This window comes from Lynx rufus, unplaced genomic scaffold (assembly GCF_022079265.1).
Source record: "Lynx rufus isolate CCGP_SWC_20201006 ecotype Redwood Valley unplaced genomic scaffold, mLynRuf1.p SCAF_2, whole genome shotgun sequence".
NCBI classification, from domain to species: domain Eukaryota; kingdom Metazoa; phylum Chordata; class Mammalia; order Carnivora; family Felidae; genus Lynx; species Lynx rufus.
The window spans coordinates 47,104,100-47,248,278 of NW_025814834.1; the positions used below are offsets into that span (position 1 = coordinate 47,104,100).

The 144,179-nt window shown below is 34.4% G+C and overlaps 1 protein-coding gene across 2 annotated transcripts; it reads left to right on the forward strand.

Annotated features, from left to right (window-relative positions):
• Window positions 1–6,577: 6,577 nt before the first annotated feature.
• On the forward strand, window positions 6,578–111,767 carry CALCRL (calcitonin receptor like receptor). 2 transcript variants are annotated; one of them, XM_047084799.1, is made up of 16 exons: window positions 6,578–6,770; window positions 26,991–27,058; window positions 64,893–64,983; window positions 65,144–65,257; window positions 66,170–66,262; window positions 68,982–69,117; window positions 71,861–71,971; window positions 72,065–72,177; window positions 73,578–73,669; window positions 91,461–91,587; window positions 95,085–95,238; window positions 97,547–97,607; window positions 97,691–97,757; window positions 102,467–102,685; window positions 102,840–102,881; window positions 108,602–111,767. In XM_047084799.1, exons 5-16 carry the CDS (start codon window positions 66,209–66,211, stop codon window positions 108,815–108,817), a joined length of 1,392 nt encoding a protein of 463 aa, XP_046940755.1. In that variant the 5' UTR covers window positions 6,578–6,770; window positions 26,991–27,058; window positions 64,893–64,983; window positions 65,144–65,257; window positions 66,170–66,208; the 3' UTR covers window positions 108,818–111,767. The 2 variants fall into 2 exon arrangements, with proteins under 2 accessions (XP_046940755.1, XP_046940756.1); XM_047084800.1 differs by lacking the exon at window positions 26,991–27,058.
• The last annotated feature ends 32,412 nt before the right edge of the window (window positions 111,768–144,179 follow it).

A 144,179-nucleotide genomic window follows, 5' to 3' on the forward strand; every position in this document is an offset into this window, starting at 1 on the left:
GTATTCGTGTGGGACTCCCTTCTTGCTCACTGGTCTCCAGACTCTAGGTGAACCACCTGGACAGGTTTTGTTTACTTGCAATAGTCTTCCAGCAAACTCTGTTTTGGTGCCCCCTCCCACATTCTTTTACTGAGCCGGTAACTCATCTCCCGGTTGTTGGGAGAATTAGCTGCTAATAGCCCTCAGCTGCATCCTTCTCCAAACTGTCCTCAGCTGATGGTAGTTCTTTCCCTTGAAAGCACTACTCACACTCCCACTCCCAGAGTGGCTCATACAATGACTAACAAGGACCTGCTAAAGAGGGATTCCCTTGCATCAAGGGAGGCCAACCTGTCATTCAGATTACATTCCAGAGCCCTATCCCTATTGTTTAGGCCAAATCCAGAGTTTACTTGAGACCACGTGTTTGCTCACCTCATGTTTGTTTTTTCCCCAAATCTGCTTCCTTCCCTTACTGCTTTTGCCTAAAGTCTAAAGAGCATTCCTCCATCAATTACTGTGGCATCTGAATCCTCTCAAGCTCTCATCTGGGAAGCCCTACTTCAGACTTCTTTCTAATCTATAGAATGCTTCATATTTCTCCCCTTCTAGGTTCCAGAGTAATTATTATCTTCAGAGAAAGTGCTTTTCTATAGGAAATATGTTCTCCCTCCATCCTCCCTTCCTTCTATTCAGTGCTCACCTGTTTTAGTCATTGAACGTAGTGCTTTTTAGAATCTGAATGTTTAAGCAACATAAGCAAAAATAAGTATATTTTTCTAAATGTCTACCTGAGGATAGAAAGTAAATTCTTTCAGATCAAGGATCATGTCTCTATTACCAAATTTTGTACTTCTGGTATCTATCCAAATGTTGGCATATGGTAGATGATCAATTAATGTGTTTTACGGATGGTTATTGTTCAGAAACTTGCTTTCTTATGATACAAATGTTTATAGAGATAGAGCTTGGAGGTAATAATTATGCCCCCAAATAATGTCAGTTGTATTAAGCCAGAACAGGATTATAGCCAATTAGCAATTTTTTTTTCTAACATACAGTGGTGGAATGTATATCTTTCATGCTTGAAGCCCTCACAAATGAAGGTGAGGGCTTCATTTGTCAGATGTCAGAGACACTGTCACTCTGTTGTGAGCTTTTGAAGATCTGATTTGTATTCCTGGTCAGATACATAGGAGTTAATCCCCTCTAGCCTAGCCATGGGCTTCAGCATTGTGTAGATTTAAGTCAATATTTAAATATATATATTATATATGCACCTCATATATACATTCATTGGAAGACAAAAGATAGTATGTCTTTTTAATTCGTATTTTTTACTTATATTACGTTTTAACATATATTTATTGTTTGGTCTTTGTATCTAAATATTTTATGATGTACTTTCTTCCACTATATATAAGTTGATAGTTTAATTGTATAGTCTACAGTAAATACCTGCCCACTGTAAATCTAGTTAAGTGCTTCAGAATATTTTCTTAGTGATCTTTCCTAGTTGTTGGGATTTTTTTGTCAGAGAAAAAAAGAATTTCATTATTCACTTAGAAAGCAGCTTTTTACAATGTGAGACTGCTTAACACTAGATGGCAGGATGAGACTGCAGATACCTCACTCCTCAAAGCTAAGTGTAAAATATCTGCTGGTTTCTCAAAGGTATTGAGAATTTTTAGGCAAATACGTTGTAGTACTCTTTAATATATGTACTGTATATAATTCCACTTCCTTTATGTTTAAAAACTTTCACTGTATACAACAGAGTGATGTTAAACATGAGTAAATTATTGAAGAGAAACATATAAATTACTAGTAACTTTACAAGTTATATAAGTATGACAATAGCTGAATAAAAAAGTCTGTAGCGGGAGAACATTCATACTATTTGGCATCTTTAGAACTTAAGACATGGTCATTTAATCTTATGCTACTTATGTCAACACACATAAGCTTAAAATTAAATAAACAGTTTATTTTTGTAATCAAGATTGACATTCTGCAAATAAGCAATTCAGCAAAAATTCACAATAAATACATATCTAGAGACGAAAAGGGCATCTTTTTCAATGCCAACTAAAACTATCCTAGAAATAGGAAGAACTATTTTAAACTCTTCTGGGAAAGGAGACTCAAGTTTGCAAAGGAATTCCTCTCAATATTTATGCTACCACTTGTCAGTGCAATATGCGTAAGTATGGCTAAGGTGATCATATATATATACTTTTACATTCAAATCATGACAGTTTTGAGTGTGCAAATATGAACTGGGACTAGCCTAGCAAACTGAGGCATAATGTCACCATAATTAATGGTGTTCATTCTTGGAAAGGTCATTTTGTACCCTCACTTAAGTGAGAATTTATAATTTTGTTATATTGAAATGTTCATTTTGAATTAGTCTATGACATAGCTCATTTGCCAGTGTCAGCTCTTTATTCTAGCAAGGATTCTTCCTTTTGGAAGAGGAGAGGCTCAAACAATCATGAATATCTATAAAAAATATTGATTTTCTTGAGAGATCCAAATCCAAGAATACTTAATAAGAATAATGAATAAGAATAATGAAAAGAATAGGCAGACTTTTAGCCAATTGTTTTTGATTTGTTATTTGACTCTCTTGGGGAAACACATTATAAAATACTAGAAGAAATACTATCTATAGATTAACAAAATAGTTTTATTTATGTATATATGGATGTAATGTTACTCATTTAAAATTCAGAGTTTTCTGCTCTTGTTCAAATTTGTAGTCATGGGAGATATTTTAACAATAACATTATAATGTCCTTGAAGATGATAAGTTATGTGTACAATTAGAACTAAAAATCAGCTGTTTGGTTTAATAGTAAAAAACAGCATATTCACTCTTGATGGCCTAGTCATTGGATCTCGTTCCTTTTACTAAATGCAATTCATTTAGCAATGAAATAACTTTAAATCTGCTAAGTGATTGCAAGGTAAAATAATAAAAGGTCAGGTCAACTTATTTCCTTAGTAGAATTTTTTGATGTAAAGATTATAAAAATTATGTGTTCTCAAATTGTTGGTACATTTTTAATAAAGCATGGTATGCATAATTTTGTTGACTGCATAAATTATCTCCGAGTATAAGTGATGGCTTGCAGACAATTGTGAACATAGGAATTATTAACTTACAACATAATACCTGAAACCTACTAAATCACAACACAATCATGGAAATCATTTTTAAAGATCTTTCTTGCATTCTCACTAGAGGTAGTCTGTCCGTAATAGGTTTTATGTAAAAGTGTTTTGTTTTGTCCTGTTTATTTTTATGGCAGAACTATGCTCCAAGGCTGTAGCTACACAAATTCAAAATAAGTGGTCAGTTAAGCCGGTAGAGAACTAAATTTGTCAAACCACATTTTTTTATTCATTTGGCTACCTTAGTAAAAGAATATAAACAGTATTCCAGAGATTTTGAGTTAGCTTCCCCTGGTATGAGTTAAAGTGCATTTCACATGGTAATTGGTATTCATTACTGTGGGACCATGGCACTTGGGAGCCTTACGTGGGACCACAAATGTAGGCACAAGCCTGCATGTAAGACTCTGAAATAGACAACTATGACTATCATTATATATGTCATTCTTCAATTATACATTATTCCCCGGTTCTATTGAAACCACTATTGACAGTATCTGCGTGGTTATATCTAGACTCTGTGTTTGTAGCGTTAGTTGCTAACTACCGAGAATTTGGTGCTTGAATCTCTATGTGCTAGTCCATCTGTGATTTAAACAACTAGAGAGTAGGACACATCCCATTTTTATCTTAGCTCCTCAACATAACTGGTACAGCATTCTAGTTCAAAAAACAAGCTTGCTCACTATTAAATGCTTGCAAGTGTCTTCAATCTGTTATGGGAAAAGATTATATATATATATATATATATATATATGAAATACATAAGATGGAATTAATGTGTTGATTAATACCATATTGCCTAAGAATCGCTACATTCATTACTGAAATATTTTCATTTTGTTCTGCTGCATTTTCTTAAATATTTTTCATCATATTTCAGTGTGTAATTGAGAGTTGGCATTACCTATATTTTGTCTTGTGCCTCCATGCCTCCATGGAAGTCCTCAATGCCATTTATTTCATTTGGAGTTTAGAAAACGACAACTCTTAAGTGGGGTGCAATTTGCCTATTACCTCTAAATAGGTCTTGTAGATAATACTGATAAAAATTATCCTAGAGTCTTCATGGACTATAACCATGGCCTGACCAATCATTTAAATATAAATATAACTTCTATTAGCCTTCCCATTTAGTATAGCACTTGATGTTGAGGAGAAAGAGCATTGGTATAAGAGCCTTAAGACATAAGTTCAAAGCATAGGGTTTTTTTTATGCACTAGACTTTACTAGTGTTGGACAAATGAAACAAACAAATCTTTGAAAACAGTATTAATGCTTTTGCACACTTATTGGGAAAAGTTTTAGTTTTTCATAACTTAAGTTCAAAAGTTATATTAATCTCTTTCCAGGGGTCAGATAGTATATAAAGCATGGAAGATGAGAAGACATAGACAAGGATCGTTCACATACTAAAATCTATTTTTTTACTCTCTTCTGAATTTTAAGATGAGAACACCAAGACCTAAAAAGTTTTGTCAGGGTCACACTAGAGAGCGTCAGAACCAGGACTGGAATTTCATATGTCTGGGTCCAATCCCAGTGTTTTCTACTTCTTTCTTAGTGGTTTCCTAAGCAATGTGCTGCCTCGATAGCAAAATTCAGTAAAGCTTTCATCTGGAAATATCTACAGCAGTATTGTGATTAAACAACTCATCTTAGTGGAGCCAGTCATAATCTGCAACATTGACTTCTCCTCTCACAGGCTGAAGGAAATAGCTCAAAATGAAGTATATCTCAGCAGCCTCCTGAAGCAAAGCTAACCAAACTGTAACTGGAAACACAATATTCTATAACCTGGCAATTTAACTCTCTGGTTATTTCTCTTTCTCAATGACCAAATGGGTATAACTCAGTTTCTTGCAGGTCTTTTAACTAGAAACCAACAGGGATTAGTATGTAACCTATTTTTATATGTATTTTTTTTCCACCTTGATCCTATTGATCTTAAAATCAAAGATTGTGGAATAAGTTTCTTCCATGGATCCAGGTAATAAAAATGTCAACAGGAGCATACTACTTCAGAAACATGGTATCCCTTTAATTAATGTTGCCTTGTCCTCCTTTATTAGTCAATAGAAAGTATGAGCATCTCATTTTGTTCCTGTACTGAAGGAATTTACCAAGTTTTCAGTGCCTCTGATCTCAAATTTACCAAGAATTGAATAATTGTAGTGTCTTATCTATTTCTAATTGTTACATATTATATTGTATTGCATTGTCTTATCTATTTCTAATTGTTACATAATTTGTTGACTCAAAGTCTTAGAGATATAAATGATTTTAGATATTATTTGATTCACCTATTTTACAGATGAGGAAATCTATGCCCAGTGTTGTTTATATTTCAGTGATTATGATTATTGTCATATCTCACACATTTACCATATTATCAAAAGACAAGTGCATTTCAAATTTAAAATTTTCTTCCCTGATAATGTCCAATGATTTATTAAACACATTTGGAATAAAATTATGTTTTGATAGAAAACTTCTAAAAAATTAAAGCATGTTACATATTTTACATAACCATTGTGTTTATAAATTATCTGCACTTTTGTTATGGCTATTTTGAGGGATAAATGTAATATATTATTATTTTATTTTATAGATGATAATATAATCAAGTTAAATATTTTAAAATAAGTGCAATTATTTTAAATTTATATGTTCTCAAAAGTTTATTCCCTAAAACATATACTTACATATAACGAAAAACCATTCTATGTATATGTGTATATACACACACACAACATGTATACACACAATGGTTTTGTTCATGACACACACGCACATAGTTATGTCATGGGCAAAGAAAAAAAAGGTTAAAAACCTACAGAATAAAGTTTCATCATTTAATTTTGAAAACCTGATCAGTTAATAACTCTGATTATTAGATCTCAATAAAAGTTGGATCACAGAGTTAATTATGATGGATGTAGGTATTATTTTTGTGTTCCTTTTTGAAGACATGTTAGATAAAACAGTTCCCCAAAGCTTTGTAAAGTATACACACACACACACACACACACACACACACACACACACACACTTCCCTAACTCCTTTAATTTTGGAACAGAATATTATATTCAGATTTCCTTCAAATCACAGGCTGCTCTGTGTGGCAAGTTCTAACAGAACTCAGTCAAGGTGAAATGCAGCCAGCTTTGGCTGCTAACAATGTATTCATACAGCATATGATCTCTGTCTGTTCAGGCTGCTTCTTGCTCTTGTCTCAGAATAAGAAAGGAGTGCTGCTTTCCTGGGGTATGCTATTTGAGAAAGAAAGTAACCTAACACTAACTGCAGGCGGGGTCAGAGTGATGTAACAGGAAGCTCTGATGTTTCCCTTCTGCTGCTGAGCACATACAATGTGACAACACTTCCAATCCACTCAGAACAACCCTCCCTCTCCAGCAGAGAGTATCACCTCCTGATTTAGGATCATCAGGCTCTGTTCACTGGACCTGACCCTGCCTGCAGGATTACATTGCAAAGCTTTCACTCTTCCCCACCTTGCCTGGGGGTAAATCTCTTCTGCGGAATCTCAGAAAATCAAATTCCATCCTAAGAATATTTCACCAAGAATTTCCTTAGAAGCTGTGCTGGGTAAGTACACTATTCAGAATAAATATATGTATTCTGAATAGTATTCTCATTTAGTTTGGCAATGTTCCTACTGTGGAATTTAGTGACATTGAAATAATATTGAAACATATTCTCATTTATTTCACATTTTAAAGAAACTACAGTGTATTACTCCCAAATGTATACAAAATCTATTACTACTAGATGTTATTATGCACAGTGATATTCTAGAAGATAAATTTAGCAAGTAATAAAAATCTAAATGGATTAAAAAGCATACTTCTAAACAAATATCTTAATCAGGAAACAATGCCTTTTAAAATTAGCTCTACTATTAGCTAAGCTTAAATTTTGACAGCTGGAAAACATTTTCCCCCCAGGAAGGGTCTTTAAACTTTTATACAGTTAGTACTCTGAGAAGGGGGGGGGGGGGAGAAGAATAACTACTTATGGGGTCTTGGAGTCTCTGCAAAATTGAACAAAATGGAGAATTAAAAAGAAAAGTAATCACTTTGGAATTATTATTATATGTGTCTTCTATTTGCCTTTTATTTGCACATATATCTCTAGTTATTGAACTAATAGAATTTTCACTGTTCATTGTGGCCAGATGTGCTTAAGTCTCTCTCTTACTAACCCTGAATTGTTTCCGCTGTATCTGATCAGGGGGTGGGCTACAAAAGAAAAAAATCCCAGCTAGGATTAAGAAAATGTTATTTCCACATTAAGTATAATTTTACAACTCTTTAGCTAACAATGCATTGCTTCAATTTCTCTGGTATCTCTCTGCAAGCTTTTGGGGGGGACGGCGTGAAATAGAGATAACTGTGAATAAAGAAAAGTGACAAAGTTTTTCCAAATAAGTATAGCAGATTATTAAATAGAGAATTTAAAGTGTGTATTTTTTAAAAAAAGAATTTCCAGAAAAAAACTTACAGTAATGTTGAGATGAAACATCTGTTAATGCTTCCTTCACCAGTACAGACTGTCCAGGACTATTAAGAAACTATTGTCTACTTAAGTGTTGGTATAGAGATGTCACAAATTTGTTACTAAGAAAAATTAAGTGTCAGATTTGGGTTCAAATTATATTGATTGATATAATTTACTTATATAAAAATTAAGTGTCAGATTTGGGTTCAAATTATATTGATTGACATAATTTATCTGTGTCTATATTCTTTCTTACCTATGTAATTATACTGTGCAGAATGTCCTTCAGTGGAGAAATCCTGTACTTAATCACCCATAATCTGGCACATTAACAGTGTACAACAAACTTATTCTGAGTAACTCCCTCATAATTTTCTACTCAATTTTTCCACAAATTTCTCCAAATAATGGAAACTTCAATTAAGCCTTTTATTTTGTGATTCTTAAAAATATTGTGACTGATTTCCTATCGCCTTTCAACCATTAATTGTTTTGAATGCCCTGACACATGCGTAGAATTAGAAAAAGTGTTTTTAGAATGTGACTTTGTAAATAGCCATTAGGTAATTAGGGAAGGAAATGAAAAGAACACATTAAATGCCTAACCCAATGCCATGGGTTAGTAATAAAAATTAAAATAGCATTATTTTTAATTTATATTATTTTCTTAGAAGGAGATATTATATTAATATAATATTTTTAATAAGGCACTCCCCACACATATCTAATTTTTATTTAATTGCTAACCAAAAACCCATAATTTTCTTCCATAACAATTAAATTTTTGTTAACTGTACTAATAGTGTGGTTTATAATTTTTATTTTCAGAAAATACTGTTGAGAAACACTAGGTAACGAATTTTGAAGGTCATCAGGCAAAGACTTATTATTTGAGAAAATAATTGAACATTTGAAATAAGAACTCATATTATTATATTCTAAAGTTTGTTTTCTTTAATGATAAGAGAGTATCAGAGGATCAATGCATGCTTTCAGCCATAAAGAATTCACTTATTTTTCTAGATGCTATGGGATCGTAAAAGCAATGCAGAGTCTAAGGCCAGTTATAAATATGGAAAATGAAACATAGGGTTGAGAAATTGTAAGAATAATGTGAGTTAAAGTCTGTTTTACCTGCAATATTCAGTTATCTTTAAGAGATATGCTTTTGGTTACCACTACAAGGTCTTTCCCCCCCTAATATATATTAGCACATTCCAAAATATTGTTTTATTAAACTATGTAAAAATGTTAAAATATATAAAACTACTCATTCAATTTGAAAAAAAGATTGGGAAAACAGGAAAATAAAAAAGAAATTAGAATTGATTCTGTAGTTTTAAAAATGATGTTAAATGAATGACCACCATGTATATACTTTACCTACTGGTGATGCCTAGGATACGTTTAAATGGGATCAACACCCTAGCATATTTATGAGAATCTTCACATTCATCGTATATATTTACCATTATTTTGTACACACCAAATTTATTTCAGTAAGAAATTCAAAATAATATTAAGACAAAAAAAGATGATTTTATATGCTTTATGCTAATGTGGATAAATTATTTGATAAACTCATAAAATTAATCAAACTTCTGTTAATAGTATTAGTATATATTTCTAACTTGCATCATTTTTGTAACAAATATAACACTATGTTGCTTTCAACTTTTCTCTCCATGGTTAAAATTTGATAGTACCTTAATTTTTAAGAATTATCTTACAGATATTTATACAAAAATTAACAAAAAAAATTAAAGGATCAAAATATACATTCATGAAACAAAACTGATTTTATACTCTATGTATGATTTTGAACACAGCTTGAAAAAATAATTCTGTTTTAGAGATATCATGATTACGATACCAACTTTTCAAAACACAAATATATTCAAAAGACATTATTTGAAGTCATTGGCTTTATTCTCTATCTTATCTTTGTTTCGTATTCAGAGATGCTATTAACCCCAAAACATAAGTTATATCATTGCAATGGTGTTAATGAAAGACACTCAGAGTCAAATTTGTAACACCTCTGTGTTCTTGACTCAATCAGACTATCAGAGAATACACTTAATATGAAAAGCCAGTACCCAGCTATATAAAACTTTGTCTGTATCTGGGTTTAAAGCCCACGCGTGAACCATAAACATTTATAATTTCTTAGGAAAGCTCTCTTTTTCTACCAAAGTACTTCTACCCTGCTGCATTATTAAATTATTTCAAAAAATCTGCTCATTTAATATAAGAAAATGTTTTGATGAAGTTATGGAAAATAAGAATGTACCAGAAACACAAGATCAGGGTTACATACCAACAAGATATTTCAATCATTTCCCCATTTATTCACATAAACAATCATTCCTATCCAAATTCCTTCATCAACAGCAGTTACACACCTCAAAGTATCTTGGGACTCCTGGGGGCGGGGTCAGGCAGTTAAACAACTGACTCTTGATTTCAGCTCAGGTCATGATCTCACAGTCGTCAGAATGAGCACCGCATGGGGCTCTGTGCTGACAAAACGGAGCCTGCTTGGGATTTTCTCTCTCCCTTTTTATCTGCCCCTACTGCACTCTTTCTCTCTCAAAAATAAAATAAAATAAAATAAAATAAAATAAAATAAAATAAAATAAAACCTTAAGAATAAAAAGTATCTGGATGATTTTCACGCCTTAACTTTGATTTACCTCCCTGTAATTTGGTTCATAACTTGGAAGATGTATAGTCTTAATTAGTATAAAATCGAAGAAGTAAAAGGTGGACTGCATTTAATTGTACAGTTTGAAATGTAAATACTGAGCTAGTGTGATTTAGGAAGAACATATAATTAGATATATGATAATTAAGTCAACAAACCTATTTAAATAACAGGAAATATACTTTCATACATTATATTGCCATTTTGTTTAAACAGGAAAGTCTTCAATAAATCTAGATTATTATTTTTTCATGTATAATTAGTATTATAATATTGTTCATTAAATCAGATTAATAAAATAATCTGCATTTTCCAGTATTTGTGTAATCTTAAATCTAATTGTTTTTACTTCAATTATTTTACCAAAAATTGAAGACATGAATTTAATTTTTAACAAAACAATAAAAGTCTTATTATTATTTAAAAATAAAGTAGAATCACTTACTGTGAACTGAGTTAGAGTCTATGTTTATTAGATTATTAGTACTAATTATCAGATGATAAATTGCAAATATTTTCCTAGAACCTGTTTCCTCCTTTTTTTACCTTTAAATTAGTTTGTTTACTTAGAAGAGACAGTATTATGCAGTATCATTTGCAAATGACAGTATCATTTGCAAAATGGTCAAAAGAGTGTATTCGTTTTTAAAATGTAAGACTTTTTTTATTACTTCACGCTTTTAATTAAATATATATATTTTTTTACCTTGGTATCAAAAGGGCAGAAAACTCAACCCAACACAGACATAAATAAGTAAGCAAATAAATAAATAAATAAATAAATAAATAACCAACCTATCTCTATGGTATCAAGGCTATACTATAGCTCAATGCTTTACTGAGGTGGTTGGATAGAGTCAAATTTTCAGAGACATCGTATTCCCCTTAACATGCGAATATATTTTTTAATTAAAAGATGTTAATATGGTATAAACTTTTATATAAATCTGTCATTATTTCCCTATTCAGGTTTAGGTTAATCTGAGCCCAACCAGGTTTCCATAAAACAATGGTGACTCCTGAACATGTCATTTGGTCTATTAAATAACAGTGATACAGTGAAATGGCAACTATGTGGTTTATAAGAGTGCTGCTTCTCCTCACAGATTAGTCACATAGAGGTTTATTAGCATATTCGGGAGCACACGGGTGTTTTATCAATCAAAACTAAAATAAATTTGTTTTATATCCAAGTATCAATTTCATAAATTCTACAAATGAATATTAATTGAATCCATATCCATTGATTAACATGAGACCAAATGTTGTTTAGATATTTTGTGCATAAACCTCAATTTTGCTTCCTTTCCAAGGATAATATGAAGGGAAAATGGGAACTTTGGTAAGTACTAGAGAAGAATAAATTATGTTATAACTGAAAATAAGGAGGATTAAAGCTATGGGAAAAGATGTCATCAGTACAAAATGTGTTTTTCTGTTTTATTTTCTTGTTTTTTTTTTTAACTCTAGTTGTTTTCAAATGTGAGGCAAAAGAGCAGACTTGATTTCACTTAGGTAATGGAAACCTAATATTAGACTTCCATGTTTAAATGTTTTATTAATCAGTCTACATATGTCTTTGAAAATTTATTTTCAATGAATTTTTTTTTATTTTAAATCTTTCTTAAAATGTGCCAATATACTTTTTTAGCTAAGGCAAAAAATATAACCTATGCATTTGTATTTTAGAAATGTAGGTATAATCACTGTTTGAAGCAACTGCCTGGAATGGAGTATACTTCAGACAGTATTCATGTCATATACAGTTAGGACATTGCTACATTTGAAATCTGTTGAACATAATTTCATTAAACTCCCAGTTAACTAACTAAAATATCTTGGAACTTGTCAGGTTTATTTTCGTAAATGTATATATTTATTGTCAGCTTAATCCTCTGGTCCTTGACATTATTAGATGAAGATACATTATTGAATGCACATATCTTAATATCCCTGAGGGATAAATAACATCATTTATTATTATTGTTGTTGTTATTATTATTATTATTTTGCCTCAAATAGGAGTGTCAGCCTTCTCTGCTGCAGTACTCTCTCCCAACGTCAGCAGTGGGTGAATTTTTCCATACTGCACTTATACAAGAGAACCCCTTTTTAAAGGATGGCTTGCTCTGTTGAGATTATTTAGTTAATTTCTTTGAGGACTTGCTCTGTGCCATGTATATATATATTGTTAGTTACTCATATATAAACTCATTTAGCCTTCCCCAAAGCCCCAAGAAATACTATTATCATTATTAGTATTAGTATTAGTATTAGTATTAGTATTTGCAGATAAGAAACATCGAAAACAAGAGAACTTTTAAGTAATATGCCCAAGATCACATAACTATTCAAGCGGAGTTACCAGGAACTGAATCCTGGCAATCAGGCTCCAGAGCTCATGCTCTTAATTACTCTGCTTCCCTTTCCAATTGGTTGCTGGTCTCTAGTCACCCCTAGTGTGAATGGATGCTGTTCCTAGAACCTTAGGTTTTAAGTGCAGATATATTGTGAGTTTTGTTCTAGTTTATCTCAATAAAGTGAATATCACAATTAATAAAGAAAGTCAAACAAATCTTTTGGTTTCCCAGTACATGTAAAAGTTATGGAAACAGTATAGTGCAATAGCATTATGTTTAAAAACAACACATATATCTTAATTAAAAAATACTTTACTGCTAAAATATACTAAACATCATCTGGAGGCTTGAGTGAGTTATAATCTTTCTGCTGCTGGAAGGTCTTGCTTTGATGATGATGGCTGCTGACTCATCAGGGTGGTGGTTGCTGAAGGTTGAGTGACTGTGGCAATTTCTTAAAATAAGTCAATGAAGTTTGCTGCATCCACTGACTGACGAATGATTTCTCTGTAGCATGAGATACTGTTTGATAGCATTGTACTATAGTAGAACTTCTTTCAAATTTGGAGTCAACTCTCAAACCCTGCATCTGCTTTATCAATTAAGTTTATGTGCTATTCTAAATCCTTTGTTGTCATTTCAACATCTTCACAGCATCTTCATCAAGAATAGATTCCATTTCAAGAAACCACTTTCTTTGCTCATCCACAAAAAGCTCATCTGTTAAAGTTTTATAAGATTAGAGCAATTCCATCACATCCTCAGTCTCTACTTCTTTTTTTTTTTTTTTTTCAACGTTTATTTATTTTTGGGACAGAGAGAGACAGAGCATGAACGGGGGAGGGGCAGAGAGAGAGGGAGACACAGAATCGGAAACAGGCTCCAGGCTCCGAGCCATCAGCCCAGAGCCTGACGCGGGGCTCGAACTCACGGACCGCGAGATCGTGACCTGGCTGAAGTCGGACGCTTAACCGACTGCGCCACCCAGGCGCCCCATCAGTCTCTACTTCTAATCCTCTTGCTATTTCTACTACATCTGCAGTCACTCCTCCACTGAAGTCCTGACTCCCTCAAAGTCATCCTTGAGGGTTGGAATCAACTTCTCCCAAACTCCTGTGAATGTTGATATTTTGACCTCTTCCCATGAATCATGAATGCTCTTAATGACATCTATAATGGTGAATCCTTTCCAGAAGGTTTTGGTTTGCTTTGCCTAGATCCATCTCACTATCCATGGCAGCTGTAGCTTTAGGGAATGTATTTCTTAAATAATGAGACTTGAAAATACTCCGTCATCCATGGGCTGCAGAATAGATGCTGTCTTAGCAGGCATGAGAACGATATTAGTCTCATTGTACATCTCCATCAGAGGTCTTGGGTGACCAGATGCATTGTTAGTGAGCAGTAACATTTAGAAAGGAATCATTTTTTTCTGAGTAGTAGTTCTCAACAGTAGGCTTAAAAAATTCAGTAAATGATGTTGTAAACAGATGTGCCATCATCCGAGTTTTATTGTTCTATTTTATAGAGCACAGACACAGTAGATTTAGTATAATTCTTAAGGGCTCTAGGCTTTTTGGAATGGTAAAAGAGCATTGGCTTCAACTTAAAGTCATCAGTTGCCTTAGCCCTCAACTAGAGAGTCAGTCTGTTCTTTGAAGCTTTGAAGCCAGGCATTGACTTTTCCTCTCTAGCTATGAAAGTCCTAGATGACATCTACCTGTAGGAGGCTGTTTTGTCTACATTTATAATCTGTTGCTCCATGTAACCACCTTCATTAATTATCTTAGCTAGATTTTCTAGATAATTTGATGCAGTTTCTGTATCAGCAGTTGCTGCTTCACCTTGCACTTTTATATAACAGAGATGGCTTCTTTCCTTAAACCACATGAACCAACCTCTACTAGTTTGAAACTTCTTATTCAGCTTCTTCTCCTCTCGCAGCCATCATACAATTGAAGAGAGTTAGGATCTTGCTCTGGATTAGGCTTTGGCTTAAGGGAATGTTGTGGCTGGTTTGATCTTCTGTCCAGACCACTAAAACTTTTTCCACATCACCAATAAGACTCTCTAGCTTTCTCACTCTTTGTGTGTACCCTGGAGTAGCACTTTTAATTTCTTTCAGGAACTTTTCCTTTGCATCTGCAACTTGGCTAACTGATGCAAGAAACCTGGCTTTTGACCTATCTCAGCTTTCAACATATCTTCCTAAGTTTAATCAATTCTAGCTTTTGATTTAAAGTGAGAGACTTGTGACTTTTCCTTTCATTTGAACACCTAGAGGCCACTGTAGGATTATTAATTGGCCTAATTTCAATATAGTTATATCTCATGGAATAGGAAGGCCCATGGAAAGGGAGAGAGAAGGGGGAGCAGAGAGAATACACACACTTATTAAGTTCATCATTTTGTATGAGCATGGTCAGTGGTGCACAAAACACTTACTATTGGTAATAGGAAAGAACACTGATCCCAGATCACCATAACAATATAATAATAATAATGAAAACATTTGAAATATTCAATTACCAAAATGTGACATAGAGACAGGAAGTTAGCAAATGCTGTTGGACAAATGGTACTGATAAGCTTGGTACATGCAATGTTACCACAAACCATCAATCTATAAAAAATGCAATATCTGAGAAGCACAAGAAAATGAAGCACAATAAAATGAGATAAGCCTGTACATAGTAGGTAGAATTTGCAATTGGTAATGTCCCATCTTTCATTCTGTATGCATTTCCTTCCACTATGTTCCTTCATCTATACTTGCTTAACCCTCACTGTCCTCTAAACCAAATGCCCAGTAGTTACTCTCTAGCCTCCAGTAGTCAAGAGTTGCTTGAAAAACAAAGATTTTGAAGAATTCTTTCTTCTTCAGAAAACCTCATGTTTGCTATTTAGCCTTCAAGCAATTGGATGTGACCCATACACATTATCTAGATAATCTCCTTTATTTAAAGTCAATTGATGGTAAATGTCAATCACATCTACAAAATAACTTTACAGAAACATCAAGGCTAATTTTTGATCCAACAACTGGTCACCATAGCCTGGCCAAGTTAACGCATACAATTAAACATTGCAAGCAGTTAAGGGCATTCATCCATATTTGCTCTTTTTTTTCCCAAAAATTATTTAGGTTTTCAAATTTTGGAAACTCTTTAAACTTTCTGCTGGAATGATAGTTGGAATTACAATGAATTTATTAGTTGAATCAAAAATTAGTAATGTCTTAAAAATGTTAAGTCATCCAACTATGAGCAAGATAGAAATTCTCCAGTTACTCAGGGCTTTTTGTTTGTTTGTTTTTTTGGAAGGGGGTAGAATCTGATTTGGTTCTTTTTTTTTTTTTTTTTTGATTTGGTTCTAAATGTAAGTAGAAGAAATATTTAAAGCAATTATATTATAAATGAGGGAGACTAAAAGGATATAAGTTTTCTACATTCCACCCCCTCCTGCCACAACGGTAGCATGTTTTTCCCCTATATGGTTCACATAAGACCTTCCAAGATTGCTCATCCTTTTATGAAATTAAAGTCTGTTCTCTTTGCAGTATATTTTATCTGGGGAACTTTCCGTTCATATCAGAATTTAATACTGTCAAAGAACAGTTGTATTTTAAGTTATATGACTTCTTGCTATTAAGGAGTGCTAGGGTTAAACAGAATGATCCTCAGTTTAGCAAACACTCACAACGTGCCAGGCCCAATGCTAGATGTTAAAGGTAAGCAAGACAGGACCCCTGCTCTGGACAACATCAGCTCCACCTCAGTGCTGTGTAACAGTGCCGATTAAACTATGAACTCTTCATCTATACTGCTGGCCACCACTCTACTTTTCATCTTGTCATAAGATCAGGACTGAATGCCTGAGCTAGAATGTTTTGTAAAGTGACAAATCTTGATAAATCAGATATTTTCTGTACATATTCATTATATTTGGGAAACCTTGGGTTACAGATGAAACATTAAAAAAAAAAACCTGAAGTAAAAAACAGTCTAACGGATTCTACTTAGCTCACAATTGTATGTGCTTTGGCTAAGATATTCTGAAATCTCTTATTTTCAACTGCTTCTAATGTAATTTGGAACTTTCATACTTTAACAGAAAGATTTCCTTGCATCTAAATCAATTACAGATATCATGGTTGGGTATCAGAAATTGTTTACTTTTAAGAGAGAAAGAATGTGGTTAAAGAAAGATATTCTTAAGAATAAAGCTTTGAAGCATGATTGGTTTCATTAATTTGAACAGGAAGGGCTTCAAATGAGATATGAGCAAGCGTTAAAGTCTAGAACAAACTGACAGGGGTAAAGTCCATAAAATGATTTTCTTAAATACTGTTTAATATTTTTATTAATTGAATTCCTCACATGAGTTAACTTCCTTAATTATACATTTTCCAAAAGGATTTCCTGTGCTGTGTTCCATGTTATCAGTTCAAAATTATTAGAAAACACTTACTGAGTCTTTTTGATCATAAAATTAATACATGTCCATACTTAATGAACCAGATTCCAGCCTACTTCCTTCAAAATAAATACACCAAAGTTAACAAAGAGTTTATGTTTGAGTCATTGTATAACTCAAACACCCTTTAAAAACCCACTAATTATGTGATTTTTCAGATCAACTCTGAAAGCTGATTATTCACTAAATTCTCAAGTGTCATAAAAGACTACATATTTAAGGTTACAAAGTCTCAACTATATCACTTCTAGTATCATCCTTACCATTAAGGACTACATGTTCAAAACTTTTCATGTTACATAGCGCTTCTGAAGCTAGAGTCCTGAATAAGCTAAATAAATCTAGTTAATGGGTTTCGAACTTAGAAATAGGAGATTCTAGCTCATTGTGTCTTCAGAGGGTTTCATTAAGTATAACCACAATGTAGGTCTTGAAATAGCATCTGCTTTAAAAAAAAAAAGTTAGATTTCTACATTTAGACAACATTCCACTCCTAATTACTCAAAATCATGTAGACTTCAAGGATAGTTCTCCATTCTGGCCTATGTTTTTGTTCCCAGTTACAACTGCATAGTTTTATAATCATGGAAGGGACACAACCTGTAAATACAATATGTGAGATTTTCTGTCTTTCCTATCAAATCCAACTTGAATGATTCTTTAGAATTAAATTTGTAGTAAACAACAAAGATCGTTGTGCATCATATTTATTGATACAAGATTATAATAGCAATTAATGAAAGAGTACTCATTTGAATGAACTAAGTAACTTTTTAAGTTTATTATATCTCCTTTACTCTTCATCACATACTCATCATTACAGCACCTGAATAAAAACAAAATGAATAAATAAATAATAAAACGTTAATCTTTATTACTGGTGGGCCTATAGTTCCTGGATTCCAGGCTTTAGTATTTCTTCTTTCTTCATCTCCAGGCAAATTTATTTCTTATTAAAGAAGTAAATTCTGATATCAACTGGCATAAAATTAAAGGAATGCAAGCACATTATCTGAAACAAGATTAAAAATTATCTGTGGGTTTCTTTTAAAGAACATAGAATGCTCTTTTCTCAGAAATCCATTGCTGGCCTTTGCCAGATACAAACTTCCCTATAGCCTTTGCTCAGATACAAACTTTTTTCTGGAACCTAACCTATTTAAACACAGTTACACCTACACGACCATAACCCTTTTGTTCATTGTCATTTATTTTTGTTTGTCCTAGCTTTTTCCTAGAACACCAATCACATTGCAACAAATCATCAACTACAATTTACATATTTTCTGTGTTATTGTCCATTTTCTGTCCATTATCTCTAAGCTCTACAAGTACAAGCACTTCTTCCTGCTTTTTTTCCCCCACTAATATATCCTAAGCACCTAGGTAAGTGCCTATACAAAGTAGGTGCTTAAAAATTTCTTAACAAATGATTAATGAATGAATATGTTTCTTTGTATCAGTCTCCACGGAAAACTAGAGAGAGACTTTACGTGATTTTGTCTGCAGTATCCAATAGATTCTAGAGCTGAAATTTTGAAGGTGTTGTAAACATGACCCATGGCCGAAGAGAAAATACTCAGAAACTAATTATCATTTTGTTATTCTTAGGTCAACCTAATATTTATTCCTCCACTGCCTTTGTAAAGGGAAATAAATTAGTAAAGATGCTTTTCTGTAACGTAGTTAGTGTTCAGGTTTCACTGAATTCCAAGGAGTGACCTTTCAAACTAGGGTAAATGAGAAGGTTGCTTGGTATTTTAGCACAAAATGTTGAAGCATTTCCCCAAATGGCCAAACAATGGCTGAATTTGGCAGAATTTCTTGTTGAAACTGGCAGACCTGCCAACTGTTGCCTCCCAACAAAAGTCTTACTCCATTACTTATTGCCTTTCTGGACAATAACACTCAAATGTCTATAGAAGGAGAAAAAAACGCAGCAGTGGAATTTAGAGAAAAGCAAATCAATCTTTTAAAAAAATACATATGGCAAAATAGAAATTCTGTTTAATTTACAAAAACTATACCCCGTTTGATAAGTGATGAGTTATGCACTTGAAAATTCACAATTTATCAAGCTTTTAAGTGTTGATTTATAAATATTTAGAGATAATTCTAAAAAGAATGCCAACTGTCAATGCCCTTTCATCACTGTATAGTTTTTGAAATTTTCTAAATGTAAAACCAAAGGACTATTTTATAACGTGAAATACATATTTATCATTAAATTAAGACATGATTTGTTTGAGAGCATCATGATGGATTTTCACAAAATACATCTTCTGAATTGACTCGACTCACAAATTATAACAACACTTGTTTTTCTAATGTAGATTCTCCATGTGTTGAGATTCATATAGTAAATTTTATTTTCTTTTAAAACTGAGGGCTAGTCATTCATTCACCTAGATATACCATAATTAGGTTTTTTCTTCTGAGCCCAGATATTCATATCATCTATGAAAATGATAATTTTCCTTTGAGAAAGACTGATTCTTAAATTATGCTCATAGTATTCAGAGAAAATATGTATATAAAATGTGTTGTAGTTATCTTACTGTCTTTCAACATATTATCTAATAACTCACTGACTGAACTTTAAACCACAAGCAACAAGACTATTTGGATTAAACAACTCTCCATTTTAAAGGAAGTCTTGCTCAAAACATAAAAGTAAATTGTCAAATAGCTTCTCCTTTCAACCATCCTTTCCTATGCTTTAACTCTTTGAACTTCCTGACACTGTTGGATATGGTCATTATCAAATAATGTACTTATAATAAAATTTTTATTACAAAATATAAGTGATAACAATGCCCTTTAAGAAACTGTATTTTTTAAGGACTAGCCAGCATTCAATTTATTTCTGGTATGTTTATAGATAGCATAGCAAACCGATATTCTGCAACACATTTTCTTTGTCCCATGTAGCTTAAAATAGACAAAATTAATAATAATAAAATAAAGCTCAGACCAACAGAGTGACAATTTTTAATCTAGATGAGCTTGATGAAAGGGTGGAAAATGCACTTAAAAATAAACTTTATATCAATAAAAGCCCTGACAGAATTTTAAATTCAAGTACTTTGCACTAAATTAGAGTACAGGGCAGCCTGGCTGGCCCAGTTGGTAGAGAATGTGGCTCTTGATCTCAGGGTTATAAGTTTGAGACCAAGTTGGGTGTAGACAAAATAAAAATAAATTATTAATAAATAAATAAATACTTTCAAAAACCAGAGTGTGCAAATGACTAATTTCTTACAGTGAGCAGACATACATCATACGTTTTCAAGCTAGTATCTGTCCTTACAATGACAAATAGATATTCCCAGTAGTCTTCTTTTTCCCCCAGTAGTCTTATTCAGAAAGAAGCAGGGCCAAAATATTTGTTCTTTCTCATCTAGATTCAGCAGACACCACATATTGTTGAGAGCCTTTTCTAATAATGCTACCTTTAATATGAAAAAGGCTGTTTTGAGGTTTGACTAATTGCCTGATGTAAAAAGTTGCTGTCGATTTAAAATAGTTTCACTAAATATTATAATTTGCTCTCCACTACATAGTGGATTTGAATATATATCTTAATATTCATATATATTTTAGTAATTGTTAATCTTTTCTATCTGCTAGATCACCTTGACTGTATTAAGTATCTCTATTCCAGGAGATTGATAGTAACACCAGAGACATACATTGTGAGCCTAAGCATAAAGGAATCTTAAATCAGTTTTGTAGTTCATGATGTTGTCCAAAACAAATGTTATTAACACTTCCCTAATTAGTCCTATTTTAACAAATCCCCTAACTGTCCTCACCTCACCTCTAACCTGTCCTCACCTTGGAGTAAATCCAGAACACTGCATTTTGTTACATGTCTGGTGACAATGTCTTTGGTAAATGGCAAGATGAAGGGTTTGGAGATTCACCCAGAAGTTGATGAAACAAGAAATGAAGAGAACAAGTTAGGAAGTGAAGGGCCAATCTGGAGAACAGAAAAAAAGAGAAGATTCAGAAAAATTTTCATTTACAGGATAAATATATATATGACTATAGAATGTAATTAACTTAGTAATTATTGCTCACTGAGTAAAAGGAGTGAGAGATGGGATTTGAAAGTAAAATAAATTAGATCTAAAAACCAGGAGTGAAAAAGGTAGGAAAAGAGAGAGGATAAAAGAGAGGCAATAAAAGAAGATAAATTGGTCCATTAAGATACATTTTATTTGCCAGAAAGTTTAGGAAATAAAAAATCCAGCACTGAACTGCACAAATTAACATGTGGAGACACTTTGGATACAAGGCCATGGAGGAAAAGTTAGTATGCAAATGCCTTTCAGCTGCTTGGTCTAACAGTTCAGATAAGAAAACTTTATCTGCCCTTTTGTTTGGGAAATTGGATTGAGGGTTAAGCCTAGAAGTTATTCCTTCTGATAAGAGGTGAGGAGTGTTTATGAGAAGTTGTAAGAAGCAAACACCACCTCCTGGATGATAATTGTGTTCTAAAGCTTGGACCCAACTGCTCAAGACAATGACTGTACTTTAAGGGTACATAGAGTCTGACCTACTGGCAAGTCTTAGTTTGTCTAGGACACCTTCTCAAAAGGCAGCCCAGAAGTTGGGCTGTATCCATCATACCACATTTAAAGCAGCAGAACTGTTTGGTAAATATAACCTTGGCTCATTCTAAACCTTCCAAATCAGGCTGAGATGGCTCAGCCTATAGAGAGAAGAGATGCTTACATGATCCCTGTGTGTCCTGAAAACAGTTTTCTCTTTAGTGAACTCCGGATATGATGAGAATTAAGGTATAAAAACACAATTAAGTTCAAATTTATAATAACAAAATAAAAGCATGAACATGACCCATGTTTTAAATCAAGTAATTCTCTTTCTGAATGAAATAACAAGCATTAATTCACATGAATTACACATAAATAACAAGACACATATATTACCTTCTCTTTTAATTTTGGCTTTCCTAATTATTAGTTTTGTGATTTAGGTGTATATTTTCCCTGTCTGAACCATCTTAACTTAAAAGTCTTGAGAACCAGGTAATAATCCAAAATACAACTTTACTGACCCTTTCCTCTTTCATTGGACTCGGGGATAAATACACATGCACACACATATATACATTAATTCAAGAGATGCTCATCATTGGTGTTGCTTATTTTCCTCCATATCTGGAAAGTAACCTAAAATCAAATAGAATTCATATGCCTAAATCATATTTGTAAAAGTATGTGTTTAAATTGTGCATTGACTATGATTTAACTGTGAAATATTGCAAGGGGGTCTAATCTTAACAATATCTTGCCAAAAGGAAGTAAACTTTCAAATTGGATTAGTACTGGGGTGCCTGGGTGGCTCAGTAGCTTAAGCGACCAACTCTTGATTTGGCTCAGGTCATGATCTCACAATTTGTGAGTTTGAGCCCTACATAGGCCACTGAGCTGATGATGTAGAGCCTGCTTGGGATTCTCTCTCTCTCTCCCTCTCTCTCTGCCCCTACCCTGCTTGTCCTCTCTCTCTCTGTGTCTCTCTCTCTCTCACAAAATAAGTAAAATAAACTTAAAAAAATTTAAAAATTGGATCAGTACTATGTGAGACAGCTGCTCTCCCACCTAATGCCTTGACCTATCCCAAATATATCGCATTTTGATATGCTGATACATAAATCCACAAAAAATGCATAATTACAGAGAAAGAAATCATATTCTTCATACTATTCTACAAAAATGTGTTACAACTAAAAAAAATCTTATACATATAGCTGATTATGTATAGCACAAATATATTGTTTAAATCAATAAATTCCTATATACCTGGAACCCAGCTTGCCCGTCATGTTCCTCTCCATTAGGTCACACTTACAGCCCCAGCAGTAAACCATTACCCAAAGCTTGTACTAATCATTCCTTTGCTTTACTTTATGGCTTTACCACATACATATGTGTTTCTAAGCAATGCGTTATTTTGTTTTACTTTTATGAAAGTGGAATCACTCTGAATATAGTCTTCAGAGATTGCTTCTTTCATTCAGCATTTTGGAGATGCAGCCCTATTAATGTATCTATGTAGCTGTGGTTCTTTCTTTTCACGGTTGCAGTGTTCTACTGTATGAATGTACCACAGTGAATGTCCCTTTTCTCCTGCTGAGACATTTGGATTGCTTCCAACCATTTTACTATTGTAAACAATAAAGCAATGAACGTATTTTTTACGAATCTCCTGGTACACATGTGTCTGAGTTTCTTCAGGGATTATAATTTACAAGTGGGGTTTCAGGAATTTAGCAATTCAAAGTGCTTGTACCAATTTATACTCTCATCAACAGTGTACGAAGTTTCCACTGCACCACATCCTTTCCAACACTTTGTATTACTGTCAAGCTTTAAAATGTTTGCCAGTCTGGTGGGAGTAACATAGTATCTCATTGTGGTTTTAATTTGCATTGTCCTGATTATGAATCACAGCAAATTTGTATGTAAAAAGAATTAAAATTTTTCTCAGAAACATTTGTTTTTAATTGGGTAGCAGTGACTTGATGTTGCAGAATTATGGTTAAGCCACTTTTGCTTATAATTATTTAAGAGAAGGACTGTCTATTTTGGGTTGGCTGGTCCAGGGAAAGAAAAAAGTGTTTTATAACTTTTAAAACTGGGAATGTATGAATAACATTTTTCACCATGAACAAGAACACAGACTGATAATGTGCAGAATTATATCTAACTCCCCATTTCCTTTATTCAAAAACCCCCATCAAAATATATATCAAAATCTCTTTTAAAAATAGAGGAAGAAAATGAGTAATTCCATTCAGGTGCATGTGCACTTTTTCTTTAGTAGACTTTATTTTTTGAAAAGCAGTTTTAGGTTCACAACAAAACTTAATGGAAGGAACAAAGATTACCCACACCCCCTGCCCCCACTCATGCACACCCTCCCTATCAACATGCTGCACCATAGTATACTTGTTACAGTTGATGAACCTACAGTCGACACTTCATGATCACCCCAAATCCATACTTTACATTAGGGTTCACTCTTGGTGTTTAACATTCCACGACTTTGGACAAATGTATAATGACATGTGCTGTATGCTTTTTATAATATTTTGAATAGTTAAAATCATTTATGGAGCTACAATATCTTGAAAGAATTAGTGTCTCTCTCTCTACTGTGGTAAAATTATTTTTTACACATAAAAACATTATAGAAGGCATTGGAATTTTTGTCTTTCACGTAATCCTTCATTTTGGAGATGATTACCCTTATGCCCATCAGCTGAATTTAACCAATATATTTCTCCCCTGTTCTAATTTCCTCTTACTAAACATACTTAGGCTTGCATTTTTTTAGCTCAATTGTTGTGTTTCATCATGACATTATATAAAGAGGGTTTATCTATTAGCCTTATTTGCTATATTTCTTTTCTGTGTTTTCAGGGTTTAGTTGATTTTGATTTCATTTTCTTCCTTTTTAAAAAAAAATTATGTTTATTTATTCTCGAGAGATAGAGGGAGAGAGACAGAGCCTGAGTGGGGGAGGGGCACAGAAAGAGGGAGACACAACATCCGAAGCAGGCTCCAGGCTCTGAGCTGTCAGCATGGAGCCTGACGTGGGGCTCAAACCCATGAACCCAACTGTGAGATTGTGACCCAAGCTGAAGTCGGACACTCAACCAACTGAGCCACTCAAGTGCCCTCTTTGTATCTTTTCTTCTTGGATATTAATTAATCTTTGGTACTACAGATATGGATATTATTCAGAGGAAAGTGGAAGTAAGACTACGCTGACATTTATTATTAATAAGTACAATACATTTACTAATCAAAATTACCACATCAATAAATTTTCTGATAACCAGAAGTGACTACTGACATATTTGTTCTTTCACTCACCCCAAATCACCAAAAGGGTGAAAAGGTTCTTTCATAGCATTTTCAGCTGGAATGAAAAATAAAATTTTTAGAACCATGCAGAAAAAAAAAACAGTAGTCCTTTCTATTTCATGTGCTACTTTATAGCAAGTTGGGAAAATTCTCAAAGTAAACTTCAACTTTGAACCTTCTGAATTCCATAGATATGCCATTAAAGCCTGAGACTGACAAGAGTTTTTATTTTTTCCAAAACAGCTTGTAGAAAATCCAGATTCTAAAAATGTGCAATGTTTGTTGGTGTAAAAATACACATCTCCTTAATCAGACCAGATCATGATCCTAATTGGAACATATACTACACACCTTATAATAATATATAATAAATTATTAAAATATGTGAAGATGTAAACATTTACAAAGTAATACAAAAATGTTTGTTTTTTTTTTTTTAATTTTTTTTTCAACGTTTATTTATTTTTGGGACAGAGAGAGACAGAGCATGAACGGGGGAGGGGCAGAGAGAGAGGGAGACACAGAATCGGAAACAGGCTCCAGGCTCCGAGCCGTCAGCCCAGAGCCTGACGCGGGGCTCGAACTCACGGACCGCGAGATCGTGACCTGGCTGAAGTCGGACACTTAACCGACTGCGCCACCCAGGCGCCCCACAAAAATGTTTTTTGAGTCATGAAAGATTTGATTACAGAGATTGCTTTTAACATAGCTTTCTTAGTACTTTTGACTTTTCATGTAAAAATCCCTATGACTTCATAGAAATCCTTGGCAAAAATTCAAAGATTATCATCAGAAGTAGCAACAAATAGGGATGTCTGGGTGGCTCAGTTGGTTGAGCATCTGACTCTTGATTTCAGCTCAGGTCATGATCCCAGAATCCTGCATTGGAACCCCATGTAGGGCTCCACGCTGAGCATGGAGCCTGCTTGAGATTTTCTCTCTCTCCCTTTCTCCCTTTCTCTCTCTGCCTCTCCCCGCCTCTGCCCCTCTCCCCCACTCATGTGCTTCCTCTCTCTCTCTCTAAACTAAAAAAAATTTAAAAATTTTTAAAAAGTCGCAACACATTGATGATCCATAAACATAAGTTCAGTCAAAGTCCCTCAAATCACAATATGAACCATTGGAGGTACATAATTTGCAAACACAAATTTGACATCTTTGAAGTTCTATTAAGTCTAAATACCATGCAAATGCAAAGCAGGATAAACTCGATTATAGCTATATCTTGCCTTCAACATTAGTTTGAGTTTGGAAAGATGCATGTAAACTCCATTCATATACATTCTTTGTTTAGCAGTGGATGAATCTTACTTGTTGGTAATGTCCTATGTTTAAAGAAAGTTAAATGTTGTACTGTCATGATCTAGCCTCTGCCTCCCTCTTTGACAAAGTCTATGACACTCTTTGCCCCTCATTCATTCCACTTCAATCACATGGACCTACTTTCTATACTTTGAAACAGCTATGTCATTCTGTCCTCAGAACCACTCATCGAGTCATCCTGTCTTCTGGGAACAACCTTTCTCCTGAACATTCCAGAACATCCACCTCTTCATACTGCTACGATCTTGAACAACAGGGGCCATCCTCCATGTTTGTGCCTCTTAGAATCTCCATTCTTAAAAAATAAGGTGCCAGGAACAAAGTTCTTGATTACTTCTTGGTTAACATGGTGGCAACCTGGCAGCCTAAATGTGCCTGATACATCTCCTCCCAACTTCCCATTAAAATTCAACATTTGAAATACAAGGTTTACGATTTTAACAAAAGAAGCACACTAGTATATAACTTTAAGTTAAAATCTCTAAAATCCCATTATTCACTAATAATATTAACAAATTCACAGGAATGTTCTCTTGTCATCCAGGGTTCTACGATGACACATCAACCACTTGTGATGCCACCTGTCAAATCTTTGGATGGCCCTACCTTCAGGTATTGCATACACTCCAAAAGAACATTCGGGCCCTAATGAAAGTAACACGTTGGATTTCCAGTGGAGTTGAGAATAATATGAACATGTTAATAATAGTAAGAAATATTTCACAGAATGATTCTTAATGTCAAATAACTTCTGAATAAAAGAAAACTTTGAAAGGTAGTCTAACAAAATACTGGTAAGGATAGACTTATGGACATCTGTCAAACTTATAAAGTCATTTCCTCAGGATCATCAGGTATGGATTTAGCCCTGAAGTTCTTATTTCCTTGACCAGAGAACTAGGGATGTTAAATTAATTTGAATGGGTCCAGCAGATATAGTAATATTAATGATCTGGTAGTATTTGCCACAAACATCACACACAAAGACACACATACACACACACATAATGTCTGCAGCTAAGCTTTTAATATTATAACTATATATATATATATGTTTCTATATATACATACATAGAAAACAAGTTATGTTTAACGTTATAAAATTATAGAGCTAGGTTGTTCATTTGAACTAACTTTGGCCTGTAAAGGTCGTTCTTTTGTGATTCACATAGTCACTGTTAGATTCCTAGAAATGATTGTAAAACTTTCCTGTAATTGGAACATAAGAAGATATCATTTATAAATAAGGGAACAGGAAAATGGGGGAGTGGTGTAAGCTGTTTTAAAGATTTAAGTTGTTCTAGAGACTATTTTTTTGAACTCCCTGGTCAAATAGTTTCCATTTCAATCCTGGGCATTAATTACAAGTTTCAGGGGGCATTGGTGCTTCCAGAAAGATTACTGGTGTAGACGGATTTGTCTTCTTATTTATATTTAGCATTATAGTTCCATGTCAGACATCATGGAACTGTTATTATGCAATTATTATTACACCTCACAACCCTCTTCCTGACAAAATTAAAGTGGTTTTCCTGTCCTAACTTATTTTTAGACTGCAAAGTATTTAACAATTAATCATGTTTCATCCTGATAAACTATAAGAACATTAATGAAAAAGGCTTCTAAATAATTTTATCTTGAATTCAAAGCTAAGTGACATAATTCCTTCTTCTGATTTTTAAATTCCGAAGTAATTCTGCTGGACCCAAAAATAGACTCTCTATAATTATTCTTTTTCCCACAGCATGTCTTTGGGAACTCATCATTGTTGTTCTGTCCTTTTATGTGTCAGCTTCCTCTGCACATTACATTTTATATGACTCACTGTTCCTTAAAACAAGGCTTGAATGCTCAAAATGCCTACTTATATCTGACAGCTGGATTTTTCCCCCTGAACTTTTTTATGTGAAGTGGAGCCAGATCAATTTTTATAAGCCCCAATTATGAAGACATATAGGAAAGAGCACAAAATGGAAGAAAATTCACTTAACTAGGCAAAAGCTGATCTTGACCTCTACCATCTGTGTGTACTAGTCATCTTCTTGTGAAAATTAAAAGTATTACACAATATTTTTCTGTCTTTCCAACTTACAAATTTTAACATGTATTGGATAGTGTGAAGGAGATAGATTGGAAGTGGCTTGAAAATGAAAGGTACAAATATAAACTGTTTTCTGTTCATTAGATTGATCTCTGACTTGCAGAGTATTGGTAAGATTCTTTGTGAGCAGTCAATTGCCTCTTTTGTAGTTTTTAAAATTTTATTTTCGGGGCGCCTGGGTGGCGCAGTCGGTTAAGCGTCCGACTTCAGCCAGGTCACGATCTCGCGGTCCGTGAGTTCGAGCCCCGCGTCGGGCTCTGGGCTGATGGCTCAGAGCCTGGAGCCTGTTTCCGATTCTGTGTCTCCCTCTCTCTCTGCCCCTCCCCCGTTCATGCTCTGTCTCTCTCTGTCCCAAAAATAAATAAACGTTGAAAAAAAATTAAAATTTTATTTCCAACAAGTACAGTTCAAGGTGGATGTGTGTTTAAATTCCTGCACGAAAGAGGCTGAATAATTGTCTCTGGGGAGATTAAAAAATATAACAGAGAATCAGAATTGCGGTTTGCCATCATATTAGTTTGACTCATATATGACTTAATTTTAACCTCTTGAAAGCAGCACAGAAGTGAGACTTTGAAAATTCTTGGTCTTAGATCATCTACCATGGCTGTGGGATACGAGGCAAAAAGTCTCCTAAACTCCTACCTTCCAAATCTGTAAAATGAACAGGTTACACTATAAAACTTCGCAGGTCCATTCAGCTCTGAGATTCTGGAACCTCTGACCCTAATTATTCTGAATTAAGATAGGAACTGGAGATAGAATACTATCTGAAGTTATTGGTAACAAATAAAGTGATTTGTAATAGCTCATTTCTAACTTTGAATATTTTTGCCCTGCTTTATTTAGATAATCATTGATTATACTCTGAAATATGACCGATGGTTAAGAGGTGGGAAAGAGAAAGAAATAAGGAGAATATCTCTGGCTAGATTGAACTCAGGAAATAGAAGGATCTGTTTCCGGTTATCATTAAAATTTAATAATCTTCCTAAAAATTCTTTATGCCTCCAACATAGCAACAATATTAACTTTTAAATTTCTAATATTTTAATAGTCCACTTTCACATTGAAATCTTAATCCAACTGGCCCTGAATCTCAGATATAATTTTTTCCTCCAAATTGATGGACAGTTGTACCAACACTTTGTATTAAATAGTTAATCTTTTCTATTACTGATTTCAAACTTTACTACATTGTTATATTTACTAAATTCTACTAAAATTATTTTGGGTTCAAAGGTCCATTTGTCTTGTTACTTGTTCAGTTAAACTTCAGAATTATTCATTACCTTGATTGTATATTCATTACCTTGATTTATAGATTATTTGGGAAACAATTAAACATCTTCATACATTTTAGTTTTGCATCTATTAAAACAAACGTCTATTTAGGGTGCCAGGGTGGCTCAGTCGGTTAAGTGTCTGACCTGCTCAGGTCGTGATCTCACAGTCCGTGAGTTGGAGTCTGGCATCGGGCTCTGTGCTGACAGCTCAGAGCCTGGAGCCTGCTTCAGATTCTGTGTCTCCCTCTCTCTCTGCCCCTCCCCCTCTTGCACTCTCTGTCTCTCAAAAATAAATAAATAAACAATAAAAAAATTGAAAAAATTATAATAAACATTTTAAAAAATTAAGAAAATCTTATTTTTCAGCAAATAGTTCAGAGAATCAGTAGTGAGTCAGTTTGATTAGAACAGTAGGAAGTAAATTAAGGTAAATCTGAAACTCAACGTTTGTAAACTGTATTAAAATACTCCAGAAAAATTATATCTTCAGTCTTTAGAACTATGCTCAATAGATCAACTCCATCCATGACTGTCTTACCATCCTTTGTAAGTTTTATTGCACAGTATCCTGTTGCTCAGAACCAAATATAGATAAACCAAATATAGATAATTTTTCTAAGAGATATGATTAAGGATCTATTATAAAAATAAGTATTAAGACATACAAAATATATTTTTAAATGTAATTTTTTAAAGAATCAAAAGATGTAATTTCTAATAGACAGTATGTTCCCCAAAATACCTGTTCTCATCTTGCTATGTAATTACGGAGCCATGTTTCCAAGAAAAATGATTCAAATAAAAATTACGAATTCAACAAAATGAATTAAATTTTTTTAATTTTTTTTTTTTTTTTGAGAGACATAGACAGAGTGTATGTGGGGGAGGGAGAGAGAGAGAGGAAGACACAGAATCTGAAAAAGGCTCCAGGCTCTGAGCTGTCAGCAGAGTCCAAGTTGGGGCATGAACCCATGAACTGTGAGATCGTGACCTGAGCCGTAGTCAGACACTTAATGACTGAGCCGCTCAGGTGCCCCTCAACAAAATGAATTCAGCCCAGCTGATGAGGAACCTTCGCTATATATATACTTGTCATTTATGTTATCACATGCAAAATTGAGAATGAATCTAACACCCATCTCAAAATTCAGTGTTCTTATGGATCAAGTGCCTTGGTGTCCTTTATGAATATGCTTTTCTGAAAACTCCTTGATAATTCACTTTTAACCAGACTGTCTTTTAGTGCCTAAAGTTGTTCTATTTTGTATTGGTCCCTGAAATAGCCCTTTGATCTCCATAAAAAATTGTGTTCATATAAATTGCTTTAGAACATAGTAAACTTCATTGCAGATTTTCATAATGAAAAATTCAGGAGAGGTTGCTATGCTAGCAATGAAAACTTCAAATAACTTCAAATCAAATGGTAGACATCACCATTTTTAAAATGTCACTTGTCCTCTCAATATCATATCTACTTCCTGCCTCTCTCCATCTTTTTGGATCCACTCTGCCTTTATTCCTTCTGTTCATCACTCGTTTGCCTGATTCCTTTCCAGGAGGTACAATACTACATTTTCTTTTTTTTTATTTTTTTTTAATGTTTATTTATTTTTGAGAGAGATAGAGACAGAACACGGGTGCGGGAGGGGTACAGAGAGAGGGAGACACAGAATCCGAAGCAGGCTCCAGGCTCTGAGCTGTCAGCACACAGCCCGATGCGGGGCTTGAACTCATGAGCTGTGAGATCATGACCTGACCCGAAGTCGGACGCTCAACCAACTGAGCCACCCAGGCACCCCATCAACACTACATTTTCTAATCCTGATTGGTGAAAAGGAGATTTCTTCTTATTTGAGCACCTGCTAACATTCATAGCCATGTGCCTGCTCTACTCCAACTGTTATTTTTACTATTATTTATTTATTAAGATTTTATTTATTTTTTAAAGAATCTCTACACCCATTATGGGGCTCAAACTCACAACCCTGAGATTAAGAGTTGCATGCTCCACTGACTGAGACAGCCAGGCACCGCAGTGTCATTTTTAATGTATTTTATATATTAAAAAAAAACAACAACACAGTTATTTTCCTAAGAGGATTTCTGATGACAGTGCTAGAATAATCATTATTTAATATGTTATGATAATTTTCATACTTACTAATATTTAATTTAATAGATAAAAAATAAGTTGTTGAAATGTATAGGAATCATTCTATATGCAGTATAAATACTATAAATTTAAAAAAATTCATTTCCTTATCATTTGTTCCTTTTCACGTTTGCTTTACATTAAATTACAGTTTAAGTCAATCATTTTTCTTTTTTTTTAATTTTTTTTAACGTTTATTTATTTTTGAGACAGAGAGAGAGACAGAGCATGAATGGGGGAGGGGCAGAGAGAGAGGGAGACACAGAATCAGAAGCAGGCTCCAGGCTCTGAGCCATCAGCCCAGAGCCCAACGCGGGGCTCGAACTCACAGACCGCGAGATCGTGACCTGAGCCGAAGTCGGACGCTTAACCGACTGGGCCACCCAGGTGCCCCGAGTCTTAATCATTTTTCTGACCACAGTACCCAGCATAATGGTTCTCAAACACAATATAGTTTTATTTATGGTAGAATTGCATTTCATCATTTAATATGTCTTACATATTAGACATATTACTTTAGACTAGTGATCTACAAACTGGGGTATGGATACCCCTAAGGGGTAGGCAGAAATAGCTTGTTTTACAGAAATCAATTCTAGATCTTTAACCTTCATTTGAACCCCATCCTAACTCTTGTCATTACAAAATTCCGAACGTCCAAGCTTTAGGCCAGTTCTTCATTTTTACCTCTCCTTTCTTATAGTCTTACTTCTTTACACACACATGCATTCTTTCACCTGTCTGAGTCTTACTACAAAGCATTTCTGCAAAGTGTAACAATCCCACAAATGAGGATAGGCACAATGCAGACATTGGTTTTGCCAAGCCTCCTTCAAAATGAACTCCCCCCTCTCTTCATCTCATTAATTGATGTATTTATAATAAAGTTTTACTTTTTTTTGTTTAAAAATCATGTATCAAAATTTATAATACATTTACTATGATTTGATCTAGAGTATCAACTCTAGAGCCAAACTACCTGGTTCAAATCCTGAGTCAACCACTTTTTAATCACTTGGTAAAATTAATAAACCTACTTGTACCTCAGTTTCCTCACAGGTGAACCTAAGAAAAACATAGTACCTACTATACATGTTTTTAATAATGTGATCATAAAGTCTGAAAACCTAAATATTACTTTTTTAACTATTATAATATAAATGAGAAAATAATTTATTATGTATAATTTATGTATCCAGACTTAGTGGTTTCTCTGTATATAAATTTATAGATACAAGTAGAGATAGAGGTATTTAGTACTTGGAATTTAGTAAACCTTTAAAAAGTGTTAGTTACTATAATATCTACATCGTCATTATTTCTAAAAAAAAAATTGTAATGGTAATGCAATCAAGTAGGATTTTTAAAAACATTCATTGACAGTCATTTGGACAGGAATTTTAGTTTTTATTTTAGAGAGAAAGAGTGTGGAGGTGGGGGGAGAGGGGCAGAGGGAGAGGGAGAGAGAATCTTAAGCAGCTGTCCCCACCCAATGTAGGGCTTGATCTCATGACCCTGGGATCAGAACTTGAGCCAAAATCAAGTCAGTTGTTCAACACACTGAGACACCCAGGTGCCCCAGGAAATTTCACCAAGGTATATATTTTGTTGCAAAGAAGATTTTGAGCAGGGAAGACTTTGTTGAAAATGTTCCTATGAAAAGATTAGGAGAGGTTTGCATAGTAGCCATGCAAACACGTCAAAGGAAAAGGAAAAACACCATGGTTCTAAAAATGTCACCTGCTCACTCAATGATCAGTTTTCTCTCTCTTTCTGGCTTAATTACAACAAGATTAACTGAATCTGGGATAATGTGACTAGATACTATAGATCACACAGAAATGAGCTGTTGGTGCTGCTAGTAAGCAAATAAATATAAGGCTCTGTAAGCAATGCATTGAAACATACCAAAAAGGTTTCTCTTTTGTTGTTAAGGACAATAAATTATAAGGAGGTTAAGAAAGTTCCTTTACAACTGGGGCTTATAATTCTCTGTGTAATAATTTATATTTGCAATTTATGATCATTAACAAATAGCTTACTTTTATTATTTTTGATAATGATACATTTGCAAAAACATAAGAGGGTGCCATTAGATGCAGGAAAACTCCATAATCTTTTACCAAGATGCATTGACTCAGCAATCAGTTGAACAGAGAGTCCTATATTGAAGGAATTTTTATGATATTCGAATCTTGTTCAGTGGGATAGTCCCATACTTATGATTAAGAATCAGGCCCTTCAGACCAAATTGCAACCAGAGTCCATCAGACTTCAGATGAATTCTAATAGTGGATGGGGTGTGGATTTCCCCTATGTAGGAAAACCCCATGTTAAAAAAAAGAAAGCATCTCCCTACCCTGCCAACCAAAAACCTTGTTTGTTTCACTAAGCTATTTTATTATTGTTTCATTTGTCTTCCATCCTATCTCCCAGGCCTTTCTTAAACTTCCTTTCAAAGCAATTAGTTATCTTTTTATGGAATATATCAATTTTGACAAAATCTTTTCCTCTTCCTGAAATGTGCAAACCCTAGCTTGAATGTGACAAAGTAAAATTATCAATCAGATTAGGCCACTTCATTTATACCTATCAAGGTTATAAATGAGCTAGCTCTTAGCCAGTGCTTCCTAAACTGTCCATATTTATATATTTCTGAGGTTATCTCATTTTCTGTTTATGTTACTCCATCAGTCACAGTATACTTATAAATGCCAGATGGGCAAGTCCTCCACATTTTGTGGCTTGTTCCATTAATGTATAAGTCCTGCTAATGTTATATTTAATGATACATCTTTATATGTTTGCTAACTATTTAAAAAATGAAAAACATTTACATGTATCGCTTCCTGTAAATTTCTACCTAAAGTAGTGGGAAAATGCCTAGGACCTAGGAATTAAAAAAGGATGTGGCATATGAGGAAAGTACAGTTATTTATTGTATTTTACAGGAAATTCCTGCTGTGGCTAAAAGTTCTTTGCTCTCTCAAACTGCTGTAGATATAAGACAAAGGGAAACCAACACAAATCATTGTACCTTTTAATATGCTGAATCTAAAGTTTGCCTGCCATGAGAAACAGACTGTTAGAAACAGGCTCTGGATTTAAAGGAAACTAAAGCTGTGATTCATAAGCCTGGCAAATAGACCTGGCGACAATTAGTTAACTCCAACCAGCCTTTAGACCCATTTTTATTGTTTTAAACTGTTTTACATGACACCAAAACCTCCAGAAGAAAATTCAACATTTCTGTCAAATGTTTTGTCTACATGACCTGAAAGAGTAACAGAAATTTAAGTAACCAATAACTATCAATTCCAATTATAAAAAATTACCTCATTGGTCAGCTCCACATTTTAAAAACCAATTTGGCTATTGCTAAATGAGGCTTTCAGCAGGAGAGTCCCTCCTGATAAGAAAAAAAAATGCTGTGCTGAATTTATTATTTTTTTATTATCACACAAATAGAGTAAAGTTGTTTTTCACATTCACTATATAATTGGTAACAAATTCCAACTTCAAATCATTTGGGGATTCCACTTTATAGAGTGTGCTAATCTTAGTTACTTATTTCCAGAAGAAGTTTATTAGTCCTTATTTACTCTCCATTTTTCCCAACCTCTTTGGCCATGCAATAAATGATCCAGAAAACAGTGCCCTGACACAGGCTGCCACACCACTGGGAGCACTAATACACATATACACATAAAATCACAATATACTTTAGAATTAATTTTCCCATCATAAGCATCAATTTTCTGAATCATAGCAGACTTTATAATTTATGATTATTGCCAAGTCATAAAAATAGTCCTCAACATGAAGCGCCTGGGTGGCTCAGTCAGTTAAACATCCAACTCTTGATTTCGGCTCAGGTCATGAGATCCAGCCCTAACAGGCTCCGTGCTAACAGGGGACACTCTTTCTCTTTCTTTCTCTCAAAATAAATAAATAAACACTTAAAAAATATTTCTCAACATTATCCTATTAAGTCTTGTGTTTTCTTTGCAAAGGAGAAATAATATTGAATTCTTCTATGACATCTCAGATGCTACATGACATTTGATAGAATATCTGGTGGAAAATTATATACAAATAACCAACTGAGCCACCCAGGAACCCCTCACAAGATATATTAAATTAAAATCATAGACTATCTTTTGGGTTTACATTTTGTAATGCCTGGTTTGGAAAGGTCTATATATCTGTAGCCAGAGAAAATTCTTCTATTACATTTTTTTATTATTGTCTATTCCTGTCTTTGAAGATCAAATTTATCTTTGCAAAATTTTATTAGTGAATCAAGGAATATCCACGTTTTCTCTGATAAGTCCTATCTATCATAATGTGAATTGTAATTTCTATTCTTTCTATAACTTGGAAGTCTTTGGTGCCATTTCTGGCCATAGAGCTTTAAAATGCCCTATTTTCACTACTCTAATATATTAGCTTTATTGTTCTATAGGACCAGAAGTATCCTTACAATTTTTTGATACAACCCCTACATTTTTTAAATGAAAAACAGAGAAGCAGGCAAATAAAAAGATTGGTTAAAAGAAAGAAAATAGTAATCTGGTGTCACAACCAAAATAAGGACCTATTTCTCTTCAATATACTTATATTGACTATTCTATACGATGACTACAAACCACCTAATCATGCCGTTTAGAAGTTATCTATAAGCAACACTCCATTTTTCACAAAACTTAATTTTTCTCCATCTTCTTCTGGATGGTCTCTATATTGTCAACATGACACTAAGCATTCTCTGATATTTACTCTAGGATATTGTTAGATTTGATAAATCCATTTCACGATGCCCCCATTCACATTCTGTTAAATCTGAACTTTGGGGTTCGTAACCACTCTAGTGTCCATTGAATTTGTCAAGTTATTTTCTAACTGGGGTCACATAATGTGCTGATGTACTGTAAACTTGAGGATAGTTGTTGCCTCAAGATCTCTCATGCAATTTTAATGCAAACTCTGTTCAAATAAGTAGCGCGATTGATATCTCTGTTGAAAAAAATTTGACCTGTCAAGTTTCTGAAACTGCTCTCCATATCCTGACATGATGAAAATGCTACTCAATTAACACACACATGTGCGTAGAGACTTTGTGGCCACTGTGTCTTTTCCAGGTTTCTCAATGGCCATTTTATTGTATTTTTCTCTCTTTATGTGGCAACATATTTAGCACCAGGGCCTTAAGAAACTCATTAGGCAGTGAGTTTTTATATTGAAAAGGGATTGTGATAAAATATATTCTTCACAGAAGGTAAAACCAGACTCTTACCAGGGCCATCAAGCTGACTTCAAACATCGGTGGAATGGACGAAAGACTAAGCAGAGATTCTGTTCATTAAATGTAACTCGTTTAAGTCATTTGGTTTTTAAATCTGCCTAAACCCATATGGAAATATATATTTTCTAAAAATGCTAATTTTTAACTGAAATCTCAGTAATAAAGAACACATGACCATTTGTGTATATAATTAGTTGCTCACATTTCATCTTGAAAATGCTGTTAGCTCAGTTCCCAGGGTTTTGCATATCCAGGATGATTTTCCTGAGACAGCATAGGGTAACAAATAGGAATTTGGGTTAGGGGACATGTTTCTAGTCTGTTCTTTGCCTCTGAGCAGCTGTGCTAATGTGGTCAAGACATTTCACTTCCCTGGTCCTGAGTGTCCTCATCTATAAATTAAAGGTTTTTGGACCTAACTGATCTTGTTTATATTGTGAAATGATGATATTTAAACAAAATAATAAACAAAAACTGCATATAATTGGTTCTCATCAAATAACAGCTTTTGTTACTATTATGGCTATTATTATTAATGAAACCATTAGGTCCTTCTAACTTTAATTGCTGTGAATGGCATTGAGTTAAGTGTTTTGGCTGACAGTGTTCTGTTCTGAATTGTTTCAACAGTCTGTGTTTCACTAGAATTGTGTGCAAAAACATGGGTACTTACTGGGTGTATAATTAACGTCAAGATAAAATACTGAGCTAAAAGTATCTTCTATGATTAATTCTCCTAAACTGTCAACTGGTCACACATGTATGGCTTATCCAAAAGATACTTACTACATCATCTTCCAACTCATGTTACATACTTTATTGCTAATTCTGAAAAAAAAAGGCACTTCCTGGTATCAGAAAGATCTCAAATTGTATGTGATTGTTCATAAAATTAATAATTTCAAGGCAGAAGTTGCACAGTATTATTTAATATGGTCCATTTTTTTTTCTTGAAGAATACTCTAAAGCTCTTAATACAAGCAAAGAAACCAAGTTAAATGTAAAAGAATATTAAGGATTGTTTATTTTACTATCCTAGTAAGAAAATGCTCCACAAACATGATCTTTTAGTGATGGTTTTGTTGGGTGGGAGGGGCAGAAGTGCTTCATATAGGCTTTAAAATAGTACTAATAAATGTCAATATAGCCAGTGACTATTAGGGGGAGTGAAATATATCAGGTTCCAGAGGTAGTTCTGGTTAACAGTGTATGTTTAAGAGTAAGAGTCTCAGGTTAGAATCCTTGCTCACTTCATTAGTGAGATTACTTTGAGCTTTAATTTCCTTATCTGGAAAAAATAAGACAGAGAATATCATAATTTGTTACCTTCAGAATTGAATATGATAGTATGCTTATAATACCTAAGACAGTGTTTAGCATGCAGTGAACAATAAATGGTAGCTATTACTATGTAAATTATTTTATAATCCTGATTTCAATAATTATAAATAACATCAGATTAAACCTTGGTTTATAGTAATTTATTTCCTACTATTTAGTTTTGATATTTTGGTAATAGATTATTGAATGCTACCTCATTGAATTCTTGACAATTTCTGCTTTCCTTTTATTAATTAGAGGAACCAGGATGAGATGCCTGGTCCCAACACCCTTCTTTCACCCACTTCCTACTACCCTCCACTGTTATCCCTATGCTTGAAAATATACTGAGGAATGTTCAATGTTGCTAAAGAAAGAAACAGGAGGTTGTTTTGTTTTGTTTTCTGAGACATAATCTATGATGAAGAAGACATAAAGACTCAGAGTATCACATGGCACCTATACTTTATTGGACATTTGAATTGGTTTGGAGATTCTAAGGACCTGAAGATGCAGACAACATTTTCATGAGAAAATTAGTAAAACTCTGGAAAGGACTTGTGCTGTCTTAGGGCCCAAGTGGCAATGGCAGCAGAGGATAAAGTTAGAGGTCATTTTCTACCATTTCTATATAGAACACAGAAGGACTATGGCACCTTGAGAAGTGAAGACTTTGTGAGGATTAGGTTATAGTCTTTGTGACATTATTGTCAAATTGAAGTAGTAAGACATGGCAAGATGAAGGTCACTGAAAGTGATTCTAAGGGCAGAGAGAATAGACAAAGAAAGTCAGAGTGCTAGGGAAAGAATGTTTCATAGGGTTGGTCCTATGAAAGAGACTGGCTTGCAAAGCATCCCCTTAGGGATTTCAAGAGACACTTGAGACTTTGCAGGATGCTGGAGGTCCAGTGTTCTAAGGTGCAGACAAAATCAGAAATTTGTGAGTTATTGATAACATGACTTGATATCCAGAGGCTTTAGGGGTCCAACAAGTTTTCAGTCACAAGAATAAGAGTTTATGTAGTCTTAGTCTCTATTTAGTCTTATTTGTAACTAAGATATTTCAATAGTATGGAACCAAGAGTAGGTTTCAAAGTGTTTGGATTTATGGAAATAATAAGTGAACTATGGGATTAGCTACTTGACTTTAAGTATCTTGTGGTTTCATGTGAATCATCTGGCAATAAATCAAGTGTGTGATATTTCCTAATAAAGTTATTTTCAGAAAGGAAAAAATGAGCATAGCTTCTTCCACATGGGAGGTCTTGCTACTGCTCTATATAACCCTAAGGATTAATCTGTTCATGGCTTAGATATTTCTACCTAAGAACACAACATGTAAATTCTTGTAAGTCCACAGTCACAAGTCAGCATTTAGTGGTTCAAGGGAAACTCAAATGGCTTTGAAACCCTTAACTCAATTGTTTCTTAAAACCCATGCAAAGCATTCAGTATTTGGTATAAGTGTACTTATACTCCTAAACACATATTATTGATATACTTATGTGTAAATAATCTAAGATTACACATTATAAATGTTACTTCATTTCTTATCTGAACACTAGCCTTCCCCCATACCTCTACTCACTTATAGCCCTCTCCTGTACATTTCAAAATTCTTTTTTCTTTTCCTCAAGATACCACTCAAATATATACACTCTTGAAAAGTAAATTCATATTGTTCATTATTTTCCTGCTGGAAGTACTTGACAAGAATTCATAGTTAGTTTCAACGTATTCTTTGAATAGATTTATTTATTTATTTTTTATTTTTTGCCCTGCCGAGCTCTTTGTAGTTCTTTGTAGGCAAACACATGAAACTTGGCAAAGGCATCATGCTCTTTACCACAGGGACAGCTGCTTCTCCAGTACTAGTCCACTTCTTTTCTTTTAAAAGTTTTTGAAAAGAAGAAGCACTATAATTATGATCATTAGCCTATTTGAGCTCTACTTTCAACCAATTTCATTATAATGTTATCATTACATTTTGAGAAAATAGTTGTTCAATAAATACGACATTTTTCCAAGATATGCATTATGAACATTAAGTCATAATCTCATGAAAAAACTTTGATATCTTCTGTAACTAGTTCATTAGATGATTATTTTAATCGAACTGATTCTTGATACAAAAGACAAACTTCTGTCTTATATTCACTACCCTAGAAAGATATGATCTTTTAAAAACATGAAATAACAGATTTGATTAACCTCAACCACTCCATGAAAACGATTTTTAATGTTCTTATTTTGAAAGCTGTCTCAGAAATGTTAGCATCTATTTCATTTTATAGATTTTGGAATCACAACTGAAGATTCAATGATCAGTAGAGGAAACAGAAGGTGAGTTGGCATATGAGCCTATCTCTGCTTCCAAAAAGATGAGCATGTGACTCTAGAACTAAGAGTTATTAATCACAGCATTTTCCAAACTACTATATTTTTTATTTTTTGTAATTTTTTAAGTTTATTTTATTTATTTTGAAACAGAGAGAGAGGGAGACAGAGAGAGAGAGAGAGAGAGAGAGCATGGGAGGGGCAGAGAGAGAGAGAGGGAGACAGAGAGAATCCCAAGTAGGCTCTGCATTGTCAGCATGGAGCCTGATGCAGGGCTAGAACTCATAAACCATGAGATCATGACCTGAGCCAAGATCAAGAGTCAGACACTTAACTCACTAAGCAACCCAGGTGCCCCTAAACTGCTATATTTAATGCTTAATATTATGATATTCATCTTTATAATGCCTTCAGGCAGATGTCACAGATCCTTTTGAGATAAATTTATGCCTCTAGTTAAAACATTCTAAGGAAGGCCTTTTTAATGCATTTTAATTTAACCTCACATATAGTATTTTCTTAACACAAATTGTTCTTTTGCAAATTAAAATATATTTCTTTGTTCTAAATTTTGAATAAATGAAATGGCCTATTCATCAATCAGAAAGTGTTTAAAATGAGATAATTTTTATAATACCATTTATAAGGCTCTTAGAAATTTTTCTCTAGGTTTCACTTTAGATTCAAGCTCTGAGAACCAACTGAAACCTAACTGTATTAGTCTTCTAGGGCTGCCATAAAAAAATAACAGACTGGGAGGCTTCACAAATTAATTTTCTCACAGTTCTGGATGCTGGAAGTTCAAGATTAAGGTGTTGACTGGTTTGGTTTCTCTTTAGGCCTCCCTTTTGGGCTTGTAGATGTCCACCTTCTCACCATGTCCTCACATGGCCTTTTCTCTGTGTGTACGCATCCCTGGTGTCTCTTCCAGTTCCCCACTTATGACCTCATTTAACCTTAATTACCCCTTAATTGAGGGTCGTATTTCCAAATATAGTCACCATTTGGATTAGGGCCTCAACATATAAATTTTTGGAAAAAAACAATTTAGTCCATAATACCAACAATTTCTAAGAAATTATTTCAAAGAAGGTGGAAGAGATAAGAATTATTTTAAAAATTTAGAATCTCTAAGTAAAAAGTAATCATCCATGTCTTCTATACGCCAATGACTCCCAAATTTAAATTGTTATGTATGAACTTCTTACACATCAGCCCTTCAAAACGAATTCTTCAGCCAAATATTTCATTAACTATTTATAATTGGAAACCCTTTTATGACTCAATGTCAAATTGATGCCAGAGACACTATTAGTTTCCTACCAGAGATACTATTAAATGCCACAGCAGTTTATGAAAATTTTTCTATATATTAGTATGCATACTTTTTGGATTTATACTCTTCCTCAGATTCTTCAAAAAGATTTCTCTTTCCTTGGTTCTTCAGTGTTTTTCAATTATGCCCCTTTTTAAAAAAATTTTTTTTTGTTTGCTGATCATTACATGAAAATAGATCTGCTTGTGGACATAAGCATTTTAAGAGATGACCTTAGCTTGTTCTTTATTCTCTAGGGTTTCACCAAAATCCCTTTCCTCTTTTTAGGTCAGGAATTTAAAGCCAAGCCTGTAGGCACTGATTTTAGCCAAATTCCCAACATTCAGGGAGCATTTATGTAAGCATTTATCTAGATTTTTCTAATGTGCAATTGTCTCATATCCTATATCACATGTCTTGTTATCTGGAGCTCTTACACTTTGACAAGTAGAATTCATAAAAACCTCTTTTCCAGGAAGAAACAAATACGTTGTCTCTATAGTGGCTCTTTGTTACTTCATTCCTTCCCTATAGGACTTGATTTGTTAGATTCACTCTTAACCAAAGAATTTATTGAGACAGCACCAATATCTATACCTAACCAAATCAATCCATCAACAAACAGATATATTTCATCTTCTGAGAAGTGGGATTCCTGAATGAATGGCAGGCAGTGGGAGGGGTGGAGGATGGGGGAGAGGGGAGATGTGTGTGGGGTGTACAAAAAGAATAGACTCATTTCTCTGGTTCCCTTAAAAAAAACACCCACACTTACTAATTTCCTGATGAGTACAACTCTCAGTTCTATGAGCTTCAGAATTTGGTGCTGATGTGTGTGTTAACTTCTTGTCTTTTGGGTAGGCGCTGGTTGTTTCTGAATCCAGTTCTATGTTAACTAGAATGCCTCAACTTTCCCAAACTCACACTCTAATAACACAGGATAGAAAACAGACTGTTACTCTCCAAAATGAAATTTTTGCATAAGTAAAGATTTACTATGCTGATGTCCCAATTTAGCTTTCCATTCCTCCTACTGGGTGACAATTATTGATATCCAATATTAAATTTGCCTTATAATAATACATAATAAGAACTTTTATTAAGTGCTTACTAATATGCCAGAAAGTGTTCTTAGCTTACTACATACTAATTTTTCATGTAATATATCAACCCCAAATTGGATGTATTATCATTATCTCCATTGTATGCAGATATTGAGGTTATAGGGATCAAAGAATTTGCCTGTCACATAAATAAATAGTATAAATTTATATCAGAGCTCAACAAAATACAGACTTAATCAATGACTAACTCTGAAAAATAATCTTTCTCACTTCTCCCAAGATGTAAATGTGAATAAAGCAAACTGTGGGTTGCCTTCTGTAGTACTTTATATCTATTGAAACATAATCAAAATTATTTTGTGTGTGTCAGTACACAAGTTATAGCTTCACTGAAAGATTATTTCAAGATCAGGCCAATGACAATGACTTTGCATAGTTGTTCTACTTCAGAATTGTTGAAGAGAAGAGTAATTTCCACATTTGCTGGAAACAGTCTACCTCAAACCTACTTTTGTTCTTTTGGTAAATGAATGACAGTGTGTTAAATAATATTATAGTCCTATAAAATCCTCTTGCTTTCCTCTTACAGGAGGGGGCAGATAGGATTTAATTAACTGGTAAAAATACAACAATTATAGAGTAGTGATCAAAGAGAGCAATTAATTTGTAAGATTTAAAAAATAAGAGCTGACAATAATCACAAAAAATAATATATGATGTCAAGTAAAATGGAATGTTTGAATCTCTGAAATTTGAAATTCTGATATATAAATACTATGCCCATTTGATGTTCATCCTTTTCTCCCTATCTTTTGTTACTTTTTGTGGCTCATATTTCTTCCCCCTTCTGGACTATCTCTCAGTCTCTCTCTCCTTCTTTTTCTCCTTCCCTCTCCCTCTCTCTCACAGTTGCTTAGATCACAATAACATCTTCTTTATTGGTCCAGAGGAAAATCCTGGCCTTCTACTAAGATTAAATCCTGAATCAAAACAATGAGTTTGAAAAGCTGATCCAGTGGAAGAGGGGGAAAAACCTTAATGTTTAAAACATTTTCCCAGGGGTTCCAGGACTATTATCCTTCACTGTTTGGGAAACCAAGTCAATTAAAGGCATTCATATGTAAAACATTCCTTTACAAAGAGCTCACAGTGACTGTTAGAGTCTTGGAGAGACTTTTACAGATTTGGAGAGACTTGGTATAGATTTTATATCTTTAACCAAGAATAATTATAAACATTTTATATGATCTGAATTAATTTATTTGTACACTCTTCAAAAATGTAATTGCTACTTAATTTTTAGGAAAAAATTTAGGAAACATTAAATTCTGTGTCTCTATGAAATGTTTTAGTTATGAACTGTATAAAGCATGGAGAATGAGAGATCAGAATAAAAATGTTAAAGAAAACACTACATTTTTAATCTTATCTTTTTTCTTGGTCTACCTATTCTTATTCTTTAGCTATCACTGGAGTATAATCGCTTCATCCACTATACAGTGATTAAAATACTTAATTTCTTTCACTGAAGTTTTTTGGTAACTTTTCTGAGATGAGAGAATTTGTAGATGAATTGCAATAAAATCCAAAAGTTGTTCTGGAAAAGCACAAGAGCAAAAATATAAAAATTGGATGCAGAAGGGAGTTTTTAAATTTTCACTTGTACAGAGCGCAGGACTCCAGTTCAAAGGTATATGAATTCATTTATTTATTTCTGCAGTAGGCCTTTGGGCTTCTGTATCATCCTGACTTTTTGAAAGGAAGATACACCATACATAATATAATTTTATGAGCATCATATTATTACACATCTTTGGGATATATTTTTAGATTCCTTTTTTCTAAATAATGCCTAAGATTGTTGACATAACTCCTTTATTAACTAAGGCATTGAGAAGAAAAGAGGGAAAAAAAACTCCTTATAGCTATAAGCAAAATCTCAAAATAAGTTTTCTAAGTATATCAATAAATATAAAAATAGCATTATTTTACCAACCATAATATTTTGTTGCATGTATACCTGAAATAAATCAATGGGGAAAAGTTCTTTTTTTTTTTTTTTTTTTTTAGTTTGGCCTTTGATACTTAATGTATTTGCATTAACACATAAATAATAATAACAATATTTTCCCCTTAGAATAATAGAATTAAAGAACAAAAAAGAATTTAAGAATCTAGTCCAATACCCTTATTTTACAAACAAAACAAAACTGACACCACCAAAGTTAAATGGATTTGGTCAAATTATGTAGAGCTTGTTTAGTAGCAGAAACCAAGACAACATATAGAGGTGAGAATATTAGGAACTTTAATGCACTATACACAAGAAGCCTTAGGTCACACCTGTTTGTTGCTAGAACCAGCTCTCACTCTGTTTCCTCTGTGATCCCCAGGTTTGGTCAAAATTAGAACCCTGGGTTTACTCTCATTCAACCAGATGCTATTTGAATTTTTTAAAGCAACATTTTATTTAAATATATGCTTATTGCCAAAAAACCTTTAATATCAAGCAGTATATATTTATATCTCACTCTGTCTCAGCCCTCACTTTATACTCAAAGACCTCTCATTCTTTTATTTTTAAATTTGGATTTTTTTTCTCTTAGCATATAAAAGTCTATGCTATAGCAAAATTCCAGGGCTAATAGGCAAAAACATACTACTAAACTTGAATATACACCATTTGAGAATTAGAAGAGGGGCACCTGGATGATGGTTAAGTGTCCGACTTCTGCTCAGGCCATGATCTCATGGTTTTTGGGTTCGGCCCTGCATCGCGCCCTGTGCTGACAGCTTGGAACCTGGAGCCTGCTACAGATTCTGTGTCTCCCTCTCTGCCCTTCCAATGCTTGCACTCTGTCTCCCTCTGTCTCTCAAAAATAAATAAATGTTCAAAAAAAATTTTTTAAGAATTAGAAAAAATAGTTCGTTTGAAAATGTTCACAACTTTTCCATTTTGATTGTCATAGTATATTTACCTACCAATTAAAAAACTTTTTTTTTTCAGAAGTATGAGAGAACACCTTTTTGGCTAATTTAATAGTGCTTTTCTTTATTTTGCAAATGGATGGGACAGGGACACCTGGCTGGCTCAGTTGGGGGAGCCTGTAACTCTTGATCTCTGGGTCATGGGTTAGAGTTCCCTCTTGGGCATGGAGATTACTAAAAAAAATAAATAAACTAAAAACAAACAAACAAAAAACAAAATGGCTGGAACAAACCATCTTAACTTTTCTTTTATTCTTTCTATGGACACATGAATTTTACAATGATCAGTTTTTGTAAATTATTAAAACAATGCTAATGATTATAACTATGCACACATATTTGGTAATGGATAATATTTATTTATTCATTAAAAAGCTTAGTGAAGGTTACGACATTCCAGACAATGCCCAGAGACCTAAAGATTAGTAAGACAATGCCCTCAAATAGCTCTCACATTTAGTGGGGAGAATAAAAAAATCACACCTCACCAAATCGAGTGTGATAATGTGCTATTAGAGGATGCGTAAAAAAGGAGCATTATGCTATCTGTGGTGTAGGCATAACTTGGGGGGGAGACTCTGGAAGTAAGTTCAGAGTTTCTTAAGGATGGCCCAATTAAAGTTAAGTCCTGAAAAGACAGTAATTAGATCCTTCGTAAAGAATTATTAGTATTGTTGTGTAAAATAGTTTATTTTTTCCAAAAGTCTACTCTTCTCACATTGGACTAAAAAATTTTCCAGTTGATTAGTTAACATGTGTTTTTAAGGATGTTGATTCCCATCACTCCTTCCCTGAGTAGGAAATAAAACAAGAAAATGGGTCTTATCTTCTAGTTTTGGCTTCCTCTTTTCCTCTCTTTCTCTTTTTCACACACCCACAACAGAAGAGGATCAAATCACATTTTTTTTTAAATACTTATTTCGTTACTTATTTTAAGTATTAACCATAGCAGGGGCACCTGGGTGGCTCAGTCAGTTGAGCATCCAACTCATTTAGGCTTACTTCTTGATCACACAGTCTGTGAGGTCGAGCCTGGAGTAGGGCTCTGCACAGACAGCTTGGAGCCTGCTTGGGATTCTCTCTCTCTCTCTTTCTCTCTCTCTTTCAAAGTGGCTTTCAGAAAATTTAAATTACCTATGGGTTTCACATCATATTTCTTTGGAAATCACTGTTTTAAATATTTTGATTCGATTAAATTCTGTGTAGTACAACAATCTATATATATTTTTTAAAGACCATCAAGTGGAGTGCCTGGGTGACTCAGTCAGTTAAGCATCCGACTCTTGATTTCAGCTCAGGTCATGATCTTGCAGTTCGTGAGATCAAGCCCCATGAAGCTCTGCACTGACAGCATGGAGTTTGCTTGGGATTCTCTCTCTCCCCCTATCTCTACCCCTCCCCCACTTGCACATGTGCTCTCTCCCTTTCAAAATAAATAAATAAACATTAAAAAAAGTACTAACCACACCACTATAAACAATGGTCAGTTAAAACTCCATAGAAACCAACCAACCAACCACCATATTAGGTTCCCCTATACTTCCTCTTTTTTTTCCCTCCTTTTTTGTACCAACTGGTACCCCCTTTTATGCAGGGGCAGAATCCTCCTAAGATTTTCTTCATGATGAAGATATGTAGCAGAAAATTTCAGTTTCATTGTAAATTGAATATTCTGTACATCTCCACTAAAGAATTTATTCCCAACTTTTAAAAGTACATATTTTCTTACAAGTAATTTTCATTAAATAATAAGAACTAAATCAAAATTATGCAATTCTACAGAAAAAGAAAGTATTTTAAAAATCATTTTATTGTTTTTGTTTTTTTGCTGGGGATGGTGGTGGGTGGTCCAGAATCAAGCTTTCCCAATAAGAATGAAGTGATAAAGCTCAAATGAATCACAGCCCCATATTGGCAGTATTTTATATTAAAATAAAAGGCAACATTATGTTTTAAAACACAATAGTGTATTTTATTTAATAACAAATTATCAATTTAATTATTTCAATTATTTTTATTATATATGTATACATTTATTATTAAGTTTTAATTATTTTGGACAACAAGATAAACTTAATTAAGAGCTGCTGCAGATTTTTCTTTTTTTCCCCTTGAACCATTTATGGTTTATATATGCACCATTTTATTTCCAACTAATAACCTCCTGCTATTTCTAGACAATGCCTCTGATACCTTCAGTTTCACTGGTTTCTTTATCAAAGAATTGATGAAGCAAATAAGAACCAAAAGTTGATAATGCAAAACCAAGTCTTTTTAGGGTATGTGTTTGTGATAAATCAAGAAAGACTTTTACTTCTTTGATAGTATTGTCCTGGGGATCTAAAGAGAAGATGCGAGAGACTTAATCACAGGTGTTTATTACCATTTTTAGATCAAAGGCCTAATATATAAAAGAAAAGGCACCTCCTAACAGAGCAAGGGTCAGCAGTGTTATGTACAGAGCAAAGGCAGTTCTGATAAGACAAGTGCTTTTCGAAAGGGTGCCTTTTGTCACACTCTCTTGAATATTGTAATCCCATGTGTATGGTGACCGATAAAGTCCTTCTGTAAAGAAAGCTGACAATTGGCATTGTTTGTTAAATATCCATATATAATTTTACTCAAAATTACAAATCTTGTCACTGGGACCAATGAAAGCAAACCAAGGCATTCCCTTTCTGCTGCAGGGGAGAGAGAGATGACTTCTTAAGTACTTACCACGTCCCAGATTGTAATAGGTGATTATGTGAGTTATTACATGTAACCCCCACAGTGTATTTAAGATATGTTGTATTATGTCCATCTGAAAGCTACAGAAACCCAAGTAGAGGTTGCAGTTTAGGTATCTGCCTACATTCTTAATTAGTAGATACTGCAGCTAGTATCCAAAACCAGAGATCCAAAAACCTGTGCTCTATGCCCTGCATTTTGCTTTCTGTTTTCCTGTCTTTTTTTTCCCAATACAATTCCCCTACTGTTATTTAAAAGAAAAAAAAATGTTGTTATCTGCTGCCTAAAGCAGCCTACTGCTCAGATAGGTGTATTGACTCTTGCCCCAGAAGGGCTCATGTGAGTTTTCCAGCTATAGCCTCCATCCAGATGTCTGTCCAGTAGACTGTTTTTAACTTTTATTGACTTTCATCATCACTTTTTTTTTCTTTGAGATTGCCAGGGTTATCACTGGTCAGAAAGACTCCCGGTGGGGAAACACGCCTCACTAGAAAGACAAACACACATAGTACTACAATCCAAGTTGCAATTTGAGAAATGGGCCTCAACAATGTATGAGATTCGTTTTGAAGTGACCAAGTCAGACCTCAGGATGTTATGAATCTTTTCTTTTCCTCCAAAAGAAGAAGAAGAAAAAAAGATCAACTTATTAGGTTCCTAGGGAACCATTCCATATGATTAACCTATTTTCCTTTTATTTTAACTTTTACTAAAAAACTATTAATTTTCCATAGTGATTTTTTTTTTCTCTTTATTAGGAAAAAGTCCTACTGTAGCGGACAGATTTTATACTTGACTTTTTGGGAAATCAACCCTTCTTTTGTTTCTTCAGTGTATTTTGCATTTACATGAAAATGCATTGTCTTAAGATGCAGGGAGAGAGGGGGCAGTCAGGTTATGAAAATGTTTTACTATTGTCATTAAGGCCTGTTACTCCATGTCAAGCGTGACAGGGCATTTTTTTCTTTAACACATCCTGGTCCAGTTAAGGCTGAGATTCAGAAAAAGTGCTTGACACAACAATTTAGCAGGAAAGAAAGCTATTTTAAAAGTCTTTTGGGAACATGTTTGTGAAACAGGAAAAAACATACCATTGAGTTGATAATAGCACCCCCGTAAAGGTTAGACTCACTGAAATGGATTTGCCATCTTTTTTCACAGGGAATGTGTTATTCTTAAGCAGCAGTTCTCACTTAGGCAAAGCTTAATTCAGCAAGGAGTTTCTTCCTGTGCAACTGCTTTTGCACTGGAAAATCTATTTTTAAATTACAACCCAGACTTAGTCACACCGGTAAATAATTGAAAATAAGCTTTGTTGGGTATGTCCAAAATGACAGCACTTTACAGAGTGCATCACGGGACTGTGTTCCTAGCAAATGTCCAAATGGCGTATCCAGATTTCCACTCATTAAGTCCCCAAAGAACCTCCATTTCCTCACAGGTCTGCACCTTTACCTTCCTTCACTCATACAACCCTTGCTTGTTCTGTACCTATGCCCTGTTTTTCCAGTTCCTTGTCCCAAGAAACCCTATCTCTACCCTCTATCAACACACATTCTTACGCTGAATTCCTTAAACACTGATGTTTTGAAATGTGCTCTAATTCAGTTCGCATACACATCTCTTCGAATACACTGTCTCTTCCCTTCCTATGGTGACAGTCCTTCTGGGTGAAATTTCATCATTTACTATTCTATGATATGATTATGGGTGTGAACTTTCTTTCAAGGCCCTCCCTTACTCATTTTAAGAACCATCTCGACAAAGGCCCAGGCACTTTGTTCTTCAAAATGTCTCATCTGTACTCAGATATTTTCCCACCAACCTTTTTCCTCTGCTGTATCCCCTATTATCAGTGATTGGAACTTACTCAGATATTCATGTTAGAATTCTGAAAATCTATTTAGGTGTTTTACACTCCCTAAATTCTCATATTCTCACAGATTAAATATTCCTCTACATCCCCATTATTATTATTCTTAATTCTAGCCTTTATGATTATTTTCTTCCCTCTTTAGAAGTCACTACAGTATTCCAATTTGTCTATGTCTGCCCTTGTTGCCCTCTTTGAATTAATCCTCCTGCTTTCTAATTTTTTTTAATGTTTATTTATTTTTGAGAGAGACAGAATGTGAGGAGAGGAGGGGCAGAGAGAGAGCAAGACACAGAATCTGAAGCAGGCTCCAGGCTCTGAGCTGTCAGCACAGAGCCCAATCCCGGGCTTGAACCCACGAACCAGGAGATCATGACCTGAGCCGAAGTCGGACGCCTAACCGACTGAGCCGCCCAGGTGCTCCATGCTTGCTAAAATGAAAATCTTATCACAGTGCTCTATTGCTTAAGACCCCTACTACCATTATTTATTTTTTGTAGTGGAGGTAGCAGATCTTTGGAATACATGTTATTCCTTCTCAGTTGGTACCCATGGTAGACATCGCTGATGTATCAGTGCCTCTCACCAGGTTTAGCCTCAGACTTATCACTGCTTCTCAAGGTAGTCCTGCCTGCCACCGCAGCAAATCACAGCAGGCATCTCTAGCCTACATTATCAGATAAAAACTCAAGAAAATACCATCTCTAATCTGTTTCCCTGTCTCCCTGGAAAGTCTCATCTCTTTATGTACCACTTTCAAGCACCTGGAGCTTCAAATTACTGATTTTTTTAAAACTCCACTGAAGTGTCTGTCATATTCTCTATGTCTCTCTCGCTTTCTCCACGTGTGTGCATGCGTACACACACTCACACATAAGCTACTCCCATGTAAGATGTGTCATTCCATCTGTCCAATCAGACACTGAAAAATATTTATTGAATACCTATAACACTTTATTATCCATATTTGTACATGAGTTTCTTCTCTTGTATGGTTTTAACCATCTCTAAGAGCAAAAACTATAACATTTCTGGATCCCCAGCACTTAATATTGCCTTTGGAATATACTAGGTTCTAAATAAATCTTTGAATGAGTAAGTAAATAAATGAATATATTAAAAATTATTAAGACGGAACTGTTTCATGGTTGTAAGAAATAGAGATCCTATAAAGGAACAGATTTCAGTATTATCAACACTGTTTCTTCACAAAAATAATGGATAATGTAATCAATTTTAAATAAAATGTGCATTTACCTGAGACACATCCAATGATTTTTCTCTTTCCTTCTTCTCTCTGTCTCCCTCCCCCTCCTTCCCACTTCCTTCCTTCCTCTCTTCCTTTGTTTTTTCCATCCTTCCTAAACTTCTCTTTTACCTACTCATAGAAGGGAAATAGTTGAGATATAAGCTTTTTAACTTGGGTTAATTTCTAAGAATGGACTAAAGTTCATTAATTTTTCTTCTCTTTCTTGCTAATATTCCTGTTTGTTGTTTCTTTGTTATTATTGGTTGTAATGACACAATTTAAATATGTCACAAGTGGAATAAAACTATCCGCCTTTTTGTATATAAGCTGTCAGATTTCCATGCCTGTAAGAAAGTAAGACTGCAGAAATGTAAAGAAAAGAAATTACTGACAGGAGAAAAGAGATAAACAATTGTAAATACTATTTAAACCTAATGTGGGGCCCCTGGGTGGCGCAGTCGGTTAAGCGTCCGACTTCAGCCAGGTCACGATCTCGCGGTCCGGGAGTTCGAGCCCCGCGTCAGGCTCTGGGCTGATGGCTCAGAGCCTGGAGCCTGTTTCTGATTCTGTGTCTCCCTCTCTCTCTGCCCCTCCCCCGTTCATGCTCTGTCTCTCTCTGTCCCAAAAATAAATAAACGTTGAAAAAAACTTTTTTTTAAAAAAATAAATAAATAAATAAAAAATAAACCTAATGAATATTTTCTAAGTTTATCACTTAGCTTTTGCCTCAATTATGTATAATGGTTATTTTTTATAAACTAAATTTTTTTTCTCAAAGGAAATATATTTTTGTGTATGAGTTGAGAAGTACTTTCTGAAAATAAATTTCAAGGAAAATGTACTCTTCCTTATAAATCAAAACAGCTCTTAACATATAAAATAGAGTTAATGCATGTTCTGTAAATCAGGCAGGTTTTTTGTTCAGTGTGTTTGATTTTACAGTGTGAACATTATCTCTTGACAAAGGAGTGAGAGAGAGGAAATTAGATGGTCTGCTCAGCATGAATCTTCCCTTATATACACATGCGTTTTGTGTTGCATTTAATTTTTTAAAGAACAGCTTTATTAACATACAAATCACATGGACAAATCACAAAAAGGACTTCTGTATTCATTAGCAATCAGTCCCCATCATCACTCTCCCTTAGCCCCATGCAACCACTAATCTCTGTCTCCATATATTTGCCTGTGCTTCATATAAATAGAATCATACAATATGTGTCTTTTGTGATTGGCTTCTTTAACTTAGTGTAATGTTTACAAGGTTTCTCCGTGTTATAGCATGTATTACTACTCCCTTCTTTTTATTGCTAGGTAATATTCTATTGCGTGGATATACAACATTTTGTTTATCCATCAATTGATAGACATTTGAGTTATTTGTACTTTTTGACGATCAAAAATGATATTGCTATGAACATTCATACACAGGTGTATTTTGGGACATATGTTTTCATTTCTGTCAGATATATATATGAGTGGAATTTTTGGATAATATGGTAATTCTATGTTTAACATTTTAGAGAACTGTTAAACTGTTTTCCAAGCTGGCTGCATCATTTTACACTCCCATCAGCAAAGTTACAATTTCTCCACATCTTTCCTTTACATGTAATTGTCTTTTTATTATAGCTATCTTAGTGGGTATGAAGTGGTATCATTGTGGTTTTGAATTGCACTTCTGTAAAACTAATGATGTTGAGTATTTTTTTTCATATGTTTGTTGGTCATTGTATGTCTCTTTCTGTTTTTGCTTTTAAAGTTTATTTATTTTGAGAGAGAGAGAGAGAGAGAGCACATGAATGGGGGAAGGACAGACAGAGAGGGAGACAGAATCATAGCTGACTCCACACTGCCAGCACAGCACCTGATACGGGGCTTGACCTCACAAACCGTGAGATCATGACCTGAGCTGAAATTAAGAGTCAAATGCTTAACCAACTGAGCGACCCAGGCACCGCCATTTGTATGTCTTATGTAGAAAAATATGTTCAGAACCTTTGTCCATTTTTTAGTTGGGTTATTCATCTTTTTATTATTGAAAATAAAAGTTCTTTGTATATTTCAGATACAAATCCTTTATCAAATATGTGATTTTCAAATATTTTCTCCTATTTTGTGATTTGCTTCATTTTCTTGATGGTATCATTTGTATCACGAAAGTTTTTAATATTGATGTAGTCCCCATCTATTTTTTTGTTTCTTGTGCTTTTGGTATCATATGTATGGTATCAAATGTAAGAGTTGTATTTACTTTTTGAGCAAGCTATAAATATCTTGCCATAAGCACACACTAGTTGTGGATTATCCAAGAGTATGTACTGCTATTTCAGATTTAAAAAAAAAAAAAACACTTCATGGATATATTTGGGGAGAAAAGTTTCCGAAGTCCTGTTGGCTGGGCTTGGTTTATGCTTTGGGAATGAATAACAATGTCCTGTTTTGTGAAAAGGAAAATAATCTATAGTTATTTAGATTACAGAATGGAGAAGAGTTTTAGGTCATCTTATTTTACAGTCAGGAAACTGAGGCCTAGGAAGCTCACTAACCTGGCAATATTCAGGCTTTGTAAGCTAGGCAAAATGCAAAATGGAACCTTCTTAGTAATCTTTCCACTGCACCAGCATTTCTCAAAATGTTAGTTAGAAATGTTTGGTTGCAAATATTTTGGAGACAAAATTCCAGATCAATTCTGTTTAGTCATAAAATGTAACTTACCAGTTACCTTGATGAGGAAGTCCACTATTACAGCTGATTTCAGATATGGATAGATTCAAAGGCTCTAATAATGTCATAGGATTCCCCACTAATTTGTAGCTTTCAGCTGATTGGTTCATTTTTTTTAAAAAAAGGTTTTTTCCATATGGTGGGAAGAATACATTAGGATAGCCTAGTAATCATGCCCTACTTGCTTTGCAACCTCCAAAAAGAGAAAATCTTCCCTGATAACATTAAGAGAAAAGTCCCAGAGAGAATACTGATGATGTAGCTTGACTACATGTCTATGCCTAAACACACCAAAACCAGAGGATGATGCTAACCTGAACAGATTTCAGTGACTTCCTACTTCTGTGACCAGGAGGACAGACTCACTTGAACCAGAAGGAAGAGATTCTCTACTGCAAAGAGGGGTTCATTTTATCAGGGGTAAAAGAGTTGTGCTGAATCAACAGATCATCAGAGTTCCTATGCTTCCCAAATGTTGAGATATGCTAGTAGGTATTGTATAAATTTGATTTTTTAAGAAAAATTGAAAGCCCCAAATGACAAAAATGCAACTCTGATGATGCGCTACTATGTTAACTTAAATTTCCAAGAGATTTCCACGTTTTCTGATTTTATTGCCTTTGGAAGAAAACATGTTTTCACATAGAATTTGACTCCTGACTTTGTGAAAGGGAAATAGGTATAAAACTCTTAGTCTAAAGAGCTGGAAAGATATGTTTTGTTTTTATACTCTTTGAGCAAGCAATTCTTTCCATATTAGATCTCCTGGAGGGAGAGTGTTCCACCAAGTACAAAGCCTTTTTTTTTTTCAGTCGCCCTCCCACCTTTTACTAATTGGACTGAGATTTGGCCACTTGCCTCTTTCAAATAAAAAGAAGGTGACCAAAATCACCGGAAAATGGCTAATCATGCCCACAATGGGAAAATTATTCCCATGAGTATGTACTTCAGAGTGTAAAATTAAGTCCCAAATTTAATCACAATTTTATCTGTCTTTATGGCTATTCAACTATTCAACCTGGAATGTTCATTAGATAAGCAACTAAGCATAATGTTTCTCTCTCTCTCTCTCTCTCTCTATATATATATATATATATATATATATGTATATATGTATATATATATATATATATATTTTTTTTTTGGGTTCCAATACAGTGTCAGTAGGGCTATTACAGTCAAATTAAACTCAAAGTTGGGAGATTTTATATCTTGTTTTTAATTGCATTAGCATGTTATATTCTAAGTTGTGACTATTTAATTAGAGTGTATACAAACAATTTGTTAAACTTTTAGTTTATATAAGTTCAATATCAGGAAATATGTTGTTAACTAAATGAACATCATATTGGGAATATACTTGTTACCATTCACTTTATTTGTTATTTTCAAAACTGACTGAAATGACAATAAAACAAAACATATTATTTCTGAAAAAGATAAAAGAACTTGGGATGCATATGACCACCCTTTTAATTATTGGGTTAATCTTCAGTTATGATGCTATAGAAATTATAGCAAATAACTTAAAACATGTATAAGCTTATGTTTTACAAATTTTATTGTGATATAATAATAATAGTAATGACAATATCTAACTTTACTGAGTTATAAAAAGTCTATGTACATTATCTCATTTTATTTTCACAACAGCCTTCTGGTTAAGGGGTTTTTTGCAAATGAAAAAAATACTTATAGAAGTTTAACTTGAAAGTGTGATGATGAGTTGGGTTTTCAAATCAGCACTTGTAACCAGTACAACCACTGCCTCTACCTATCACAATTGTCCATTAGACTAATTATTAAATATCAGTTGGATGCTGTTTTTATTTCTTTTAATATCTCCCTCAAAAAGGGAAAACTGTATCATTAGTCAGTAAGACAATATTTATCATATATTTTTTCTTAGCATGTGGAATTTAATAGTTGTAGTAAAACCCAGAAGTCTCTTCAAAAATAAATGACTTTCTGGAGGTTTTTATTGACTTTTTAAAATTGGCTATTGGATGTGCTTTTATATACAGGGTCATTCATAAGACTTTGATGAATTAAATGTAATAATTTTTCTTACTATTTCATTGATTACCTTGTTGAATTTATGCATTGTTGAATCTTCCTTAACATGCCCTATAATTTCTGGTGCTGTAAATTTTAAATTTAAAAGAAAATGTTTTTAATGTTTATTTATTTTTGAGAGAGAGAGAGAGAGACAGAGTGAGAGCAGGGGAGGGGCAGAGAGAAAGGGAGTCACAGAATCTGAAGCAGGCTCCAGGCTCTGAGCTGTCGGGGCTCGAACTCACGGACCGCAAGATCATGACCTAAGCTGAAGTTGGACACTTAACCAACTGAGCCACCCACGTGCCTCTTTAATTTTTTTTTATGTAGATCATTTTCTGTTAAAGGCAAAAGAGATAAAAACCCAATGTATCCCAAATTCATAAATTGTTGGCTTCCAACCCAGGAACATTTAGTCTATTAAAATGTTGATGACAATAAGTGTAGCTTGACTTAGATGAACTAATCAGAACCCATTTCGAAAAGTGTGGCAAGGAGGCTTATGAAGTATGTTTGCTCTTCTATTTTGATTCTCTGCAGTGGAGAAGAGAGAACTAGACTTGCCCCAAATGGCCTTTCTAAAGCAAGAAGCTCTAAAATGTTGCAGTATATGTAGAGGTGAAATCAAGATGTACTTTTTTTTTTTTTTTTTTTGGCTTAGATCTTTTTCCCTGAATTCTCATATAACAAAAGAAAAAAAATTATGTAGCCACATGGTCTACTTTCCACTGTCTCAGATTCAAACTCAAACTCTTTTGGGCAACTTAGTAGGAGGATACGTAGAGAAATCCTTCTTTTTTTTCTTGAGCCAGAAAAAAGGTGTTAGGAATGACTTAGTTTCAAGGATATTTTGGATTTGGGTTAGTTTGAACAAAACCATTCCTCTATTTTAACCATGTTTGCCTTTTACATAAATTTGAAAACCTATCCAAGGCTCAAATTATTTTATCCTACTCTTTCATTTTACAAATGAGATATCTGGGAAGGTATGTAACTTGTTCAAGCTCATTGAATGACAACATATTGACTGAGCACTTCCGACTAACTTCCTGTCTTAGATGTTGGTGAAATTACCCCTCTTTAGAACCTTATGAATGAGTCCTGTGGACTGTGTTTAAAAGTAATGAACTAAACCACTAAAATCAGCATACGATTACTATTCTCCAACATCATAAATATTTTTATTGAGAAATCTTCACTTACTCCCATCTTCCTACACAACTAGGTGAGAGTAGGTGCTCACTAATTAGGGTAAGATGACTAATTGAATGTCCACAAGTATTTCTTAATTTAAAATTACCTTACCAAAATGGCAAGTCTGAGTTGTAAAGCTATTTACTAATGTAAGTTTTTTAAAAAGTAAAATATCCCAACTTCACTAAGAAAAAATTAAAAGAAGGAAATTGTGTGAGGAAAAATATAAATGTGTTTGATAAACAAAACAGAAATGAAATATGAAAATTGGGTGGTTAGGCAAAATAACTGAATAAGCAACACAGAAATGTATACTGCACTTTTTAAACCTTAAGTATCCCAATAATGGCTCAATTCTCTAAGTCAGTATAGTGCAGGGCAAAGGGCCTGATTTAGAGTTGGAGATTCTGAGTACTTAGCCTGGGGTCAACCCTAAGCATCTGTGTGTCTTTGGCCAACTCACTAAGATATGAATGCTCTCATTCATTCTGTTGAGATTAACACTGGCATGACTAATTAAAATTACAGGGTAATAAAGATAATAACAATAGCTAATTCTTATTGTTTATTATGAGATGAGTTCTTTACATGTATCATGTAATTTAACACTTAAAACAATCTGACAAGATGAGTTATGATAAAAATTCTAGGCAACATTGATTAAACCACTCTTTGTATACTACTTTTCCTGTCAGGAAATAGGGTTAGTGAGTTGAAGCGTTGTAAGGACTATGTTTGAAGTGTTTGAAGCTGTGTCTCTCTGACTCCAGCACACATCTTTTAAATAAGTATGCAATATAAAAAAGGGAGCTAAAGATTTAGTACTCATTTTTCTAGTTAGGTAAACCAAGCAGAAAAGAATTGAAATACTTTTCTTAAAATCACATAACAATTTAGGAGCAGCTGGAAAGAAATATTCTATAGCTAATGTGATTGCCTTGCACTATGATAAATGTATTCTAAAGTTAGGAAGAATGACTGGCCAGTTGTGAAGCAGAAAGTTACCACTTACATTTGACAGGAAAATGTAAGTTTTGATCAGGTAAGGATTTACGGTTGATTTTCTATTATGGCTGTAACATATTGCTACAAATTTAGTAGCTTAAAACAAAATACATTTATTATCTCACAGCTCCATAGGTCAGGAGTCCTGTGGGCTTGGCTAGTTTCTCTATTTCAAGTCTTATAAGGGCAAAATCAAGGAATTCTCTTCTGGAAGTTCTGAGAGAGAATCTACCTCCTGATTCATTCAGGTTGTACAGCTGGGGTCCCCATTTCTTTGCAGGCCTGTAGGCCTCTTTCTAGTCCTTGTATGTGGGTCCCTGGCAAAGCCATCATCTCTCTGTCATATCTCTTCTGCTTCCTTTTTATCTGTTGCATCTCTCTGACTATTCAACCTTCCTCTTCTACTTTGAAGTGCTCAAATGATTAGTTTAGTGTAGCAGAGTAATTCATGGTAATCTAGGATAATCTTCCTAGTTTAAGGTCCATAACCTTAAAATGACAGATTCTGGGGATTAGGGCATGGGAATACTTGGGGGGTCATTATTCTGTCTACCACAGGATTCTTTTATCTGTACCACTGGTTCTCGACTCTAGCTGTATACTGGAATCACCTTAGAAACTTGAAAAAAATGCTTATGCCTAGGCTCCAATCAAGATGAACTGAATCCAAATTTCTTGCAGTAGAATCCACACAGTGATTTTTTTTTTAGGTGTCAGAAAAGTATAATATGCTTCATAGGACTAATAACATTCTCTAACACCAGTTTCTTCAACTTAATTAAATTCATTTTGTAAGCAATCCATTCAAAATACACTTTCTTTTTCATTTTTTTAAGTTTATTTATTTATTTAGAGATGAGTGAGGGAGGGGCAGAGAGAGAGGAATAGAGACAGAATCCCAACCAGGTTCCATGCTATCAGTATAGAGCCTGATGAGGGCTCAATCCCACAAACTGTAAGATCATGACCTGAGCCAAAATCAAGAGTTGGACACTTAACCAACTGAGCTACCCAGGCACTCAAAACACACTTTCTATGTATTCTTTTTATGGCTAGGTTTGGGAATTATAGAGGTATGTATAATGCATGTCCTACTCTTACCGTGCACACAATCTAGTGGCACAAACAGACACACACACCAAAGAATTACAACATAACAGGATGCATTTTATTTATTTTTATTTATTTTTTTTTTAATGACTATGTATTTGAGAGAGAGTGTGAGCGGGGGAGGAGCAGAGAGAGAGGGAGAGAATCCCAAGTAGGCTCTGCACTGCCAGTGCAGACCCTAATGCAGGGCTTGATCCCACAAACTGTGAGACCTGAGCTGAAATCAAGAGTCAGATGCTTAACTGACTGAGCCACCCAGGCACCTCTAGTATAGATTAAAAAAAATTTTTTTTAATGTTTATTTATTTTTGAGAGAGACAGAATGCGAGTGGGTTAGGGGCAGAGAGAGAGGGAGACACAGAATCCAAAGCAGGCTCCAGGCTCTGAGCTGTCAGCACAGAGCCTGATGTGGGGCTTGAACTCACAAGCTGTGAAATCATGACCTGAGCCGAAGTGGGATGCTTAACTGACTGAGCAGCACAGGCACCCCCCCAGTGTACATTTTAAAATAGATATTTAAGTAATTTGCTCTGGGAGTTCTGAGACATTTCTTGTGCCTTGGAACATGGCAGAATATTTCTGCTTAATTTATACTTGATAAGTTTTTTTGTTTTGTTTTGTTTTGTTTTGTTTTGTTTTGTTTTGTTTGGTAAACTCTACACCCAACATAGGGCTTGAGCTCACAACTCCGAGATCAAGAGTTGCATGCTCCCCCAAATGAGTCAGCCAGTTACCCTCTTAGTAGTTATTTTTAAAATAATCTGGCAGGGGGGCGCCTGGGTGGCTCAGTCGGTTAAGCGTTTGACTTCAGCTCACAGTCCGTGAGTTCAAGCCCCGCATTGGGCTCTGTGCTGACAGCTCAGAGCCTGGAGCCTGCTTCAGATTCTGTGTCTCCCTCTCTTTCTGCCCCTCCCCTGCTCATGCTCTGCCTCTGTCTCAAAAATAAATAAAAACATTAAAAAAAATAGTCTGGCAGGACCTAGAGACAGAGGAATGTAGGTGTGTTCAGGTCTCAGCATGGTCTAATGAGGATGATGTATTAACATTGTGCTTCTCAAAATTTAATAGACCAATAATTTCCTTGAAGGCTTACACAAAATGCAGATTCCCAAGTTTTTCTCCAGAAGATACTGATTCGTTGGGTCTATGGTGGGGCCTAGACATTCTGACATGTTCAAGAAGTTCCAGTAGTGATTCTGATGCAAATCATCCATGAACTCACAATTGGAGGAACAATGGTTCATACTACATCAATGATTTGCTACCAGAAGCTCCAAGTGAAATTATTTTTCTTTACAAACCATATAGTTTGACCTCCTTATATCAATAACAGATGTTTAGGAAAAAGAATCCTTCTGTTTTAATTTTCTTACTTCTTCATTTATTGAAAGTGTTAAGGACAGGCCAGGATAGGGGTAGGAAATTCAAACCTTATATTGTCATTTCTTTCTTAAATATTCGATTGTAAGTAAAGAAAGTAATTTGTAAAAATAATTCTAGCAGAAAGACTTAGGTTTTTCCCAGAAATAAACAGTGAGGAGAAAATAAAAGGTAACCAGGATTCTTGTACTTTGACATTTTTCTTGAGTGGCACAATCTATTCTACATTGAATAAAACAACAGAAAGAAACTTCCATTTGCCATACAAGTATAGAATACTGGGGTTGAAGGAGAGTGCTCATTCCTTATTTTGATTCAGAAATGTAACTTCTTGAATATGTCATATGGGAAAGACACATACTAAATAGAAAACGCCTTACTTTGTTCACACAAGGGTTCAGGATGCTTCATGGCAAATGAGATAGGTGTGGGAAATGCTTCTGTTAGCCTACTTTATAGTGACTGGATAAATAAGTGGAAAAAAAGAAAATGGCATAGGGCCCATAAAAATGCAAAATACGTTGGAAATGGAAGATTGTAAGTTAAAAGTTGTGGGTTTTTTTCTTAATCTTGAAGTGAACATATACTTTTAGTATCAGGGTTAGGCAACTCAACTAAAAATAAAAATTGTCATAAAGAAAATAAATTAATGAAATGTGCATATAGGAATATAAAAATTGAGAAAATAAAAAGTAGGTTTGCAAGGCACTACTATGCATTTAGAGGATTTAGGTTTTTGTGATAACTTAGTATTGATTAAGTCACACTGATTTATAAATTTTTTATGTAGAATAAAACATGATTTCACACTGAAGTAAGCAAAAAAAGATTGGTTAGAAGTTTTGCACTTGGAAATGTAGATCCATGAAAAATGTCTTGTGGTACAGATCAATGGTAATTTTAGGAAATGAAACCAGGATGATATTACATAAAGCCCTAAGTGACTAGAAACCTATATTTCAAAAGTTCTTTGAAGTTTTACAACATTCTTCATTTCTTAATGTTCTTTTCTCTGATGAAATAAATCATTTTTAGATTATGTTGGTGATTTTTTGGCAAGAGGAATGAAGATCTTTTTATTTCATGTGTACAGTAAAGAAAATTATTTTGTTTCTAGTAGTAGAACCAAATCTTCCACTTTGTTTAATTTTGGGAAGTGAAAATGAAATAGTACTGATAAGATCCGTGAGGCTAGCAGTTAAAGAGAATGTCAGTTAACTACTAGCAGGATCATTATGATCACAAATCCACTTAAGAGTTCAAATTAGAGCTGTCTTAGTTTTAAATAAGTTCTTTTCCTACTACACAAACCTAAAGACACTTGGAAAAACCCACTAGCAGATTTAGTCATTTAACCGCACCCTTAATTACATACTTCATTTCTCCTTAGAATTGAATGGGAGCTACTACATCTCACAAGGCAACGTGCAACTCAGTTGTCAGTAAATAATTTAACAAGATTTGAAAGAGATTTACAATGATTTGCTTAAAAGGTCTGGTCAGTTAATATCAAATGCATTTTAGCAAATGTAAATTTGGAGTAAGCTAAATATAGAAAAGAGAACCGCTCGCTGAATGAACGTTGTAGAGGTAGCATGCAAAGAACCATTGAGCTAAACTGAAGAATACAATTAAACATACTTCTGATGACAATCATGGCATTACATCTACCAACATGAGACTCAGTCTAAACTGACCTTCAGCTGTATCTGTAGGGGTGCTACCTGCATGCCCAGTCATGATCCTTCCATTATGGATCTACAGAACTTTTGGTGAAAGTGATCTTTCCTTCATAACTGCTGCTCCCCACGTGTGTCCGCTGGCAGGAAAATTTGATAGGTTTTGTCAGGTAGATGACTGAAATGAATTGGATCACCACACAAAATGGGCATTGTTAGACTTTATGGAGCGTACAGGAGTCCACCATGGGTTTGAAAAACTGCCACCCAACCTTGCTGCTGCATCCTTGATAAAACCAGAGGCCACAGACTGGCCGCTGGATTAGGAGTGCTACAAGTTTACACAGTGCAAAATACCCCCTGGTTACTAGTAGCACACGTTCCAGATCATTTAAGAATAGGGTGAAGAAGGAAACTATAAAAGTGGAATGATTTGCATTGGTAAATATTTCGTGAATTGAATAAAATCTTTAATTATCGGTGCCAGAATTATCTAGTGAACCCTAAAAGGAATTTCACTCAAATACTCTTTAGAACTCTGATTTTGAAGCCTATTAGATAAGCAACAAAAATAACTGCTCATGTTGTGTAAAAGTTTTTTCACATATATTGGGTTTGGCAAAATTCCAAATGTGTTTTTGAAGCTCTTTCCCCTTCCATTTTCCAGCTTATGTGCATTTTATAGTTCATTTAATCCTAACTCATGTATAAGTTATGAAAGCATTATTTCATAAAAACCTTGATTTACAAATAGAATAATATTTCTTTACATTCTTATTTGTGTATTTCTGTTTTATATATATTTACTACAGAGAAATGTAAGCTACCAATGTTTTAAATTTGGCTTAACCTTTATAAAGACAAAGCAGTAAATTACTGTTTATTCAGTATCTCAACAACCACATAACTTGACAGATCAATAGTTTTGGGGACATTCTTTCATAAGAAAGTAAAAATGCTGATAGAGCAACATTTTTTTTTCTGATTTTCATTGTCAGTATGGATTCCGACACTATCTAAAGCCTTCTAATAGAAGAAATAGCAGTTAATTAATAGTTATGATTAGTTTCCTTGATTGCAAGTTCAAAATCCTAAAGTAGTTTATTGGCTTATTTTTTTCATTCATTTACAGGAAATATAAATTAACCAAAGATACACGGATCAATCAGATATGGTTTCTGGCTTTGAAAAAAAACATATGAGCAAGGGAAATGGATATATGTAACTAAGACTAATAACACATTCCAAGAAGTTATTAGATAAAGAAAGTTATTCAAAGGAAAATTAAACTGTGGTTTAATTTAAAAGTTTAGTATCTTAACCATCCTAGATGAATGGAAATTAACTTGAATGGAAATTAACTTGGAAGTTAATAGTTTCTCCATATAATGGAAAACAACAAATACTTGTGACAAAACTCAAATATATTGTAAGCAAAAGAGATTTTAAAAAATTAGAATAGCTTAATACAAATATCATTATAATAGAGGTATTTTCTTTGAAAATTTCTATTTCTCATGGAAATTATGCAGACTCATTAAATAATATTAAATTATTACATCGATCAATATTTCAGGTCATGACCCCTGGATTTAAGAAATTCTTCAAGACAACATCAAATATGATCCGGGGGAAAATGTGATTTGAGTCTGGAGACAATTGTGTATGTAAGTATTGGAAAATTAGATTTTCTCATGGTAAAATTTAATAAAAACTAAAATATCAACTCATTAATTACTATATTGACAAAACTTTTATTCATTGTTTTCCTTGTTACAACATTTTTTTAAAATATCTAAAATTAATATAATGCCTCCTCATTTTTAGCTATTTTTTTAAGAAGATCAACTAATAATAAAAACCCAGTATATCTGATAGAAGAGAAACGTTATTTGGAAGATTACTACAATTAAAAAGAAAAGCTGTCTACGTGAGTCATTGGTAAGGGCAAGCAATGACATAGATTCAAGTTGCTAGAAATTGGTGTGCTTTTGTTGCATGTGATAATAAAAATAATAATTTAATATGTGGAAAAACTTTTTATAATTCTTACTTTACCATTGGACCTATAATAAAAATCATGACAAGGTTCTTAACAAAATTAAATATTAGTTCATAGCTTTCTGGCAAATATCTATTGATTGGATTTTTAAAATCTCTGTTGATAAATACTTCAGATACATTCACTTAAATAAATATTGTATTATGACTATATCATGATAATTTTTATCTCATAAAAGCACTGTCAAAGTAGGTTGCTCATGGACCTTACAGTGAGTAAGCAATCCCAGCAATGTTTGTCTCTAAGAATTAAGATGTTAGGGGGTGTTGTTTTAGAGTCCATTTTCATTAGCTCAGGATTGTATCTACCATTAGAAAAATTTCACAGAAATACTTTATGTAGTATTGTCCATTTCCTGTAACCTTATTTTAATATAGATAATTTAGGAATATTTTAGTTCCCAATTAAAGGAAAAATAATTTCTATTAAATTATAAGGCCATTTTTGTGATGTATGGTTGTTGATTCTCAAGAAATTGGCCTGAGGAAAGTTTTTCCCCTTAAATTATTGAAGAGTCAGAAAATTAAAAATGAGGTTAATATATATAGGAGATAAAAGTGAGCTTTATGGTAAAATATGCTATCAAAATTTGTGCCTTTATGCTCTTGTGAAATTCTTTGTCTTGATACTTTAATTATTTTATTCCAATTTTGGTAAAAGCAAAGAAAGTAAGATGTTTTCTAATTACTTAAATTACTTATTATATGGTTTTTAAAAAATTACCACTGAGTACCATATAAATTTATTTTATAAATATTGATTAATTATATTTCTTTCATTTTTATTTGCAGTTTGATTTATATTGTACAGCATATTTAATTTTGGCTTCAATGATGGAGAAAAAATGTATCCTGTATTTTCTGTTTATCTTGCCTTTTTTTATGGTAAGGATAAATTCCTCTAATATATCTCTCTATTTATGATTATTTATTTTGACTTCCAATAAACCTATAATTAATAAACATTAATAACAACAAAATGACATACAGTTATTTGATGCATAAATTAAGTACATTATTAATCAACAGAGCAATGCTTTATTTTCTTTCAGTGTATCCTTTTAGGCTTTAATTCACTAGGAGGCACTATAGGATGGTTGGGCAGTGAGGTGGGAGTGGGATGTTAAAGTGAGGAAGGTCCATGATAAAAATGTAAAAGATACCAGAGGAAGGTAATCGTCAGAGTTTGAAAGAAAAATGAAATGGCTCTATACTACAGTCATATATATTAAATAAAATACTTTCAACCAGACCTGTTGAGTATGTGTTAGATCTGTTTAAAAGTAGATTCCAACCTGTTGGTTTTTCTCCCATTCTGCCAACTGATTGATTTACATTAACTGAAACCATGCACTGTTTTATGTTTTAATTTTTTAATGTTTTATTTTTGAGTGAGAGAGAGAGAGAGAGAGAGAGCATGAGTGGGGGAGGGGCAGAGTGAGAGGGGGACACAGAATAGGAAGCAGGCTCTAGGCTCTGAGCCCAACATGGGACTCAAACCCACCAACAGTGAGATCATGACCTGAGCTGAGGTCAGATGCTTAACCGACTGAGTCACCCAGGCACCCCAACCACGCACTGTTTTCAATCAATTTCCTTATCCATTCATTCAAATGAGTATGAAGTGCCTGTTTTCTGATGGGCTTTGATGCTAAATTTGGGGCAGTTGTATATGTGAGTGTGAGCACTCATGTGTGCCCTTGCACACAGCTGCGGGGAAGGTGAGACTGGAGGTGGAGGGTAGACTAAGGATGACTACAAATCTATTGCCCTACCGGAGGGGCCATATTCCTTACACACACAATTGGATGTTTATTTACGGAAATATTTTGTTCACGTTTTTCTCTCTCCCACATTAAAACAGGGACTGTACTCTTATCTCACTTATATCTATATATATATTAGAAACCGACAGATGTAATCTCATCTGATTCTGTGCCAGCACATAAATTTCCTGTGGTGTTTTCAAGCAAACCCCAAAAGAGGATTTAAACAAAGAAACTCAAGAAAAATATAGAAAACCTAAATGGGAAAAAAAAAAAGCCTACATTCCTATCAGCATTTGTATTTGAAAACATTCTCCAGTCTAGGAGCAGTCCAAATCCTACACTTCTTAGATGTTATCTTAGGTAAATAGCCTAGAATTCAAGAAGCAGGACTCCTGTTTCTTCAGCTCCCTCCCTGCACTGAGCGTGCCAATGAACTGCACAGGCCAACTCTGGTTGCCTGCAGGTAATTCTGTATCAGATTACCAATCTGATTACTGTAATTTAAGGAATTGTGACCATTTTTCTTGAATTCATTCAGATAGTGCAAAGCTGTGTTTTTAAGAATAAAAATGATATTGATTTTATGCAATTCTATAAACTTCCTGAGAACAGGAGAAAAATACTAATTTTCTTAATGCTGTAAATTTACATTTATTGCTTGTGCAGCACAAATGCTGCACAAATCTTTATTAGGAAATTAAAACTAATCAAAGAACGAGAGAATAAATGTTAAATGGTGCTCAGGTGATAGTGAGGCTTGAGTGGTACCACACACTGAGGGAATGTAACTACTTAGACTTTGGTAAATATGAATTCGGGCTAGAGAACAGAGAATCAAGTATAAGGGAACAAAATAAGAGTAGAAAATTAATGCTTATGAATGATAATTAAAGGAAATAATGCAAAAGTGAAGAAGAAGTAAGGTTGAGGGAGGTTATACAGGCTTCATATTGCAAAACAGTAACAAAAAGTCATGCAGATATTAAAATGGAAGTGAAACTTAAATAGTACTACTAAATTGGAAGATCTTAAATATATACCTTGTCCAAAACGTTTATTGATGTACATACAGTAAAAATTCTATTTACCAATGACATAAATGAACTTCTCAATATTTTGATGATCAAAATCTGATAATAAAAATGGCCAACAGTTTTGAATATTTACCATGTGTCAAATATTTCCCGTTATTTTTTTTTTAAGTTTATTTTGAGAAAGAGAGAATGCATATGTCAGAGCAGAGGAAGGGCAGAGAAAGAGAGGGAGAGAATCCCAAGCAGGCTCCATGTTGTCCGTACAGAGCCCATAGTGGAGCTCAAACTCATGAACCCATGAGATCTTGACCTCAGTTCAAATTGAGAGTCAGCATTTAACTGACTGAGCCACCCAGGCGCCCCATTTCCCTCTGTTATCTTGATACTATTTTATCCCATTAAAATTTTTTTTATTCCATTTTACAATAAGAAAGCAGAGCCTTAGGGAACTTAAATACCTTGCCCATATTCACAGAGCAGGTGAAAAAGTAGAGGTGGATTTTCAATACAACTCTGTCTGTATTCCAGAGCTCACGTCCTAGAGCCAGATCCTATAGGCTTCTGAGAACCGACTATAGCCTGTTTCCCAGAGCTGCCATTTACAGCTACTTGAGGTCACTTGAAATTAAACATGGTGGGGACATTTAAACCATGAAAATTAGCAAACGGTTCAAATCAGGGATTTTCCCCCCAGAACCAGTTAACCATGTAGCATATCACTGCAGCTACTCTTTTTCCACTGTGACAGACTGCCTCTGACAGACATTCTTACAATTCTGATTTTTTTTTTAAATCCCTTAGATTCTTGACATAGCAGAATCAGAAGAGAACATTGATGACTTAAATGAGTTCGGTGTCTATACTAGAAATAAAATCATGACAGCTCAGTATGAATGTTACCAAAAAATTATGCAAGACCCTATTCAACAAACAGAAGGTAAACATGACTATTTAATTTTTAAATGCCTTTGATACCCTTTTAAAAGAAAACTACTCCATTATATCATTTATGGGTTTCTTAGGTCCATTGTTAAAAATGGGTTAGTTAGCTTTCCTGTTACATGTGCATTCTTACTTATGAAGAAATTTATGACATAATTTATCTTGCTCCTTTTTAAAAAATTCTAATTCAAACTATGTGCAACAGGAATATTTTTAGTAATGTTTTTATGGTACAAAGATATTTAAAATATCAAATGTGTGTCTTTAATTAAATCAGTGACTTGATCTTCAGCTTATGTAATTTGTATTTCTCTTTCACAAGCTGCTTGATAGGAGCTTGCATAATAAATTATAATTTTTTTGCATAACACGTGCTTTGTATAATACATTTGGTCTAGGTGCTTCTGTTTCTATTAAGATATTCTTTAGATACTTTTATAACATTATTGAAGTCCTGCTAAGTGCCAGATATTTGCCTGGATTCTGAAGATACAAAGATGAGTAGCACAATTAGAGTTGCTAGATTTAGCAAAAACAAAATAAAAAATCAAGACCAAAACCAGGCCCTGTATTTTTATCTGGCACAGGTATATCTTCAAAATGTAAAACGTGAAACTCACAATGAAACATAGCAAAATGTAAAGACTTTAGATATTTCTTTTTTTTAATTTTTTTAATGTTTATATTTACTTTTGAGACAGAGGGAGACAGAGCATGAGCGGGGGAGGGGCAAAGAGAGAGGGAGGCAGAATCCAAAGCAGGCTCCGGGCTCTCAGCTGTCAGCACAGACCCTGATTCGGGGCTAGAACTCAACCGCGAGATCATGACCTGAGTTGAAGTCAGACGCACTGACTGAGCCATCCAGGCGCCCCTAGACTTTAGATATTTCTAAATTATCAGTGGATACAAAGATCTTTACATTTTTGGAAAAATATTTGATGGTATTATAATGTTTCTTATATAAATGAAATGTTGACAGTAGGTTATTATTAGTATTTGTAACTGACAAAATGAACTTGCTTGTGAGAAAGAGAAAAAAGTGATTTTCCCACATTGGTCAACTTTTAGAACTTTTAGAATTGTAATGAACAATTCTTATTGAAAAATCTAATGGAACAATATAATTTTATAATCTTTGGAGAAGTATTTAGATAGATCTATCCAAACATTTTTTTAACGAGATATTTATTCAGTTAAAAATATCTTGGATATATACCAGACACTGACAAACTATCTGATATTATGTCACTAGGAGTTAAATTATCCAGTACACAAACTGCATACAAATTCTGTTAACTTATCTGACTTATCACTTTATTCCACTAAACTCCAAGTTTCAAGTTTCAAATTATTGAATTAACCCCTTCCAAATCGTGTAGATATATGTAAAAGTAGTCTTCGAATCTCATTGTTGAACAATAGGAATATCTTTGAGTGTTTCATAATAAAATAATTTTGTGATAAAATAATTTTAGAATCACTGTGTAATAAATCCTCCTCTTGGAGCTTCATAATGCACTTTGTAATTTTAAATACTCTAGCAAGTCTTGCAAGAAAGAACTGTCTTCATTTCAACTTTATGCTTCCCAAATCTTTTGACCACAGAAACTCTTTTAATGGAATACCTACTCCTGTCTCACTCAAATGCCATACAACACATGTGAAAAATTCTGCCCTGTGTAATCTATCATACTGCCAGTGTTATCATTAATTAGATGGGATCTTTTGGACAGGTGATAGGATCTGTTCGAGATGCTTTCTATCAGGGAATTCTTCTCTGTTAGGCCACAAAATGCATTTTATTTAGTAATATATGAATGTAGACTATTTAAATAAGTGAAAACCACAGGAGAAAGAAACAGAGATGAAATGAGTTATTTTTTAATAGAATTTAATAGAATTACTTACTTAATAGTTTAATAGAATTACTTACACTTTCAGGCCAGTAGAATTTTTTTCTACCTCAATGAAGATTAGATTGAGTCTGAGATTGTGGCACAAATCTGTTAAAAAATAATAAACATCTCATGAAACATTTGGGCTTCTATCTATGAGTACTTGCCTGACTAGGTGAAAAATTATTTTCTTTAATTATAGACTGTTATAAGATTGGACTATTGGTCATCTTATTTCTCCATCCCTTTTTTAAAAAAAACTTATATTTGTTCATGTAAGAGGATCTTTCTCTTCAGTTTACTAAAAGGAAAATATGAGAATGTTTACATTCTACTCCATTTGAAATGTGAAGGAAGGGAAGTAAGAGCTACAATTTGGTAGAGGGGCCTGAATATCTGTTAGGGTCAATACTGTGAAATAGGAAGTGTTAGGGTGTTCATTTGTTTATCTCAGAAAATACTAAAACCTTGCCCTAAGAACACAACATTTTCCAATTTCTCATACTTTTACAAAGTTTTAAGTATAGGGACACTAAGTAACTACTACCTTTATGGTTAAGGACAGCCATCAAAGACCACTTGATTTATTGAATGAATAGCCACCTTTGAGAACTGGAATTAAATCTAAACTCTTCAGTACACTTTTAAGGATATTTCTAAATTTAATTTGGCAATAAACCCAATAATGACTTGATGAAAAACTTACCAGCTATGGATTTTATATGGTCTTCATTTGCAGTTGGTAGTATGTATTTCATGTCAGTATTAGCCCACCAGTAAGACTTATGTCTTCATGTATAACTAAAGGGATTATTAATCACTGATTTTTATTCTTCTCTTAAGGTATTTACTGTAACAGAACCTGGGATGGGTGGTTATGCTGGAATGATGTTGCCGCAGGAACCGAATCAATGCAGCACTGCCCTGATTACTTTCAGGACTTTGATCCGTCAGGTAGAAACAGAGATTTATATACAGATCCACTTGACATTAAATAAACTCTAAATTAATCGCATTAATGTTTTCTTCTTTTCTTTTTAATTAAAGAAAAAGTTACAAAGATCTGTGACCAAGATGGAAACTGGTTTAGACATCCAGAGAGCAACAGGACATGGACAAATTATACTCAGTGTAATCTTAACACACACGAGAAAGTGAAGGTATGGAATAATTATGAACTCAAATGTAAATAACATGATCTACTTACAGAGTTAGTTACTGATAGGGTATTGGAGAAAATTTAGCTAGTGTTCCATTGTGTTGTAAAGCCTTTTTATAAGCAATGGAGAAAAATCTTTGTGGAAATAATTATTCATTCTGTCATTACACAAAGGAAGCAATCCTGCTAGGTAATAGTGTATTTACAAGTCAATGTGTTGGTATAGGAGTTTCAAATTTCCCAAAGAAAACATATTTTAAAAGGGAAAGAAAAGGGAACATATTCATTGGTATTGGAATTTCTAGAACTAAGTTCAGGAATTGTGCTCAAGTAAACAAAGTAAGTCCAAAAGGGTGTACACAACTCTATCTGTCCCTCAACAGAAGGCTGTCCTGACTGGCTGCTAGGTTACTCAGTCACATTCCCACTTTTAACACAATACATTAAAGTCAAGGTTAGTCACAGTTTGTCACAACAATTAAGCTTTGATAGAAAGTGCCTGAATACATTTGCACAGGTGTGAATATACAGGCAGTTTGTCAGTGATTGGAACGGAGTCCTGATTTCTTGTTCCTATTCTTTACCAGCCATATGACCTCAGGCAAGCTTATAACCTCTCTCTGCCTCAGTTTCCTTGTATATAAAATGAAGATAACAATAAACCTAGCCTCAAGGTTTTCATAAGGATTGACTTAATACAAGGAAAATTCTTAGAAAACTCATAGGTATATAGTAAGCATTTGATAAATGTCAGCTATCACTATACTTATAAATCGTGTTCTTTGCTTATTCAGAGAAGATTTTAAAGAGAAGTATAAAAATATACAATAAAATGGTAAGTTACAAATAGATTACAGGAAAATAAAAAAACAAAGAGGAAGAGTGAAACCATGTGAGAAAACATATTTGTATAGATTAGAGGCTCCTATAATTGCTATATTGAGATTAGTTTTGGGGCTTCAAATTTGTTAAAGGAAAAAGAAAAACCCAGTAGGAAAGAAAGCCTTATCTAAAATAAACAAAAATAATTAATAGCATTTAACATTCACAAAGTGATAGAGTAAAAACTGTCAATGTCCTTCAAAACACAAAATGCTACTTTAAAGTATTACAAAACCTACATCAATAAAATTATTCCTTCCTAGGTTTAATATATGATTTCTAATTTTCTACATTAAGAGGACATATAATTTATAAATGTTGATGTCACTTGATAAATTTGCACAGATACTCTTTATTCCAGATTTATTTAAGTATCTATTGGTTTGTAAGCTAAATGGCAATGCGAGTAGAACACATATTTTTAGAAATATAATTTGTTCTATTGATTTGAGCTTATACACATGTGGGATTATAGTATTGATAGGAATCTTAATTGTTTTTTTACTCATACCAATGTAGACTGCACTGAATTTGTTTTACCTGACTATAATTGGACATGGATTATCTATTGCATCACTGCTTATCTCACTTGGCATATTCTTTTATTTCAAGTAAGTACATGTAAAATATTTTTTAATTTATCAATTGTCTTTGGTGAATGCAGTGCCTTGTGCGTGTTTATGTCATGTGCTGATAAAATATAGGAACAGATGATTTATAATGTTTAAAATAAATTGAACATTTAGAATAATCTGAAATATATTGATCTTACCTTGACTTTATAAAATGTATAGAGCAGAGATTGATGAAATATCTGAAGCCTAAGTATGAAGTCATGTGGAAAGAAGAGAGCCAAAATCAATATGTAAATGTATCTGTATTTGTTTTGGAAACTATCAAATATTATAGAACTTATTAACTGAATTTTCAACTTCTAGGTCAATGTTAGTGTCAGTATACATGGTACATTACAGAAACCAATGGGAATGTGGCAATGGGAATAATACATATTATCTAATAATAATAATAACCTAAATATATTATCGTTCAGTTATTTTTCCTTGTTTTTTGGGGAGACTCATCATTAATATAGGTAGATTGCAGTTTGAATTTTACTTGAAATTTACTTCTTTTTTGGGGAAGGAGAGTCAACTCCAATTTCTTGATTTAGACAATCAACAAATGATTTTTTTAATTGATAGGAAAGTAAATATCAAAATTTGCATGCAGTATTTTATGCGTTAAAATGGTTTAATGGTTTTCATAACTTGATCACCACCAGTAATTATAGAATGCAGTATGGAGAGTGAGTAGCTGTATTTCATGGTAGCTTTATCACCATTGTCATTATCTTCCTCTTTCTCCTCCAACAATTGTCTTGGAGCATTAGCAGCTTCAGAATCAGCTAGAGTAGTAGCATACCACAATAATCCAAATCTGGAAATTATCAAGCCCCTGGATGTACCAGAGCACCAGCTTTTGGCCCACAGTCCATCAAATATTCGGAGTGCATCAAAGAATATACAAACCAACCAACCATTGTCTCTCATGGGTTCAAAATCACAGGATGTAGAGATTGCATCAGAACTGTACTAGTATTTTTGGAAACCTGCACCTTTTTAAAAATCTTCAAGATTAGTTACTTTGAGGAATCCACATGGAAACTTTTTAATGGCACTTTTAATTTATAACATCATCTAGGCACGATTAGAAACTGACTTTAAAAAACTCCACTCTGAATAAAGCTAATTAAGCATTAATTAAAAGTCAGTTGAAAGGAATTTTTATCCTAAAATATGGAAAACACTTCTTAAAGAATTATATTTACTATACTATATTTTGCAACAAGTTACCAAAAGGTTTTTGAGAAAACCAACTGCCAGTTCTCAATGCATTTGTAATTAGTTATGTCATATCAGATGCTTACAGCTTATTAAAACTTCATGTCTTTACTCATATATACTCTTAGTTTACACAACATTTTTTAAATGAATACTATCTTTGGAGTAGAAAAAACTTTGTTATGATTGTATAATAGATTAAAAATATCTCTTCTAAAAATAGAAAATAAACCATTTTCCAAAGTGATAATTTTAGAGTCCTCTGGTCCATAGTGATATATAATTTATGCTAATTGACAAAGTGAAGCAATGTTGCTGATGCTAACAAACTTATTGGTAAAATATGGTAATAAATCTTGGTTAATATTTAGTGAATTTAAAACACAAAATAGGGGTGCCTGGGTGCCTCAGTTGGTTGAGCTTCCGACTTTGGCACAGGTCATGATCTCACAGTTCATGGGTTCAAGCCCCACATCAGGCTCTGTGCTCACCGCTTGCTCAGAGCCCAGAGCCTGCTTCAGATTCTGTGTCTCCTTCTCTCTCTGCCCCTCGCCCATGCACGCTTTGTCTCACTCTGTTTCTCAAAAATAAATAAATGTAAAAAAAAAAAAACACAAAATAAAATTAAAATTTCAAATTCTCATTTAGTATAATAAAATGACTAAATAGTTTCACAAAAATATAGTTCATATCCTTTCTAATTCTAAAGGCAAATCTTTACAATTTAAAAATACTACATTTTAAAATCTGACTGTCTTGGCTCTTGAAACTAAATGATACGGCTAATTGCTATTCAGTTTATGCAGTACTCCTAGAACTCAGATTTTTAGTTCACGAAAATTATGTATCTACCACACCATAACATACCAACACATGGAAAGGATTAATTTAAATATAACTAGTGGTGGGGTGCCTGGGTGGCTCCGTGGACTCTTAAGCGCCCAACTTTGGCTCAGGTCACGATCTCGCAGTTCATGATTTTGAGCCCCACATGCGGCTCTGTGCTGACAGCTCAGAGCCTGGAGCCTGCTTCGGATTCTGTGTCTCCTTTTCTCTCTCTGCCCCTCCCCCACTTGCAATCTCTCTCTCTCTCTCTCTCTCTCTCTCTCTCTCTCTCTCTCTCAAAAATAAATAAGCATTAAAAAAAAATTTAATGTAACTAGGGGCACCTGGGTGGCTCAGTTGGTTAAGCCTCCAACTCTTGGTTTCAGCTCAGGTTATGACCTCATGGTTTCATGAGTTCAAGCTCCACATCAGGCTCTGTGCTGACCTCATGGAGTGTGCTTGGAATTTTCTCTCTCCATCTCTCTCTGCCTCTCCCCCACTCACGCTGTCTCTGCCTCTCAAAAGTAAATAAACTTAAAAAAATTTTTTTAAGTAACTAATATTAGCCAAGTTTCTTTTTTTTTTAACAAAAAACTTAACAACTATGACGGAATATAAAGGAGGTCAGCCTCTATCCTGAAGGCATAAAATAGGAATCATAAGAGCTGTTTAAGACTGTCTTACAAATCTTGGGGAAAAAAGGTATGACTGTTAAATATTTTTAACCTTAGGAAAAAGAATTCATTCTTAATTAAAAACAAACTTGAGGTGCTCTGGTGGCTCAGTCAGTGAAGAGTCCTACTCTTGATTTCTGCTCAGGTCATGATCTCGCCATTTGTGAGTTGGAGCCCCATGTTGGCTCTGTGCTGAGCATGGGGCCTGCTTGGGATTCTCTCTTTCCCTCTCCCTCTGGCCCTCACACAAGTGCATGCACTCTTTCTCTCTCTCAAAAATAAATAAACTAAAAAATATGAATTTTTAACTTTTTTATTAAAGTTTATTGATTTTGAGAAAGAGAGAGGGAGAACAGGCTGAGAGCAGGACAGAGGATCTGAAGCAGACTTTGCACTGATAGCAGAGAGCCCCATGCAGGGCTTGAACTCATGAACCATGAGATCATGATCTGAGCTGAAGTGGTGGGACTGAGCCACCCAGGGACCCCCAAAATATGTATTTTTTTTTTAATTTTTTTTTTCCAACGTTTATTTATTTTTGGGACAGAGAGAGACAGAGCATGAACAGGGGAGGGGCAGAGAGAGAGGGAGACACAGAATCGGAAACAGGCTCCAGGCTCTGAGCCATCAGCCCAGAGCCCGACGCGGGGCTCGAACTCACGGACCGCGAGATCGTGACCTGGCTGAAGTCGGACGCTTAACCGACTGCGCCACCCAGGCGCCCCCAAAATATGTATTTTTAAAACAAACTATAATCTTGAGAAACAAGATTTGCACTTAAATTTGCATTTTTTAAAAAATAAAAAAAAATTAAGCATGTTACTAATTCTTAAACAAAAGAATATATAAACCTGTAATTTTAATATCCTATTGAGCAATTTCTTAGATTTTTGTAGTTTTATTTCATATTAATTTGTTTTTACAGTTTTAGTTGCAAAGTATTTTAACTATTTTTATAATTTAGCATTATATAATTCTTTCCATGTCCCTAAAGAGTTTTTAAAACTCTTCAGTTTATTATTTAGTTATTTACTTGGCTAAATAATATTCCATTGTGTAAGCTGACAAAAGTTTATTAAATTGTCCCATGTTTTAAATTTTTTTTTTTAACGTTTATTTATTTTTGAGACAGAGACAGAGCATGAACAGGGGAGGGGCAGAGAGAGAGGGAGACACAGAATCCGAAACAGGCTCCAGGCTCTGAGCTGTCAGCACAGAGCCCGACGCGGGGCTTGAACTCACAGACCGTGAGATCATGACCTGAGCCGAAGTCCGACGCTTAACCGACCAAGCCACCCAGGCGCCCCTGATTGTCCCATGTTTTAAATAGTAACATTACTTCCAATTTTTCCTGTTAATAAAAAACACTGTAACAGACATTTTCAGCCATAACTTTTCCCATATTTGGCACTATTTTTTTAGGCTACATTCCCAGAGACTTGGGATTTTTTTGGTCAAAGAGTAGATATCTTTTTATGGCTCTTCAAATACATCATCTCAAAAGTATCTAAATATCAATATGCTTGAAAAAAATTCATAATACATACCTCCTCCTAACTCAAAGCAGTTTTTCTCCCAGAGTGACCCATCTTCAAGATTACCACCACCAGCAATCTAGTTGAGTTAGGGGCAATCTGTGGCACCTTCTCAACTTTCTTCCTAATCATTCTTCCTCATACTCTGGATTTCACCTCCTAACAGCCCTCCAATGGATCCAGTTAGTTTATCTCTGCTGCCACCACCACCAACCTTGTCTTAACTAGCCTCAGGAAGTTCCCCTTTACCACCTTCATTCAATTCTAAACAATGCAAGCCAGAATATTTTCAAAGCTTAGATCAAATACAGATATGATTTTGTCATCCTTTGCTTTAAAAAGCTTAAACTTTCTGCTGTAATTTATATAAAATCAAAATCATTAATGGATCCTATAGTTGAATATCTTGCCTATCCTTCCACCCCAGCCTAATTAAATTTATTCATCTTTCAGATCTGAACTTGAACATCAATTCCTCAGTGAAATTTTCCTGAATTCCTTATTGTAGTATTTCTAAAACTGACTAGATACAGCGCATGTGGAGTAAATTTTTAATTACCATTTAGGAGACCACCTATCTCTGTAGATTTAAAACTAATACAACAGAGATCCCTCAGATTAAATAATCTTTTTTTTAATTTTGCTTATAATAAGCCAAAATATTCAAGCACATTAAATATCTGAATGACATGAAGTTAAGAAGAATAACAATTATATAGCATGCCAATATCTGTAGTCAAAAAGAGAAAAATGGTCTCCTAGAATACCAAGTCTTATGGTCCCAAACAAGTTTGAATTTAGCAAGGATGTAACTAAACTCCTACACTAATTCCATAAAGTCAAATGCAAAATTGACAAAGCTTTTGTGAGTCTATGATTTAGTTGACCAAATGCTTGCTGTGAATTAATGAGGAAGCAGTGGGACTGCCAAGTGAAAACAATGCTACAAGCCAAATTATCCCAATAAATGAAAAGTATCCAATGCCAAATCTCTAATCAGAGCAGTCATTTACTCTGTCCATTATGAACTGACTTTGTAAAGGAAAGAGGGTGTTATAAGAATTGGCTTATTAGGATAGTAAAGCAATTGAAGAAAATAATGTTCACTGATCAGGGAGTCAACATATCAAAAATGGTAAGCCAGAAAAAGACAAAAAATAGGGGGCACAACAGATGACTTCAAGAATATCAATTACTGTAATTAGGAATAGAGTTTATATAATAACAAAAAAAATTTTGACTCAATTTATAAAAAAAATTCTAACAGCTAAACAAAATATAATGAACCCCAATTGACCTATTGACCTTCCTGTCACTCAGACAGAAATTAGATGTCAGTCTAATCAGAATTTTGAAATGGGGTATTCCCATACTTGGTTAGACCTAATGATCTGTAATGCTACTTCCAAACCCAAGTCTATGAATGAGGAGTAACTTACTAAAGAGGATTAGAATTAAAAAATTAATACTTTTAAAATCAAAATACATAATTTCAGTGTCAGGAAAGTTAGCATTTGTGAAAGTATTTTGCAAACTAAAAACAATCTATACAGAAAAACTTTATTATTGATTAGGAATTGAAAGAAAATCTGGTTTAATATTTTATATCTATATTTAAGTTCTCAAAAGAAAATTATCTTTAACCTTTATTTATTATTGAGAGATAGAGATAGAGGATGAGCATGGGAGGGGCAGAGAGAGGAGGAGACACAGAATCCAAAGCAGGCTCCAGGCTCTGAGCTGTTAGCACAGAGCCCGACGCGGGGCTCAACTCCCAGACATGAGATCATGACCTGAGCTGAAGTCCCATGCGTAACCGACTGAGCCACCCAGGCGTCCCTATATTTAGGTATGTTTTATTTAAAAATGCAAACACTATTGGAGGCGTTAAGTGGCCGACTTCAGCTCAGGTCATGATCTCATGGTTCATGCGTTTGAGCCCAGCGTCGGGCTCTGTGCTGACAGCTCAGAGCCTGGAACCTGCTTCAGATTCTGTGTCTCCCTCTCTCTCTGCCCCTCCCCTGCTCATTCTCTCTTTCTCTCTCTCTCTCTCTCTCTCTCTCAAAAATAAATAAACATTAAAAAAAATTTTTTTAATGCAAACACTATTCAACTAATACTCACGAGTAATTTTCATTTTTACTTGAAGTCTTAAAACTTAAAACTTCAGAGTTTATTTTCTGTATGGAAAAACATTTTTTAAGCTGGAATTATGTATATATATGCTAAGTACTTTAGCTTTAAAGATACAATCTGTAGATTCATACTTCATTTTAAAAGAGAAGCCAGAAATTTTTTGTTGCCCCAAATATTGTCCTCATATTACAATGTAAGTAGGCCTTATTTTTTTTTAGAAAGAAAGCAGATTTTTTAATCAAGAGTATTGTAAGCAATAAATCCATGTATCTCTTATTTGCTAAAAATGTCACTCTTTTATAAATGACATATAACATGCTACATAGGCAAAACCTTGTCAAAGCCAATGAGTGTCTTGACAGTATACAGAATTTGGTTGTTGGCTTCTACATTAAAGAAAAATTAAGATTTTCAATTACATTGCTTATGCTAAAAGTTTATTTAAAAACTGCAATTAACTGTTCATTCTCTATAATGAACTAAAAAAGATATTAAATGGTGTGTGAAAATGAGAAATGTGTACTTGATTTCAGGTTTATGTTAGTTTTAATGGATAGTGTAATACAGTAATTACAAATATGGGATATATTCAAATCTTGCCATCAGCACTTACTAATAGTATGGATTTAGCCTGGTTCTGCTTTTCAGTAAGCGTCAGGGGGTTTGTTTGTTTGTTTGTTTGTTTGTTTGTTTGTTTTTGTAATGAGTCATAATGTTTAAAATACTGGGCAAAGAAACTTTACATGGTACCTGGCCTATAGCAATCTCTCAATAAATGGTAAGAAAGAGGTACTAACTGTGTCATTGGACTGTATCCAACATGTAGGCATAGAGACTGAACTATATAGTCATCTAATATTACCCTTATCTATTCTATTCTTTCAACAAATTAAAAAAAAATTTTTTTTGAGAGAGCATACATGCAAGCAGGGGAGGGGCAGAGAGAGAGGGAGAGAGAGAATCTCAAGCAGGCTCCACACCCTCGAGGAGCCTGACACAGGGCTTGACCTCACAACCGTGAGATCAAGACCTGAGCCCAAATCAAAAGTTGGTTGCCTGGGGCACCTGAGTGACTTGGTTAAGCATCTAATTCTTGATTTCAGCTCAGGCCATAATCTCATGATTCATGAGATCTAGCCCCATATTGGGCTCTGTGCTGACACCATGGAGCCTGCTTGGGTTTCTCTCTCTCTCCTCTCTCTGCCTCTCCCCTGCTCTCTCTGTCTCCCTCAAAAATAATTAAACAAACTTCTAAAAATGTTAAACAACAAAAAAAAGAGTTGGTCACTTAATCAACCAAGCTATGCAGGTGCCCCCTAACATTATCCCTATCTGATAGTAATCCAAAGTGGAAAAAGAAAAAAAAAAAAAGCTACTGTGGAGGTTCAAAGAGCTATGCGAAAACAGAGGAAGGAAAGACTCATTCTGACTCATAGAATCAGAAGATTCCTGAGGCGATAATCTCACTTTAACACTGAAATAAGTGTTAAATGATGGGTAAAATTTCCACAGGTAAAAACTGTAAACAATCAGTGAAGAGATTAGCTGGTTTTAAGTAGTTAATTAAGTTATCCAGACTTCCTCCCAATTTGTGTTCTTTCTACTTGGCTTAGTAATTTTATTTGACTTTAATTACCTTTTAAAAATGGAGAGTTTAAACAAAATGAAGTAGAAGTACCAATTAATTTTTCTTTTTTAATTATACATTCTTAGGCTTTAGATAAAATGTGAAAACCCCCCTTCAAGTAAGACCCAGGTGTAGCATTCTACATTCTTTTTTATATATCTCGACATCCTTCCTTACACGACAGTGCATAAGAGTATGTTCTTTAAACAGGCACCTTTAGTCTCAGAACCCACCTTTGTCACTCACCTGCAATGTAGCAAGTTCTTTCATTTCTGTAATCCTCAATTTCATATCTTTAAAATGCAAACTCTATAGGTATCTATATCACAGGTTTGGTATAAGGACTGATATAGTATATGTTCAGTGTTAAGTGGAGTGTCTAATTTGGAAACACTATTATTGGCATAGTTATCACTCTTTCTTATTAGTCCATTAAAAGATTTTTATATAAATTTTTAGCCCTGATAGGCCTATTATAACAATATGGGCACTTTAAAAACAAAATCGAAGGACACAATTTTTAGTTTTGTATGTATGACATTTATAAAGAAATTGTTATGTTCATGTAGAAAAATAAGTAAACAACGAGTGAAAAATTTTAGAAGTAAAATATTAGTATAATCATATTAGAAAAACTTAAGTTACTCAAAAATAAGTAAACTCTTTATGCCCACAAGATACCATCTAGCTTACTCAGTACTTGAAACCATATTAAAGAATGTCTAGACTTTTATTTTAAGACACTTCCACTATATATTCCTCAAAACAGTAAAAGCCACTATCCGTCAAAAACAACTATCCACTGAGCAACAAGTAGTGGAAAGAATATCATGAAGTTAGTTCTGTGAGAGCACAAATCATCTCTGCATTTTTAAAACCCATTCCGGGGGTTAGCACAAGATCTTGCTCATAGTAGGCACTTAATACATTTTTGAGAAATGAAAGGCATGAACTGACTTGGAAACTTATTTCTAAGACTGACTTTCCCATGACTTATCTGTGACCTTCAACAAGTCCCTTGAGTTTGTCTGGCCTTCTTTGTCTCCATCGACAAAGAAATTAAAATTCCTTAAAATTCTAATCAGTAGAAGAATCTGTGTAAAACAATATAGGATACTTTGTAAGTAGGTTGAAGAAAGGTCAAAAACACCTCAGAAAATACTGAATTGAATGGTTAATTAAGCATGTTCAAATAGTCAAGAGCACTGGAAATTTAGCTTTCTTACCACCAACCTGGAAACATCCTATAGGAGTTGATGTTTCACATATATCACTGTTATGAAAAAGCTATCAATATCTCTTTTCTGCTTCTTAACTCAGTTCCTCCTGCTACAGTCATTTCTGCCTAGTCTTTGGTAGAGGTGACTTTTTTTTTTTCTGTTTGTTAATTCAGAGGTACTGGCCCATCCTAATAAAAACCAAGAACGAAATAAAAAGTCAACTTAGGGTTCTGTTTGTTATTTTTTATTTACAGAAAGAAAAGAAAAAGTCTACCACTCAGGCATGCTTTAAATTAGAAACAGAGAACACGAAACACTATTTACCAGATATACTTCAGTTTTATATTAGAGCCAATTAAAGGAAAGAGAGTGAGAGATAAAAAGAAAGGGAACCGAAAGGGAGGGGAAGAGAGAGACAGAGCTTTGGGATTTGCCAAGCCCTGAGAGGCAATGACTCTTACTCATAATGATCCTTGGAAAAACAAAGCACAACCCTTTAGATAAAATAAATAAATAAACTTTACCAGAATTAGTTATAAATTATATTTTAATTAATGTTTAAAATTTGAGAGCATAGCAAATCTTGCTCTTACCCAGATAAAGGGCTCTGTCTTCTTGCACATAAAAGAGTATATATAACACTGACTTGTAGGGGGGGAAAAGTGGTTCTTTTTTTTTTTTTCAACATCTTAATTTTGCTGACATTTCAGACATTGATTCCAAGTAATTCCAAAGCCAAGTTGCACATTTGCAACCCTATAGACAATGATGTCATTTCTAGGTAGTTGAGATAAGGTCCTAAATAAAATGCAGCAAAAAATCTATCCAGTCGATAGGCTAAAGCTTTCTTAATAAAATAATCCTTTAATGCTTATATTTATGCTCTTCAGGATAAGTGATCCAGATCTCACCTTTTTTTCCTTAGATCATATCTGAATATATTCAATCAATATTGTGAACACTTATCTCACTTCCAGTTTCTTCATATTACCTCTTGAAACTAGATAAAGTATCATTTTCTTAAGTTATAAACTTTCTCCTGAAAACTGTTCATGATTCCATCTTCAAGTCAGTTTTAAACAAAGCTAACTATTTAAAGAAATTCTACATAGGAACATAGAGAAGAAAGAGTCTTACTCTACAAACCATAGCCTGATGTATTTGTCTTGGCAAATTAGAACTTTTCACTTACATAAGTTGTTTAAAATCTGGCAAACCTGCCCCGTCAGAGGTTTGACAATGACTGAGTTCGGAAACAGTCATCAAGTGGTCCCTGAGTAACATACTTCTCAGTGCCTATCCAGAATCATCCTTGCTCTCTCAACTTTTTGGTACATTTCAGTCAATGTAAGTTTGTTAGGCACTATGGTTCTGAGACATATTTTATTCTGCTGCATGTTTCCCAGGTGTCCTTCAGCTTAACATTGAATAATGGTTAATTAACCGCAGTATTTCAAGTAACATTTCATTAGGTCATATGCAGTCTATTTCCAAATTAGTGAATTTCAATCAGTGTGCTGAAATCCATCTCCCTCAAACTAAACACAGTGAGAAGTGAAAACATTCCTACTCAGTAATGTGAGTCTTGGTTGGAAAGTTTTTTAAGTATGCCCATTGTAATTAAATAATAAAAGCATTGCATTTCCACATTAGAGTATCAGAGCTGAGTAAGGAGACAGTAGTACAAGAAGTAATAAATTTACTCTAACAAAAACCAGTTCCACTATGACATAATTGCTATTACTGGTTTATGGAGAAGAGTCCCAGGTATAGAAATTAAAGTAAATTAACTGAATTAAATAATTTGGACTTATTGTAAACAGCAAACTTATTACTTGAGTTATAACTGAATGTTAAAGATCACATATTTCTGTTATTATTTCTAATAAATATGTAACTTCTTTATAGGTATATTTAATCGATTTTGCTTGTGTAAGTTGAAACAAGCACTATTTAGGCATCACAAATTTTCATGGAAATAGAATGACAAATCATTTTAAGAAAACGAATGATTCACTGCTTGATACAGTCATTTGAACGAGTTAAAAGTTAATAATTTGAGATAGAGAACATAAATAATGATTTGAGATAGAGAACCCCAAACTGATAATATTTTTTGCAATTTGGTTTTCCACTCTTGCAGGCATAGTTTATTTTCCTAGACTGTACCCATGGATATGACTATATATTAGAAGAAAGCCAAAGTAAACCCTTTAAAGTATAGCATCTTTTTAGTAGTTAGGGAAAACAAAACCCAAAAATGACTGAACAGTATGCTGCTAACATTTGCTAATAGAACACTGAAATGTAACACAAAAGAGTATGAGCTTCAGAATCAAAAATCATTTAGTAAATTATACTCTTTAATTTTCTTCATCTTAGAATAGAAAAAAAAACAATGTGGAGTCTTGCCTTATGCCTTTTTTCACCCTGTCCTTTGTGCCCCTTAAAAATTCTAAGCTCATTTTTTTTTTTTTAACTTTGACTCAGAGTAACTTCTTAATCTCCTTGGAATGCTTTTCTCCCATATTCTTCTCCTGTTTCATTTCTATCTTGTGTCTCCCCTCACTCTGGCCACAGTATTTATCTATTTCTTAATCCTATTTAATTTCTAAAAAGGATATAACACTACCAGGAATTACGTGATGTAATTTATGTGTGAATTTACCCTCCACCTGAGTGACATCCGTATTATTCACAACTGTTTCTTCAATACCTAGAAATATTACACAATATATTACTTATGCATCAATAAATAGTTATAAGTGATTAAATGAATACTGAAAGAGACAGAAGCTTTATTATTTTCTCAAAATTCAAAATTCAAATTCAACAGATCACTTAATAGGATTGTGACCTGGAGCAACTTACTTCAATTTTATTAAAGGATAATGATATTTCAGGGGGTTATTACATCATATAATGAGAGTGAAGTACTTACCTCTGTGTCTATTCTAAAAGCTCAATAAATGGTGGCTGCCATTACTGCGAATTTTATCTCTAAAAGGGTCTTTTGGGGGAGTGTAAGAATCACAGTCATTCAGAAAGCCTGTTTCTTCTCTTGGCTTCCTGCCCGTTAGAAGAGCAGGAGGAACTCTTGCATGGGGCAGCTCACACATGAGAAAGCCTTCTGGCCACACAAAATGTGCACATCTGTTCCTTAGGCAGCCCATATTCATATGCTATCTTAACTGAGCAACCTTGAAAGGCAGGGGCAAAGGAGAAGGGAGCATGATAGAGAAGAGCAACCATTTCCCTCCAGAAGAACTTTCATTGAGCACTTTGGTTGAAACACTCTTGTACGCTTCCTAATCTGATTAAATGGATTAGAAGCAGCCTCCAAAAAGATCTATTGATAGAGGTTACGTGTATTTTGTGTCATACCTATCCAGGTGAATACATCAACTCAAGGTTCCCTTCAGTAGACAAAAAATAACCACACTGATTTTCCTTTTTTTAAAAAAAAAGTTTATTTATTTATTTTGAGAGAGAGACAGAGTGGGGGGAGGGCAGAGAAAGAGAAAGACAGAGTGAATCCCAAGCAGACCACACTGTTAGTGCACAAAGCTCGATGCGGGGCTCCAACTCACAAACCATGAGATCATGACCTGAGCCAAAGTTGGATGCTTAACCAACAGAGTCACCCAGGTGCCCCGACTTTCCCTTGTAATACATGTATTGATTTCTGCCTGTTTCTTAGCTATGTTCAGATTAGCCTGGGCTTTCCTCTCAGATACATGGTTAATGTTTTCTTGGGAAAAGAGCTGAGCATTAAGAAATTAAATTAGATACACTAGCATAAGAAAGCAGTACTTTTTAGACTGGGCTATTCTTATATTGTTTATATTTCCTCTTTCCCTTACTAGTTTTGCTCAGGATTAGTATTGAGTGAAAGTAGTTTGGAAATTTCTATCTTAGGTCAAAACCAAATGGGAAAAAAAGGCAACATATTTTGTTCATAGTGTGGCAGAACTTTGAATATGGGACAGCATAATACTTGGGGCCTGTATGATAATGAAAGAGTCATTTGGAGGCAACTCTGGGAAGGATGAAATGCCTAGGGAGAAAATTCAGGTTGCTTGGTCTCCTGCTCTTCATCACATGTAAATTATCTTTCTAATGCTAAATGCTTTTGCTTTGTAACAAAAAGATGGCAATTTTTGTTTCATTGTATTACTTAAAACATGGGCAGTTTTAGGTTACTAAAACTTGATGCTATTTTATTGTTTGTGAGAGAAAACCAACATTGGAGAACTTGAATAAAATCAGCCATATGTGGGGCGCCTGGGTGGCGCAGTCGGTTAAGCGTCCGACTTCAGCCAGGTCACGATCTCGCGGTCCGTGAGTTCGAGCCCCGCGTCAGTCTGGGCTGATGGCTCAGAGCCTGGAGCCTGTTTCCGATTCTGTGTCTCCCTCTCTCTCTGCCCCTCCCCCGTTCATGCTCTGTCTCTCTCTGTCCCAAAAATAAAATAAACGTTGAAAAAAAAATTAAAAAAAAATCAGCCATATGACAGCTGTGTTAAAAAAATAGCTAACTTAACATGGGTGAGATATTATGCCAAAAACACTAGACATGATTTATCTCACTCCACCTTTCGTTCAATCTTATGAAGTATTGTTATCCCTATATTACAGATGCAGAAACCAGGGATTAGAGTTTTTAAATAACTTGCCCTAAATCATAATATCAGTAGATAATACAGTCCAGATTCATTCTCAGGCCAGGTTTCAAAACCCACTCTGAAATATGTGTACTGACTTGATACGACCTGCTTCTAATTGTTCCAAAAGAGAACTGAGAGGCATAGTTAGATTACACATGAGGTATGATGATTTGTTGACACACTTACATCAACTGCCTCTAACACTCTGATTGTCAAATTGCACGTTGAAATAGATTCTGGGGCACCTGGCTGGCTCAGTCAATTAAGCGTCCAACTCGATTTTGGCTCAGGTCATGAAATCATGGTTAGTGAGATCAAGCCTCTTGTCAGTCTCATCGCTAACACCGTAGAGCCTGCTTGGGATTCTCTCTCTCCCCCCATCTCTCTGCCTCTCCCCTACTTGAGCTCTCTCTCTCTCTCTCCGTTTCTCTCAAAATAAATAAATAAACATTAAAAAATATACTCTAAAATAATCATATGTAAGAATATGAAATGGAAACAATCCAAACCCACAAACCACATTTTCTATTCTGTGGCTATGCTAGGATAGAAAGGGATACTATAACATTAAAACAAAGCAGTGTGTTTTGTGAAACATTCTCCAAGTGTATGAAACAATTGTTTTAATATTTTGAGTAAAAGAAGCACATTTTAAAATTTACAGTAGGTGAAATCGGTTGCATTTGAAAAAAAATACCTGAATATTTTTAGAGTTTTATTTAAAGAAACCAATGTGTTTATCAAGGATGTATTTTGGTTTTCATTTACCAATTGATTTTATTTGTACTGATGTACTTACATGTGTTAATGAATATGTTTAGAGAAAAACAATATGCAGCACTAGAAACATTTGAGCATTTTTACCACTAGGTCTTGATAGAAAGCATGTGTGGGACAGCATCTGTCTGCATTTAAGTTGCACAGAACCTGGAGGAAGAAATGGAAGACACTAAAGCAATAGCTATAGGCTAATATTACAGATAGTTGGACATATTTACACAACACAAAGTGAATTTATTTTGCAGTGGTTCAGTTTAAGACAACAATATGGACAGCTAAACTGGATATCAGGGTTCATAAAACAAAGTATTTGGCTTGAATTCTATAGGGTGGATTATCTATGTTGCCCATGTTATTTAGACGATTTTGTAAAACACTCAAAATAAGCTTTATGTCTCTGTACTGAAATGATTTCATGTATCCTCTTAAGTATTTGGTTTTTATATTAAATATTTTATTTATAATAGGAGTTCATTCTATTATTTCAAACTTTTACCCATCATATGGCTTTATTTGTGTTCTAAAGAAAGAAATGCAGTATCTCTCTTCATCACAGAGTAAGAGACTAAGAAGCTGTTCTTTTTGTTTGTTTTTGCTACTAGACTCAACATAGCTATATCTTTAGAAGAGAACAGATGCAGGCAGTTCGTTTTTACGTCCTTAACTTTCAAACGAGATTGAGGTAGGAGCAGAGTCATCAGAAAGGAGGGAATTCTGAAAGGAACAGAGATACTATCATAGAGGAAAAAAGGAAGCTTAAGTGTACACAAAGAAAGTTTAAATTACTTTCAGCTAATTAGTTAGCATTCCATTTTATTTATTTTTAACCTTTGCACATGTGAATATTATGAATCCCAATAGTCATAATATAAATGCTGTGCATTTTATGTCCCTTAGCTTATCTTTTGTCTCTTCTATTATGAATGTCATTTTTAAAAGCCTTCTTTAGTGTTTGTTTTCCTTCATTCCAACTTACTCTTTACAAACATTTCTTATTTTCTGTCTAAGCAAACCTTCCTAGTATTTTGGCCATAATTTGAAAACTATGAAATTTTGTGTTTATATATATGTCTTAACCAACGGACCCAAATATAAGTGCGTTCAGCAGAAAGGGGCAAAATAGCCCAGCTAAGGAAAACATTTTATTTTATTTTTCCCATGATGGTAGCTGAGTTATTCAAATTCTGTTATGAAAAAAAAGTGTATATTTGCATGGGTGAGCAGTTTTTCTCTATAAATAATTGGCACTGCACGGACACAGAATAAACCCAAGGAAGGCATTTTAAAATAAGACCATGTGGACATATTTTACATGTTCATAATGCTCATCATAGACGAGTGATCAATTACAAAATAAAAATAAAAATAAATACATAAATAAACTATACATAATATAAATGATCCTGAAAAGAATATTCTTTACTAGGTCTTTTCTCACACTCATTAATTTTCTTCACTCTCAGCGAACATAAAACACTTGTCACTGCTGTGGTATTTTATCAAAAGAGAGCCATCTTTGTATCAATGTTGACTTTACTTAAATAGTAACAGCAGTCATGCCACTTCTCTGTTAAAAAAAAAACTTTTGGAGATTCTTCTTTCTATAGAATATCATCTATGCTCTGTTTTTTGGTCCCTGTCCACACCTCCCTACCTCACGCACTGCAAAGTCAAATCAAGGACTCTCGAATATGAAAACACTAGCAGGTCTCAGCTGTTTCTATTCTGAAGGGTTCCAGCTGGATTTCACATACTTGTCGCATATAACTGTCTTATGCTCAATGATTGACTTAAGAGCCATGTCATTCATGAAGACTTTTCATTGCCTCCCTCATAGCACCCACTTCTGTGGAAGGCATGTAAGTGAATACGGATTTGGATTGAATTCACTTCTAGACCCTTTAAAATACTAAAGCTATATATAAAGTCACAGATCTATAGCTGGAAGAAATTTCAGAGACAATATAGCTTAAACTTTGCATTTTTAAATATAGAAAACCTTGGCATCCCACCCTAACTATAGTATCCTGGGCACATAGTTTACTTAGGATAAGGTGATATAGTGATAAAATTAAGTTAAAATCTTCTTAAAGTTTCCAAAGTAGAAGTCATTAGTTTGTATTCTATAGGATAGATTACCTAAATTGACCATATTAATTTCTGTAATGAAATCCTTCTTCATATCTTCCTACATTTGTGTTTAGTTTTGATATAGTTATTCAGTTTAAAGGATTCCTTTCTAGTAGTTTAAAACGTTACCCATAATAAACCCTCAAATAAATACTTCTTGAAGAAGAAAGAACCTGAGTTGGTCTTTGAGCATAAGTAATTCAGTCATATGTGGACAATCTGGTAAGGTAGATGTGGATTCAATCTGAGGAATAGTATTTCCTGTCATTAATAATGACTTTTCCTAAAATTTATTTAATTTTGTTTTACATAGGAGGACCTCCAGTAAAAGGTGGTAATATTTTCATATCTCACATATGACTGGGCCAATTAGAAAAAAATTCAGTAGAGCTGAACAATCTCATTGATTGCTAAGTCTATATTTTTATCAGTTTATCTACTCTGAATACAGTGTTATCTTTCTCATGCTTGGTATGCATAATCACTACCACCACACAGAGGCTCTATAAACAGGACAACCACAATCATAAACAGGCTATATAAACAGGAAAACCTATGTGGTATAGTGAAAAGAGCATTATCTGTGTGAGAATCTGACAGACCCAAAGTTTTCAAATTAATCAGTTGTAGGATTTTTTAATCCATTATCTAACTTCACTGAATCTCAGTTTCTACATTTTTCAGAATAAATTAAAATATTAACCATGGTAAGAGATTAATAGAAGAAATTTATGTAGAGGTCCTGTATAGGCAAACTTCCTGTTCCTATGTGTGTCTCCCCATACTGAAGCAACTCATTTGTCTCTGTTTTAAAGCATTATAGGTTTTCCCTAATTAAGATTTTATTGAGTGAATCTTGGGGAGAAAAAAGAATTCTTCCATATTTGGAGCAGCTGCTATGAACTGTGAATGTATCTCATTTGAACTATTATTAAAAAAAATAAAATATGTGATTTCTCTTGCCTTTTAGGAGCCTAAGTTGCCAAAGGATTACCTTGCACAAAAATCTATTTTTCTCCTTTGTTTGTAACTCTGTTGTAACAATCATTCATCTCACTGCAGTGGCCAACAACCAGGCTTTAGTGGCCACAAATCCTGTAAGTAAAATGAGATTGTATCCTTAGGTTCAAAGGTTAGAGGGAAAGAAATGTGAACGGTGGTGGGTGCGTGGGTGGGGGGGTGTCCTGATATATGTAAGTGTGTATAAATACATATGTGTGTGTGTGTGTATACACACACAAAATAGGGTCTGGCATATGGAGAATATATATATATATATATATATATATATATATATATATACAACCTATCTACAAAGGTAAATACATCTCAGTATTTCCCAGGTTATAAAAGTTGACTATCAAGAGGAAGAATACATTTGTATGCTTAAATTATTTATATATGATACATATACATATCATATATAAACTATATATATATATATATATATATATATATATATAAAATTTACCTCATTTTATTTATTTATTTTTTTTTTAATTTTTTTTTCAACGTTTATTTATTTTTGGGACAGAGAGAGACAGAGCATGAACGGGGGAGGGGCAGAGAGAGAGGGAGACACAGAATCGGAAACAGGCTCCAGGCTCTGAGCCATCAGCCCAGAGCCTGACGCGGGGCTCGAACTCACGGACCGCGAGATCGTGACCTGGCTGAAGTCGGACGCCCAACCGACTGCGCCACCCAGGCGCCCCTAAATTTACCTCATTTTATGCTTAGGGTCCTGCTGCTAGTGGGACATAAGAATTTATGACCACATAACATCTACTCAGTTGAATTTTAAAAATTAATCAAAGCAAATAATTGTGTAGTTAGAAAAAACAAGACATGGTAATAGAAAAATTCCTATCCTACATTTGGGATCAGGCTGACTTTAAATAGTTGATAAAACTAGAGGAAAATGACTTATACATTAAACTTCTTTACATTAAATTTTTAAAGGACTCTACTAAGTCTTCATTATCTAGGCAAATATTTATAAATTGTTTCTCTATAACGCCTTTGGAAGTACAATTTTTTTCTTTAAAAAAATTTTTATTGAGGGGCGCCTGGGTGGCGCAGCCGGTTAAGCCAGGTCACGATCTCGCGGTCCGTGAGTTCGAGCCCCGCGTCAGGCTCTGGGCTGAGGGCTCAGAGGCTGGAGCCTGTTTCCGATTCTGTGTCTCCCTCTCTCTCTGCCCCTCCCCCGTTCATGCTCTGTCTCTCTCTGTCCCCCAAAAAATAAATAAAAACGTTGAAAAAAAATTAAAAAAAAATTTTATTGAAGTACAGTTTCCACACAATGTTACATTAGTTTTAGTGTATAACATAGTGATTCAACAACACTATATGCTTTTCTGACCACAAGTGTAGCTCTCACCTGTCGCTGTACATCACTATTACAATACCATTGACTATATTTTCTATGCTATACCTTTTATTCCCATGACTTATTCATTCCATAGGATGGAAGCCTGTGCTTCCCAGTTCCCTTCACCCATTTTGCCCATCTCCCGGCTCTCCTACTTTCCATCTCTGGTAACAATAGCTTGTTCTCTGTATTTAAGGGTCTGTTTCTGGAAACACAATTTTTAGGATGAGTATCAAAAGATACACAAAAATAAGCACAGAGACTGTCATAATATAAAAGCCATATTTTAAAACATAAACGCAAGTATGCTTATACAAATGCACACATTTTATGTAAACTATATGTACATGTGAGCTATATTTAAATCCAAGTACCTCCAAAAATAACAAACATAATTTCAAGTATTTAAAATCATCTACTTTTGTAATGTTTGTAGAATCCATACTACAGTTTTGGATATGGATTTGTGGAGGAGTGGATATGTATTGTGTATATAAAATGTTTTTTTAAAGATTAAGTTATCTAGTTACTGAAATCAGGGAAGGGAAGGAATTTTCACTCAATGGGTCAATAAACAATACTCTCCTATGTGTTTTATGTCTGTATTGGGGTAATTTCCAAAATGCTAAGATTCCCTGCATTGTTTGCACATATGTATCCGGATTGCTTCATCTTGTATATGTTCCACTCTAACATCACTGGGTGAGGAAACACACTGGGATATAATTAACAATATAAAAAAAACTGGCTACTGGGCTATCATTTAAGAGTGAATTTCTCTAGAGCAAAGAGATTAGGAGTTTTGTCAAGAAGCTGCAGAGCAAGAGATGATAAATCTTACATTTAGATATGAGGATATTGTATTTAATGTGCAAATTGCAAGCTATAATATAGTTGTTCTTCATGTATTCTTGGAAAATTTGTTGTTTATATCAGCAATGCCCTTCATAAAAATATGTTTGTGAAGCATGTTTTAAGTCTTTTTATCATGGTGGCTGATAGATTATTTTTAAGGGAAGTTAGTAGTAAGAAGCCCAATTAGATGTGCATAACTAAAAACTATAACAGGTAAAAAATTTGAAGCTGAAGTCCATTTTTTCTATAGAATATAATTGAATAACTCATTATTACCTTTGAGAAGACTCTGTTAATATAATGTTGTGTTTGACATCAAGATACTTTATTTAAAATTTAATGTTATGCATTCTGCCAATGTATTTAATGGGAGACGAAGTTTTATCAATGTCCTTCAGGTAGAAAGCATTGTGTATAATCATGAAAACAAAATTAGAATTATAAGACTTGTGTTCAGGGTGTAACCTGGGTTGATATTATATGAATATTAGCAAATCACTTAACTTCTCTCAGTTTTCTATCCATGAGATATGTGCCTAGTGATAAATTGTGCCACACAGCATTAAAGATTAAATAAAACAATATATAAAAAATACTTTAAGCTACCTAATATGCAAATGTTATGATTACTATTCTATGTTAACAAAGTATTTATTTTCCATGTATTTCACTTCCAGCTTTCTTTTTAGTGAAAAAAATATTTATATCAAAAATAATGATAATTGCCATTAAATATTTATTGAACAGATAATTAGGAGCTCATGAGAGTGATTGGCCGTATATTTCTGGGAGAGCTTTAAATTTATTCTCCTTTCTAAGAGAGTAAAATATATCTCTTCCTTCTTCATATTTACCCTGTATTTGAACCTTCCTCTTCCTATCCCTAAGAATAGAGAAGAGAAAGTGGAGATCTCAGGAGAAGAGGAAGGAAATCATATTTTTTTTCTTCTTTTTACTTACAAGAAATCCTCAACCTCATTTATGAATAAGATAAAATATGGCTCGCTAGATTATTATTCACTAAGTAGTTGCATTGATAGCAGTTATATGCAAGACTTTGAATTGTTGGGCACTTTTCACGAAAAAGCGTATTTGGAAAATACACATCCACTAAATGTAATAAATTTGGAATTTACACATTTCTTGGGATGTATATCATTATATATCTTTAGAGTCAGTGGCTAAAAACTTTTGAGGCACAATTAGATCAGGATGAAGACTGGCATTTTACAGTCTTAATCATTAGCGCATAAGATTTTGTGTAGAGGAGAGAAAATTCCATATTTCTGTATAACTAAGTTAAACTAGACTATTGCTTTACATGTGAATTCATAAATACTGATTGCTTTCTTCTTTCTTTTTTTCTCACAGATTAGTTGTAAAGTATCTCAGTTCATTCATCTTTACCTGATGGGCTGTAACTACTTTTGGATGCTTTGTGAAGGCATTTACCTACACACACTCATTGTGGTGGCCGTGTTTGCGGAAAAGCAGCACTTGATGTGGTATTATTTGCTTGGCTGGGGTAAGTGCCATTATAGGTATGTGCTGCCTCACCTTTTAAGAAAGCTCTTGGAAGATGCAGAGTTCCTTTGAAATACAATTTTCCTTATTATTAATCATTCTTAAACAACATCAGGCAACTAACCTTTGATTATTGCTGTAAGTTGAAATATTTTTAATAGTACCACTGACTCATTGTTTTCAGTAGTCAAAAGGTCAATAATACAATGTTGTTGTTTTTTTTTCTATTTAATATTCCAATGTGTATCTTGGCTGAATAAGCAGTGGCTAACACAATAGAATTGGAATCATGAATTAGGGATCTAGTCTTTGTATTATTCTGAATCTCCTTATTCCTACGTGCAAAATGAGGGCATTGGGCTTAACCAGCTTTGAAGTTCCACTCTGAAAAAGTTTGTTTTTTTAAAAAATATCATTTTATTGTAAGGGTAGAGGGATCAGTTATTGAATAAAGGCACACAAAAGATCTATTTTTCCACACAATCTCCTGACATGGTATCATTCACAAAGCAAATAATGATACACTTTTAGCATATTTTCTTATCTTTTTCTTCTTATTTTTAAGTTTTTTTTAATTCTGGTTAGTTAACATACAGTGTTATATTAGTTTCAGGTGTACAATATCGTGAGTGAACAATTCCATATATCACCCAGTGTTCATCATGAAAAGTGCACTCCTTAATCCCCATCACCTACTTAAACCCACCTCCCCTCTGGTAATCATCGGTTTGTTCTCTGTAATTAAGAGCCTGTTTCTTGATTTGTGCTTCTAGCATATTTTTATTTATTTTTTTAAAGTCACATTTATTTTATTTATTTATCCTGAAAGAGAGAGAGAGAGAGTGCAAGCAGGGAAGAGGCAGAGAGAGATGGAGAGAGAGACTCCCAAGCAGGCTCTGTGCTTTCAGTACAGATCCTGCCACAGGTCTTGAACTCACAAACCATAAGGTCATGTCCTGAACCAAAAACAAGAGATAGACACTTAACTGACTGAGCCACCCAGGTGCCCCCTAGCATATTTTTAAAAATAAGTAGAATAATGCAAAATATATAATGTTTAAAATGAATTCAATTGGGCTAGTTTCCAGAAACATAACTGAAATTATACTTCCCTATATCAATCTGCCTATCTATCCGGCCAGACAACAAATAGACAACAAATAGACAACAAATAGACACTGATAGATGGAGGTATGTATACACACACACACACACACACACACACACACACTCTTTAGTATATTCAGTATATTTAGTAAGGTTACCAGACAACAAATAGACACTGATAGATGGAGGTATGTACACACACACACACACACACACACACACACTCTCTTTAGTATATTCAGTATATTTAGTAAGGTTACCAGACAACAAATAGACACTGATAGATGGAGGTATGTACACACACACACACACACACACACACACACACACACTCTCTTTAGTATATTCAGTATATTTAGTAAGGTTACCAGACAACAAATAGACACTGATAGATGGAGGTATGTACACACACACACACACACACACACTCTTTAGTATATTCAGTATATTTAGTAAGGTTACCTTTATAAAACATTTTTTCATTTTATTTTGGAAAAATCTGATTTAGAATGGTAAAAACATACAAATATCTGAGATATATATATATATATATATATATATATATATCATCTTTCTCTTTTTCTTCACCTGATCAGTCTCAACTTCTTCCCACATCTGACTATCTACTAAGTATTGGCCAATTGCATATCATAGAAAATATATATGAATTCTTGGGGCTCCTCGGTGGCTTAGTCAGTTGAGCATCTGATTCTTGTTTTCGGATCCTGTCATGATCTCATGGTTTTTGGGTTAGAGTCCCATGTCAGGCTCTGAGCTGACTGTTCAAGGAGCCTGCTTGGGATTCTCTCTGTCTACCTTTCCCCCACTTGCACTCTCTCTCTCAAAATAAGTAAAGAAGTAACTTAGAAAAAGAAAATCTATTGAATTCTTCTAAGTCTTGGGGCTTAGGCAGTAAAATTATGGACTTAGGCTCTGAAGTCCACAGATTCAAAATGACTTCTATGAGAAGAAACCACACACACACACACACACACACACGCACACACACACACACACACACACACACACACACCTGAATATATAAATAACAAATACTTCATAATATTTATTCAATAAACATATAGTGACCAGTTATGTTTGTTCCGAGAGTACCTCGGAGTTTCATATTTTATGACACATTTTAGAAATTCCATCTACAGAGAAAGTTGCTTGTTTATTTTCTTTTCATTTGATATTTACAGGATTTCCACTGATCCCTGCTTGTATACATGCTGTTGCAAGAAGCTTATATTACAATGACAAGTAAGATAATCTCTCTTTCTGATTTCTATTGGAACTAAGTAAAATGAAAGTCTGCAACATAATTTTCCTGTTTTTTCCCCAAGCTGCTGGATCAGTTCTGATACCCATCTCCTCTATATTATCCATGGTCCAATTTGTGCTGCTTTACTGGTATGTAATTAAAATTTTCCTTTTTTCATGATGTTCATATTTCAACTTTATTTCCTGAATCATTTGGCCTATGATATCTTTCAAGATCCTGGGGGAAATAATGACATGTTCACAGTGTTTAATTGAAGACAGTGCAATAAAGGTGTTGTATTTGAAGTGAAGGCAGGGACAGAACAGGAGCTAATTCCTAAGGGATGGCCAGGCACCCAGAACTGGCAGTGGGAAGCTGTTAATGGGGCTAGACCCCAAGAGGGGTCAGAACAGTGTTACTGGATTTAGACCAGTGCTGGGAGGAGTGGCCCAACAGGAGGTCTCGATTTGAGTGGAAGAACACAGCCACTGCCAAAACCACAGCCTGGTAGGGAAGAAGAAGGAGGAAGAAATACCGAAACTTCTCTTTTCCTATGCCCTGATTTCTTGGTTCTTCCCTTTGGCTAAGTGAAGCAAATATCAGAGAGCAAGAAAGCTTGAACGATGATGCAATCTTTAGAGGTGCCTCTGAGTTTCCTGGGGCACAGAGCAGAAGAGAAGAGCAGAGGGTATAGATGATGTGAGTAGGAATGGCAAATGGGAAAAACCCACGCACCTATGTTGGTAGTAAGAGTAATAGTCCCATAGAGAAAAGACTTTAATTTGGAAAAAGAGAGTATTGGTTAAACTATTGTTTTATTATTATAATGATCATCATTTAATATGAATACACCAATTGGACATTTTTAAGTGTGGTTACAATGAAACAGAAGTCACATCCAATGCTTTTATTACATTGTTTCAATAGGGAAATAAATTAATCCAGATTAACATACTTTTTTTTCATATAGCATTAGAGACCCGAATGTAACTGCACTCTCTGAGATGGTAATTACAACTGATACTCAATAATATATATAAAGATAAAGGTGGTATGTTTCTCAGCCAAAATTCAGAGCTTCCTAAACCTTGTTTTCAAATGCTTTGTTTTAGACAAATATTCTTCTATTATTTTACTATATTTGCTAGCTGTAGGTTAGTATATTATTATGTTTGAACACTGTTCAAGCCATTGTCAAAAACAAGTCACAATTAAGAGGGAAGCTTCTGGAGGCTGAAGGCCTGGGCTTGAACTCCTTTTCCACCTTTGACTGGCTGTATGACCCCAGGCAATTAAACTAATTACATTGTGTCTCAAGTCCTTCCTTCCCTGGTAAAATAAAGAATATTATAGTACTGATTTTTAAATCCTTTTAACAAAGAGTTAAATTTGGTAATACATATACAGTACTTAGCCTGGCATGTATAAAGCACATTAACAAATGTCAAACCTCTGACTTGTGCCTGGCCACATAAGACAGCCAGTTCAAAAATTAACACATGGAATTCATTATATCATTTATAGAAATTTTAATATACTGTAATGTAGACTCTAGTGAGAATTTCATAGGCAGAAACATTTCCTTCCCTTCTGCCCTGCACCTACTGGGGACATGCACGACACACTGTGTTTAAGTTGTACCTTGAGATATCCTAGTATTCTTTGAAAGAGCCTGCACCGAAACCTAGTTCTACCACATCTGGCTGGGTATCTCAGGGCAAGTTCTGCTTTGTTTTGTTTTGTTTTGTTTTGTATTTAAACTCTCAGTGCATCTGTTGTCTCTTCCGTGATTAGGGAATAATAAGAATGGATACCTCATAGGTTATTGTAAGAATTATATGAGATGCATCCTGCTAACCCAGTGCCTACAATACAAAAAAAAAAAAAAGTACAAACAAAAAAAACAAAACAAAACAAAAAACTGTCCAAAGAAAATGCTTTAAAAAGTTTCTTGTAACTTCTACATAATACTCTGATTCTGTTCTGAGGAGAGTTAGAAGAAATAAGACACATTTTGGGGCCACCCAGGAGCTTACAGAACATAAGGCAAAATTTATTACAAGAGATCTGACTATTCTGCAAAGGGGTATTAATTCAAATGCTTAAATCAAAGAGGTTCAGGAAATAAGTAAAGGAACCTTAGCAAATGAAAAATGTAATTGTAACTAACAAAATCCTTAGAAAAGCCTCTCCACATCCATTTTGGGAGGGAAGAGTAGATGGTACAGCTAGGGTAGAATATCACATAGAAATATAACCCATCTACTCTGTAGGAAAGGAAGTGAAAATCCACATTATTTGCATAAAACTTTTTCCATTTTCTTGGCTTAACAAAACAGCAGGAGCCTATTTTTCTACCAGGATAAATTGTTCTGTCTGTTTAATTTCGAGGGCTCCTCACTGGTTCTGGCCAATTCCAAGGTCTTGGGAGGGGACTTAGCAATTGTTTATATGGTCACATGCTTAAGTACATTTTTTATAAATAAAATATTTCAACCTCAATCGGTTTCTTTCCACTCAGACTTCCCCTGTCACATTTCCACTTGAGCTGGGTGGAATTCAAGTGGCTACAGCACTTTTGAGATCCTGCCAAAGGGAAGCTGAGAGGGGATACATTTAATTTGTGTTTAGTGAGAGATATTTAAGTCCGTTCAGTACATAGTTAAGTGATTGCTGGCTGTTCTACTATCGGAATGGCTTGTAGGAATCCTCCAACAGCTACAGTGCTGATGCACCCTGTTTCCCAGGGTGGTACCGTGATATGAAAATGTCCTGTAGTGCCTACCAGCTATGTGATCTTTATGCATATTGGAGTAAAAACAAGTTTCTTTTCTTTACCTTAACTAGTTTTGCACTAAGATACATGAGATTTAGACCTGGTTCGTCTGAAATGTAAAATTCTTGTTCTATTCTTATTCAAAATAAATGGGAGTATTTGCAGAAAATATAGTAGGGTGACTTTCTAGTTTCCCGTTTCACATTTTAAATTAGATTTGCCATTTTGGAGAAGCAGTTTGCAGTTAGAAATTTTCATTTAATGGACACCTAAATTGCAGCATTTCTACTGATTTTATAATTTATGATTTTCTCTGTAAGGATTATAAAATATTTTATATTCTAAATTTATAAGCAGATAAAGGGCATTATTATATTTTCTTCTATGGACTGGTAGTGATTTCCATTTAATCAACACTTTTAAACAGCAATGAGTATTTAGGAAGGGAATATAATAAGAAGGGTAGAATAACAGCTGATGTGTTGATTTGTCATGTTTCCTTCTTACACCTGTTGAAATGGCTTATTCTGCTTTTGTCTTTAGCAGAGATATTCCTGTGTCTATAACTCATGTTACTTTTCATAGATGTGTTTCCATCAGGATTGTAGTGAGCTGTATATCTTTGGAGCATATGTTCCATTAGATTCTCTAAGAATAGTAGTAGGATATTTTTATGCCCAGTTATTTTCATAACACATGCCTGAAATCAGCAAAAGCATTTGTTCACTGTTTTATGTATTAAATGAGATGCTATAATTACTATTCCAATTTATTAAAGTATGCAGACATAAAGTATGTATGTATGTAGCTTAAAAGTTTTAGATTATTAAAGCACAGATACTAGAAGTCAGGGTGAAGAAAAAGGAAAGAGAACATAGCATAATAGCATAAGAGTCCTGAGGGGCTCTTCTGGAGTTAATGCCATTAATCCTATGGAAGGCATAAATATGGGCACAGAGAAAAATAGTCAAGTGTAAAAGATTTTGACTTAAATGAAGATAAGAAAGTGGTATTCAACCTGAGAGAGAGAGAGAGAGAGAGAGAGAGAGCAAAAGAGAGAGATATATTAAAGTAGAACTCTGTACACTGCCTGAGTAACTTAGTTATCCATGCTATATTTTGATGTTTTATGTCTCCCTTTCAAAAAGAATGTTTTGTCTTGGGGAAAGTTGTTAACACACAGGAAATATGTAATTACAGAAAGAAATTAACAAAAGTCCCTGTGGGATGCCAAAATTATTTTATCTCTAGGATTATCTGGGTTGAACATCAGCTGATTTAGTGTGTGACCAGCCTCCTCAGAATGATAAAGAAGCTTACAATACTATACTGGGGAGTTATGAGGATTATTGCTACAAAAAGAAACACAGGAAGAAGGAACCAAAAAGATGAAAATGGTTATTTTATGGTAGAAAATGTATTTGGAAAGTTCCAGTATGGACAGTGATACAGAGGAGACACTTTAAAAAATTAGCATTTGTCATAAGCAATTCTTTCCTTTGAGCTGAAAATGTTGAAAAGATTTAGTTTTTGGACCACAGTGAAATTTTAAAAAATTACATAAGAAAATGAATTGATAAAAACACTCATATATTTCTTAACTGAAGGTGTTCTACACTAATTCTGCCGTAATTTTATTTTTCTAAAGCCTAGGTCCATTAAAGTTGATGTACTTGTTAAGTTAATAAATCACAATTGTAGAAATACAAGTTAATATATTGGGCATATATTCTCTGTAGAAGAACATATTCTTGTACGTTGCAAATAATCTAAGATTGGGGCTCCTGGGTGGCTCAGTCAGTTAAGCATCTGACTTGGTCTCAGGTCATGATCTCATGGTTTATGAGTTCAAGCCCAACGTCAGGTTCTGTGCTGACAGCTTAGAGCATAGCGTCTGCAGATTTTGTGTCTCCCTCTCTCTCTGCCTCTCCCCTGCTTGCACTCTGTCTCTGTCTCTCTCTCAAAAATAAACATTAAACAAAAAATAAAAGAATCTAAGATTTATAAATTCAAGGATCCTTCAAAAATGCTTCTTAATATTAAATATGAAATAATTTTCATGATGTCATTTTATTTTTTTAGGTGAATCTTTTTTTTCTATTAAACATTGTACGTGTTCTCATCACCAAGTTAAAAGTTACTCACCAAGCGGAATCCAACCTCTACATGAAAGCTGTCAGAGCTACACTTATCCTGGTGCCATTACTTGGCATTGAATTTGTGCTGCTTCCGTGGAGACCTGAAGGAAGGATTGCAGAGGAGATATATGATTACATCATGCACATCCTTATGCATTATCAGGTATGGTGCTCTTGAATCAGGAAGGCAGCTTGTGAAATTTGGTATTAAATTGCATGTGGCTTTGGTTTTAGTCTTAACTGTGTACATGGCAAGTTGGTGACAAATAATGTATCTTTTCCATCTGGAGTCAGAAAATTCTATTTTTCTTTTACAGGGTCTTTTGGTTTCTACAATTTTCTGCTTCTTTAATGGAGAGGTATGCGTGATTGTTTTTATTCCTTTTATCATTTTATATTTGCAATGTATCTTTTCCTTAAAAAGAGAGAGAGAGAATCACACGTTCCCTAGGAACAACTACTTCAAATTCCATTTTGATCAGGAAAAAGAACCACAGGATCTCTTTTCATGGATGTAACTCTTCTACCCAAAAGCTTGGGTCATACTGGAGTTCAAGAGTAGGGCAAAATCAGCCTCACTTTAAAAGAGTCTATCATTTACTTTGATTTATCTAGTCTTTCACCTACCATTTGAACGAATCCTTTTTAAGTCTGGCCTTTGTCCTAGGTCCAGTGCTAGGCAATCCACACCCTCATAAAACATACACTGTAATATGAAATAGAATTGACTCATTTTCATTTCCCCCCTTTCTCTCTTTTTTTGTTTTGCCTAGCTCACAATGTGGTGTTTGAAAATAGTTTTCTGGTGGTTACAAAAAGATTTGAAAAAAAATTAAACTCTCAGTTATACAGGGAGGACATGCAGTAAGTTAGAAAACTTCGGAGAAGAGAATGCTCTAATTTGTAACATGGCAGCATGCTCTTGGATATTTCAACATTTTTATCCTAGGCTTCCCTAAGTGGAAAGTTTCAGGTGTTTTACAAACTGGTACCATATTTTTTATGCATATGAATAGTGTTATGGCTCAGTGGTTTGAGCTATATTGATTTAGCTCTTTATCTGTTTTTAATCTACCGGACAAGTTTTAATCTGTTAGAGGATTGGAAAACTCAGCAAAATTAGAAATCTAGAGAGCCACCGAGTGAGACTCAAATACTTGGTAACTGTGAAGCTTATCACAAAGCTTTAGATGGGAAATATGTCAACCAGTTGGTGTAACTTTATGAGAACTATTCCTACAAATAAATCAACATTGGAAATCATGTACATGTCATGAAAGTCTATAAAATATTGGTTTTCTTTGCTTAATAAGAATTTATTTCTTTCTCAGCAAATAATGAAATTTCATGTTTGATTTTATCAAATTGATTTTTAAAAATTTTTATTTCACTTAATTATTTATATTGGAGTGTAGAACTGTCAAACATGGGAGGCTATATTTCATATCTTTAGGTGGTGCTTCCATGATGCTTCTGCTATATAGTAGACAATGGTGACTCTTTCTGAAGTAGATGAGAAGCATAGATAGAATATGAAATTAGGAAAAATAGAGAAATCATTTGTTTTGATAATATAATTCAAATAGCATTGATTATGTACCTCTATAAATTTATGACTGCATAAACTGAATTAGACAATCCTATTTGCTGCCAATATAGGATTTTATAGTTAAAGGTAGATGAGAAAGAAACAGACAACAGGCCAAAGAACATGCATGGAATATGAACAATACACCTCTGCATCTGCAGAGACATGACATATTATTCTAAAGGGTAATTTTTAAGTGTAAAAAACATAATCACTAGTAGAATATTTTGTGATAGGAAGCAATGTAGAATAAAAGCACAGACACAACAATGCATTTAAACCCCCAAGATGCTACTTTGTTCCTGGATGTAATAATTTGGGCAATATTCTGAACCTTCTGGAGTCTTGGTGTCTACTTTATTAAAGGAGTTAAAAAAAAAAAAAAAGCAAGTTCCTTACACAAGTCTCACAAAGATTAGTGTAGGCTAGGAATCTAAAATTTTATCACCATGCCCCACCCTCAACAGATTATCAGTACATTATAGATTCCTTATTAGATCTTTCAAGTCATTTATTTTCAAAAATATATGTACAAGTATGAGCATTAATCATTTTGGAATCAATCTCAAATTGGCCTTTTTATTTGGAAAGGTTGCTCAGGGAATATCTAAACTAATGCCTAACAATCTTGTTGCACTCTCTCTGTGTAAGCAAAAGAGACAGAGACCTTGATCTTCTGCCATGTCCTAAAATTGAGAAAATTTTGGCAGCAAAAAATTACAATAATACAAAATCTTTGAGCCTAGTTGTTGCCAAATCCTTTGGTTCTTTACAACATCTCCAATATCTGTCCCCTTTTCTTCATCTCTCAAGATGCAGTCTCTATTTGTGGATGACTCATTTTTCATCTTAGGAAATACTATAATCCCTCCTTTTTTGTCCTTTTGCCTCTTAGTTTTTCCCACTCTCATAACATGAAGACACAGCTGCCAAATTCATTTTGTGTTGTTCCAACTATGTCATGTACTTCTTAAAATCACTTGCTCCGGCTTAAATCTCCTTCTTGCTTTCCACGGGAGGTCAAATAGCTTCCTTTTAGCTTAGTCTTTATCTTTTTCTTTTCTTTCTTTTTTTTTTAAGTAACAATTTTATGTATTTTTTTATCCAAAATATTCCTATTTGCATTTCTCACTAAATAATGGTGGCTTGACAAATTATCAGGCCACATTCATCTCATCTCTAGCCCACTCAGATAAAATGTGCACTGTTAGCACAAACTAGAGCTCTTGTCATTTGAAGGGCCCTCCCTTGCCTCAGGAGTAAATCGAACAATACCTGAGAGTATTTTTATAAAGTGAACAAAAAGATTTATTGATAATAATCAAACCTACATTCTGTAATGAAAACTAGGTAGCATTTTTATATGAAGCTCTATTAAATATTTTTTAATTGATTTAGGATAAGGAGTTATAGCTTCCTTATGAAGCGCTAATGGGCATATAATGTTGTAAGGTTATATTCTAAACAGTGGGACTTACTATTTATATAATACTCATGTGTAAGGCAATAAAAAACATTTTCATATCTTTAACACCTTCCCTTCCAATGTCAATTTTCCTTGTTATCTCTTCCCATCATAATTTTTTCATTAAAAGTGTACTAAGAGTGGTCACTTTAATGTTCTGTTGAATAGATGTGATATATATTAGAGGAAGCAGATGAAAAACTTAAGTCCTTATAGAGAATAATATAAACAAAAGGATGTCTACAAGGCCCATAGGTCTTTAATTAGGTTCATTTTTTAACTTCAGTAAAAATGTCCCCACAGTTCAGGAAATTGACCTTTCATGGCTTTTCTGATGATTTAGTTGCAAGGAAGAAATAGGGTGATGATTGTAATCAAAGCAGATATTTCAAGAGCAAACAGATATTTCAAAAGGCATCTTGGCTGTTGGAATTTAATTTAAGCTTTCATTTTTAAAAAAGTTATACATTCACAGCTATGATATTTCTTCTTGTCAACTTCTTCCCAACATTTATGTAGAATCTTTTGTATATAGCTACATTCCATTTCCTTTCAAACAGAAACTATATAGGAAAGGTATTCAGTCAATCCATCATTTAGTAGCAAAGGGAAGAGAAATGAATTTAGCATAAAATAAGGATCAAAACCAATTCCCATCAGGAATATCTAGATAATCTGCCCAACATCATTTTTGTTGTAAATCTTTGAATATTTAAAAGGCACATTCTAAAACCATTTTCATCTGTTGTTTGCTTATGCTCTTGAAGATATTATGTATGCAGATATTATTTAAAATTACTTTATTTTTTAAGTGTTATTTATTTTTGAGAGACAGACAGAGTGCAAGCAGGAGAGGGGCAGAGAGAGAGGGAGACAAAGAATCATAAGCAGGCTCCAGGCTCTGAGGTGTTAGCACAGAGCCCAACACAGATCTTGAACCCACAAGTTGGATGCTTAACCAAAAGGTGACAGATATTGACCCACCCAGGTGCCCCTATTTTAAATTGCTTTAAATATGCTATTTGGAGAATTAAGAAAGACATTACTAAACCATGAGGGAAACAAAATACGATTTTTTTTGCAAGATAAATATATTCATTATCCCATAAAGGCTTTTATTTCTTTATTTGTGTAAGAATATAAATTATTCCTTTCCCACATAGTTAATATATATAAAGAAATAAACTTGAAAGTCCTGAAGAATATATATAAAGAAATAAACTGGAAAGTCCTGAGGTTGTGAATTTCATAAAATACAATTTTTAAAACCAGTTTATTGCATTTCTAATTACATAATTTTTAAATTCTACAATAGAGCTACCCGAAATTTTAGTAACTCATTTGGAATTCTAACTAAAGAAACCCATTGACTTTAGGGAGTCCCTGGGTGGCTCAGTCAGTTAAGCAGCCAATTCTTGTTTTTGGCTCAGGTCATGATTTTCATGGTTCATGAGTTCAAGCTTCACATCAAGTTTTGTGCTGACACTGCTGAGCCTGTTTAGGATTCAGTCTCTCCCTCTCTCTCTGCACCCCCCACCCCCGGCTCATGCTCTCTCTCTCTCTTTCTCTCTCAAATAAATAAAACTAAAAAAAAAAGAAACGGTTTGACTTTCTATCTGTGTCTTCTGTTTTTCTACATGCTAAAACATAAAGTGAGACAGTAAAACTTTATGTCCATTTTAAGTGACAGAGAACAGGAGACTCAAAGGACTTTGAAGTATCCCACTGAGTTCTCTCATTAAAAGATCTCCTGGGAATAGCTATTAGTAATAGATTGTTCATAATTTGGAGAAGTTTTCTTGATCTATTATATAAAACAATGAAGACTTAACTAAGCCATCCTATTTTAAAGGTTAATATTAATTTTTACACATGATTACAGTGAATGAAAAGTTGGGGAATTTTATATATTAGCAGAAAGTTAAACAATTATTGCATGAGTATGTTTCTAGTACATGGATGACTGGAAAGTTGCTTTTAGTGATGCTCAAATTCCCTGTGAGGAAGCAAAGGGTCAAAGAGCAGTAGATAGTGTGGGGAAGACAGTTCAAAGCTATACATATGTTTTGGACAGATCTGGATTAGGTCACAGGGATGTGGCTAATACACTCGTAACCTAGGAGCAGAGTCCCACACCAGTGTGCCCAATCATCAGACACCTGGAAACAGCCAGGTTGCCAAACTGGAGATGTATTTGAATATTCTCATTTCCACTCACTGACTCAGTATGAAGAAAATCACCTTTGTGTCTCATGTTCGATTCAAACCTAGGTCACTATATATGGCCTACAAGTCCTGATCTCTAGCTTTAGAGGAGAAGGAAGCCAGTTGACATCAAATTCATCCAGTCAGAGGGAGATCCAAAAACAAAAAAAAGTGGAGTGGTAACATTCCTAAACGTTTTCACAGGCTCATCTCATTTGTCATTACCTGTTGAATGCTTTATTCCCTCCGGCTAGTAAGCCTCAGGAGGACAAAAACCCTGATCTTTTTTTTTCCAGAATGTAGCACAATACCTGGCATGTGTTAATCACTCCGTAAAAACTAGTTGCTGCTGCTGTTAATGATGATGATGATGATTTATATTCCCTGTTTCCCTAACTTCTTTTTCTTTTATACTTCCTCTCTTCTTTTATACTCTAATTATCTTCTCATTCTATTATTTAAGATACTGATATAAAAGTAAATGTTACGCACACAATCTTACAAAAGGGGGTCTGGATTAACTACTTGTTTGACCATAATACATTCATATGTATTATTAAAGCTTCAAAGATAAGGCATGAAAAAAATATTGAGGGAATCTAAAATAAAGAGCAAGGCAACGAATTTCCTAACTGTAAATTTCCTAATGTTTCCAATTTAATGTTTTAATTTAAAAAAAGCAATATTATTCACGAATTAACATCAATGCTTTTGGTTTTTCTAAAGTTTTACATAAATTATTCTGTTGTACTTTTAAATACAGTATCTTTATTTCAGATAATGGATTGCTCTTGTCCTTTCTGTTTCTTTTTGATTGATAGGTTCAAGCAATTCTGAAAAGAAATTGGAATCAATATAAAATCCAATTTGGAAACAGCTTCTCCCATTCAGATGCTCTTCGCAGTGCGTCTTACACAGTGTCAACAATCAGTGATGGTACAGGATACAGTCATGACTGTCCCAGTGAACACTTAAATGGAAAAAGCATCCACGATATTGAAAATGTTGTCTTAAAACCAGAAAAGTTATATGATTGATAATAGAGGGAATACTGTTTAACTATTTTGGGTCACTCCTAACTCAAGGACTTGGATCCATGACTTTACAACCAGAAGACTTCAGTATAAAATGAATTTCTTGAATACCACAAAGAAACGCCTCACATCAGTTCAGTAGTATATTGTTAAATGTATAACAACTAGCCCTTTGGGAGGGGAAAAAAACCCTTGATTTGTAATGTTTTTCCAGTTTCTATGGTGTATTCCCACCAGGGCTAATTTCGGTCTACCAGTCTGACATCACTGAATGTGAAACTGGGAAAAGATGAGGACAGTCAACTCTTGTAGGCTGGTATGTGCCAGCTCTAGTACACCACTGCACAAATTCACATGTGAATAAGACTGTAAAGTTCATATACGCATCGGGCGTGATTCTACTCTTGTTGGCTAAACAGGCCTAGCTGAGGCCTATAGACTTAGAGGGAAAATTAACTTTTCATTTGTTTGTTTTAAAAATCTTCATCCCATATTCATTGGTGCAGTTGATTTTTTTTTAACCAAGTAGGTATTCTAACCCTTTTTGTATTTACCCTTTCAAATGGACTGCATAAAGAGGTCATTATTTCTGTTGGCTTAACCACTTCTCCCCAAGAAAAGCAATAGAGTAGAATTGCTATTGGCTACTCATTGGCTGATACATCACAGTTATATCCAATGTCATATCTGTTTTTGAGGTTTGATGAATAGTATGTCAGACATACAATCCTACTTTGGCATCATCAGGGGGATATCTTGGTTGATATTACAAAGCATCCTTGTCAGCTACTTTCCTATCTTACTACACAAGTGGGAGGGAATCAGTTTCCCTGTATCTGTAAATAGAAACTTTGCCCCTTCCATTTCTACTGTGTAGACAAACTGGCAATTATTTTACATGAAGGAAATCAGTGAAGGATTTCTTATTTTCTTGGAAGTTTGTAAAAAAAAATTTGTTATGAAAAATAAGCTTGTAAATACTCTGTTATTCTATTTTATAGTCTGAAATCAAATGTGTACAACCTAGGTAAGTTTTTAAAAAAACAAATACATAATGTAACAATGTATGCATGTTAATATCTGATACTGTGTCTGGGCTGATTTTATAATAAAATAGAGTCTGGAATTCTATATTTGGTAAATATTTTAAAGACAACCAGATGCCAGCATCAGAAGTTTGTTTGAGAACCAAGAGAACAGAAATATCTATGATAAGATATAAAATATTTATTTAAAAAAATCAAGCCATTGTTTTATTATATTAGCTTAGGTGATGCTTTCATACCTTAATAATAGGTATGTTTGACATATTTCTCCTTTTATTTTGACGATGAACTTGCATTCTAATCCAGTAACGTTAATGGATTCCTATAGTAAAAAATGCCAATCTGCCATTCTTATGGTTTTCACACCATTAAAAACATTACTTTTCTGACGCTTACTGCATAAACATTTATGGCTTTGAGAGTGTTCAGACTTTTTAAAAAATTAGAGGAATAGAATATATATACATATATATCATATACAATGCTTTATCAGAGCTACTATGATAATATGATACCAGAAATCAGTGAAAGACTTGAATACATCAGTGAAGAAGAATTGTCAGAACATTTAGGGAGTAATTAAATTAAGATGGAAGAAAGCCTTGCTAATGAATTAAAGTGACATTTAAATGGGATTCAGTTGTTCCCCTAATGTTATTTTCCACTGGAATTTCTGAAAAACAAAAATGCCTTCAATTAGTAAAATTCAATTTGAGGAGGACAAGTTACTATGTGTATGTGCTTTTCTAGTGTGTCAATTTGCTTAAAATGGATTAAACTAATGACTGAGTAATCATAGACTCTTTCTTAACTGTCAATAGATTGTGAGTTCTGAAGTCATTTGTAATTGTCCAGGAAAATTATCTAAATTAGTAAGAACTAACAGATTAAATGGCTTGGTCAATATATTTATAATTCATCTGTACACATGCAAAGATTTTGTCGTTTGTTTCTAAATTTATGGATTTTACAGCAAGCTGTCACAGGAAGGAATGCAGGCTGTTCTAGACTTGCCACTGTCTAAATAATACAAAAATTCCTTTAAATAAACTCACTGTTTAGCTACTTATTCTTCAAAGATTCAAATTCTTTGCTTCATACTGCTCACATATTTCCACATTCTTCCAAACTGTCAAGTCTCAACCATAAATGACAGTAGAAAATTCTGTCTGTCAAATTCTCCATGAGCATTACAGTAAAATTTTACTGTCATTTTCCAGTGTTTCTTTTATTCTGTTTTTTTATCATATTAAATTTAGATCAGATTTCTTTTATGGCTCATAATTGTTTAGTGCACAGTTTTTAGATGAAGGCAGCCAATAATTACTCAGTTTTGTAGCCATAGTTTCTTATGGGTAATATTTTCAAATATTAGACTTCTCTAAAGCTGAAGTGATAACTAGGATCTCCTTTATATCTTACTTATAAAGAAAAGATAAAATAAATACTTTTTAAAGCCAAATTTTTGGGGTACCTAAACACTAATTTGGGGAATTTCTACCTTTCAGAATACAGATCTGCTACTTTTCTGTAAGTACTTGTGTAAGTCAGATTTTAATTAAAAAATTCTAGTTTGTCCTTTTTCATTTTCTAAAGTTATTTTCCAGTGAATTCATTCATAAAATATCCATTCTGGAATTTGGTGTTTGCTCAAATGTAATGCAGTGTGTACATAGTATTAGTGGTAGGTGTAGTGCTGTATTTATTGGCTTAATAATTTTTTTAAGTGTGAACTTCATTGTCTTTTGGTTTTAACCTGCTAATAGAAACCACCACTTCTTTTATCTGTAAGTCACAAACAAGATATTTTGATCAATTAAAATAAGTCATATTATGTCTACTTAATGTACATCTCTATTTTTTGATTGTATGAAAATATTAAAGTTATGAGTTAAAGTTGATTTTCACGCATGTGTACTGAAGTGTTGAATAATTTATACACATAACTGTTTATAGCAGTCAGTGGAATACTACTAAAATCAATGACTATATCTCTTTTTCCCTCTTTAAAATCTACAATAAGCCAGTAAAACATCCCATAAAACCAATTTTTTAAATATTATGAATTTGAAAAAAATTGTGAATTTGTTTTTCAAGCTAGAAAACTCTAAAGAAATAAAATTCTAAATAAGTATTCAAATTCCTTTCTAGGCTGAAAGAAGGGAAAGGATGCCCAGAAAGAGGAAAATGTACAGGAATTTCTCTCCTTTCTCCATTATGTTCCATTGTGTAGTTTTGTATTGAACAGAGGAAAGAAAAAGAAGGAAAATAACTATTTAGGGATAATTTTAAAAGGGGGAATAATCATGACTCACAAATATAAAATGAAAATGTGTCCCAGATTTTGGTTAGTTCTTTCATTATTGACGGAACAATATATCACAATTCATGGAAAAATTCAAGTATCACGTATATAGAAGAATATAAGATATGTTGAAATGAATTTATAAATAGATGCTCTATTCTTATGGCAATAATCAGTTACGTTCTATTGAATAACTAGTATGTATTTCTATAATCGAGAATAAATGTACATCATTATCAATTTTATGCAACTAACAAATCTGTAAAATAGCTCAAAATAATGAAAGGTAGAGATAACCTAAAAGGATGTATGAGAAAGTACTAGAAAAGACACTTCAATGACTCTAACATATATCTTGCCTATATAATGAGAAAGCAATATGTTGCACATGCAATAAGTACAATAAATATTTGTATGTATGTACATATATACATATATATAAAGAGAGATGAAGGTGTCTGGGTGGCTCATTTAAGTCAGTTAAGTCTCTGACTCTTGATTTCAGCTCAGGTCATAATCCCACGTTTTGTGGGATTGAGACCTGTGTCAGGCTCTGTGCTGACAGTGTAGAGCCTACTTGGGATTCTCACTCTCTCCTTCTCTCTATGTTCCTCCCAAGCTCATGTGCACAGCCTCTTTCTCTCCCTCTCTCTCACTCTCAAATAAATAAATACACCTAAAGTAAAAAAGGGGGGGGATGATAGCTATGGACACCCCTTGAATGCTATTCTAAGCAGTAGGAGAATTCAGAAATATAACAACACACAAAGTAAATGTGCACAGATACATATTTCCCATATACACATATAACAACCAGGTAGACGCCCAGTAGGGTAAAAAGGAGCAAATTTGTAACAGCATCAAGAGAAGGTAAAATAAATAGGAACAACTTAAATAAGAAATGAGTGAAATACATTTCAATACTACAAACAATCACAATAGAAGACATCAATCAGTTCATGGAAAAATACATGATGTTCTTGAAGAAGAAGATCACCATAAAGATGTCAATTTTCTCCTAAAAACTACATTGTAAGTATATATGATCCAAATAAAAATAATGGTAGTTAATTATTTTGAGACCAGACATGATGATTCTAAATTTCATAAATAGTCATGAAAGCTCTAAACAAGTGTGTGTGTGTGGGGGGGGGGTGGGAGAGGAGATAAGCCTTGACATATTTTGTACCCTAACAGTTAAAACAGTGGTAATATCACATGATAAAAAGAGAGAATGGGGGAGAAGAAGTGCCTAGGTCACTCTTTTTAATATTTTGCTGGAGACAGAGCCAAAAATGATAATCCAAACAGGGAGTAAAATGACATTATCACCCAGAAAATCATGAATTCATTCTGTCTTACTCCCTCTTCTTTACAAACATGCCATCCCTGGAATACCAAATGTAAGAAATGGGCTTATTAACAAGTTACATGACTGGTATGGTTGCTGTCTTGTCTTTAAAAAGGCAAATGTGTTGAAATCATCACCTGGCAAGTATAGATGTCTGTAGAAAAAAACCATCCTTGTTAATTTTTGACTGGGAAAGAAGTGAAGATGCCAGTTGTCTCTTTCAAGCTACAAGTAAAAGCCTAGAATTTCACTGATATTAGATTCAGGGATGTTGAACCATCCCTCTGGAAAATCTAGGAGTACTAAAACCCCAAGGAACACCCCTTAGCCCACACTTACAGCAAAGTTGAATGGATATTCTATCGTTTCTAAATTCCATCTACATTCTTTTCCTTCAGACCTCAGCTGGAAGGCATTTCTCTGGCTTGCTAAATTTCCAAATATTTTTATCATGTAATTTTATTTTAAGAAGTTCCTTAATTTTTTCTATTTCACTTTGTCCTTTTTGGGGAGCCTGGGTGGCTCAATCGGTTTAGCATCCAACTTCAGCTCAGGTCATGATCTCACTGTTGGTGGGTTTGAGTCCCATGTCGGGCTCTGCACTGACAGCTCAGTGCCTAGAGCCTACTTCGGATTCTGTCTCCCTCTCTCTCTGCACCTGCCCCCTCGCACTGTGTCTGTCTCTTGAAAATCAATGTTTTTAAAAAAATGTCTTTTCAACTTTCCTTTGATCTCTTTAATTTAAAAAAAAATATTTTATTTATTTTTTAAAGTAGGCTCCACACCTAGTGTGGGCTTGAACTCATGACCCCAAGATCAAGAGTTCTATGCTCTAACAACTGAGCCAGCCAGGCACCCCTCCCTTGACCTCTTTATCTTAGCTCAGGCTATATATTATATTCTATCCCATTACTGTCAACAATTTTCTGGAAACACATTTATATATCTAATCCCCAGTCTGTTATTGTTTATTTCATGTCTTAGTCTGCTCAGGCTCCATAATAAAAAGTACAACAGACGGAGTGGCTTAATCAACAGAAATTTATTTCCCACAGTTCTACAGGTTGAGAAGTCTAAGATCATAGTGCCAGCAAGGTACCAAGATCAAAGTTTCATTCTGAAGCCTCTTCTTGAGGCTTGCAGACAGCTGCCATCTTGCTGTGCACTTATGAGACTTCTTTGGGCAAGTGGAGAGAAAATGAGAGAGCAATATATCTTTCTTCTTATAGGAATACTAATCATATTAGATCGGGGCCCCACTTTTATGACCTCATTTAACCTTAATTACTTCTTTGGAGGTCCAATCTTCAAACATTGGGGGTTAGAGCTTCAATATTAATTTGGGGGGGGGGGCACAAACATTCAATGCATAACACTCCTTTATTTCATCACAAGGTCTGTATACTACTCATTACCTCATAATAAAGGAAACAAAATACAACAACAAAACTCAAATTTACACTTGTCCTGTAAATCAGATAATGCTTCCTTTTCTGAAATAGGACTTCTGTAAAAGTTATCTTATTGCCTAAGTCTAGTTCCAGAAAGTTGTTGATGGCTGTCTTCTTGATCTGCTTTCTTCATAGGATATCATCCAGTTTCCTCACAAACTTCTTCCTCCTTAAAGTTCATTTAGGTCACTTTAGCCTTTTATTTCTTCATGCTCATGTCACAAATGCAGCCAGAGTCATTTTTCTCCTTTTGATTTTGTGTCCAAGAAGCTTGCCCAGCTGTGTCTGTCTTTTAGTTTTAGTGTTATTTACTCCTACAAAGTTTTGGTAAGAACGCTTTTCATCTCCAATAATATACAAAGAGCTACCTTTTTTAATGTTTATTTATTTATTTTGAGAGAGAAAGAGAGAGATCAGGGGAGGGGCAGAGAGAGAGGGAGACAGAGAATCCCAAGCAGGCTCCTCACTGTCAGTACAGAGCCCAATGTGGGGCCTGAACTCATGAACTGTGAGATCATGACCTGAGCCAAAATCAAAAGTCAGATGCTTAGGGGCGCCTGGGTGGCTCAGAAGGTTGAGCGTCCGACTTCTGTGCAGGTCATGATCTCAGAGTTCATGAACTTGAGTCCCATGTCAGGCTCTGGGCTGACAACTCAGAGCCTGGAGCCTGCTTCAGATTCCTTGTCTCCCTCTCTCTCTGCCCCTCCCACCCTCATGCTCTGTCTCTTTCTCTGTCTCAAAAATGAATAAACATTAGAAAATTAACAAAAACAAAGTCAGATGTTTAACCGACTGAGTCACCTGGGTGCCCCACAAGGAGCACTTTCTACAGAACACCTGTTTGATCCAGGTCTACACACCCAGGACACTTTTCCAGACTGCAATTTACATTCTGGCATACGCTCCATAAATTTAGGCTAACCATATATTCCAGTTTTCTGAAGCATCTAGGTTTGCTGCTTGTTGTCCTGGTATCTATTTCAGTTTAGCATTTGCAAGACTGGCCTTAGATTCATGAGAAAGGGGCTCTGTTCTTGTCCTGGCACTTTAGAGACCCCAACTCTGGTCTTATTTCCATGTGAAAGGGGGTTATCTGAAGCAAGAAAACATGTCTACCTGGAGCTTAACTCTCCCCTTCTAACCATGTCCTGGGCATCGTGGGACCCCAGAGCTTCCAGCCCAAATGGCTTATGCTCATACCCGGGAACTATACAAGTCTTTCGGCTGCATTCCCCTTTCTGATGATGGACCATACCTCCTCTGTGCCCATCTCTCATCTCAAGGAGTGGCCCTAGGATCATTGTTTATACTGAGAAGTGAATAGACTCAGTATGCAGGCTGAAGGGTGAATTTACATCTGCCTGAGAGGCCCTGCCAGTGTTTGGAGGGGCTGGGGATGGACAGAAAGAGCCTTCTGAGGCCTGGGGCCAGCTCACCCAATATCAGCATGTGCTCATACAAAACTCCAAGGATTCTGAGAATTATGACATCTAATTTGAAACTAATCTTCTTGGGTGTTTTGAAAATTTATTTGTAAAAATAGAGAAAGCTACTGCGTAGTTTTGTGGCTTCCTTTTTATACTTGAAATATGTCAAATATATGGGCTTCAATTTGTACGCTTGCCTCAGGCTCCACAGATATTAAGGAAGAGTCTGAGACATTTTCCTAGATAAACATCTCTTGGTTTGGATAATGAATTACATGTTCCCTAATTCACTTCTACTCTAAACCCTCCCTGACCCCAACTGAAAAGTACTTATTAAATGGTTAAGACTTTTTTTCCTTTTTTCCCCAAAGATCTATTTCATGCTTTTATTATGTATACTAAAGCCCACAATTATCTGCCATTTTCAATAATTCACAATTCAATAATTCTTGGCAACAACCATGAAAACAACTAGCATTACTAGTGTTATTCTAACAACTCTACTGATCAAATATTATACCTCATGGTCCTGTCAAGCATGGGCCATTCCTGAAAGTAACTAGCAATCTTTACCTTTTATTTGCTAAGTGTAATTGCAATAGGATTCCTTCAGAAGTCATAAGCTTTGGGGCACCTGGGTGGCTTAGTTGGTTGAGCATCTGACTTTTGATTTTCGCTCAGGTCATGATCTCATGGTTCCTGGGATCAAGCTCTGCATAAGGCTCTGCATTGACAGTGCAGAGCCTGCTTGGGATTTTCTCTCTCTCCCTCTCTCTCTCTTCCCTCCCCTGCTTCCTCTCTCTCTCTGTCTCTCTCATGATAAATAAGTAAGCATTAAAAAAGAGAGGGGCGCCTGGGTGGCGCAGTCGGTTAAGCGTCCGACTTCAGCCAGGTCACGATCTCGCGGTCCGGAGTTCGAGCCCCGCGTCGGGCTCTGGGTTGATGGCTCAGAGCCTGGAGCCTGTTTCCGATTCTGTGTCTCCCTCTCTCTCTGCCCCTCCCCCGTTCATGCTCTGTCTCTCTCTGTCCCCGAAATAGATAAACGTTGAAAAAAATTAAAAAAAAAAAAAAAAAGAGAGAGAAGTCACAGCTTTTTTCACTGATAGATTTTTAAAACCAGCTTCACTGTTGTTCTAAAGAACATTTAAGTTATTTATTTCCTGGAATTAACCTAATAATAAATATCTACTGTCCTCCCAAACATGGCCTTATGCATCAGAGTTTTGGGGCAGTTGTTCTTTCTCTGGAGACAGTGGTTCTCATGAAGAAGCCCCTCGCTGAAAGCATCCTCACACTCTCTCCTGCACAGAAGCTCTATCTGGTTTTCTCCTCTTTGCTTTCATTCAACTCCCCAAATATAAAGATTATGTATGATAAATAGAAACTAACAGAAAACACTGGTTCCCCCCCGCTTTGTCCTATAAAAATGCAGTCAGTTCTGTTTCACAGTAGACAGACTTGCCCTGTCTTCCATCTTTCTTAAATTTTCTATCTGCAGCTGCCAACAGACATTTCTCTACCCATCACAAAAGCTGAAGGAGAAAACTCAGCACTGTCTACCACTAAAATACTTTGGTCAATTCCTGCTGCTACTGATCTTTTGCAGATATTTCTACCCCACTAAGATGCTCCTGAATTCTTCCTACCTGATAGTTTGCTTTGTGCCTTCTCACAGCCAGCCTCTGGCTTCCCGAATTGCTGTCACATTTGCAGATGTTTATGTTCTTCTACTTTCTTTTCCTCTATTCTACCTGCCCAGGTGTGTTACCCCCTTTCCCTGTTTTACACTGGCTCTTCTACATTGAGAGCTTGGGACATGGTAGGCACTCAATAAATATTCATTCCTTTTCCTTCATCTATTAAAAACTATATTTGAATCAGTAGGGCAAATGTAATCCTCAGATAATTAAACTGAGCATTTGAAAATGTATGTTAATGTCTCTCTGTTTCCATATTATAAAGTTAAGACTAGAAATAGGTGTCAATATTTGATACTAGAAACAGTATCAAGCTATTCATACCAATAAGAAACAACATAGAAGAAAATAATTTATAGGAAAGCCCATCAGAAGACCTTTTATTGCCCTTTAATAATCAGGGTAAGGGGGAGAATTTGTCAAATAAAAGGAGCTAAAAGGCAAAGACAAGACTTTGAAATAATGGCTTCTGAAATAAGGGATTGGCACAAATTCCTATTGTACAATGTCCCATCTACAAAATAACAGCATGTTCCTTTCTTGACAGTCTATTGTCTCTTCTGTCTCATGATGAAAGTAGATTTATCCTTTTATACTCTGATTATTTCCTGTTTGAGTAGTCTGTCATCAGTGGATAAAATAGAAAGGATCCCTTTTTGTTCTTTTTATTCAATGGATACCACCATTCAGCTATCTCAAATGCTGGGCAGGCCAGGTCTCATTGGCTCCCTGCCTCTCTGCAGCTATGCCAGTGAGGCCAGAATGTAGAACCAGAAATGTGGAACTAAGTGGAAGTTAAGGCCCTGAACTGTGCTCCATGACCTTGACTTGTTTATGTGATCTTTGAATATCCATTTCCTCAAAGGGGCTAGCAGTGAAAACACAAAGAGTTGAAAATTCACTGTTTCTAAGAGGTTCTAAGGAATCATGGGAGGTGTCAATTAATACATAAAGTGACAGGTAAAGATTGGCAGGGTGTGTGGAAAAAAATTTTAAATTATAATGAATACAAAGATTTTGTATGATTAAGCAGGAAAATATGTAGCACCGTTGGTAATTTCCAGTAAACTATTAGATCAGCTATGCTTTCACTGTCACAGGTGTTAGACCACGAGGTGCCCTGGGGGAGAACAATTTATTCTATGGCTTCCAGAACACATTTGATTCATATCCTGTCTCCTATGTTGTTTTACAATGTATCATATTTATTATATGACAAAATAAGCATTTTTTTTGGATACACTGCAAATCACCTATCTTATAAGGCTTCTTTTCTCCTAGGGAGTTGTGGATAGAATTCAGGAGATCCATGAATTTAGATGCACAGAAAGTTCATGCTTGTATTTTCATTAACTGCAGGCTGAAATTCAATATATCCTTCCTTTATGAATATAGGAAAAAACCACAACAGTATTAGCCATAACTATGACTTCGTCACCAATATAAATCATAGATATGGATATCATTATATCAAATCATGATTGTTGCAGAAGTCTGGAAATAACATTTTTGATCACCAGTATTTTAAAACTGTGATCATTATTAGACTTACTCATTAGGTAAATGCATTTAATAAAGAAGTACATGTATAGTACATGTATCACAAATTTGTTTTTAATATTTGGATAAAAGAATTGTAATATAACCTATTTCCTTGGTAAACTGTGTATTTTATTTTGGATATTTAAAAATACTATTCTGACAAAAGATCCATAGGCTTCATCATACTGCCAAAGGAGTGAAAGATACACAAAGTAGTGAAAAGCCATAGTTTAGAAGAACAGTGGTTCTCAAAGTTGAGTGTGCATCAGAATTCCCTGTAGAGCTTGTTAAAACACTGATTATGGAGTCCCATCCCCAGAGAATGATTCAGCCAGTCTGGGGGGACCTGAGAACTTGCTTTTAGAACAGGTTCCCAGGTGATGATGATGCAGCTGGCCCAGGGACCACGCTTTGTAAGTGACTGCAATAGCATTGCTTGGAAGAAAGAATGGGTGGCTCTTAAAATCAAAGCCTAGAATTGTTTTTAAAAATCATATGGATGTTTGGAAATGCAAGATGGTGCAGCCACTCTGGAAAAAACTATGGAAGTTCCTCAAAAAACTAAAAATAGAACTACCCTACAGCCCAGAAATTGCACTACTAGGCATTTATCCAAGGGATACAGGTGTGCTGTTTCGAAGGGACACATGCACCCCCATGTTTGTAGCAGCACTATCAACAATAGCCAAAGTATGGAAAGAACCCAAATGTCCATCAATGGATGAATGAATGGATAAAGAAGATGTGGTATGTGTGTGTGTATATATATATATATATATATATATATATATATATATATATATAATGGAGTATTACTCGGCAGTCAAAAAGACTGAAATCTTGCCATTTGCAACTACTTGGATGGAACTGGAGGGTATTATGCTAAGTGAAATTAGTCAGAGAAAGACAAAAATCATATGATTTCACTCATATGAGGACTTTAAGAGACAAAACAGATGAACATAAGGGATGGGAAACAAAAATAATATAAAAACAGGGAGGGGGACAAAACAGAAGAGAGTCATAAACATGGGGAACAAACTGAGGGTTACTGGAGGGGTTGTGGGGGGGGGATGGGCTAAATGGGTAGGGGCACTAAGGAATCTACTCCTGGAATCATTCTTGCACTATATGCTAATTAATTTGGATGTAAATTTAAAAAAATAAAAAATAAAACAAGTTAAAAAAAATCATACGGATGTTGGCAAGTAATCATTCAGAAGAACTTGAAATTGATACCCATTAAAAAGAAATGCTCAAATGTTTGTGGTTTTGTTGTTGTTGTTTTGGTTTTTTTTTTGCTAACAGAGCACAGCAAATCCATTGTATAAAGATTTATGTCTTGAACAGTTGGTCTCTACACATAATGATATAAATCAAAAGAAAACATCAACACCATTATCAAAGATGAACACACTTTTACCTTAAGGAAAGAAATTTGCAAGCAGTCAGGATGCTGTATTCAAGAAACCAAACCAGAATAAATGTGTCTAGTTTTGATATTTTCAAGTGTACATCCCTCAAAACTCAGGGTCCCTAAGTGTGCCATGCATGTGAAGTCTCACTTCCTGAGTGAAGAATGATTCACTGTAACAATAGACAAATCCTTCTATTTCTTTTATACCTCCTCAGGTCACTTTTCAGAAACCTGTCCAAGATAGGATATTTTCAAATACAATTGTGTCGCTGTTGAAATGATAAATAGTGAAGGGATCTTTCCATCTAGAATAGATTTAAATTCTGAAGGTTGATTTTGCTTTTATAATTCAGTTAGTCTTGCTCCAAATTAGAATAGTTGCCTCCGGAGTTGTTTTTTTTTTTTTAATTTTTTTTTTCAACGTTTATTTATTTTGGGGACAGAGAGAGACAGAACATGAACGGGGGAGGGGCAGAGAGAGAGGGAGACACAGAGTCGGAAACAGGCTCCAGGCTCTGAGCCATCAACCCAGAGCCCGACGCGGGGCTCGAACTCACGGACCGCGAGATCGTGACCTGGCTGAAGTCGGACGCTTGACCGACTGCGCCACCCAGGCGCCCCGGAGTTTTAATTTCCTCTTGAGTATGTCTATTTCTTCTCAGGCAAAAGTATTTAAAATATGTATGGTGATAAACCTCTCATCGTATAGCCTCTCTTCCTTGTGACTGTGGATTTTTAATTAACATTAGCTCCTGGGTTATATTTGTGTTAATGGATTCTATTATACATTCAGCAACCCTTCCTAGCAGAAGGAAGAAATAGATCCACAGACAAGAGTTGAAAGGAAAAAAAATGATAAGGTGACTGTGAATCAATGCATGTGGTATTCTCTGCATGCTATGTTCTAGAAATTGATGTCCAGCTCAGAATTCTAACATCATTCCATCCTCCTGGACCCAGGGAGTGTACATAATTTCTTTGCTTACACAACCATTCAATTCAAGCTTAGCTTCCATTTTAAAAGATAATATTTGAGCACAGAGGGAACCAAAATGATAAAAAGTATGGGGGACCAGCATTAATGTCTGTTAGGTAAAAGGAAAGGTGGACATTCAAACAATATGCCCGGGATGACAGGCAGTTGTCAGAGCTTATGGTGGAGCAACATTGCTAAATATGTGAGATAATCAGCAAACAAATAAGCTTAGTAAATTTAAATAAGTCCTGCCAAATCTGGCTGCAGGCATTTAGAATTTGAGAATTCCAAATAACAAGGCACTTAGATTTCTCAGAGGATAAGGCCTGGATCATTCCACTGTTAAACATTATTTTTTTCTACTGACAAAAGAAATGGCAGGGAGAGTGACTGAAATACAGAAAAGAAAAAGATCTCTTAGTTTCTTTTTTTTAATCAAAATAAATGAAAGCTTTCATTAGTATCCAAGATCTCTAAAACATTCCAAGATGTATTGTAGTTCAGAGAAGCAGCAGCTGAGGAAGTGTTAGAACCATTATCATCTCTAATATTTTCAAGTGTAGAAGGAAGGATGAACCCTGATTAGGTAGTAAATGATAACAGCCAATCACATGGTTACTTTGATATTGTTCTCTATCATGTGAAAACTACTTCTTTAACTATCATTTCATGTTTCCCATTTTCTTGTCCATGACATCAGTGTTTTAGAGTCATGGCTTTAAGTAAAACAAAGAGAGAAAAAACTCAGTGTGTCTATCAGGAAGGGAGAAAATTTTAGTTTTGGTGAAAATATTTTGGACTGATAAATGCATACAATTTTAATAAATCTAATAAAAATTATTGATACCCCTAAAGGGATTTTATATTATAGTAGCCCTATGTGAACTTGTAAACTGAGGCTCCCAAGTTACTGAACTTGGGAACAAGTATATACCTAAGGAGTTTCAGAAAATCAGTTGCTTTGCTTTTCTGAATGGCTGGTAATAATTTATGGGAAATGAAAAAAAAATCAAATCAGAAGATGGAGGAAATGGTGAGGAGAAGTTTTGAAGGAGAGCAGGCTGGGTCATGTAATGTCTAGTTGCACAGGATTCTGAGTTAGAAAGGCCAATGTGCAAATGTTAGTTCTGTTATGTTCTACCTTATCCAAGTTGCTCAAATTCCTATGTTTCTTTTGCTCCTCAGCAAGAAGGCAAAAATAATAATTCTCAGGTTTTTGTATAAATTAAAGTAGTTAAGATATTTATAATGCCTAGTGGGCTACTAAGAAATGGAAGACATTTCAGTGAATGTAGTTTTAGGATTAGGTTTGTTAAACAGCTACTATGTATTACAAGTTTTGCTAGATACTTTGTTATATTAATAATTGCTATTTATCAAAATTCCACCTGCCAAACTCTTCCTGGCTATTTCTTACATATTAGTTCATTTCCTTTTCATTCCTAACTATGTAAGGCAGGTATTATAATACCTGGTTTGCTTACTATGGAATTGAAAAGAAATTAAGACATTTGTCTTAAGACCTCTGAGGCTATAAGTGGGAAAGTAAAGGATTATATCTGGATCCAGACTTTCATGCTGTTAACAACTGGATGTGTCATTCATTTTAAAGATTAATAGTTAAAAATGTGGAGAAGGTTTGTGTTTCTAAATGATAAATTAAAAAGTTCACTTACACAATTTCCATTTTACCCAGTAATTTTAGATAATGATGGTGGCTACTGATAATGAGTGTTTGGTGGGGATGATTGGGAGAATTTTCTATTGGATTTTCATTTCAAGTAACCAATATTTAGTTGAAACCATAGTAACCATTTTGATTGAAATCCCCATTTCACTCATGTCTTTGATTCATGAAAAAGACGTTATAAACCAGTTGGTGATAGATGCCATATAATGAAATATTTTTTTGATAGAATTACCATTGCTAGAGAGAAGATTGCAATGTAAAGCCAAAGAGTAACCAAGATGGTCTGCTATTTTTTTTAAATGTTTATTTATTTTTGAGAGAGTCAGAGTGTGAGCGGGGCAGGGGTAGAAAGAGGGAGACACAGAATCCAAAGCTGGCTCCAGGTTCTCAGCTGTCAGGACAGAGCCCTATGCGGGGCTCAAACTCATGGACTGTGAGACCACGACCCGAGCCAAAGTCGTACACTTAACTGACTGAGCCACCCAGGCACCCCCATAATGGTCTACTCTTAATGGAATACTTTTTTGGAAAAATTATTGATAGTGTAAAAGTTTCCTTATTTCACTGCAATGTATGTTGCGATATATACCATTTGTGTCCCAAGCACAACCACACTGGAAGATCTTTGAAAAATGCTTATTGAATGAATGAATGAATTAAAATCTTTTTACTGCTCTTATCAGGGGCATCAATATCCTCTTACTCCTCAGTCTCTGCAGAATTTGCTACACTCTCCTCTTCATCTTCTAAGACATCTTTGATTTTTTCCCCCTACCTACTTTTATGATCATTTTTTTCTCTGTCATCTTTACTAACTATCCTCTTCTAACCATCTCTTAAATGCAAGTAATTTACTGGTTGCCCTTGATTACTTTCTCCAATCATACTCGCTCTCTCTGGGTGATCCCAATCAATGTTATGGCTTCAACTGTCACATTTATATTGAAGAAACAGAAGTAGGGAAGAGAAGGGGGAAGTTGAAAAAGAAAGGAGGGGAGTAAGGAAGGGAGGGAGGAATGGATAGAGGGAAGGAGGGAGGGACACTGGCTCTGGAAATATCAATATAACTCACAATCATCCCATATCAACATGTCTAAAATAGAATTACTTACTCATCCTGTTAATCCTGATCTTTCCCAGTACAGTAAAACCTTGGTTTGCGAGCATAATTCATGCTGGAAACATGCTTGCAATCCAAAGCACTTGTATATCAAAGGCAATTTCCCCATAAGAAATAATGGAAACTCAGATGACTTGTTGCACAACCCAAAAATATTCATATAAAAATTATTACAATACTGTAATATAATACAAAATAATAAATAAAATACAAAATATAAAAAAATAAACACATTAACCTGCACTTCCCTTTGAAAACTTTTGCAGCTAGTGTGAGGGAGACGAGAGAGGAGGGTTATTGTGTAGGATGACTTTCACTATCACTAATGGAATCACTGCTATCTATTGGCTCAATGGGATCTTTTTCTTTCTGTGCAACTTTAACAAGGAACTTATCCAATGACACTTGCTTTTGTCTCCTTTTGAGGATTTCACGCAAATGTGACATTGCATTGTCGTTAAACAAATTCATCACTTGTACTTCTACAGCCTTATTGGGGTCGTGCTTTTCTACAAAATTTTGCACTGTTTCTCACATTTTACACATCTCACTAATCTCATTTGAAGTGAGGGATTTCTCTGCCTTTTTCTCCTTCTCCTCTACAGAAGAGATGCAAATGTAAACATAAAATCTTGCAATTTTGGCCACTCACATACCTCATTCGTAATTCCTGATTTCCTTCTTAACTTCCACCGTAATCATCTCCTTCTTCTTATCACCTTTCTTTTCAACCTTTTTCTGCATGAGGGCCATTGTATACACTAGCACAGATGTTGACTATAGTACAGTATTTATAAATTCTTGTCATATACTGTATTTAAGGTAACTGGCAATAAGGCAGTATAGGAAAGGGTCTATATCTACAGGCACCCTGACCTAGAATGAAGCAAAGCATTCCTAAGCTTTGTCTTGTATTGAAAAGCAAAGGATTGTCCATAGATGCTTTGAAGTGACAAAAAATATACACTAGTTCCAGTTGTGGGCACCTTCCAACATTCTGAAAAATCACTGATTTCTGCCAAACATGGTGGCCTGATACTGAGCATCCGAGCATAGAAGACGATCACCCACAATCCCTCAGAGAGAGAGTAAGAGAGAGAGACCATTGGCTCAGTTGTGGTCACGTGATATTTGGCCTCGTGTACTGCTCATATTGCATGACACTGATAATTTATTAGAAATGCTCATCTTGTGGAACACTCACAGAACAAGTTACTCCCAATCCAAGATTTTACTGTATTCTGTATTTAATGAGCATTGTCACGTTCTGTCTTTGCTTAAGCTCAATTTTTTAAAATGTTTATTACTTTGAGAGAGAGTGTGTTCATGAGCAGGAGAAGGGCAGGGAGAGAGGGAGAGAAAGAATCCCAAGCATCCCTGAACTGTCATTTCACAAACTGGGAGATCATGGCCTGAGCCAAAATCAAGAATTGGATACTTAACCAACCAAGCCACCCAGGCGACCCTTGCTTAAGCTCAAAATTTAAGAATCCTCAAACACACCCCCTTTTCCTGGCTATATATGTTCAATCAATCTCCATTACCTATTAATTTGTTTTCACCAATGTCTCCATAATATCATTGTTTTCCATTGCCTTAGTTCAGTTTCTTAAAATCTTTCAGTTGGAGGATTATTTCTTCCTCCTATATAACTTCCTCCTGCTGATCTCTCCTCATTTTGGGCAATTATCCATATGCTGCTCCCAACAGTTAATATTCTTTACCCAGAACAAGTCAGACCATTTCATTTTTCTACCTAAGACCTTGACTTACCATTACCTGTGGTATAAAGTTCAAAATCTTTCATACAGAGCATTAAGTCTCTTGTAAACCAGGTGCAAGTTATTTCTCTACCCATCTTGCCTCCCTTCTCCACGGTTTTGAGGAAAGCACACAGACTTTCTCCTCGTTCTCTGAACACACAACATGCTTTCAGAACATTGTGCCCTGAATACCCTACCCCACCTCCTCCTCTTGGCAAATTCCCACTCATAATTCATGGCCAGTTGAGATGTATCTCATCCATGGCCTTTCCTCATTCCCTCAGGCAAGTAGTTGTTCTGTTTTCTTCTCCCAAAGGACTCATGTTCACATAGTGATTATATCAGTGGTTACAACTATCATAGTAATTGGTTTTGGTATCTGCCTTCTTCACTATATTGTTTTATTCCGCTGTGCCTCCATCTCTAACATAATAAATGTACCATAATTTAAATTTATGCATGCATACTTACATGCCAAAATTTCACTCAAGTATCCTTTTAAATTTAATCCATATCTCCTTCCAGCATAATGATTTACACTAGTTCAAAATTTTGATAAACCCTAATGTGTTAATTATTTAAAATAAATAATTTATTTAAACACCTATGTTTTTTATAATGATGATCACTAATATAATCTGCATACCACCTTACAAGCACGTGTAGATTCGTCAATATGAATTCCATCTCTTACCCTAGGTTTGCCGCTTAGTCTTAGTGCTGCAGGCCTTCCTGACTGATCATTAGTTATGGTTTCTCTTGCTCTAAGTCTACAAATTACAGTCTATCCATATATATATATTTTAATATATATATTTAAATATGATTTGGCTTGAAGACTGTATGTTATAATTGTGCTATAGAGAATAAATATCCCCCAAAGGAGAATCCATTGGCTTCTCTGAGAGAATAAAATCTATGGCTGAGTGATGAAAATTTGTGTAAGACATTGAGGGTATTTCGATGATCTGCTTGACTTCCTTGCAAGGGTAAAGGATATATTCAGCAACACTGAAGTGTACTAAGAACTATTGTAATCAACTTCTATTCAATGGCAATTGCAATATTGTACATAATTTGTTATCATGGTCTTTTAAATTCACTCATTCTTCCAACACATATTTACTCAATTCCTATAGTGTGCGAGAGATGCAGTTAGTGGTAAACAATCACAGACGGCTCACCAGCCTCACAACACTTACAGTCTTCCATCATCAGGTCTCCAGTGGCCAAGAGGTTTGCAAAGCATTGTTACTAAAAATGCTTCATAAAAAATTTCTATAATAAATGATAGATGAAAAGAGAAATCAGTATGCTATGTATAATGAAAAAAAGAAGTTACAGAATTTAGTAGCTAAAACAGCTGATAAATAAGTAGGATGTGAAAGTTTCAAAGAGTATACAGGAGAGATTGGGAAAATATTATTTATGCAATACGCCACCAAATTTTCTAAGCTGAAGAAAGTGCCAATTTCACAAATTCAGCAAACCATATCAGAAATGTGGAAAAGGAAAAGGACTTTCTTTATCTTAGTCTTTGCCCCCAAATAATAAGTGTTTCATAATAGTATGAATATACATGTAAAACACAGCCCAGAACTGTACTACAGAAGCCCTTAAACAAAAGTGTAGATTTCAAGTCAGTTCCAGCGAACAGGATCATCATGCCCCTTCACCCTAAAGTTGGTATTGTTTTGCCTACTGATATGCATTTAGGTACACAGATGAGAAAAAAGAGTGAGGTGGAAAAACAAATGTTCTTAACATGAGCATCATGAACGAGCTTTCGGACATGAAATTATCTGAAGCATTTTTTAATGGAGAAAGAGTCAATAACATTCATCAGATCCTCCAAGGGACCTATAATTACCCAAAAGTTTAAGAACTCAAAAAGCAGGAGAGAGAGAAAGAGAGAGAAAATGAGAACAGAAATGAAATAATCCCAAGGCAGTAATTAAGAGTACTTTGGAGGCCCCCAATTAAAAGAAAAAAAGTTGAAAGAATTCTGAAATAAAACAGGATATGTTAAAAACTTAATTACTTCTCAAAAATGTTGCTATTTTGTTTAGTATTTGGAACAGAGATAAAGAGATAATGGAAACAGAGAAATTTCCCCTATTATTTAGACGTTTCAGTGTTTGCTACAAATGATTTTTGGGAAAGTACTTTTAGATCTACAGCTATCAAAATCATCTTAATCAAGACTGGTCTTTGGTTTATTCATATAAATTTTACATTGAATTCTGTTCTTAAGGATGCCTGAAATTGTGGCTTGTATTCTTTATTATTATTTGATTTACTACTGAAGAAAACTTATTGTATGCAGATCAATAAGATGTTTCAGAAACAAAAGCAAAGAGATCAAAAGCCAAATATACCCATTTCACCTTGACCTTACTTTTCCAAATGATTAAAGCAGTGTTAGTCGAATTAAATGCAGTGAACGTCTACATACACAGATTGTGAAAGAACGGTGTTTGAATACAGCGTATGTGCCATCCTTTTCAGAGCCTTGAGAGTTTACTTAATAAATGAATTACAGCTCTTCTTTACTGAAGTCACTTCCTGATAAACAGCCAACATGAAGAAATAAATATAAGGCGGTTTGTGAATTCCAGGCTGCTTGGCTAGTCATAATCGGTGTGTTGTTATCTTGGCTTGAGGACAATAATCATAATTTCTTTCCTCTAAATAGCTGAATTCAATCCAACTCAGAATGTCATAAGTTTATGCATCTGTTATAATGAAAATTAAGATTAGTGAAGACGACCAATGCCACTGGAATAACTTTTTTAAAAGACCTTTCCTTCCCCCATTCCTCCTTCTTGTTTCATCAAATTGGAATAACTCCCAATTTTAAAGGACTCACAGACTGAATTGTACTTTCCCAGCCACTGTTTGTCCAGTGAGTTAAACAAACACATATGTAGTCAGAAAACATCTCTCCTTTTGTATATGTGGCTTTTTATGTGTATTAAGATAATATAGTTATTCTTTGCTTAAATCTATGATTATCATATCTTTATAAATATATCTATGTATTAGAGGTATAGATTGCTTTGAGTAGTATAGACATTTTAACAATGTTTATTCTTGCAATCCATGAGCATGGAATGCTTTTCCATTTCTTTGTGTCCTCCTCAATTTCTTTCATAAGTGTTCTATAGTTTTCACAGTAATATACATTTATAGTGGATGACAATTTCTAAGACATGTTTAAGTGATGTGATAATGATTATGTCTCACATAAGATCAACAATTTTTGTTCAAGAACTGATTAGATTTGAACAAATAAAAATTGTTGATCTTTATATTGTTCATTTTTCCAAATATTATTAATTCAATAATATAAATTAAAATCATATTTACATCATTAGTTACTGTTCAAAAAGGTCAATGATCCCCGGGATTTGTAAAATTATTCAATTTGTTAACAGAAATTGAAGAAAAAGGCAAGTATGTGCCAAAGTAGAGAGATAGAGAAAAGTCATATAGATCAGGAAGAATCTGAGGACCTTGAAGCCCTCAGCAATGAGCTTGGAAGTTCAAGAATAAGAGAATCTGCAAGTTAGGTGGAGAATTTTTATCAAGAACAAAAGAGCATTGATTTGAATGAAAACTACGTGATGTGACTAAAACTTTCACTAGGGATTATCCTATTGAGTAGATAAAAGAGGACAAATGAAATTAATTTTTTTCTCAGAGGAATACAGAAGAATATTTTGCAAGATTTTGATTATGAAGAGTGAGAGGAGAGGAGATGGGGAAGACTGAAAATCGTGCCCAAGGGCCTGGAAAGATGATGGTTGAAGTCATTCAAGAGAAGGAATAGTGAGAGAACATTTAAAGGAAAACAGATGCTCTAAGGTCAAACATGATAATAGCCATAGTAGGGAGGTTATTAATGCAAATTTTGAAATTGTAACATTGTGTAGTACATTTTGTGTCACCAATGTTTTCATGTGAATGTTACCTCATTTGACTTGATAGACAAGAAGAACGGCCATGCAAAAGCAAGAAGAAAAGATGAGGTCACCCAAACGATAAATTATAATTTGGACTGTTAGGAAAGATTAGAAAATAGCTAATGTCATTTATTTAATGCTACCTTATGTCCTTGACATGTTATGTTTTCCAAAATCTGTTTTTTTAACCTTCACAATAAATTTTCAGAGAGTCACTGAGGATCCATTTTGCAGAAGAGGAAACTGAGATTCACAGAGTTCTTGCAACTTGCCCAAGATCACGTAATTAGGAAACAATAGAACTAGCATTCATCCCAGATGTGACTGGCTAGAAACATAATTTATTAAGAAATCCTGGATCAATAAATGCTGAGGGGCCTTTCTGAAATAATGACAACAAAATAAAATTTCCTGGCTACTCATTTGCCATTCAACACTGTGATTTTAAACTAAAAAGTAAATGAATAAAAAATAATCCATAGATAGTTATTAAAAAAATTTTAACTGTGTATGATGACAGAATTTAACTAGACTTATTGTGGTGATCATTTTGCAATATACACAAATATTGAATCATTATGTTATACACCTGAAAGAAATATAATATGTCAATCATAGCTCAATTTAAAAAAGTAATCTATAAATCCTATGAATTAAGGAAAAGATAAAGTTAGGTGAATATATTTATTGAGTGTGTTCTACCAGGTACTTTACAACATTACCTTCACAGTTTCCCTGATTTTACAATTTCATTCCCTCACTTGTTCTTGTATTACCTAGCGGCTCAACAACAGAAGTAGGATACATGGTGTACATATTTCCCTTCCCACAGATGGAGGGAAGTGAGAATAATAGCAGCTGACATTAATTGTGTGTAGTGCTTCTATATACCAGGACTATTCTAAGCACTTTACACATATTAACACAGGTAGTCTTCACAATGACATAATGAAGGGAGTACATTATGATCTTCGTTTTATCAATGAGTGAAAGAAGGTTCAGGGTAATTAAGGAGGTTCCAGGAGTTTTCAAAGATAAAGAGGCAACAGATCCAGGATTTGCATGGAGGTCCTCTACCTTTGCAGCCTCTGCTGTTAGGTGATACATTGTACTGACTTTGCCCAAGTTAACAAAGGACATTTAGTGCCCCTACCATGGTTCCAGAAACCTGCAGAGGTCTGGAGTAGAAAAAACAATGTTCACCATTAAAAACAAACAAACAGAAAATAAAAACAGGGTAAGAAGCTGCATTTCTGACCGATCCAGTCCCTACCAACAAAATGAAACAAAACAAATACATAACACAGAACAACTTACATATGTTTATGCTTATTATTTTACAAGTTTTTAGATACATGGAAGAAAAGAGATTTCACAAATGTCATAACAAAGAGCAGTTAAATTAAGAACATAGATAACTCCTGTGGATATTTTCATATCCAGCACTGAAATGCCAAGGAAGACTCTGAGAATGTCTAATTTTAAACAATCAAAGGGTGAACATACCTGAATATTCAGACAAACAGAAGAGGAGAAGAGGATGATGCTCTTTTGTTCCCTGGTATAATATGAAGAATTTAGTTCTTTTTTTTTTTTTAATTTTTTTTTTCAACGTTTATTTTTATTTTTGGGACAGAGAGAGACAGAGCATGAACGGGGGAGGGGCAGAGAGAGAGGGAGACACAGAATCGGAAACAGGCTCCAGGCTCTGAGCCATCAGCCCAGAGCCCGACGCGGGGCTCGAACTCACGGACCGCGAGATCGTGACCTGGCTGAAGTCGGACGCTTAACCGACTGCGCCACCCAGGCGCCCCAGAAGAATTTAGTTCTTAAAAATATGAATATCAGTGAAATTAATACTAGCCACAATTAATCATATGAAGTAATTCCAGGATCTTTTTTTCTCATTCTGAAGGCAAAGATATGTGGTTTTATGCTTAACTCTATACTTCTTTATCAACTGATGCTTCTTCCTTGTGTTGCAATAATGATATAAAAATTTTGAATCATAATTTTACTTAGGCATAGATAAAAACCTTAAAAAAGTGATACAATCCTTATAAAAACTGTTTCTGCTAAATATAGGCTGGAAGAATTGAAACATGCTACCTGACATTGTATTTTTGTTGAAAATTACACTTAGGGTCCAAATATCGGACAAAGAAATACTGCATACACTACCCCATTCAGTTCTGTAAAGTTAGATATTCTGAGAAGTTCCTCTGATGCCATTAATTCTATATACAAATTCTCCTTCCCCCTCCTACCCTTTGCACACAGCCACTACACAAAGCAAATTCCATGATAGCATCCTTATTCCCAACTGTCAGAATTTAAGAAAAAAATATTTTCTTATCATTAATAATATGGTTGTCAAGATAATATTTAAAAAAATCAGTCGAGAAGGATAAAAATAGTAGCTATATTTAATGTGAGGGTGGGGGTTGGATCTCTTTCACTGTCTCCTAAAATCTACTATGGGTTTAGAGATCTTACATTGTGTCAGTATCAAATTTTGAAAGTAATACCAAGAAGATCTCTCATACTCTCTGCTAAATTCCTTAAAAAATGAAATCATTTGCCTAATTTAATTTGTAAATTAATTGACACTTTTATAATGTATTACTCTCAAGATTCTATTTGAGGGGCGCCTGGGTGGCGCAGTCGGTTAAGCGTCCGACTTCAGCCGGGTCACGATCTCGCGGTCTGGGAGTTTGAGCCCCGCGTCAGGCTCTGGGCTGATGGCTCAGAGCCTGGAGCCTGCTTCCGATTCTGTGTCTCCCTCTCTCTCTGCCCCTCCCCCGTTCATGCTCTCTCTCTGTCCCAAAAATAAATAAACGTTGAAAAAAAAATTAAAAAAAAAAGATTCTATTTGAAAAGCCATATTTTGTGGGTTAAATGAATAATTAAAGCATGTCCTACAGGTGTGTTTCATTGTGGTTAATCATTTTACTAAAGATCTGAGGGAAAATGAAGGTCTTTCCTGATATAACCCATTTATTGACTGACTCTTTGTGAATCAGGACAAATATCATTTCCTCAGAACAGCCTTCCCAAACTTTCTCTATAACATATTCTCTCATCCCTCTTCTCCATTGAGTTAATCTTCATTCTACTAGCCTGTTTGGTTTATTTTCTTAAATTATTTTCATCTTTTCATTTATTTGCTTACAAATTAATGGTTTGTTTGCTTCCATGAAAATGTAGGCTCTATAAGGCCAAGGATATTTTATCCTTGCTGACTGCTATCTCCCCAGTGCCTGGAGAGAGACGCTCAGTAAATATTGCTTGAACAAATGAATTAAATCATGGAAATATTAATGATTGGTGATGATGATATGGAATATTTTTGTTTTAGGTATGCAATGTTTCTTGTTTGCTGATGTTGCCACAATTATCTACCTGTTATTTTCAGTTTTACTAGCTATTGGAGGCAACTTATAATGATGTGTCAGTCAAGTAACGTGTGTATAAGCATACTAAAGATTAATATGACAGATGGAGTTATTCCAGTGGTAACGTTAAACTATTTATTTATCTACACATTTATTGACTCAACAAACATTTATTGAGTACTTCACATCAGTCAACTTGCTAGGTGCTGAAGATACAGTATGGATAAAATAAACAGAAATATATATAGTGTGTACCATCACAAAGCTTGTGATATGTTTGTGGAGACGTTGAACATAACACAAAAAAATACCTAAAATTATATATTTGTTATAAAAGGAGAAATATGTAATATCTCACCTAGCCTAAGAAAAGAGGAAGACAGGATGGTAAGGCTTCCCTGGGGAAGTCACACTTAGAGGGAGCTCCAAGGCAGACAAACAAGCAGGTGCAGTTAAAGGGATTATTCCCAGAGGAGTGACCTAGATTTGGAAAATCAGTTAAATGTGACACCTACTTTACTACACCACATTTACTACATACTTGTACTATATTAAAATTTTGTCATCCACATGGTTATGCATAGATACAAATACATTATAGGGAATTAAAATAATTTATCAGTGGTATCTTCCAACTAGCTTATAAAAGTAAAAAGTTTAGAAGTATGACTTAGAACTCTTTTGACCTAATTGTATTACAATGATTTTATAGCCAAAGACTCATTTAATGGTATCTTTTTAGAACACCCAGCATAATTTTACAAGCAGGAGTTTTCCACTCTTTTCAGAAATGTGTCTATTTTTCATTTTCATGAAGGGACAATATTGACATCTGAAATTCCCACAAAATTATAGGGAGTCAGAGATCCTCATTAGGACTGAGTAGTTTATCAAATCCAAACTCATTAAAACAGAGAGTAGAATAGTAGAATGGTCATTACCAGGAGTTCTGGGGTAGAGAAATTGAGGAGATGTTTAGGATACCAACTTGCAAACAGTAGATAAAGTTCTGGAGATGTAATGTACAGCACAGTGATTACATACAACAATACCGTATTATAAACTCAAAGCTGGTAAGAGCCTATATCTTAATTGTTCCCACCATAAAAAGAAATGATAATTATGTAAAGTGGTTGCATGTTAGCTAATGCTACAGTGGGAATCCTAGTGCAATATACAACTGTATTGAATCAACTCAGGTACATCTTAAACTTAGGCAATGTTATGTGCTAATTATATTTCAATAGTTGATTTTTTAAAGATGGATCAGTTTATCAAGAATAATCAGTTGGACAGCAATGGTTTAAGAAGATAGACACTGCCTACTTTATGTAAGTCTCTGAATGCAAATTTCCAAAAAGGACAATGGCCTGGCATGGTGACTTTAATGGGTTCTTTTCCTCTGAATCTACTCCTCTTCTCATAACCAAATGATTCCAAGCAATCAGGAAGTTAATTTTGGCTTTAGGAAACTCTTCTTTTTGTTCCCTGACCAAGAGGAAAGACTTTTAATAAAAAAATAAATATTTTGGGAACAAAATAATATTTTTACTATTCCTAATTATGATTTAAAGTGAACAAGTACATGCTCATTTAATACAAATAATATAGAGTTCTAAATACTTAACTTTCACTCTGAAGTATAGAGAAAAGTGAAAGTAAAACTTTCAAATGTTGCTTTTTGGTCTGATGTATTAAAATGTAAGAGCATTCTTATCTAAAGAAATAAAAAACCTGAAAATACACTATGATTCACTAAGTATAGGTAACATTTTTCTAACACATAGGAGTATATTTATTTTCAGTTTAAGTGCGGTCACCATTACAGCACAAGAAAACACAGAACTAACTCAAATATTTTAATATCCAAGAATGTAACACGGATTTTTATAAGGAAGATATGGTTCTCTTAAAGGCAGAAGCATCCCATTCCCATTCATATTGGCTAAATGTAATATAAAGTGCTGGTTACTTCAAAAAGTCGCACGTGTTATTTAAAAAAACAAGCCAGATCCCTTATAGTACAGTAGAAGGGAAATAAACTTAAGGACTAGTATAATTATGAGATTCCTTTCCTTTTTGTCTTCTAAAGATGACATTGGAAAAAATCTGAAAATCACAGTTTTACTCAAAAAAAGTGTACATATCCCTCTAAATTGTGTAAGAATATTTTTCCTCTTGAGAATACTTTGGCTAGCTTATTTTCCTCATCCTTTATGTTACACGGAAATAGAGGCTTCATAATTTTTGGTTTCCTTTTGGTTTGGAACATTAGGGCACTTTGCAAAGATTCACAGCTGGCCAATTTTTCCCTAGCTTAATGAATATTCATCACCATTTGCAAAGATAGAATGACAAGGAAAACTCAGTTCTCTTAATATATAACAGAGTCTGGCCCACTCCTAATGATTGCTTCCTGTTTTTGAACACTGAATTACTCTAGTAGGGAATTAATGAAAGAAAACTTCTCCGTAAAAGAGGGAAAAAAATTTTAAAAATTTAAAAAAAAACAGTTGGAGGAGTAGGAATTGGTGTGATTATAAAAAGCATTCAAGAAGTTTAATCTCAAAAATGTTTACTGTTTCAGTTACTATTCCACTTGCTCTGCAATTGTGTTGTAACTCACAAATACAACTTATTGCATTAATATTAGTATGTGTTCATCTTAATTCACTTGAATGAATTCTGAAGTAGACTAAAGGAATGGTCACTTTGAACTTCAATACAAAAAACTACTACAGTGATATACTATTAATTATTGAAAATAAAACATGCTTCATTGTCAAAACCCTCAGATCTTAATGACATTGAAGATCCCTTTTAAAATTTAAAAAAAATAAAATAAAATAAAATAAAAATTTTTAAGTTTATTTATTTTGAGAGAGAGAGAGAGAGAGAGAGAGAGAGAGAGAGAGGGAGGGGCAAGAGAGAGGGGGAGAGAGAATCCCAAGCAGGCTCCTTGCTGTCAGCGCAGAGCCCAGCACAGGCTCTATCTCATGAACCATAAGATCATGACCTGAGCTGAAATCAAAAGTCGGACATTTAACCAATTGAGCCACCCAGGCACCCGGACACTGAAGTTCTTATTTGTGTAATGTAGTAGAGTCTTTTTCAAATAAATTATGATTAATGGAGTGACATCAGGAGATTTTTAAAACACCAAACATGTGGATATTGTATCTAACATCATTCAATTTTTAGGTTAAGAGTATTACTGAATTCAGAAAAAAAAAGCTCATAAAAACCTCTATTGCAGTAATGTAAAGTACAGTTTCATTTAAAATAAAACAAAAAAGTAAAACAACACAAAAACAAGTACTCACAAGCACAAGCAATTTCTCATTTTATTTCTTTGCCTTTTTCTCATAAAGTCTTTTTCTTTTATATTTGAAAATTGTTGAAAGTAAAGAATCATTATAAAATTGTATAATATACAATAATAACAGAAAACCTTAAATGTGGAAACATTCCCTAGTGGGATATTGGTTCACCTAAAACACACAAAGTATAGTATACATGAAAAGGGAAAATAATAGGAACATTTAAAAGTTTATTTAAAATCTTACTAGATTATTATTAAAAGGAATTACATAAAATGAAGCAAACTGTGTAATTATTGATATAAAAGACAAATATTTAAATCAGGTATCATTCTAACTAAAAACCAATATATTTTCATGTTATTATCATCTCAAACTATTAAATAATAATTCTACACATAGTACTCTACTCCCTGGTGATTCTTTCACAGTGTTATAAGGCTGCTAAGTTTAAAACACACACACACACACACACACACACACACACACACACAAGGTCTTTAGACTTTCCTGAATACTACAACAACAAACTATTTTTATTCAGACACTTTATATGGGAGAAAGCTATTTTTAGGATGAATCACATCCTGGTCTTCAAAAACAATGGGATAAAACTGGGTACTAAATACAGGGGCAATATTTCCACTGTGAAAGGAAATGTGTGTGTGTGTGTGTGTGTGTGTGTGTGTGTGTGCATGCACATGCGCCTGCACACATCTCTCTAAAAAACTATCTATAATTGAATCCACTATATATTTTGTAATCCATTTTATCACATGAATACTGTGGTTTTAAACGATTCCAAATTATTCATTTTTACTTGCTTTTCCTGGGTTCTTCAACAAATAACATTACATTAGTTATTAATGTCTGTATTTTGTTTTTAAAGTAGAGTTATTATTGCCAAAAAAAGGATTATTAGGTTTACCTACTGTGTACCTATTTGTCCTCCTGAGTAACACTGAAATTTCCCTTCAAATCTTACAGAAATGTGTCCTTTACCAAAGGAAAATGGAATTCCTGTAAATCCAATGGTCTAGGACAGCTTGCAAACAGATGGGAGAGTCCTGCTGCTTTTGAACTTTTGCCACACAGAGTTAGTATACACAGAAAAGCACTCTTCCATGGTCACTTGTTTGTGTTTTCTCTAAATGGAGGTGTTGGTGTCCGGATGCATATTCTAAATGATCTTTTTGCTTTTTAAAAAAATACAAAGAAGTCTTGCCAAATAAAAAGTCTAAAAATAATACACATTGTAGTGAATGGGTATCTGTTTCTAATGACAACATGACATCTATAATATTTACCTATTTTTTCCTAGTAACAGAAAAAATTAGAAATTACTATGAAAGTTGTGAATGAAAAGAAACTTAAGAACAGTATTTTTGTTTGCTTCAGGTCAATATCTAACTTTCATTTAAAATTATTTTGCAATGTTAAAAATATAGTTCTGAAATTAACAGAAAATATGAATACACTATGTGATGCTCTACAGAAAATTTAGGCATCAAGTATAAAAGATTTTCATTCCAGTTGGAAATGTTTTTTCTAATGTCTAGATATTAGAAGTGGAAATTGTAAGAAGTATTTTTAGAGTACATATATCCTTAATTCACCAACTAAATTGTAGTGCTATTATACTTGAACATTTCATGCTTAAACATACTTTTTATAAATGCACTGTTATTAAAATTGAAATTCTCTTTTTGAAACAACATACAGATTTTGGTTTTGTCATTTGAAAATCTTAATTACATGGCCATTATCCAGATAATTAGTAAAGGCACTGCAGACTTGGTTAAAATAAAATATTAGAAACAAATTTCTTATATACTACAATATTACTTTTTTCAAAGTCTCAGAACTTTGTTATAATAGCTAAAAAGAAAACAAAATTTCCTTAGAGAAACTAGTGAATCTAAAATATACTGTGATATGCTTTTAGAATATAGAGATGAAATTAGACAATGACCTTAGGAGGTTTCTTTTTGGTACTGAAGTGTTTAAAATAACATTTCTTAAACAAAACTTTCAACCATGATATCGGTATATAAGCCTATTGTCCTCAATGAACAAAGGATTGGGTAAAGATGATCTTCAATAATCAATTCTCCTAATTGAGCAATGTTGATTCTTGATCTTTATACCAGTAAGATTTAGAAGTGCTGCTTTACTGGGCACAATACACCTTGATTAAATTTAAGACAGAAGAATGTAAACAAATATAATTAGAAAACATGGAATGTGGGGCACCTGGGTGGCTCAGTTGGTTAAATGTCCAACTTCGGCTCAGGTCATGATCTCATGGTTCATGGGTTCAAGCCCCACGTCGGGCTTTGTGCTGACAGCTCAGAGCCTGGAGCCTGCTACAGATTCTTTGTCTCCCTCTCTCTCTCCCCCTCCCCTGCTTGTGCTTGCTCTCTCTCTCTCTCTCTCTCTCAAAGGTAAATAAACATTAAAAAAAAAGCATGGAAATGTGACTCAAATAATTAAGAAGGTAAAGGTAAAGGTACGGCCAAAAGAAACATGTGTTTATGAGGAAAAAGGAAATGATAATTTCATTTTGTAGGAGAAATTTTCTCTCCTGCCTAAAGGGCTTCAAAAAATGAGAAACAGACATTGGGGATGGGTAGGAAAGTGCTCATAATGTGTATTTTTTAGAGTGGACTTCTGATTTTGCCCTTGTGCAAATGTGACTATGTGGCAGAAATTCTTCAGATTCTCTGCGTTGGCAATTTTCTGACAGGCTTGCAGGGTAGATGAGGTTTTGCGGCACCTACTTCCTCTAAGGATGAGGCCACAACTCAGAGAATCCTTCTGCCATTGCAACAGCGAAAGAATTGTGTTCGTTTTGGCTATAATGGTCACCCCAGTCACTACCATTCAAGTGCAAAATTGTATGCTTTGTTGGAGTACTAAAAATTTTTAATCTATGTTGGGGAAAGTACTATTTGTACATTTGTTTAATAAAAATTACTTGAGAGCCTATGATACTATCCTATCCCTATCCTTGAACAGTTCAAACTCATGTAAAATTGTTGCAGTTTCATCACATAGGAAAAAGGCAGTGGAACTAAGATGGCTAGGTTATGAATACATCATACTGAGCTTTGTTTAATTTTTTTAATGTTTATTTTTGAAAGAGAGAGAGAGAGAGAGAGGCAGAGTGGGAGCAGGTGAGGGGCAGAGAGAGGAGTCACAGGCTCCAGGCTCCGAACTGTCAGCACAGAGCCCGACGTGGGGTTTGAACCCATGGACTACAAGATCATGACCTGAGCAAAAGCTGGATGCTTAACTGACTGAGCCACCCCGGCACCCCCATCATATTGACCTTTAAATGCCATGCTACAACCTTTGGCAATAAAAACAAAATGCCAAAAGATCTGAGTTCCAACAAGACAAATCTGATAGCCATGTAAAGTCTCATCCCGATTCTGAGCACAACAAAGTATCTTTAACTAGAAGGAATGCTATCTAAGACTTCAGAATCCATTCCCAACATCCTTTTAAAGCTATTGTGCATCTTTTGTGGACTTATTCTGTCTCTAATTCTGGCCTTCTGTGACTCTCATTTTGCTTCTGATTCTTAGACCCTGCTCTTGGCCTTTGCTCTCCTGGTTGAAACCTTACTGGCTCTGCCTCTTGTCCATATGACTTGCTCATGTTCATGTTGGCTTGGGTTATCTGAGAGAAGTAATGGCTATATTGCTGCCTGGTAGTTCCCTTCTTTGGGTGTTATTTCCTTCAGGTGATGTGTAGTTATACTGCAGAGAATTATTTCAAAGATTAAAATGTGATAAGGAGGGTAAAAACAATATTGTTTTCATACTTTTTATTTTATCTGTTTTATTGGCTACTGTCCCTGCTACAGAGACAGTCGATTAGTTTCTTGGGTCTACATTTCTCCACAGCTAACTGCTGCACCCACCCTCGCTGGTTCTTTGAGGTATACCCTTCCTCTCCTCTCAGGCCCTTTTATCAAGTTCAGGTTTCTGTCTGGGCTGCACTTTGCTGCCCTCTTCTGCTCTACAGTCATCATAGTTTTGATCTGGCAGAAACGAATCTCTCTAAAATTAACTCTGTTCAGGTTCTACTATTGCCACCTTTTATATTCCTGCCTACAGTAATAGTTGCTATTTCTATTATTTTTAGCAGGCTGAATATATACAATTATAGGGCAAAGCCCTGTAGTTGTCTACCTTTTAATTAATGGTAACAATAAAAGTTAACCTATTTCCATGATCATTTCAAATCTGTCCCAAATTCCAGAAGTGATCTATAATTTAATCAGGATTCAAGATAAAAGCATAAATAGATACATAATAATTATTATAAACATATTAAGTTTCTTATTTGGGGGTTGCACAAAAAAATCCTAAAATGCCATAGATATATTTGTCCATTCATCCACTCAACAGATATTTATGTTTATTACTATCCTGTAGAATGTATAATTTATTCTTTCATTTAACCAACAAAAAACAAAATGACAAGAGAGTTAGGTGAAAAAAGTGTAGAGGACAGTGAAGTAATTGTGCCTACAGAAGTCAGAATAAACTCCATCCTGAATACCTGCAGTGCATTATCAAGGAAGCATAGAAGATATAAAGACAGGATAAAAACATTTTAGGCAGAGACAATGGCAAATTCAAAGACACAAAGTCATGTCATTGAAAGAAATTACTTCTTCATGACTATTACATAAAAAATATTCTTAAAGACATGGGAAATAAGGCTAGAAAAAAAGGCATGAATCAGATTGTGAGGGTATTTGAATTTTTAGTAAAAAGACCTTGATTCAAATCTGTAAGCAACTGAACAACAGGCATCCATTAAACCACTGTTAGTAGAGAAGTGATGTGATCAAAATAGCATGTGGGAGGGGCACCTGGGTGGCTCGGTCGGTTGGGCGTCCAACTTCTGCTCAGGTCATGATCTCACGGTTTGTGGGTTCGAGCCCCGCGTCAGGGTCTGTGCTGACAGCTTAGAGCCTGAAGCCTGCTTCAGATTCTGTGTCTCTCTCTCTCTCTGCCCCTTCCCTGTGTGCACTCTGTCTCTCTCTCAAAAATAAATAAGCAAAAAAAAAAGTTTTAAAAAGCACATTGGAATTGTATGTCTGACTACTGTTTGACTCATCAGCTGAAGGAGAGGATGAAGGCAGTGGCAATTAGAATAGGGGTGCAAAAGGCAGAATGATACAGACTTAGGTTGAAGGTAACTTGAATCTTAAATGAACCAATAGATAACGTAAAATAAGACACCCGAATTGCACATTTGACAATGCAATAAAACTAGAAATTAACAGCAAAATAATGAACACTCAGATTCAGACCCCTTGGAGATGTTCGGTATCTACCCATCTCCATGCCATTTTGCAAATGTGGAAGACACAGAGAAAATTTCAAACATTTTAAAATCAGAGGACTTTTCTAAAATCTAATGTTGTTTTTTTTTTATCTAATACCATGACAATCAAATTCTTCATATATTCCCCCATTGCATTCTGAGATTGAGGCTGTGTCTTCAGGTTTCCCTTATGATCTGCTTTCCTTTTACTCTCTTACTACTCTTCCTCATATGTGACAGCCAAAGTGGATTTCATTCTCCCTGTAACATCACTACTCATGTTCTTAAAACTCTTCTAACTCCATTAATTGAATTTCTATCCATTTTTTTCTGAACTAATTTTACCTCTTTCTTAATCCTTTAGTTCTGCCTGTAAGTACTCTGTCTCTTGTCAGTATCTTCATACTCATTTGCTTATTCTCTAGAACATCTTTAAGCTGTATATATACTTTTTGTTTTTCTTTGGTTTCCTTTTGTGCTTGTCTGAAGCCTCTATCCTTGAAGTACACTTGAACACATAGTTCTATAACTTACTTTGTTTACCTCCTGAATTCCTAGCACAGGTCTCTGTCCAAACACAGTTTTCAGAAAATAATAACAAAGCGAGAGAGAAAAAGAAAAAAAAGAAATGGAAGGAGGCAACATTGCTAACTTTAAAATAATTATGAATAAACATTGAATATGAAAGGATTGAGAAAATAAATGTCTTTGTTGGCAGGAACTTTTCATTGTTTTGCTAAGACCTCATTAGGCAACTATTTTCTGGCAGGTAAGATCCCATATATTATGTGATTGTGGCTAAGCAGAGTAAATGAAATTCAAGGTGAATTACATAAGATCACCGTGGAAGCAGAAATCTAAAAGTATATGTGTCTCATGAACAGACCATTTATAACAGATTCCATGAGAGCTCAACTTGAAAATACGATGTTTCTGTTATGATGAAACACTATAGCACTACCTTTGTTGAATGAACACAGAAGCACATTCTCATTTGAGAACAAGAAAGCCCTAGGGGTCCATCAAGTCAAACTGATGCACCATTCAGGCACTGTTTTCCTTATTCCCATGATATCTATCTCCTGCATTCTTGAACAGCACTAGTCACAGAAGCTCATTTTGCTAAGACACGTCTTCCTCTCTCAGTCGTTACTTAAGATTATTATAGTATTTTATTAATTTTTTTCCAGAAAGCAATATCCAGTTTCTCATCAGTTCCTCATGTGCACCTCTAAAACCAAGCCCATCTTAAAATAACTAAGTAACTAAATTAATTAATTAAATAAAATAAAAAATAAAACCAAGCCCGTCTTTCAGATTGATAGGAATTGACTGAATTACTCCAAGATTTTATTTACAAATGCTTTACTCTTTTAAGTCGCTAAAATATGACTTAAAATGCCCTTGGGTTTAGAGTTAATCCCATTATAACTGTGGTATATATTTTAACAGATAAGATATAACATACTATCCGGGAAATATTATAAAGTTTTTTATTCAGCTGATCTTTTACATGACACACCAAGTTGTAAAAGTCTGAACTTTTACTCAACA

Excerpts from the sequence above, each read along its gene's own strand:
- CALCRL (XM_047084799.1), top strand. The coding sequence starts at position 66,209 with ATGATGGAGAAAAAATGTATCCTGTATTTTCTGTTTATCTTGCCTTTT. Across the intron at positions 71,972-72,064 it reads TCAGGACTTTGATCCGTCAG|AAAAAGTTACAAAGATCTGT; the intron begins GTAGAAACAGAG and ends TTTTAATTAAAG. Across the intron at positions 95,239-97,546 it reads GTATTATTTGCTTGGCTGGG|GATTTCCACTGATCCCTGCT; the intron begins GTAAGTGCCATT and ends TGATATTTACAG.